The 135,268-nt window shown below is 46.7% G+C and overlaps 1 protein-coding gene across 1 annotated transcript; it reads left to right on the top strand.

Moving 5' to 3' along the window:
- The first annotated feature begins 17,342 nt into the window (after positions 1 to 17,342).
- Positions 17,343 to 112,534, top strand: LOC142591089 (japanin-like). The gene is made up of 7 exons (XM_075703469.1): positions 17,343 to 17,499; positions 22,861 to 22,895; positions 31,094 to 31,237; positions 57,092 to 57,114; positions 71,061 to 71,131; positions 83,110 to 83,208; positions 112,431 to 112,534. Exons 1-7 carry the CDS (start codon positions 17,442 to 17,444, stop codon positions 112,475 to 112,477), a joined length of 477 nt encoding a protein of 158 aa, XP_075559584.1. The 5' UTR covers positions 17,343 to 17,441; the 3' UTR covers positions 112,478 to 112,534.
- The last annotated feature ends 22,734 nt before the right edge of the window (positions 112,535 to 135,268 follow it).

The raw sequence follows: 135,268 nt of genomic DNA, 5'->3' as shown, positions 1-135,268 counted from the left end.
GCTGGGCATTTGGGCTAAAATTGCACATTCGCGCGGATTCGGCAGAATCACTACTGGCTGAGACTTACTGCGGTCGTTAAACGTTAGGTTCAGACATGTCTGGATTGCCAACATCGCGAACCGCCATCCATCAAGCCAGCCGGCTTGCTGCATCCTGTACAGGTACATGCCACAGCATTTGCAAAAGTAGGAATGAATTTTTGGGGCCCCTTCCCAATGTCTACTACCAGCAATAGCTGGATAATCGTCGCCACGGATTATTTCTCAAGATATGGCGAGACAGGAGCTCTGCAACGGGCAACTGCAGATGAAGGGGCAAGATTTTTTCTCGTATCTGTTGTTGTAAGGTATGGTGCTCCCGCAGTAGGTGTGACGGATCGAGGTACTGCGTTCATGGCCAAGTTTTTGGATATCGTTCTACGTCTAAGTAGTACCGCCCACCGGAAGACAACGGCGTATCAGTCCCAAGCAAGCGGACTTGCGGAATGACTCAATAGGACACAGGCTGATATGATAAGCATGTGCAGTCAACAGCAAATGTTTATGGGATGCGCTTTCCCTTTCAAATGTGAATTCCTGCACTGTTAGGGCATGACATATCGTATTTAATGAATCACTGTGTAGGTGACGAAGGCTACTGCATGCTGGAACATTTTATTCAAGGCAGTGTGACTACGCATCGCGAGAATTCAGCTTCTTGGCAGATCCTGCGTCCCGTAAAGTTTTGCGTTTGACTATACGTACATGTAGAGCACAAGAACTGGGACGAGGTTTTACATTATGTCACCTTCGCCTACAATAACGCCAGTCACGAGACCACCCTTCAGGCTCGTATACGGCCGTGTGGTTACGACATTACACGCGATGCTCCCTCATGAGTTTGATGACAACAAGCGGGTGCTGAAAAAGATCACACAATGAGCAGAGGCAGCTACGCAGCTTACGCGTCGGCGAAACCACGAACAACAGGACTGTCACGCCAAACGCTACAATCATGGGCACAGACCCGTAAAATACAACATCGGCAACAAAATGCGGGTCTGGAAACCTATTCGTCAGCGTAGGCTCTCTGAAAAGCTCCTGCGCAAATACTTCCGGCCCTACATAGTTCCCCGACGAATCAGTGACGTCAACTACGAACCAGTTGCAGACAGCGCTGAGTGGTCAAAGCGCCGACGACATTTACCCGAGATCGTTCACGTGCTTCGTATGAAGCCGTTCTAGGAAGCCCGACAAGACTGCCCCGATGTTTATCCCTGCTTTGCAAGCCTCTATTACTGGCACGATGATCTTTTCTAAAGGGTGAGCAAATGGCACAACTACATTTGACAGAACTGTATTGACGCGGGTATGTGCCAGTGGGGTCGAGGTTGAAGTAGCGCGGCTTTTTGGGTTAAGCGTGGACACGAAGAAGACTTTGTTGGTTTTTCGCTCTGACGGCTGATCAAGTGTATTTCTTGGTGGTGCTCCTCCGCGTCCTCGTCGATCCGACGTCGTTACAATATGTTATAAATAAAAGATTAGACAAATTTTTTGAGTGATTAGAGTAGAATGGTACGTAAAATGGCCATGAATTTACCTTCGGAAACACCGTCTGTTTTTCTAACAGCGTAGGCACCTAAGAGTTCTTAACGCACGCCAAGACAAACCCCAGGATTTGGTATGCTGTTTTGAAATTTCCCCGAGAGCAGAAATTTTAACTTTTTATGCGTCATAATTAAATATGTGCACAGTACCAGTTGCCACTGCGCAGATCATCGGTGAAGAATGAGTTTAAATTTTTTGTTAATTATATTCGTCTCACGCATGTTAAGGCAAACTTAAAGGCTTAACATTACCATATGAGCATGAATCTGAAGTTTTTAAATGTTATCGAAAATGTCGTCCACAGTACCAGCAGCCTACGCGCAGGACATCTATGAAGATGGACTTTTAATATATTGCACTAAAGGTATTCCACATAATGAATTCAAATACAGTCCCTAAAAACGCACTCAATGTCAACGTTCCCGCAAAAGACGGATATGTGACATTTCGACTTCGACAAGATACAATATAAGTCACCCCAGAGCTGCTTAAGCGGCTGAAAAGCAGACTATAGAAAGGGGCCTGATCGCTAAGAAGATTTTCTGAGCTTCGGTGAGCATACATTTCGGTTTTCCTTAAATTTCTTCATCGTGCTCGCGAATGCATACCCTCAATAGGAAAACCAATATAGTCATCATTTGTGCACTATTATTAGGATTTCACAAATATTTGGTGCATATAGACTGCACGCGTAATGATGACGCGAGTGCCAGTAAAAAGCATACGCTGTGTTAATGCTGAATGTCTCTATAAAAACATATAGAATATGACCGTAGAAGTTCAGTAAAGTAATCCCGCAATATAGAAGCAGGGATGGTGACATAGATGTCCCCATTCACGTTTTAGGACAGCACGCTGAATTTTTGAGCTGAGCGAGTGGTCTTAATATACGTTATTGATTGATGTGCTAACGAAGGATGTGTTGTCGGTCTCCAGTGATGGCTCATGCTTTGTTCAATTGCTTGTGATAATCACACAAACATTCGAAGCGTAATTGAATGATCGGCGCTGACCCCACCGTTAGCGAACTGATCCTGCTCACGGCGCCTGCGCGGCAGAGTTTTAGAGGTTCTCTCGAGACGCAGAGTGCGTTTGGCTGCAAAATCGACGAAAAAAAAACACATATCGCTTAGACTGTTAGGCTATACTCAATCACCACGGTGGCGGAGCCAAGACGGTGTTCTGCCTTTCACTCTCTATGAAAATAATATACACAAGATCTCACGCAAAATGGAAGTGCGCTAGTTTAATGCTGAGGTCTTCTGTTCAAGCTCTGGTCTGAGCTGTATACATTAAGGTAAAACTATTATCTGCTCGCGAAACGGGTGGACGCTGACCATATAATTTTCACAGAATGTAGATTGCATCAGCATGTGTAGTGCAAGAGCCCGCAAAGAAGAGATAATAATGATAATTCATTTGCATTTTAGCAGTAAGTGTCGAAGAAATGCCTGAGCATTAGATCGCTCCTCTCTGCGGTCTCGCATGCATGATCTAAAACGCGTTCACTACTTCGCAAAATGGTCTTCAAGAGCTCACTCGGCAAACGTGCTCCCTTACCGAGGAGCGAAGAACAACTGATGGTGGGCCCTGAGCAAACCAGTGTCATTTCCACCAGGACATTATATATATATATATATATATATATATATATATATATATATATATATATATATATATATATATATATATATATATATATATATATATATATATATATATATACCTTAACGTCCACACGATCTTTGCACTTGGACACTAGTGCTACTACCGCATGAAAAAAACTGTTGGAACCGTCGCACGATAACCGTCCATGGAAATGTGCTCGAATTTACTCAATTTAGCGACACAGCGTATTGTCACTGCCAAAAGAAGGTATGTAAGATGCGTTCCCTGCAGCGGGACTCCTCGGTCGCGTTTCCGTAAGTATGAATGAATGAATGAATGAATGAATGAATGAATGAATGAATGAATGAATGAATGAATGAATGAATGAATGAATGAATATATGGCGCAATCAGTCGCCGCTACCGGGAAGACTGCACGCGACATGTGAAATGCAAACTACGCCGGTGCCTGATAGCGCTGAAAAAGGCGTCTTCTTCAACGCCCCAGCGCTCCTCTCTCGCCTTCTTTCTGGACGCGCTGCGTGATTAAGTTGGACGGCCTAGAAGTCAGCGTGGGTACTCCTAGACAAGAACCGTGGAGCGCCGGTAGCTGCGAAAGCTGAGAATTGTGCCATCGTGTGCCACATGCTCAACGGCGCACACTGTGGGAGCCAAGTTGGCGAGAGGTTCATTGAAGAGCAGCACAAACGAAGTGCATTCATGCCTGAAGGAGTGTTGGCGTGAAAGGCGCTCATTGGACGCTACGCATACCAAGTGCTCTTCAAGAACAGCTTGCAAATGAGTCGGGTTGCTGTCCTTGATAAACCACTGGGACGTGCGTTCAATTCCGTTCAGCATCCAACAAATTTGGGGGATAATTTTCATCATTGTAAGACTGCCCATTCCTACTGGGACATACGTAATCGATCTACATCGCGTAACATACTTTCATTGAAGAGTGACAATCCCCACCTGATCCACACCCTCTGAGCTAAGTTGGCACCAAGGAGGTTCTTTGAACACCGGTGCCTACCTAACCTAGTCCAACATCTACAGTAAATGATATATTATATTGATGTTGGCCTCTGAGGCTTTGGGAGGCCTGCTATCCATATTTTGTTTTACTTTAAGCACGATAAATATATTGGTGTACTGTATGTGAGCAGGCACGGGCTGCACGTCACACATTGATTTTTTCAACGGAGAAATGGGCCCGCGTTATGATTTTGGCAGCAGCAGCAGCGCCGCGTACACATCGCAACTGTAATTCTGTGAATTTGCAATTGCCGTTCAGCCGTGCAGTTACGCTCAAATCGGTTCTTCTTCGTGCCTCTGGGTATCGCCTACAATCGCCGAATGCCTCCTGAGCTGCTTCAAAGCGCTTGCCTTCATCATCGTTCTTCCCCTGCCCTGCGGTAGCCTTGACTGCGCAAGCGCCAGGATTCTGCAAGCTCCAGATAAACGCCGTCCCTTGGCTGGGAAGCCATTTGGCAGCAGCATCAGCACCGTGTACACATCGTAACTGTACTTCAGTGAATTTGCAGGCAAATGCACTGGTTTATTTGCCTTGGTTACACTTTGTTCTTGTCGCTGTTCCTGCTGCTGCTGCCATTGTCATTGTCTGCATGTGTGCTCCGCGAACCTGACGTCTGATACTATACTACTGCTACACTCTTAGGCACAGTTACACCCTTTGGAGTGCCCCTTCTGCCCCACAACGATAATCTTCATCTGCCTTGATGCGTTTCCTTTCTTTAACACTGCGAGCCAGGTACTTTCCAGTGACGAACGGCATGCGCGTTATCACCATGATAGCATTCCCGACAGGAAAGCAGCGAGCGCGGCGTTTCCAAGAAAGGAAAACCATCAAGGCAGAAAACGATTATTGTTGATTGGCAGAAGCGGCGCTTCAAAGCGTGTAACTTTGCCTAATAGTGTAGTGCGATGTCGGACACATGTGCATTGTGCGAAAAGACCATTTCCGCTAAAGGAGCAAATGTGAAGTACGCTGAATGTGGCCATAAATACCACTTCCGTAAATGAGACGGATTGACCGAAAAATTCTACATATAGATCAGCATGATTGCACCTGACCTCACCTCTGCACATGCCATTGACATACTCCTGCTTTTGTAGTCGAGTTAGATCTTTGATTTTGGCGACAGGCCTTTAGACCAAACATCTGTTCTTCACCACCGTATAAACACTGGAATGCATCATGTAACCGCACAAAAACAAGGGACAAAGAAGGAACACACAAGACAGGCGCGGAACTTCAACTAAGATTTACTCCGGGAAATCTCACATTTATACAAGTCACATTATCACACTTGCTAATCATCAGACAGCCATCACTCGACGTGGTCATGCGGGCGTGAGCGCCACAAATTTGCTTGTAAATATTTGAACTCTTTATCGCTCGATGACACTGAAGAGCTGCTTACGCAACTGCCAGATTGCATTTTTATACAATAAGCTTCATAGATTTCTCGGCTCAGTTGTGAGGCAAACATCTTCGAGACTTTAGTGTCGCGGAACCTAGGCGTGCAATTACGACAGTGGCGACAATGGTCAGCCAGTTTGCCACCCCCCGCCAATCCTTTACTCCTGTGCGGTGCTCCTGCAGTCTGACGTTTAGGCCCCGTCCCGTCTGCCCTATGTAGCTATTGCCACAAGAGAGAGGTATCTGGTACACTACCCCTATTCTGCATGGGACGAACCTCTCGACGTGCTTGATACCACATTCATTTCTTTTGTTCTTACCCTGCACCATGTTGCACATGGCCGCCAGTTTTTTGGGCGCCGTGAAAACCACCGGTACTTCACATTTTTCAGCCACCTTTTTGAGGCGGTGGGAGATTTGGTGGTATTACTGGATGGCAACCAGTCTAGGACGCTCCGGCTCTACGCTTGGGCGGAGCTCTGATGGGCCCCGCGCTTCCTTGGCAAGGGTTTCTAGCACCGAGGTGACCATATCATATTGAAATCCTGCGGTCTGCTGTCTTTGCAACTGTACGAACACGCTATGTTGCATTTCATGCGGGCAGAACTTTTCAACAGCAGCACGCGGGCAGCAATAATAATGAAAATGGTCCAGCAATAATAATGAAAATGTCCAGGAACTGCAGGCATCCATGTGAAGGCAATTCAAACGTGAAACTCAACCGAAACGCGCTTGCCTGCGTGCTGCTCGGTACAAAACTGCCCACGTGCTGCTCTTGATAAGTCCTGCCAGCATGAAATGCAACATAGCGTGTTCTTACAGTTGCAAAGACTGCACAGCGCAGGATTTCAGTATGACATGGTCACCTCGGTGCTAGAAACCCTTGCCAAGGAAGCGCGGGGCCCATCAGAGCTCCGCCCAAGCGTAGAGCCGCAACGTCGTAGACCGGTTGCCATCCCGTATTACCACCAAATCTCCCACCGCCTCAAAAAGATGGCTGAAAAATGTGAAGTACCGGTGGTTTTCACGGCGCCCGAAAAACTGGCGGCCGTGTGCAGCATGGTGTAGGGTAAGAACAAAAGAAATGAATGTGGAATCAGGCACGTCGACAGGTTCGTCCCAGGCAGATTAGGGGTAGTGTACCAGATACCTCTCTCTTGTGGCAATAGCTACATAGGGCAGACGGGACGGTGCCTAAACGTCAGACTGCAGGAGCACCGCACAGGAGTAGAAGGATCGGCGGGGGGTGGCAGACTGGCTGACCATTGTCGCCACTGTCGTAATTGCACGCCTAGGTTCCGCGACACTAAAGTCTAGAAGATGCTTGCGTCACAACTGAGCTGAGAAATCTATGAAGCTTATTGTATAAAAATGCAATCTGGCAGTTGCTTAAGCAGCTCTTCAGCGTCATTGAGCGATAAAGAGTTCAAATATTTACAAGCAAATTTGCGGCACTCACGCCCGCATGCGAACGTCGAGTGATGGCTGTCTGATGATTAGCAAGTGCGATCATGTTACTTGTATAAATGTGGGATTTCCCGGAGTAAATCTTAGTTGAAGTTCCGCGCCTGTCTTGTGTGCTTCTTCTGTCCCTTGTTTTTGTGCGGTTACATGATGCATTCCAATACCGGCCACCAACTAGCCCGCTTATCCCTGTTAAACACTGGAGACAAGAATCCTATTCGTCGGCGTCCCTTTAGTGTATCGCATGCTGAACTTCGAGTCATCCAATTAGAAGTGGACAAAATGCTCCGCTGATCGAGCCATCAGCGAGTGGCCTTCACCTGCAGTCCTTGTGAAAAAGAAAGATAATACTTGGCGTATTTGCGTAAATTATCGCCACTTAAACAAGATTATGCGAAAAGACGTCTACCCACTAACACGCATAGATCACGCCTTTGACGGCTTGTACAGAGCTAAATACTTCTCGCCCATGGGTCTTCGATCCCGCTACTGGCAGATTTCACTCGATGAAATAGATCGCGAGAACACGCCCTACATCATGCCAAATAGTTTATATCAGTTCAACGTCATGCTGTTTGGCTTGTACAATGCGTGTGCGCCATTTGAACGTATGATGGACTCTCTTATGCGAGGCTACAAATGGGCCATCTATATCTGTTACCTTGACGACGTTATTGTTTTTCGCCCAAGTTCGGCAGCCACTTTACCCGACTCGATGCCAATATTGTGGTCTTTCGAAAAGCCGGCCTCTTACTGAACTCCACGAAGTGTCAATTCGGGCGCCGTCAGACTGCCGTGTTGGGACCGAGAAACTTCTTATGCGAGAAACTTCTCAGCCGGTAATTCGGATGTCAATTACGAATTTCTTCCTTACAGAAGCCCACCAACTCGATGTCGAGAGATACTATGCAGGATTGTTCACGTTGTACTGCTGAAACCATACAGCGCTCCATCGCCACCATAGTTTTTGAACCGTGTCGTTGTTTTTGTTTGATTTGTTCTGGTCCTAGGCAATCATTTAGTCCTTCAGTGACCCTACCATGTATTCTATGACTACGCGTCAGCCAGAATTTCTGTGGGCATGCGACTTTGTGCGTACACCTCTAACTCCGCCGTATAGTGCGTGTGCTGCTTTTAGCATCGATAGATAGATCGATAAACTATAATAAAAGTATAATCAGAAAACGCGCTAGTGATCGGGGTCCCTAGTCATGGGCTCCGCGGGCTCTTTCCATGTTCTCAGCCTTCTGTATCAGCTTGAGCTGGTCGTCGAGGGCCGAGCTGGACAGCATTGCCTCCCATTGCTCCCTCGTGGTGTTCGTGTCGGGGTGTTCTATGTTGCGTAGTGTGCACTCCCACGTATTGTGGTATAGGATTGGCGTGGCCCACGCCTCGGGCATTCGCCCCTGTAGGCTGTGGGGTGTATGCGATGCAATATGTGTAAATTCCTGTAAGTGCCTGTCTGGAGCCTACGCCATGCAGCAGCATCCTCTGTATTTAAATTTCGATGGGGTGGCGGATGTTGCAAGCGACACCCTCTGCGGTAATTCACGATGGCTGAGTACTGGAGGTCGACAAGGTCCGAGTCTTCTGCAGCAGGCGTGATGAGTGCTCGGTTATGAACGAATGCTCGAGGTGCGCTGTCGGCCTGCAGGTTGCTCGTGATGCCAGTGTGGCCCTGTATCGATTATTATTTGGGTGGTGAAGTCCTCAGGGTCCTCCTTGAGTGCTTGGGCTAGTAGTTATGCACCAGGTCTTTCGATTCTTCCCAGTAGAAGTTGCGGCAGACCTGCTGAGCATCCGTGAGGATCGTCAGTGGGTGGTTTGCGTGTTGACTTTCGGGGACTGCTAACGCGATGGCCAACTCTTCCGCTTTCGTAATCGTGCAAGGGCGGGTCGATGCACAGGAGTCAAGGTTGCCTCGGTGGCCACCTAACACTGCCGCCGCGCCCTGGTTGTTCGTCCCATACATGGCGACGTCTGGAAAGCGGGCCGTGGTATGGAACCTGAATGCATTGTCTATGTAATGGGCCCTTGCTCTCCTCATTGCAGGAGTGTAGGTTAGGGTCCATGCTGCGTGGTCTCGGGGCAACGTGAAACCTGTTCTGGACGTGACGAGGTATCAAGCAGGTTTCTTGGGTTCCTGTTGTTATAGCTTGGAAGCTGAAGGTTTGTGGCACCTGCCGACCCCTGCGAGTCCGTGCAAGTCTCTGTTGTTGCGAGACGTGAAGGGCTTCTGTCAGTTCGCTGAGGTTGTTGTGCAACTCTAGCGCCAATGATTTTTCAGTCGATGTACTCATCAGCAGGGGGAGAGAGGTTTGGAAAGCTATCCTCAAAAGTGTGTCGGCATGCTTCGTCTCAGACTGTGTGAGATGGTAGTAGGGCAGGCTCTATGTCATTCGACTCACCACAAGGCTTCTGAAAAGTCAAAGCGTGTCCCTTTTCTTCATGCCTCTGTTCTTGGATGTTACGCGGGAGATCATGCGTGATAACGCCTTGACACTTCTTTTACACTTCTCTTCTCAATGGCTTCTCTGGTATGAGGCCTCAGTTGAGGCGCATCCGAGTTTCTTCTTGGGTCTTTGGGGACTGTGTGGTTACCCCGGCCACGCCAGACTCGCAGGAGCTCAGATTTCTCGGTGGAGCTTGTAGTCCCCGTTGGCTGACGTATTCTTGGATGAGATTTGCTGCAGTTTGCAGCCATTCTTCTTTTTCAACGAAGGACCCTGCTGTGGTCCAGAGTGTTATGTCGTCTGCGTAGATTACGTGCCGAAGACATGCTACGTCCCGAAGTTTGCTTGCGAAGCCGATCATGGCGACGTTGAACAGCGTGTGTGAGATGACAGCACCCTGTGGTGTGCCTTTGTTGGCAGGGTGGTACACTGGAGTCTCGATCTGTCCCATCTTCAGCTCCTCGGTGTGATGGCCCAGGAACTCTGAACATACTTGTTGGTTCGCCCACCGCAGTTCGTGTTGTCCAGCCCTTCTAGGACTCCTTGGTGGCTGACATTGTCGAAAGCCCCTTTGATGTCGACGGCTAGGAGGACGTGTTCGCCGCTGCGGGAAACGTTGCTGAGGACTTCTTCCTTGATTTGGAGTAGCACATCTTGTGTGGACAGGCCTGTGCAGGAACCGAACATGGTGTTCGGCAGGTGTGTGTTACCTTGTGTCTTTGTAGTCTAGTGTTGATAATTTTCTCGTACACTTTGCCGAGGCAGGACGTGAGCGAGATGGGTCTGATGCTTTCAATTACAAATGGCCTGTTTAGGGATCATGATTACTTGTGCGTGTTTACACATCGCCGGCACCGTTCCTTGTTCCCAGTGTTGGTTGAGAAAGGCCGCAAGCGCGGAGATAGACTTGCCGCTCAGGTTTCTGATCATGGAGTTCGTGATCTAGTCCGTGCCCGCCGCTGTGCTACGGGTGGCAGCAGCGATGAGCGCTGTCATTTCTTTTTATGTGATAGGTTCATCCATAGGTGGGTTGGGTTGCCCTGTGTAGGGTGTTCTACATGGTAGTGTGGGAGCGGGATCTTCATAGCACTTGGTCTTGATGGCATCGGTGAGGTCTTGTCGGCTACCTGAGTAGGTGTGTAGTAACCGCTCCAGAGCCTGTATCCTTCTCCTTTGGTGTTGGTGGGGTCCAGGATGGTTTTGAGGATGTACCACGTCTTGGCCGTATCCAGGGTGCCACCGAAAGAGTCGCAGAATCTATACAAGTTGGCGGAGACGAGTTGCATGGCTCAATATTCTTCCGCTGTTATTTGTGCTATGCACTTCTTGAGTTAATTGTTGTTTTTTCCAGCGGCGGGTGAGGCCCCGTTTGGCATACCACAGGTGTTGTAAGGGGGATCCGCCTATTTGGTTTCTTCCGTTTTGGCGATTTCGTATGTGTACTGTTGTTCATGTCGAAGCAAGTAGTCGCGCCAGCCTTACAGGTTCGTGATTGTGTCGGCGTCCTGTTCTTGTGCTTCCTTGATTTTTGCCAATGCCAAGCAGTGCCAATCTGCCTGCGTAGGCCTCCAGTCTGTAGTTTTGTGGTTAATATGTGATTTCTGCCTAAGATTTCAAGTGTGTTGATCCATTGGGCTCGCGTGGTTTGAGCTTTCAAGACGAGGTCGGGAGTGGTGTCACGTGTTACGCTATTCCCTTTCCTCGTTTTCTATGTTCGGGTCTGTGATGAGTGCGAAGTGACACTGCCCAATAAGTGTTTCTAGCTGGAGACCCTTCCAATCCTGCCTCTGGTACCCCCACAGCATGCTCTGAGCATTGAAATCGCCTATGATTACCAGGAGACTGTCCTTAGCGAGGCGGAGGATGCCCCCAAATAGTTTTTCTGTGTTTGCCCGCCTGTGGCTGGGGGGGGCATAAATATTGAGGAAGAAAGCGCTCTGTTTCTGGTTGCTTTTGCATATTATTTCGAGAAGTATATGTAGTACGTCCACGCCGTCTATGAGTTTGTGTTATATGGTTGTGATGTTTCTATCTACTAGCATGGCTACCTTCCCCTTGTCGTATTGACTTGTGTGGTATTATTCGTAGCCATGTAGTGTTGGTTGGGAACCGGGCTCTTGTAGGGCTATGGCCCCCGGTGTCTTTGAGGAACCAGCGATCATGTCAGCAGCCCTTTCTTCCTTCGGTACCCACGCCAGTTTCATTGCCAAATTTCTAAATTTCGTTTGACTTGCCTGTATGGTCTAGGCATTGTTGGATGTTGTGGTCGATGATGTTACGATTTGGTTCGGTCCTGCTACAGATGTGGCCTTGTAAAGGTCTTTCGTAGTTTTCTAGAATGAAGCTCGTTCTCAAGCTTGCTGTGTACACAGGCTTCCACGTGTTTTATTGCTGTCTCTGTGCGTTGTTTTGCAGTCTGTATTATTTCTCCCAACTGGGCGCGTGTAGCGTTCATGAAGGCTTGCATCTAGGTGCGGATGGCACCGACATGTGTTGGTAGGTCAATGATGGCTTTGTGTGGAGCCACCTCTTGTGGTATATATGTGAGCTGTATCACTTGTTGTTTGAGTTGTCTGCTTACTTGTTTGAGTGCTTGTATCTGTGCGCGCATGGTCGCGTCTTCCTGCTCAACTTTCATAGATGGCGGCGTCTGTGGTTTTTCATACGAGGGGGAGGCTACCCCTCCAGTGTACTTCCTGTTCTTTGGTGGTAGTCCTCTTGAGTGAGGCTTCCTTGGTCTGTCGTCGGTGCTGAGGGGGCTCCTTGTCATTGAGTGCCGCTGTGGTTGGTGCTCTCTGCTGTTCTTGCTTGGGCGTCGACCGAGATCGCCGTCCTGGCGACCGAAAGCGAGGCCAGGGGCGAGAGCAGGAGCGATACCTGGACCTCGGGTTGGAACCGGATTGGGATCTGTAAGTGCTCGAATATTCCGAGTAGTCGAAGTCGGAGTTTTCCCGCTCGGAGTTGAACGATCGTGGGTGAAGGTTAGCCTCCTTGGTCGACTGAGGTGACCGGGTGGGGCTGTCGTTGGGTTTTGGGTGTCTTGGTGGAGGTATGCTTCCAACTGGGGGGAATGCACTTGACCTTGATGTTGCACTCGGTTGCAGCTGTGAGATGGGCCCCTCCGCAGAGGGCGCACTTCGGCACACAAGTGTGCCCGGCGTCTAGGTTAATGTGGTGCAAACGTGGCGCGAACGAACCATGGGGTTCGGACAGACGTCTGGTTGGTGTCCGGTGGTTCTACAGATGGAGCAGAACTGCCTTGTCGGCTGGTAGTCTCGGCAAGGTATCTCCGCTCCGTAGAAGTACACAAATATAGGTACCTGGGTCCCCTCGAAGTGAAGTAGGGCTGTCTGGAATTGCCAGTGCAAACGGACCCGCACGATGCAGACTCCATCTGTGCGGACCCGAAGATTCTCCATAAGCTCTTCGCCGGTACATGTGGCGATGCTGTATACGACACTTTTAAGCAGGCCCTCGGGTGCTGATAGATACAACTTCACAGGGGGCGATCGTCGGTGAAAGGTGACGCTCATAATTTTCATGAGGGCGGTCGCGCTGGCCTCGTGAGTGCTGCTTACGATGATGACGTTCGAGCGGTTTCACAGGCGGAAGATGAAATCGTCCCCCTTGCAGGTCGGCGCTCCTCCGGTGGCTTGGACGATCGCCTCGGCCATTTGGTGGGTCTGTAGTTTTCAAACGATGAGGCCAGCGGTCGGGCGGATAATGATTTTCATGTCAGTGCGCGGGAGCGGAGGCGCGCGTCGGCGAGGCCTGCTCCTTGCAGCCGCGTCTTCAGAAATAGGCGTTCGGTCTCCGCGCTCTTCGCAGGTAGCTTACGATGTGGCTTTCGCGGCGGCGGCTAGCGCCTGGGTTAGAGCTAGCCTAAAGGCGTGTTTTTCGATGCCGTGGTTTGCCAGACTGGGTCTTGCTCACCAGTGGATTGCTGTTTTTGCAGGCAGCGTTTCCGATGAAGGGAAACGACCGTTTGCCACTGGGACTCTTTATTGTGGAGTTCCTCCCAGAGGACGGGGGACGGCCCGGGCACGGCCTCGTCATACAGGGGTCTCGGGTGACTCTCGGATAGAACTTCCATGGTTTTGGTGTTGGCGGGTTCATGTGCAATGGCGCATGGATTTCCCGTGATGGTAGTGTTGCGGGCTGGGTCGCCCCTACAGCTCACCATCGACACACTGATTGCTTGCGGATCTCCGAGCTCTCTCGCACCAGCGCTCGGCGTGGCCGATCGGATAGGACTCTCATTGGTCTCAAAAACTGCGGGTCAGCGAAGTTCGGTTTCACTGAGTCCCCTTGATTCTTAAAAAGATATTCCGCTGAAGCCAGTGGTACCAGGAGGTTTTGGGCGCTTGGAAAATTCGAAATCACGGAGCCGATGCGAAGCACGTCTTCACACCTCGAGCTTATTCTTCTATGCTTCAGCATCGAGTCGATGCTTTTGCAATGTGAGAGAATAATGCCATATCTCGCAACAGGCAGAGCACAATTAGAAAGCAGAAGAAAAGGTTTGGAGGATGCTTAAGCTTCGACTTTAAGAGTGGAACAAAATTGCATTCAAAGATTCCTGACTTCCTTCTCACGCTTCCCGGCAACTGCAGCTTATGTAGCCCATATGTTTACGTGGAAATCGGTATTTTATGCAGGGAAATTTAGTTAGTTCAGTAACGTCTGGGTGCTACATGGAAAACCTGCGTAGTTGGGTAGGCGTCGTTCAGAACGAGTTATCGCTCACTAGACGTTCGATGGCGGACGCGGGGCGTTGGACGCCGATGCCGGATTTTCTGCGACAAGGGGCCCTTAATGTTATTGCCTTAAAACGTGTGCCAGTCCACTCGCAATGCGCCTGCACCTGAATTCACTGACGCCAGTGAAGAAGCAGACAAAGACGATCGGATCCATCCGCAGACGCTTGAGGTTTTCGGGTGCTCAGTCGATAGTTGGAGACGCAGACTTAACGCTTCAACTAAAGATCGCCTGTTTTCTTAGAACGTGGCAATATTTAACAAACGTTAAACATTACAGGCAGGACCAGAAGCAAAAGTTGCACGTGTTATTGTTATTGTGACATTGTTATTTTCTTAAAAGAATCTCTCAGTTATCATCTTCTTTGAGAGTATGTAAGAAGGGTAATTCAGAGAATAAAGGCAAGTCTACTCTTCTGTCAGGTACCCTTTGTGGGTACCCAAAACCAGTATGATTTTCATCCTATCTGAATGCAAATATTTAGCAATGAATATTTGGCACTAGAATTGCTTTGCAAATAATTTATTCTCATGAAATGTAGTACAAAGCTGTAGTTGGAAAGACTCGTATATTTAGTACAAGCTATTTCAACTACCTTGACATCTGTAGTTCTAGACTGCTTCAGTACAAAAAAATTTGTGCTTCGCACCAATTACTTTCACATCCGTAACCGCAATATATATCGATTTTTATCGGTAAATTGTACATCACTGTAAATTGCAGGGTTAACATATATCGCCATTTGTATTGTCGCAAACACAAAAATTGTACTGCTAAGAAAAAAGTGAAATTTTATCCCTGTTGCATCACACTCCAAAAATAATGAAGTTGTTCTTGACCATACGCCCCTTTGTCGCCAGCAGAACAACTGTGTTACTGAGAAAAAGCTGAACTGCACTGAAACTTCTACGTAACAAGTGGCCACAAAATTTATTTTTATAACGTAGCAGTTCTAATGCTTCAGAGCAACTCCAGAAAAAAACTTATGGAAATCACCGTAAAACACTGACGAAAAACGTAACAAGCCAGCTATGCGCATATGTTGTCACCTTAAACAAGAAGCGCCAGAAGAAGTCATATTTCTGCGTTTTTAATATTGCTCAATAATGAGCGGCGCGAGGGAGTATTGTGCTGAGCAAGTCTCCAAAATGCATGTACTAAGGGAAAATGAAGTTATCTCCGCACAAACGCGGTGAAGACGTATGCACAATGCCTTCTATTTGTTTATGATATGAAGTGCTGTGCCACACATGTCAAACATGATTCGTTCTTTTTATGTTACGTCATAGGCAAGCAGCCTATATATATAGTTCGCTGTCACTGAAATAAAACAGTGCGGTACGTGCTCTTGGATCGTCTCCGTCACTCTGCCACCCGCTACAACAGTTTATAGATTGCAGCGCGCGCAGACATCATCGATACAAAGAAAGGCGCACATAAATAAGAGCGCAGACTCGCAACTCTGTGTTTATATAAAAAAAAGGAGCCGCAAATATATACAATATTTCACGCAGTGAGAAACATGAAAAGGTACCCAGAAAATAAGTGCATATTGGGGAATTGCATAGCAGGCTGCAGATAACAAAAGCTAATAAAAGGAAGCCAAGATTTGAAAACTTCTAATTTTCAAGGAGTGTCCGAAATGAATGTTTTACAACGCTCTGACCACATTTCTTTATGTCTTATGCATCGCATTTGCTCATGTAAACCGATTGTAAGCTGAAGCGCAAGTGGGCATGTCAAGTGGTATTTTATTGTATTTCGTTGACATCTGCAGTAAGCGGAAAAACACTAACATGTAATAAAAAATTTGAAACTGTTTTATTGAACGTTTTGCAAAGCGCTCTACAACTTTCCAATCGGAATCCATGCCTAAATATGTTGCTTCAGAAGGTCGTTAGTTGTACTTGGCCAATTATGCTATTAAGCAGAATACAAAACATAGTGCGACTTATTCCATACAATAAATAGTCAGCAACATAGCTTTGGCCAGGTCGCCTTAGAGTGCATCAGTATATTTTTAAACTCTGGCTAAATTTAGCTGTAGGACACGCTTTATATACAGCCTATTTGTTATTAGTTAAGTGGCAAATGTGTTCCAAACACCTGAAAAGATTCAGGTAAGCTCTGCAGTAGGTTACGAAATTTCTCCGGTGTATATAGTTTACCACACGAAGTTCACAGACCTACAACATGTACTTATCATAAAGATTGACGGATTTGTAACTTCTTGCTGCTATTTATATCGACATTGAATATCCGGAAAATTTTCTTAACATTTCCAAGGGCTAAATCAACTTCTAATCCTAAAATCACTACAACGTAATGTTTTGTCTTAAATGCAACCGAATTTTGTTTAAAACAATTCAGTTGGTCTTTTTTCCCGTAGCATTCCTGCGTTTTATGCGCCGGAAAAGCTCGCATCAGAGAGTTAGTTCATGGAAATGTGTGGAGAATATTCAACCTTCTTAATCCCAAGACCGAAATAGAACAAACATAAGATCTAACAGAAGCAACAATGTCAAGAAGAGTATTCGGAAGATTTAAGATGTGCACGTGTATTGATCCGAACTTTTGATTGGAGTTAGTTCATCTCCTCGAACATGGCTTATTAGCATGTTCTTGAGAATAGACTTTCAAGAAGTGGAATGGAACTAAAGCAGTAATTCAAGGTTACGTTACTAATAGCATCACTAACCACAGGTCTTATGCGTTAGAGCTCTCTTTCTCGTTCTACTTTGCGTTCCGTTTCGAGAATGTAACAATCGTTTCTTTTTGAACACGTAGTGTGGGTCTGGGGCGTTTTCTGTGCTATCGTAGTACAATGACTAGAAACATAGCAAAGAACACTTTCATTGCGTACAGATTCGTCCAATTGTTTTAAGTTTGTGAGCTAGAGGTTGTGAATAACAAGTAACGACAGGAGGCTTAATTTTCAATATTAAATAACAAATCGTATGGGAATGCTCAGGAAACAGCGTTATCTATTGTATTCATAAGCCAATATTCCATTTATTCATCGCAGAGTACGCACCTACAACTGAAACCAATTTTGCCGATTTGTGGCATAGAACACGCACCCTGTTAAGGCTGAATTTATTAGGAGCCAAGCACCAGTCATTGGCAAAGATGTACATCGGGCTCTTGGCTCTCTTGGCGCTATATGTATGTGTATTCACCAATTGCTGTAAGTATACCACACTTTGCAATATTTACTATTAACATCTCTGATTCATTGCGATGGTTGACATGGTGTAGAATTGCCAAATGAACTGAGCTTTCATGTTTGTTTTGATGCATTGCTCGATACCTATATAAACAGGAAGGCCAGGCTGATGCCCATTCTTAGAGACTTTCAGTACAATATTTCCACGCATCAATTTCCATATGCATAAAAACGAATGAATTAGTATGCATTCAAAGAACCTTATTGATTTTTTGGAGTTATTTTACATGCCGTGTTTTATGAAAAACGCTTCAACTTGCGTTCATGAAACATAGCAAGGTGATATCGCAAGGGTACTACACTAAACATTGGAAGATTAATTGTATAGAATATTGCACTTTTACACACAGTGCAATGATGAGGAGATATGTAGACGTACCAAGAGGAACAGCACATTAACAACCACAACTAATCAGTATAAGATAATGATTCAAGGTGCTATTCATCGAAATGAGTGTCTATATTTTTTCCCACTTATAATCTTGGGAATAGAAATCTTAGGATACTTCACGTTCCTATTGGCTTGCTTCTGGGTTTTAATTGTTTCTCCTCGAACTTGGGTGAACGTCTTCTTCATGGTCTACCGGGCACATCATCGAGCTGCCATGTTGAGGCAACCGTATCGAAACGAGCCAATCAATCAACTTCAGCCAAATATTATTGGGCAGTAGTTATATGCTGCTCTTCAATAAAAGTGTATGCTCATTAGATATGCGCCATTTCGTATGTGTCGCCCTTAGCGGACGAAAAAAATCAATAGAATCCATCTCACAATTAGCTCGCATGGCATGTAATGAGCAATAAATCAATACACTATTCTACCATATTACCAATGTCGACACGCGTATGCCACTAAGATCCTCTCTCGCACTTCCCGCTGCACACGCTGCATGCTTTAGATGCACCTACGCCAAGTTCCCGAATTGCATGGATTCGATAGCGCCGATCAGCGGATAAGTTTTCAAGGACATGTTTGCCATTGAACTGCGCTGAAAATTGCAGTGTCACATTTTTAGTTACCTAAGTTTACATCACAGCGATACACTGCAATCACCACAAAATTAGTAGCACCTATTTAGTAACTCACGACCAAGTGTCCCATCAAGTTAGTTAAAGAGCGGTACAAACCTACAGGCATGTACCCAGGGCGCCAAGTTGGCACTGAATGAAGAGCTTCATTGAACAACTTGATAAACCCAGTGACGAAAATTGGCCCCAAGGTTGCTTTTTTAAGCTGTTCTATCTTCTATCGTCATCGTCACCCATCATGCACCTCTTTTCTCTTTCTTTCCCTCTTCCCCTTCCCCCAATGCCGAGTAGCTGGCTAGAGGAATATACCTCAGGCCGACCTCTCAGCATTTCATATCATTAAAATTCTATCTCTCTCTCTCTGTTCCATAAACACAGCAACTCGATGTGCTACCCAATAAGACATGTACTGCCCATCCCAATGCTCAGCTTTGCGGGGAAACGGTTAGAAGCACCAAAAGATAGTCCCAGAAAGTGCCTGAAATTCTCTAAGGATGATAATCACTCCCAATTAAAATATCCTTTAAAAATTGTCAGGTACTATGCGGAACCAAAACTTGGTTCTGTTTATTGAGACAATGATGTCATAATATATATTGAAAAGCTCGCCTCGTACGGATTTCACTGTCGCGCCACTAGTTCACGCAGAATGTCTGGAGGAATGAATTTGAATGTAGTAAACGCGGTATATACGGCTCAACAATGACACATCTCGGCGGTGACCGTCTGGCATGTGTCTACATTGCTTCAGTGCTTGTCACAGTGATATGCACAGTATTCATTAGATAGGTTATGCTAGAATCTTTTTAAACAATATCACCAAAATAATAATTCCAGATATTGACAGGCCATTTTGTAGAATCAGATTTCCATGGCCTAAAAAAGCAGTCGGAAAACGTCTCGTAGTACATAGATCATGTACCAATTTATTAAAGGACACTAAAGAACTGAACTCACCTATTTAGTTCATTTTTCATCGGGGTATGCGACCCGACAACGACATCAGCTAACTTTAACTCCTTTTCGCATCCCTAATAACTGTTTTAAATACTCATTTCTTGCACGAACTATTTTCGAATAACCTCACTAACAATGAAGGGTTGCAATCGTCACTGAAGTTATTCGCTCAACATATTACCTAGCCTGTGTTACTGTATTTCATCACTTTATTGTTCTATTGTGTATCTTATTTTTTACTGTTTGATATCTTGTTCAAATGTATTCCTGATGCTGGCTGCAGAGCTTCAACCTGCACCCTTATTTCTTTTGTTTACATTTTGCCATTTTTGTGAAACTGCTTAATTCTTTTTTTCCACCCTGCTATAATCCGGATTCCGGGATGGCAGTATCAATAAATAAATAAATAAATCATTTAGAGATGGTTGGTTACATTACTCAATTAGCAATATAGCTCATCGATTGTTCATGAACTACTCCACAATCTTGTTTTTTTTACATAGAACAGGAAAGTAAAGCCAGGACAATTACGCCACCACGAAACACAACATATGCAAATCAAACATCTGGAACACTATTCACGTAGTAAAAGCATTAAGATTATTCCTAGGAATTGCTAAATCCGATGCATAGCATTGATTTGTTACTACAGGATTATTTTTATTGTTGCCAGTAATTACCATTACGACCAATCATTCTTACATTCCACAGATTACGTGGGCACAAAATAAAAATGAAGCAACACGGCAAGTGTTGGTCGTTTATTAGACGAAAGTACCTCGTACTTACTGTTGTAAAAGTCTCTTTCAATGTGCCGTGCTGAATGTGCCAAGAAATACCGTGTAGGATCCATCCAGAGAACAAAAACCAAGGTTCAGGTTTCTTTTTCTCTGCTGCCATGAGTGACACGTAGAACGAAGTATGATTTAATTTTTTGATCTCTGTAGATTAAGCGTTGAATTCTTAAGCCCCAAGAAAATGTTGCTGATCTAAGGCGTAACATTTTCTCGACGGGGCTGAGAAGGCCGAAAAATAGACAGCTTTGTCTAATGTAGTAACGTCTACTGCTACTCAAAAACATACATCGATAATTTTTATGAAACGCCTGGAAAATTTATCCTGAGATACAATGAAAAACTGCAATGTGCAAATAAAATAGGAATACTTAAACGTAATGAAGAAGCAAAAACGAGTGAAATACAGTATTGTTCTGAAGTGCTTCGCATTGAAACTCGCCTGTGACGTTGCGATAACATGGGAAGTGGGGAAGCTAATTACCAAATTACCAAACAACAATTGTGCCCAGTGCAATAAGCAAGCTATGCTGCCGCAGAGACCAATTTGAGAACACACGAAGCATGCAATGACAACGTCGAGAAGTTGAATATATTTCCTTACCCACTGGAGGAATTGGCCGACATAACGAAGCTTTAGAGCAAAAATAGATATCGCATACTGTAGCTCTAGCCAATGCAGAAAATTCGCTCACCTCTGTACTTTGACTGCTTGTTTCAATTTAGTACCGAGCTGAGACCAATGTGAACTACTGTTTCCAAATAGATGAAGTGGAACAAATGCATTGGGAGCACTCAAATTCAACGTGTACTACTACTGACCACTGATTGAATAAGTCTCCTAAATAATGAAATGGAACAGCGAATGAAAAATAACTTCAGCAGGGCGTTACTGGGTATTCTAGAACATATAAAGCCAATACTATTCAAGCAGGCGAGCTCTTATTTGATGAACTACTATAGTTTGTACTTTACAGAAATTCAGGAAGTAAACTATACTCTGGAGCAATCTAATAGATAAGTGCAAACATTACTCACAAAACTACAATGCAGCTCCCTTCTGTGCATCACTGCTCCAAACCGCATTCTTAACGATAACTATTAACAAAGTTTCATTCTGCTGTGACATCACAACATTGAGCATTTCTAGTAGGATGCCATATCTATGCAGTTAGTATATTTGGACAGTCATGTTCCTCTGCTGCTCTCTTAGGGTGTTTGAGGTTTAGATTTTAGAAAGCCATTGTGATCTTTTTGAGCATAAACTGAAATCTATTTACAAGATAACATAGTCTACATTACACCAAGACGTCAAACGACAGCCGCCTGTAGATCGTTCAGCCACAAATGCTGCTATTTCAAACTGGAGTAATATGGTCATCATAAGAAATGTGGCAGCATCAGAGATCACAGGCGTAAAGCGCTTGAAACATCGTTTCCCTTAAAACAGCTCCTGAAACCGAACTATAGGGTTACAAAGAAGTATTATGGTTTATAACAAATTATCATCTTCAGAGGTATTTTCGCGAAGTTAAACTTGTTTTTTAGCAAAAATTGATGTTCTTAGCAATGAAGAAAGCTTTTGGCATTGGAAGGTTGTGACTGACGCAATTAGCACAATTGCATAGTCATGGCAATATTTGCATACATTCTTGCGGAACAGTTTTAATTTGAAGGCGTTACTTTCCTGAGAGACTAACAAACATTATCTTACCCATGTTCATATTAATATAAATCCTATGCTTAGAGTTTTATGCCTAACGTCCCCATCTTTTGTCCAAGTTATGTTCTTAGCTGGCGAATGCGAAATTTTTATCAGCACACCATATGATTAGAAGCAGTCAATCTGGAAGATGCGAAGAATGATGCCGCGAAATCGATGGAATACTTCTCAGCAAGAATTTCCAGGTACAAACTAACATACCAAACATGTTGGTTTCTGTAAACGTCTATTTTTGTTTCCGTAATTTCGACTCTCATTATTCCTAGTTAGTATACGCTCATGTGAAACGCCGTTCTGCTTTCTGGACTTTAAATAACCGGAAGTGGTATAAAAAGCCTTAAAGCTTAGATGTACGTCCTAGATTTTACAGTTGATTTCATGCTATCGAATATTACTAAAGCAAAAATATCTCACGCACTTACTCGGCTATACATGTGCCATAACATACAAAAATTCGTAGGCACTCGTGCTTTTACCTCAAAACGAAATAGGTTATCTAAAATTCTAAAGAGAGCATTGTATTGAGGTTTTAAGTCCTCCGACCACTTTCCCTCTCACTAGGAGCATGTGTATTACCAGCTTTGTAACAGCAAACCTAGACCATTGAAAATAATATTTCAGATTTCTTGATCAAATGCTTTCTTATTTCTTGTTTCGCTCATGGTATGAGCACTGGTAGTGTGTAATGTTGTTTATTGATGTGATATATTTTGATGTACGGTGATCAAGTACATGCTTCATGGTTCAATGATGTAAATAACCTTCATCTTAAAAAACTAAATTTATTTTTATAACCATCCACATGCATGGGTGCGAAAGACATTGAAGCCAACGGGCGCTACTTGTACGAAATCGTAAGTATCTTTTTAAACCTAAAGGATTTGAAATCGCCTTGATTTTTTATATCTGTGTTCTTTATCAATTGTATTTTTCGGCAAGAGAGGAGTAACTGGCGCCAGCAGTCGCGTCAAGGTCTCATAAATATCAGGTGTGAAAAATTATTCGTTAGGAGAACTATTATTGTTCAATGAAAAGCATAACTAAAAGACTTAGCAGGTCAAGACAGCCGTCAATAAAAGGTGCTCCATATGTCGTAAATCTTTACAACGGTTAAAGGCAGGCTGTAGAGGCTAAATGTTACCGCCTTTGTGCGAATACAGAAATCTAACAATCGCTAGTTCATTGCTAATTTGTATCTACTTCATAACCGATTTTGTTGCCTGTAAATTAAAGAAAGTCAGAACGGCTTTTTAGAAGGATTCGCGTTAGTAGTGCTCGAGTAGATAGTTCAGTTTTTCATCATTTTTGTTTATACGGCATCTATAGTTCACTACGCAGTAGTTGCAGTTGCATAGAGTTTATTCAATGTGATTGCTTTGTGTGGTATGATATTACATGTTGCCTAGTAACCTGATGCTGGTAGCTCATAACAAGTTTGTTTATGACAGATGCGACATCCTCCATTCGTGCTATTCCTGCTGACATTCAATTACACTAGTCAATGACAACAATAAAGTTTCTGCATTGCGCGCCCTTTCACTCCCATTTCTCAATCTAACAAAATCAAGGAATATAATTTTAAAGGGTGTCAGTAGATAATTCGTAATCGTAACTTCTATTAACGTGGTAGGTAGTTAGTATGTACTTGGTAACGCTACAGCTAGAACGGAACCGGCGGAATTTCCCAAGTTAATCAACAAGCGTAAAACAGCTGACGTAAGGAAGCATAATATGGATAGAATTGAACATGCTCTCAGGAATGGAGAAGGCCTAAAAGCAGTGAAGAAGAAACTAGGAATTGGCAAGAATCATATGTGTGGTTTAAGAGACAAAGCTGGCAATATCATTACTAATATGGATGAGATCGTTCAAGTGGCTGAGGAGTTCTGTAGAGATTTATACAGTACCAGTGGCACCCACAACGATAATGGAAAAGAGAATAGTCTAGAGGAATTCGAAATCCCACAAGTAACGCCGGAACAAGTAAAGAAAGCCTTGGAAGATATGCAAAGGGGGAAGGCAGCTGGAGAGGATCAGGTAACAGCAGATCTGTTTAAGAACGGTGGACAGATTGTTCTAGAAAAGCTGGTAACCCTGTATACGCAATGTTTCATGACCTCGAGCATACCGCAATCCTGATGGAACGCCAACATAATCCTAATCCATAAGAAAAGGAATGCGAAAAACTTGAAAAATGATAGACTGATCAGCTTACTGTCTGTTGTCTACAAAGTATTTACTAAGGTAATCGCAAATAGAATCAGCAACACCTTATCTGCAATGTCGTCTCTCTCACGCCCTGCTGTATCGGTCGCAGAGTCTACCAGATCTTCAGCTTCCTTGCCGGATAACTCTACAACATCCGTTTTGCGGTTCATGGTCAGCCAGTTATCCAACCTGACATCTGTGATTTTGCAACGCCTGGACTCGTAATCAAAATGGCGGGCACATGTGTTTGCGGCGTGCTTCAGTGGAGCTGTAAGGACTCTCCACGAAAGTGGGGGAGCTTAAATCCCGTCTACGTATGAACAAGCTGCAGGTGTGGGCCCTGTTACTACAGGACACGAACGCCTTGCCTGCCATTCCGGGCTTCAGTGGACACGTGTCTCCTTCGATGAGTGACCGTCGCGTCCACACAGCTGCCGCTCCAGGAAAGGCGGCAGTGTATGTTGATACGCGCTGTCCTCAGGTTTGCCTTTCTCTTGAAAACTGGTGTAACTCATATCAGGAGGAAGTGGCAGTAGCTGTGAAGTTACCCAAGGCAACTGTTGTGGTAGTGTCATACTGCATGAGACCAGCCGGTGGCTCTTCTTCAAGAATTAATCTGGGCTGGTTAGTGAATGTCCGTCGCCAATGCCCAGCGTGTCCTATTTTAGTTGGTGGTGATTTCAACGCCCCTCACCCAGATTGGGGGTACCCTACTTCTAGCCCTCGAGGTCGGCGTGTGCAGGACGCCTTCGCGGATGCGTTGTTTGTACTACAGAACCATCCCGATTCAGCAACGCGAGCTGTGCCTCAAGCTCGACGTACAACGCACGCACCAGATCTTACGTTGTGGTCGGGTCCCGGCACTCCCACTTGGAACCTGGAGCCCGGCTGCTGGGGTAGTGACCACCACCCTATCATCATCGGCCTTCATCCGTCGCAGGCCCGCCGATTGCGCCGCAAGTGTTCCGTGGTCAACTGGGACAAATTTCGCGCCGTTCTCTAAGATACCTCTGTGGACTCGTCACCACTACTTGTTGACCGCATACAAAGCGCGCTCAATGAAGCTACAACCATGAGCTGGGTAAAGGTCGATCGACCGGCACCGGATATCGGCCTGCTCAACTTGTGGGCTGCTCGCAGACAAGCTGAGCTGGCAGCATTCCGAGACCCCAATTCTGCACAAGCACGTACAAGACTGAATTTCCTTACTGCTAAGGCCCGCAAATATGAACGCGACCTCTCGTGGAGGCACTGGCATACGTGGTGTGAGCGGTTTTCATCCAAGACATCGAATGCTTCTCTCTGGCGAACCTTCCGTGCCATGGAACATGGTGGCAGCCGTCCAGACGCGGCAGCCACAGCCTGCTTCGCTGCTGGCTTCTCGCTCGATGATTTCGCCAGAGAAGCAGCCTGGAAGTTTTTCCCGTAGTACGACGTGTTGCCTCAAACAGCCAATGGTGCTTCCTTGGCAGGCATTCCGACACACATCGACAGGTTACCATCTACAGCAGACTCCGAGGGGATTGCAAGCACTTTCACCGTGCCTGAGCTGCTTGCAGCGATAGATGGTACCAGTCGCAAGACAGCACCAGGTCCAGACTCTATTACTTATGAGGCCTACAAGAACCTGAGTTCCGCTGTGCTGCCTCAACTCCTCGACACCATTAAGAAGGTATGGCTAGATGGCGTTGTCCCTCCAGGCTGGAAGTCAGCTACTGTGATCCCGATTCCGAAACCAAGCAAGCCGCCGACTTATCTTGGCAACTTCCGACCCATTTCCCTAACGTCAACGTTGTGCAAGCTTGCTGAGAAAATGCTAGCCACACGAATGTCGCGGTGGCTGGAGCACCACGGTTTCTACCACCCTGCTCAAATTGGCTTCCGTCCATCCATAGGTACTGAAGATGGGCTGGCTGTCTTGGCATCCTCGGTTTTATCGTCAACTCGTAGCCACAGTGTCCATACTGTCCTCGCTATGGACGTCGAAAAGGCGTATGATAACATCAGTCATGCTGCCATCTTGGCTTCAATTGACATGCTGCATTTTCCCCCTAGAGTACTGAATCTTGTCAAATCTTTCCTTGAAGACTGACATTTTCCAATTCGCCTCAATGGTGACGCCGTCGGCTCATTTGTCCCTCCTCGTGGTGTACCCCAGGGATCTGTATTATCACCCACATTATTCAATATTGCTTTCATCCCGCTTGCATGGCGCTTACACGATGTACCCGACATAAAGTTCTTGTACGCTGATGACATCACGGTATGGAGCACTCATCACGACCTGCAGACTCAAGCCACTGCCCTTCAATCAGCTTTAGATATCACGGCGACTTACGCTTCTTCGGTCGGCCTTAGGCTTTCCGTCAGCAAATCTGCTTACATGTCAGTCGCCAATCGCTGGGGCCGGCGTAAACTCTCTGACACACCCATTCGTCTTCATCTATCCGGACCCCCTCTTCAACAATGTTCAACTATAAAAATTCTGGGTCTGATAGTACACGAGTCGGGAACCGGAACTGCTTCGCTCTCCAGCGCTAAAAAGCAGGCAATTCAAGCGTTGCGTCTGATTAGGCGCATTGCTCCTAAAATGGGCGGCGCCAGCTCATATGTTGCGCGACAATTGGTGAAGGCTGTAGTACAACCACGCCTTATTTATCAAGCCCAATTCCAGCATTTGACGAGGGCACAATGGGATCGCCTTGAGGCTGTTAATCGCGAGGCAATGAGGGTCATCACTTGCCTTCCCCGCATCACCCCGATCGTGGCTCTCCAAGAAAATGCGCAAAATGCGCAGCTCAACACACTAGATCAGCTGGTAGCCGCGACGTGATGCTCGCAGGCTTAAGGCCAGCCTTTCACACGCAACGTGTGCTCTCAGGGCTTACGCTTTCTCGAACTCGCTTCTACCACCACCATCGCCAGTTCTTCCTCCCTGGAGTTTTGTAGAGCTGAGTGATAACAAGCCAACTTGTATAGATCGCCCGACATCAACTCACGCGGCGGCGTCGCTTCGTGACCGAATTATAGATCAAGATGCCCACCTTGCGCTTGGCTCCATCGTCCTTTACGTTGATGCAAGCATTAAGGGCTGTGAAACAACCACTGCAATTTATTGCCCATGTGCACCAGCCCTTAATAAGACGACCCGGTTTCAAGTCCAAGAATCACCTTCCTCCTTTTGTGCTGAGCTCCTTGCTGTCCGAGAAGCGTTGTGCTCTGTGGCCGCCTTTCCCATGGTCCCCACGGCCCGCATCGTCATCCGCACTGATGCCCTCCAGGCGACGCGGCTTCTGCGACGCGTCAGTCGCAGCCCTGACATATGCCAACAGATCCATCTTCTGGCGGCACGCATCGCGCAGTTAATATCTGTCGAGTGGATCCCACGCGACCTTCTAAGCTTCCAAAGCCGTGCGGATTCTGCGACCCGTCTAGGGACCTCTTCATCGTCACTGCCTCAACTCTCACCTAGATGATGCCACCCTCCTTTTAACAAGAAAGGAGCACCACCGGCGCCGCACACGTGCTCTCATACCTCCGTGTGCGGTAAACCTCCCCCGCGGTCTTACCCGTGCAGAGGAGGTTGCGCTTCGGAGGATCCGGGTCGGCGTTGCCCTCACTCCTGCCGTGACTAGGAAGTCGCCGCACTTTCGCCCGCTATATCCTCGTCCTGAGTGTCCACTCTGCAAGTCGCGAAATCTTGAAGCCGATATCCACCACCTGCTGTGGGTTTGCCCTGCACTGAAATCGACGAGGCTCCGGCACCTTGCAGCAGCGGGACTCTCGCCGCATAATCTGAGCCACTACGCTACTTGGACGCAGGGACCGCATTATCGATCCCTCTTGGACTCCATTATGTCAGCAAATCTATTTTTATTCATGTAGTAGATAGGGACAGTGGGAATCTCGTTAATGTAATCATCCTTATTCACCCCCATGCCATACCCTTGTATGCCCTGAGGCACTTATCCTCGCACTAAAGAAACACCTTAGATTTGTGTCAACCAAATGATGAGGCCGGATTTCGTAAAGCTATTCAATAATAGACCATATTCCCGCTATCAATCAGGTAATAGGGAAATGTGGGGAATATAACCAACCCTTATATATAGCTTTCGTTGATTACGAGAAAGCATTTGATTCAGTCGAAACCTCAGCCGTCACGGAGGCATTACAGAATCCGAGAGTAGGCGAGCCGCATGTAAAATACTGAAAGATATATATAGCGGCTCCACAGCCGCCGTAGTTCTCCATAAAGAAAGCAAAAAATCCCAGTAAAGAAAGGCGTCAGGCAGGGAGATACGATGTATTCAATGCTATTCACAGCGTGCTTACAGGAGGTATTCAACAACCTGGATTGGGAAGAATTCGGGATAATAGTTATTGGAGAATACCTTAGTAACATGCGATTCGCTGATGATATTGCCTTCCTTAGTAACTCGGGGGACCAATTGCAATGTAGGCTCAGTGACCTGGACAGGCAAAGCAGAAGGGTGTGTCTAAAAACTATCTGCAGAAAACTAAATTAATGTTCAACAGTCTCGGGAAGAGAACATCAGTTTACGATAGGTAGCGAGGCACTGGAAGTGGCAAGGGAATACACCTACTTAGGGCATGTAGTGACCGCGGATCCGAATCATGAGACTGAAATAATCGCAAGAATAAAAAGGGGCTGGGGTGCTTTTGGCAGGCGTTCTTAGATCATGCAGAGCAGGTTGCCATTGTCCCTGCTCGCTTGATGTAGCTTTCAATGACAGCGCACGAATATCGATGTGCTGCAATCAATACTACCTTGCTGCACTACCTCAACGTGCTGGTTTGAGGTCAAGGATGAGCACATTTAACTCTCTAACCTGTGCTGCTCGTAGTGGGGTAGGGAATTGTCACTGAATCAGCCCGACCATTTGTGCTCATTTGGTCACACCTGGTCACTTCACCACTTCGCACCGGATGAATTGTTAATTGTCACTGTGACCGGGTCTCAAATCGTGAATCGCCAGCCATGCCTGCTGCTATGTCTGTCTGCTGTCGGGACTGTGGGCGCAAAAGAACGAATTTTAGAACGCAGGTAATCAAGCAAGCTTCAACACAGGCGAAGCAGTCAGCATGGCGCGAAGTTTCGCTTACTCAGCACGACGGACAGCAGCTATGCACCGCGCCCGATGCTCCCCTTCGGGACACCTTGAAGGAAAGCGGTAGAATCTGATGTTGGGATTCAGGCCTTCTTGTTCATGGCAGCCCACGACGCGTAAGTAACGACGGTGACGCTTTTTCGAGGCTGAGCTAGGTCTCTCCGGATCGGCGTCGCCAATTCCTTCTGCTTCCTGCATTACGTCCCACGGCATACGGAGAGCCCATTTTCGTCAAACTATAGGCTGCGGCGAGCTCGCAGCGTGGCATGTGCGAAGTGACGAGCTTTTTCGCACTCACAACAGGGCAGTAAAACGCGCGAATAAAAGCGAAACTCGGGCTAGAAACGGGCTTCGCCACAGCCAAGGCTTAATACTACCCAAGCTGGTACTACCCAGATAACGTTTCGCGCGCCGCCACCAGGCACCGCTACTCTACCTCAAGCTTCAGCGCAAGACGCCCACGGCTTTGTCTTGCGTCTCTGTTATTTCGCTGGATACAACTGCTCCCGTTCAAGAGCGCAACGCGTCACCAAAGCGCTCGAACGACTTCACAGTATGACAGCGTTCGATAATATTGCTTCGGCAAACTCTGGATTAGCATGTTCCCATTCTTTACACCATATTATTCATAGAAGCAACTCGTGTTCAACAAGACAGCGAAACCTGCCTTATGTATTTTTGTTGTCTGTAAAAGTTTAACTAATAAAAACGCCACAGTGCAGGTTTTCAAGGAGATATACGCCAGTATACGCCAGGAGGAACCTGGCGTATACTGTCCAGAAGTGAAACAGATATACGAGTTGATCCCATTTTTACTCGTGAGAATGACTTAGGAGAGAGAGAGAGAGGGAGATACCATTGAGAGAAAGGCAGGGAGGTTCACCAAAGTTAGTGCATCCGTCTCCGCATTGGTCATGTCAGAATTGCGGAACGAATCTCTCGACATTCAGGCACTGTCAGTTCCGTCTGCCAGAATTGCACTGATCGAGTCGATAGACACCTAAAGATCTCATACACTCAAGCACTAATTGCCTCGTACCGACGCCTAAGACTTTCGATCGGCCGTTTTGAGGATTTCCACTTCCTCAATGAATTTTCATGGTTCCTGAAACTAGCCTTTGCCGCTTTGAGTTGTTTGAAACCACTAACTTGTATGCGCGGCGGTAAACCCCGTTCGCACTTGAATTATTGCCGACCTTACGTTCGACTTCCTCCCTTCTTGGCATCCTCTACACTGTCTTTCATTCCCATTCCCCTCTCCCAGTGCAGAAAATTTGAGGTGATCGCTTAGGCGAGAGACCGTTACAGTACTGCACCTAAATTTTTCAGTTTTCACAATTTCAAAATCACTTGCAGCTACTACTACTACTGCTAAACTCATCGCTTTTGTTCGATCAAATAGGGCGAGCCCTTGACTATTTCCAAGCAAATTCACTTTCAGTGATAGTATGTGCAAAGTGTAACATTATTGTGAGGACTATTGGTCAGGTACGGGTGGAATTTTGCAAATTCCTGCCATTTGCACATTATTCCACTTCTTCGTTTGAAAATTCATTTCGTATCATGGCTCCGCGTTTCTAATTGTCGTCCTACATAAATGTGTTTCTTCCAAATTAGAAATAACTAATTACCAATATAATCTCTTAAAGTGTTCTGCTTGTTAGTGTTTTAAACATTATTACTGCAGTACGTTAATTTTATTCGGTTCGCAGCCTGCAAACAGCTCAGAGACTCTCTACCTCTTGGGATACTCCTCCGAGTTAAATAACTCCAATATACGTTGCGTACAATCAGAGTACCACAATAGGACAGGCGAAACTGTCACACGAATACTCTCCACGTCTGTCTACAACAAGGTAAGCAAAACCTATAGCATCTATCGCTAGGTTACCTGCGTTATCGTGATCACACTTCCGCCTGCCCATACAGGCGAAGTTGCTGGATCACCAACTGTGATAACAAAATTTGGTCTCAGTGACATGAAACAGCCGTTTAATAGCAATCGTAAATTCTGATATTGTTGATTTTTATATAACAATAGAGCGCTCGCACTTTACATACATATAAAAAGCTTATTTTGATCTGGTGTTTGTGGCGTTGTTGATATATGCGCCCAGAAAATGTTCAAAGATCCCTAGCGGTAAAATTCATGCATAAAGTATTCTGCACACCTCTTACTGAACTTGCCGTGCTTAACTTGGCTGCCGATGTACTCCTTCAACACCTTCCCCCAGCTGTCGCTATATTTACCGATTCCCACGCGGCCTTACACACACTCGCCAAGAAGGATCGCGCTCCACTTATCGCGCCACGACTCTCCTTGAAGCTCTAATGCGCAGAACAAATGGGCTGCGATATCGTTCTGCAATGCGTTCCTTCCCCCGCTGCAGTCAATGCTAACGAACTAGCCGATCGCCACGACCACAGTTCGGACTCTCCCGAGCTAATCGGGCCCTAATTCTCCGTCTGCGTATTGGCTGTGGCAGAACTGCTGACCGAATCTCTCGACATTCAGACACTCTCAGTTCCGTGTGCCAGAAATGCATTCATGGAGTCGGTGAAACACTCAAACACATCCTACTCGGCTGCGGTGGTCACAGTTCAGCTCGGGAAACACCAATCGCCTCCTAACGACGTATAAGACTTGCTTAAATGATATTGCGCGACATAAAAACGACACGGACGTGAAAGAAGACGACACACCTTGCGCTTGGTGTGTCGTCTTCTTTCACGTCCGTGTCGTTTTTTTGTCGCGCAATATCATTTAAGCAATGAATTACCAACTTGCCCGGAATGCTGCTCTCATTAAGTATAACACTTCCCATCGCCGTCTTCAGGATTTCCATATTCTGAAGTGGATTTTCATCAGTTGTTTGAAACCACTGACTTGCATACGTGGTTGTAAGCCCCGTTCGCAGTTCGCTTCATGACGGTCTTACACTCGACGTCCTCCGTCCTTTACATTCTGCGCACTCTCTTTCATTCCCATGCCCCTTTCCCCGTGCAGTAGCGTTGAGGTGACCTCCTAAGCTAGAGACAATTACAATACTGCACCTAAATTTACATTTTCCCCTATTTTCAAGATCACTTACTACTACTACTTCACTCATTGTTTTACTACTACAACTACTACTACTACTACCACTACTACTACTACACTCAACGCCTCTTACTGCCATTTTGGCAAGCGGTTGCGACATCAAGCACTCGCAATAACCAATCTACTTAGCATCTGTAGGCTAGCAGGTTCGGTCACTCCTGTGGTTTCATGTATTCCCGGTTACTTGCAGTCGTCGTCGTCGTCATCCTCATCATCATCATAATCATCATCATGATCATCACGGTTTTTGTTTGCACCACTGCATATAAAAGGTGAGACACAGCTATTATATACTTTTCTCGTTATCCCTCAAGAGAAAAGTATATAATAGCTGTGTCTTACCAGTACTCACCTACGGGGCAGAAACCTGGAGGCTTACGAAAAGGGTTCTACTGAAATTGAGGACGACACAACGAGCTATGGAAAGAAGAATGATAGGTGTAACGTTAAGGGATAAGAAAAGAGCAGATTGGGTGAGGGAACAAACGCGAGTTAATGACATCTTAGTTGAAATCAAGAAAAAGAAATGGGCATGGGCAGGACATGTAATGAGGAGGGAAGATAACCGATGGTCATTAAGGGTTACGGACTTGATCCCAAGGGAAGGGAAGCGTAGCAGGGGGCGGCAGAAAGTTAGGTGGGCGGATGAGATTAAGAAGTTTGCAGGGACGGCATGGCCACAATTAGTACATGACCGGGGTTGTTGGAGAAGTATGGGAGAGGCCTTTGCCCTGCAGTGGGCGTAACCACGCTGATGATGATGATGATGATATAAAAGGTGAAAAAGACTGAGCTGGAGAGAAAGCCGAAATTTCTTCTTGACAAAGCTCCGGTCTCCCAGAAAGGCACGGTAGCGGATGGTGTATGAATATAATCTCCCATAAAGTGTGGATTTAATAGTGTTAAGCACAAGTACATGGAGATACTTTCATGTTATTACATAGAAAGTAGTTATAATACAGTTGCGTGATATAAATCCCATAATACAATTACAATCTTCTATAGAATGCAAAAGCAACATATATATATATATATATATATATATATATATATATATATATATATATATATATATATATATATATATATATATATATATATGTATATATATATATATATAAAGAAGTGTACGAATATATAGAAGAGAGCGACGTACATTGAATAAGCACAGCATATTGCACTGACGTTTCGGCTGGTGGACCAGACTTTGTCATGTGACTTTGACAAAGGCTGGTCCAGCAGCCGAAACGTCAGTGCAATATACTGTGCTTATTCAACTTACGTCGTACTCGCCTTTCTGCATTTTACTACCGGGGCAAGCGTGATTTCCTCAAGCCATATATATATATATATATATATATATATATATATATATATATATATATATATATATATATATATATATATATATATATATATAACAAATTTCGCAGGAGTGTACAATAAACACAAGTTACCATAAGGAAATGTGTTTTAGAAATTATTTTAGATCCTTCCAAAGATGTATGTGCATCTATGTTACAAAAATGAAAATTTGCGTATAGGCTGCTAGTTTCCCTACAGACACCTCGGCTGCGCAGCCCAGGTCGTCATCACATTCTGGATGTTTAGAGACGCGAAGACACCCTTTGCAGCATCGAGTTCACAACGGAAACCCTGCTGCGCGGCCCGGGCACAATCGCTGCAGTGGAAACCGGGATTCTAGGAATTATAGTTACAAGTGTGAACGTATAAACACAATGAGTACATCATAAGTTCTGCGGAACTGTTAGAGAAGTTAACAGTACATATCTATAAGAATAAATCGAATATTTTATTTTTGTTTAGAGATAACACATCAACATTTTGTTCGTGGAAATAGTTAAGCAGGGAAAGTAGTCTATGTTTAAGGTGTTGACAGCCATGATTAGCACGTGAGAAATGGATCTGCCATGGTGCGGGCGACGATATGAATATGTACTTCTTTTTTCCTCTAAAGTTTCCAAGGTTACGAATGAATGGAGATTTCCCAGCATATCATTTCTATAGCTTAGTAATGTTTTGAATTTATATATGACACGAGCTCTCATTGTTCTGTTTTTGTTGGAAAAGCTCTTGCGTGTGTTCGAAAAAAGAAACGTTCGCTATCGCCCGAATAGCTTTCTTTTGAAGTATTTCCAGCATTTGAATATCTTGCGCTGTAGTGTTACCCCATATACGTGAACAGTAACTGAGTTGTGAATGGAAAAGAGCATAATGAATAGGACGCTTAACTTTAAAAGGTAAGGCACTTCGATTCCGGTTTAACACGCCAACAATTTTTCGTATCTTAGAGCAAACATGACTAATTTGTTCATATTAGGACATCTGATCTGTGAAAATTACGCGTAGGGTTTTTATGGATGGCGTAATGTTAATTTCATACGAACCCAAAACAATATTATCTCGCCATGTAGCATAACTTCCGGGAGCATGCAAAATAACGCATTTTGTCTCGGTTTCATTGAGGATGAGGCCGTTTGCCTCGTACCATGCTATAAAACCAAGTCTATAAAAAGCAGCTTGCTGTAGGCGTTATTTCTTTTACATATTTACCTGTAAAGAAAACAGAGCACGCATATGCATGCGCGACAAATTTACACATATCACTTACTTGTACAGCATGATTATTGTAATACAGGAAAAGTATAGGGCCAAGGATGCTATGTTGGGGCACACCCGCTGTCAAATGTTTTATCTGCGATCTGTTCTCAATAAATTCATAAAAACTGATATCGGCTTTCTAAATAAGATCGGATAAGTTCAAGTGTTATTCGTCGGAAGCTGTATTTTTTCAGCTTCATAAGCAGCAATTTGTGGTTCACTCTAGCAAATGCTTTGCTGAAGTCTGAGTATAACCCTAAGGTCAAAAGTTCTTTTCAATGTTCTCTAGAATGAGGTCGTTCTGTATACTTAAAGCAGTTTCCGTAGATCGCTTTTTCTCAAACCCGTGTTGACAGTTGGTTAGCAAGCTCTGTTATTGCGAAAAATTATCATTAGGAAAGTTTACAACTTTTTGAGTCCGTTTGATAACACAGAAAGTCTAGAAACTGGTAGATAATGGCCAAAATCATTTTGTCGCCTCCTTTGTGGATAACTAGTACTCTCGCTGCCTGCATAATACGCTGGAGAACTCCACTTGAGAGGGAAATATTAAAATCATGCATTACTGCAGGTGCAAGCGGGTCTATGCCGTACTTAAGTGGCCTAATTTCTAAGTCAGCTACATTTCGACTGTGGATATTCTTCGACGATGAAAATGTAATCACCTTAGGGATGCTTGTAGGCTTTAGGAATAAAGATTCTGTTAATGAAGCTGAATTCATTGTACCTTGAATGCCGTGATCTACGCATCCTACTTTGATAAAGAAGTTGTTAAAAGGGTTCGCAAGTTCTGTACCACCTGCAAAAGTGTCATAAATGTTCAGCGTATCTGTTGGTGTATCGATTGGCTTCCGATTTATTGTTTCGTTTTTCCCCATACCTTGTCACTTCGGCTCAAATCATCATTGTTAAATATACGTCTGTAGTAGTCATTTCTCGCCTTTTCTTTTTGTTTGTTGAATTTGTTCTGAAGGCCCCTCGCCTTCGCTCAGGGCGTCCACGAACCGCTACCAGCACGACAGAGGACCAGTGGCGCAAAGAACAAAAACCGCTTTAATTTACGATATAATGAAACACTCAATTACCGCAGCCTCGCGGTCAAAGAAGCAAGCAGCAAGGAAGCAAAAGCAAAGAAGCAAGCAGCAAAACAGCGAGGCAACAAAATGTACAAGCCAAAGAGAGCCACGAAAGAACGGCCGTTACTGTTATAATATGTGCTATGCGGGAGTGCGAAACAAACATACGAAGACAGTGCGCCGTGCGGGGGCGAAGAGGACGAATCTTGGCAAATACCCGCAAGAGAGTCATCATCATCATCGACGCCGACTCGGGAGCGTCGGCAGTGGCGCCTCAAAAAGCGTGGCGCGAGAGTGTGGCCCGTGGCCCGTGGCGTGAGCAGTGCGCGAGGTTCGGCGGTCGACGGAAAACAGCTTCCTCGCTGGGCGTCTGGCCCAGAGGAGCCATCGCCGCCTGCGCCAATACGCCACACCCGAAGCAACACTGTCGCCCGCTGAGAGGTTACCTCGCCCCGCTCTTCCGCTGGGCACTGGTCCAGGAGGGCTGGCGGTCCTGAACCGGGGCGGTCGAGCGTTCGGGTTCGCGGCCACAGGGCTACCCCGCCAGCTGTGGACGCGACCCGGTGACTGCAGCCGGCTACCTGAGCCCCGCGAGGCAGTCCGACCCGGCCGTCCAACCCGGCTGTCCGACCCAGCCGTCCGTCCCGGCCATCCGACCCAGCTGTCCGACTCGGCCGTCCTACACGGCTGTCCGACCCGCCGGCCGACACTGCTGTCCGACCCCGCTGGCCAGCATCAGTTCCACGAGGACTCAGACAAGGCGACACACGCTTCCGCCGGAACTGTACGCCAATCATAATACACCGATCCATAGACATAGTGCATGTCGCCTACGAGGCATTTTGGGAAATTGTCACTTGTGTGTGCCGTTATCTGTGTCGTGTACGTCAATACAAGTCCGATGTGTGTTTGTGCTTTCGCGTGCTGCTTCTCCCTTCTTCTGGAGTGATCCGGCCCCAATAACATCACAGTTACAAACCATCAACCAACACAATCTATCGGTCGATAACAGAATGCATAAAGCGCAGAAAGCAAGCAAGCACCGAACCAGGCGCGCAGACACAGTTCCAAAAGCGAACAACAAGAGCACTCTTTCCGCAGACACAATGCAGAAACGCTTTTTCCCCTGCTCTGCAACACGCTCGGAAATAAACCTAGACGGGCCACGCCCCACCAGCGCCTCCCCAGGCCCGCGCCTCGGAAAAAAGCCACGAGTGCCGTCTTTGCTGCCTTCTTATGGGGCAGCTCCCTTCCCGGCAGTCCCCGCGCGAGTTCTTACCATAACGCGATCGGTGCGCATGCTCCATGCGACGAGTGCCGTTGTGGCGCGCGTTTCAAAGGCTTCCCCCGTGCCCTCTGCAGAGAGGGCCCAAGGGCCCTACACTCCCTCTCGTACAAGATCGGACACCCGCCTGGGTGTCCAACGGCACTACGTAACAGCACTATGTAACAACACTATCTAACAACACTATGTAACAACACTATGTAACAACAATATGTCCAACAGCACCATGCATCGTCCTAGTCGAGTACATCGCGGCTGTTGCGAAGCAAAATGTTCGGCGCAGTTTGGCACGTGATGGGCTGGAATGGTGTCTGGCGTCGTTCGGAGCTCCACGTGATGGCTCCAATTGGCATGCGCTCAAGGCGTGCGCTCTTTCAGAGACAATGCACTTTTCGCCCAACCGACGCTGGCGCACATCGGTCGCCTCAGTGAGAGGCCGACGACGTAGGTGATGTTTCGATCGGCCGCCGTGGCAGCTGGGCTGGTCACGTCCGTTGGAGTGGTAGCGTGGCATTCTGCGTAAGGCGAGGATATTCAAGGACAGAATATTAAGAGATAACGGATGCAGGGCATAGCCGCGTTAACTGCTGAAGTCGTATAATGATTGAAGCACGGTTAGATGTGTGATGGGCGCTCGTCGAACACTTTGAGGTCGTGCAAGCTTACGGGCCCTATTACTCTGCTGCCATGTTTTTCCCGCAGTAGGTACACCAAGCTAGAAATACGTTTCGCGATCACGTAAGGACCATCACATCTGGGCGCGAGGAAAGCAGCAAACCCTTTTGCAGCATCGCTGAGTGGGTGCGTGCGGCGGAGCACTTCGTCGGCGACCGCGAACTCCAGGAGCAGCCTGCCTTTGTTGTACTGGTCCCCATGTTCCAGGCGGGCAAGGTCCAAGTTTTCCCTGGACTCCTTTAGAGTGTGGGCCTGGCGGCTGGAAAGATTTTGTGTGAACGTGGAGTAATTACGAGTTCGTAATTCAGAGTCGTTGGTGAATATATGCTCAATAGGAAAACGGAGCTCGCGACCGAGAAGAATCGCCGCTGGCGTAAACCCTGTCGACCGGTTTACTGTGGTCCTTGCGGCGAAAGCCATCTCCTGGATACGAACGTCCCAGTCCTTGTGCCGCTCAGTGAAAGCCGCCAGCATTGTCTTAAGGTTTCGGTTCACACGCTCCGTGATGTTGGCTCGAGGGTGGTAGCGTGTCGTCCTTTTGTGCTGCACGCCAAGAGCTTTGCGAGTGTCAACGAATATCCTGCCTTCGAAATATGTGGCATTTTCTGTGATAAGCTGCGCTGGGAAACCGAAACGGGTGAATGCTTCCAACAGCCTAACCCAGATTATCTTAGAATGCAGCTTGCGTAGCGAGTACAGCTCTAACCATTTGGAGAAATGGTCAGTGACCAGTAGCAAGTATCGATTCCCCTTAGCTGACCTGGGGTATGGGCCCATAACATCACATGCCACAATTTCCCATGGGTATCGGCTCACAACTGGTTGCATGAAGCCCGGTGGCTTTCCTCCCCTCGGTTTCACCGTCTGGCAGGTAAGACATGTGCGAAGATATCTGAAGAAATGCTTTCTCATGTGCGGCCATGTCGCGACGCAACTTCTGAAATGTTTGCTTGCCGTCGCTATGACCGGCGAGCCGGGTGTCATGAAAGTACTCTAGAAAAGGCTTGCGCAGCTTCCTAGGTACAACGACACGGAATGGGGACTCACCGCAATCCGTATCGGCAGCAGGTATATACCGCAAGAGTAGGCCATCATCTGCTTGCATGTAGCAGTCGTAGTTGCCGCTACCGGCAGGGTTGGCGCTGTCCAGTGCCTTGCGTATCAAGTTGCACTGGTCATCGCTTAGCTGGGCGTCGAGTAGCTGCTGGCGGGAGATCGGTGTTCCCCAGGCGTCCGCAGGCACTGCCACAGCCAGTACTTCGGGTACCGGCTCGCCTTCCCCGGAGAGTGGTGCTCGAAACAGGGCGTCAGCTACCTTGCTGAAGGAGCCTTTCCTGTATTCTACTCTGCAATTGTACTTCAGAAGAGGGAGGGCCCAACGGGCTGAACGGCCGGCTGGGTTTTGTAGTTTTTACAGCCACGTCAACGCCTGGTGGTCAGTCTGAATAGTAAAGTCAGCCCCATCCAGATACATGTCAAATTTCTTTAGTGGAAATACAATTGCTAGTCACTCTTTCTCTGTTACGGTATAGTTCCGCTCTGCTCCTGTGAGATTGCGACTTGCAAAACCCAGAGGGTGAAGCTTCCCTTGGTGCTTCTGAAGCAAGACTGCGCCAATGCCATACTCACTTGCATCGGTCTGCACGGTGAATGGCAGGTTGAGGTCGGGAAGCAGCAGACGTGCGGTATCGACGATAGCCGATGACAGAGCCCGAAATGATCGCTGCTCAACGTCAGTCCAGTACCAACTGGCACCTTTCCGTAGGAGCTGGTGGAGAGGTCTTGCCAGGACAGCGCAGTTCGGGATAAAGTGGCGGTAGAAGCTCACCATGCCCAAATACCGCTGCATGTTCTTGACGTCTGTTGGTGGTGGAAGCTGCAGTATGGCCCGGAGTTTCTCCTCGTCCGACCGGAATGTGCCTTGCTCGACAATGAAACCTAGGAGTTTGATTCTGGCCGAAAACAGTTGAACCTTCCGGGGATTAATGGTGTTGCCTGCGGCCTGGATTCGTTGTAAAATGGTGGCTAGGTGAAGGAGATACCCCTCTAGGGTATTCGAGAATACTACCACGTCATCCATGTAAGCCGTCGCATAATTGAATTTGGCGTCTTGAAGTGCAATATCTATTACACGCTGAAAGGTTGCCGGTGAATTGCACAAACCGAAAGGCAATCGGACAAATTCGAACAGTCCCCGATGGCAAGTAAATGACGTCTTTGCAATATCACAGGGGGCGATCGGAAGCCCCTACTACAGTCTAAAGTAGTAAAGAACTTTGCGGACCCAAGTGAATACATCACTGAATCGATTGATGGGAAGGGATACGAGTCTCCAACTGTGACAGCGTTCAACCGACGGTGGTCGACACACAACCGCACCGTGCCATCTTTCTTAGGTGCTAGTACAACTGGGAACGCCCAAGGGCTCTTAGACGGTCTTACTGCACCGGTAGCGATCATTTCGTCTCGCGCACTATCAAGAAGTGCTCGCTTGTGGGTGCTCAGGGGCCGCGGGTTGAAACGAATTGGGCAGGCGCATCCAGTGTCGATCTTATGAGTCAGCACATTAACGCTTCCAGGAGCTTCCGTGAACATTTCGGCAAATGGTTTAAGCACTGTCTCGATTTTGGTCTTCTCCGCCGGAGATCCTGTGAAAGACTTCAGAACAGTGAGAATACCACTACCAGTCTCGGAGACCGCAGAGATATTGGCGGTAAACAGATTTGACTGTGGTTCTCCTGGCTTAGTCATGAACTTGAGTGGATGTGCATGCATGCCGTACTGGTAGGTGCCTTTAGAGAGATCGAGAACGATTCCTGCTTTAGCTATGAAGTTACGGCCCAAAATCACAGGACAAGAAAGTCCTGGAAGGTGTAGGAAGCGTTGCCGGAATTTTTTTATCAATAATGGCAACCGTTAACCGGGCCGCTGACGTAGCTGACGCAACGTGAGCGGATGCCATACGAAGGGTCGTGTTTACACTTCATAAGTGTTGACGTTTCGTCTCGCAGGCGTTTTTGACACAATCTCCGAAAACGGAAACAGTAGAGCCGGTGTTTAACCCTTTGAGGGTAGATTTTTTTCGCCATATGCGACCACCCAGGGTGGTTTTTTTTTATTGCACATTAAAATTCTTCTGAGGGACCTATTTCAAAAAGATTTCCCGTAATTTTTCTAGGGTGACCGTAAATAAAAAAAATGTTTTGTGTTGGCTTATATGTACTATTTATTCATGAAAACAGCGTCCACACGAGAAAAATACACAAGAAGAATGCGCAAACGAAAATTTTTCGCAAGTCTCAAATGTTCCTCTTGGACTAATATTTCTTCAGCATGTGGTAGTCCTTGAAGCATGGCTCCACACAGAGCGGTTTGTTGCACTCAGCGCACATATACCTTGTGTCCTTGCGACGTTTTTGCTGCCGAGTGGTGTTGGCGCAGACGTGGCACGTCCTCTGGGTATTGCTTCCCTGAGCAGCTGTGGGAGGCAACTTCTGAATAAAGTGTCGCGCTGTCAACCTCAGAATATTTTCTCCAGTTGGCCTTCCCCGTTTGCTTTTCTCAGTGTGATGTTCTTCAATGAGTTGGCTCACTATTAGCCGTTTGAACTCTGCATATTTTGTTGTCGACCCGGTGTCCTCACGAAAGAGAACGAACGCGTTGAGCAGCGACATGTCCATAAAGCGAAAAAAGCACTTCTTATTCCACTTCATTGTCTTCCTAATACTTTCGGAAAAGCTCAGCTGCATGTCAACTTTGTCTACCAGTCCCATTTTTTGTTGTATTCTAACACGCATTTCGGCTTCTTCTTCCTTTCACCTGTCCTCCAGTCCAGCTTCTTCGTTTCAGCATCTCCGCTCCATGCATTGTTGACAGCATGTGCACATCTCTTCTATCATGCCACTTCAGGGCCAGCATGGTGTTCGTGTGAAAGCTATCAATTTGTCCTTGCTGAAGCTTCTTTGCGAACTTTGGAAGCCCCCTCCTATTTGCTCGCACCGTGACATAAGCACTCGTCTGCCTGCTGTGGAGAAACTTGAACAGGGTTGGGCTGGTATACCAATTATCAATGAACAGGGAAAGTCCCCTGCCGAGAAAGTCTCCAAGCAGCTCCACCACAACAGACCCTGTGAATCCCAGCTCTTTCAATATGGTCACAGCTGTAGTAGCTCCTGTGTACACGATAAACCGCAAGATGTAGCCTGTGTTGACGTCACAGAGCACAAACAGCTTTACACCAAACCGATGCCTCTTAGAAGGAATATACTGTCAAAAAGCAAGGCGTCCTCTCCAAGGCATCAGAGACTCGTCAATGCACAAGCCTTAAAAAAGGAACAAAAGTGCGGCAAATCTTTCTTGTGTTGCTTCCATCACCGGTCTGATTGCTCTTAGGCGGTCTTCTTTATCTGTGATTGAACTGAAATGCAGCACTCGCTTCAATAGGCAAAATCGGTTGGCGGAAAAGACTGACCGGAAAAACGGAGTTTCCAACATCGTATCTTTAGACCAGTATTCCCTGACAGTATTTTTCCTCACCAGGCCCATCAACAGCACAACCGCTAGAAAGCAGTAAAGTTCTGAGACGTCGGTCTCCTGCCACTCCCTGAGTCGCGACTTTCGGGGCAGACTACGCTCGTGAGCCTTCTGTTTTGCGTACTTGTTTGTTTCGGTTACAATCTGCAAAACCAGACCTTCGTCAAAAAAAAAAGCTTGAAGTAGTCGACTTCTTTTGCGTCTGGGGGTAGCATAGAGCTGGACACTTGTCCAGAATGTGTGGCGTCAAATGCAAACAAGGAGGGAGAAAAGTTACCTCTGACCCAGTAATCATCGTCATGCCGCGAACGCTTTTGAGATGTTGCTCCTTCGTCAGATTCTGAGTCTGAACTGTTGAGTAACTCCTCATCTGACGGGCTCAGGTCCAATGAATGTGACTCCGACCCGGTACTTGGGCAGTAGTCCTCATCGGAGGAATCGCCGCTCGACTCACTTGCTGCAGAGCAGCCAGCGCGCACGTCCATAGCGTAATCGAACTGTGAGGTGAGCAAGCTCAAGAAAAATGGGCGGATATGCGCTCGTCAAAAAAGTGAAGCGCCGTGTCAAACTTCCGCTCATCCTTCAATCTTATCGTCAACCACAGGCACTTAGTTTTCTGAGTCTCCAAAAAAGGAAACGCATGCACGGCGGCATCCTTCGTATGCGGACCCCTGTGAGCAACAAACGAGCGAGTAACAGGCAGTCACCCTTTGAGTGATAAGAACAAGATAGCCATTAGTTTTGCCAGCGAAATAAACCGAACCCGCGTGCAGAACGAAACCAAAACTAACCGCCGATGCGCGCGCGGTAGCAGACGCGCCGGAGAAAAAAAACTATACAACGAAAACCGAAAGAGAGAGACGCGAGAAAAAAATTACATGTATTCCTACATAGTGGCAGCACATGCCAGGCAAGAAAAAGTTAGAAAATTGGTGCTCGTTTTAAACATACAAACGGTGCCGTAAATATACGGCATCGACCATTTTGGGACCTGTTCACGGCGCCGTATATTTACGGCATCAACCCTCAAAGGGTTAAAATAGCAGGTACTTCTATTCCGGCCGTTCTGACCGCTACCAATGGTGTTTTCTCAAGGTGGTCGTCAAGAAGACTGAACGTAGACGGCAAAGACCTCACCATTTGTCCGAGATCCTGGGCCTTCGATCTGGGGGGGGGGGGGTGACACCTTTTCGGTACAGCTACTACCGTTGATGTCGTTGGTGATTCGAGTGTGAGGAGCCGTTTCTTTGCCCCTCTCCGCTGCCGAGGTTGTCCGTGGCTCAGCGCCGTGACAGCAGAATGGAGAGACGAGCAAAACTCCCGGCTTTTTGTAGTCTTGGAAACGCCTGCCCCCGCTCGGTGCTTGACGGCCGCTGCAAGATGTTTCGATGTTGAGAGTGACACTGCGTGAGGGTCGGCTACTACCGGAGAGGTCGTTCCGGAGCCTGCATGTTGCGAGGGGACGTCGAGGCGCGGTAGGTCGTTGGCCGGCGACTGGTTGTTGCTCACCACCGCCGGCCCTCGTCGTTTCCCTGCTGGCGGGAGCCAGGGGGGCTCGGACACTGGCTCTTGAAGTGGCCTCGTCCCCCACACTGCAAGCAGACTGGAATGTTCCTGCGTGTATCTTCTGCGCCTGATTGGGCGGCAGCCGCTACAGGCCTGCTGCCATCCCGAGTGCCTCGCAACGTTGTTGCAGGTTCCCGGACTGGAGGCGGGAAAGGTACCTCGGTGGGAAAGGTGCGGTGAATGAACAGATCCAGCGCCCTTGGAGGTGGTACCATGATCCACGGGCTTGCAGTTAGAGAACCGCGCCAGGCGCAAAACGGCTCGAGGGAGGCTTGAGGCGGGGGTGGGGGCTGGTAGGTGAGCTCTGCCAACATCGCTGCCTGAATATCGGACGCCGCTTTAGCGAGATTGTCAAGTGAAGAGAAGGTACGGCCCCATAGATAAGCCTGAAAGCGTGGGTGAGATTGCCGGATTGCCCGGGTGACTCTTTTCGTTTCGGGTGCTGAAGGGTCTGCGCGCTCGTAAAGCTCCTGAAAGGACCATATGTATTCTTGGAGGCTTTCCTCCTCCGCCAGACAACGGGCGCGAAGCACGTCTTTCATGCTGACAACGTAGTCGGGAGGGGGGAGGAATTCTGCTCGGAGTAACTTTGGAATGGCTGGCGACGACGCCAGCGGGCGGCGGACCCAGTCAGGGCAACGGGCAAAACACGCTGAAGAAGAGCGTCATCCGTAATGGCTTCCACATTGCGGTAATCTTCCATTTCCTGAAGGAAGTCCGCCACCGATTTCTTATCTGTGTGGCCTTCATATGTAGGCACAGCGAGCTGCATACGGAAACTGGCTGCTGGGGTTATGTTTGTTTGATGCTCGAGCAGCGCGGTCAGCTGGGCAATAATGCTGGGCATACCTTGTGCGGGCGCGCCCTGGTCCTTTTTATCAGGCATCGTACTAGTGTTTTCGCGAGTATGATTTACAACTGCGCCCTTCTTGACTTTACCCGAACGTAGGTGCATTAAAATGCCGGCGGTGAATATTTGGTGTTGAAACTGGACGAGCGAAGCGGTCCGACGGAATTGTCAAGCAATGTCAAGCGGTTTTGAGGAGGCAGGATGGCGCGGAATAGCGGGGTGCAAGGAGAGCGAGAGGTAGAACAAAAACGTTCAGTGAGCTCACGTGGGTCAGAGCCGTTAGGTACAGATGCGTGAGGTGTGGGACCCGATGTCAGAGCGAAACAGGTAGGCCTAGGGGGATTGCGAGCTGCCTCGAGATGGCGGCGGTTCCCTTGTTCCCGTGTTCGTGGTCCCTGCGGTGCGGAAGCGTACTCCAGAAGAAACAGAAAAAAAAACGAGAAAAAAAAGCCCGTTGGGCGCCAGATGAAGGCCCCTTGCCTTCGCTCAGGGGGTCCGCGAGCCGCTACCAGCACGACAGAGGACCAGTGGCGCAAAGAACAAAAACCACTTTTATTTACGATATAATGAAACACTCAATTACCGCAGCCTCGCAGTCAAAGAAGCAAGAAGCAAAAAAGCAAAAGTAAAGAAGCAAGCAGCAAAACAGCGAGGCAAGAAAATGTACAAGCCAAAGAGAGCGAAGAAAGAACTGCCGTTACAAACCATCAACCAACACAATATTTCGGTCGATAACAGAATGCATAAAGCGCAGAAAGCAAGCCAGCACCGAACCAGGCACGCAGAGACAGTTCCAAAAGCGAACAACAAGAGCACTTTTTCCGCGGACACAATGCAGAAACCCTTTTCCCCCTGCTCTGCAGCACGCTCGGAAAGAAACCTAGACGGCCACGCCCCACCAGCGCCTCCCCAGGCCCGTGCCCCGGAAAAAAGCCACGAGTGCCGTCTTCGCTGCCTTCTTATCGGGCAGCTCCCTTCCCGGCAGTCTCCGCGCGAGTTCTTACCATACCGCGATCGGTGCGCATGCTCCATGCAACGAGTGCCGTTGTGGCGCACGTTTCAAAGGCTTCCCCCGCGCGAGCTGCAGAGAGGGCCCAAGGGCCCGACAATTCCTAAACTTTATATTCTTTTCATTTTGACAAATCCCGGCCACGGCGGCCGCATTTCGATGGGGGCGAAATGCGAAAACACACGTGTGCTTATATTTAGGCGCACGTTAAAGAACCCCAGGAGGTCAAAATTTCCGGAGTCCTCCACTACGGCGTGCCTCATAATCAGAAAGTGGTTTTGGCACGTAAAACCCCAAATATTATATATTATATTATTTATCATTTTGACAACTCCTTCGACTTGATATAAGACATAAAGGTTATTTCTTTTTTGATTTGCCTAACGAGTCCTTTCAAAATCCACAGCTTGCGCGACTTTCTTCGATTCCGATAGTTTTCAAGTGGAGTCGATCTGAAGTACAGCGTTTTAAGTTTGCTCATAAATTTATCATATGAGTCATTGGCCTCTTCAATGGCAAAAATATCGTTCCAGTTTATTTAGCGCACGGCTTCTCTGCATTTATCAAGCGTTTGAGCCGATATCTTACGCTACGTTGTCTTTTCGGTGAACGCACTTTAGCGGTGACTTTACGTTCTAGAAAAAGATATATAGGCGTATGATCGCTGACGTCACAGCTTATGACTCCCGATTTCGTGCTATCGATAGTCGAGTTTTTTATGAAAGCATCTAGTATTGATGATGTAGTGACTGGTACACGCGTCGGTGATCTGATGATGCTGCAGAAGTCATTGCACTCTAGGATAGATACAAACTACGGAGTAGGTGCTGAATTAGTCATCATGCCAATGTTGAAATACCCGTCCAATGTAAGTAGATAACCGTTATCATTCACGTATGACAGAAGGTTATCTAAAACCTCAAAAAAGGAGAGCGACTGGCATTAAGGGGTCGATAGAAAACCGCAAATACCGTCTTTTCTTTCTTTATGCATAAGACTTCATAATTTTCTGTAACTGTGCTATATTTTCTCTAAGAATATCATACCCTGTTAGAGAAGTTAGAATTGCAACGCCGCCACCTGTGCTTGCCTTGCGGTTCACGAAGAAATGCTCATATCCTTGAAGTGCATAATGTTCCCAGTCATTATTGTACCAGGTTTTAGTAAACATCAATACGTCAAAGTTTAGCTTACATGATTCGATTAGCAAAGTGACTTCATCCTTTTTTTCAACTGTGGCATTGCCTTTAGATGCATGAATGTTAGCAGCTATGCTGCGCTGCTAATTTTGTGTCTCTTAATAATTTTCTCATGAATAACACAGCCTGAAGGCGCCATCTCTACTTTAGGTACGAATGTGTTAAAGTTTCTGTTAAACGCTTGTGATTTTGCTCAGGTTTCTTTCACGCCTGATGCGACCGAAAGGTGAAGTCTGCGTGCAACGTGCATGAATAATGCCATTCTTAATTCGTCCACACAAATTTCCAGCTGCGTTCCACGTCGGGTGCTACTGCCATCGCTAATATTTTCTTCACTTCGGGACAAAGGTGTTCATTTACAAACACTGGATATTTACTGGGCAAGCCGAAGGATGCAATTGTTAGCTTTTTCTTGCGTGCCTTCTGAAGCACTTCGTCTCGCTTGTCACGGCGTTGGAACTGAACAATTATATTTGTCTACTTTTTCCTTTTCTGTACGCACTCTGTGACAAACATCAATGTCCTCGCGTGCTATAGGCTCGCCAACCACCTAACCAATTTTCTTTAGCACTTCAACCACATTTTCGTTTGGTTTCTCGACTATTCCTTTAATTTCAAGATTTCTATTACGCGAGTACTGCTCGGACTGCAAGAGGCCCGAGTGGCAATCTGCCAAGTTCTTCTCCAGCGTAGAAACTTTATGTTGTATTAGTTCATTTTCTTGCTTCAGTTCATTATTTTCACGTAACGTTGCAACAAATTTTTAATTTGTATCATCAATGCTCTTGCTAAAGAAATGCGTGCTTTTCTTCATTTCATCAATTTCAGTGCGCAAGCTTCTATCTTCGGATCGGATGCTTCGCTCTAGCGCTTTTTTCATTTGTTTCCACTCATTTATCACTTATTCTTTGGAATCATGCAGCATTCTTGAAACTTCCTTGTTCATATTACACACTAGTCGAACACAAAGACCACGTACACTCAAGATCGGGTAGCAGTGCCAGCTATCTAAAACTCCAACTAATATTCTGAGATGCGATGGGTGCACCACTAACCTGCAAAAGACAGAAGAAATGGTTCAGCTTGTGCCTGGGAAGCCGCTACTGCTGTCGTATGTGATCCCCGGTAAGGTGGCAGTCTTTATATGTCCAGATGGCTAGGTGATCTCCGAATCACGTGGTCCCGGAGCCAGTCCCATCGAGGTGTTCTCGTACCTTTCGCTTGCCTCCTTTCGGGCGGTCGATGACAATGCCACACGTAATAGGATTTGCAGTATTATTACCTGATCCGTGAAACTGCAAAACACAGAAGAAATGGTTCAGCTTGTGCCTAAGAAGCCACCACTGGTTCCGTGTGCGATCCCCCGTAAGGCGGCTGGCTTTATATGTCCAGATGGCCAGATGGTCTCAGAATCATGTGGACTCGGACCAGTCGCCTCGAGTTGTTTTCGTAGATTGTGCTTGCCTCCTTTTGGACGCTCGATGACAAGCGCACGTGTAAGAGAATCTGCAGTATATCCAGCTGCTCGGTGAAACTTCAAAACACAGAAGAAATGGTTCAGCTTGTGCCTAGGAAGCAGCCACTGCTGCCGTACCACGTGCCTGGTCCATTTGCTCAGAACGCGCCAAGATACGATCAGCATACCTGGGCCTGTACTTGGGCCAAGTCATCTTACCTGGCCAACCGGAGGCACTGCTGCACCAGCGCCTAGCTTACATGAGGTGTACATAAACAACCACGACGACAGCGGGTGCCCCTTCTGGCAGCGGTTGCGACATCAAGAACACGCAATAACCAAGCTACTTTGCATCTACAGGGGAGCAGCATTGGTCACACCTATGGTTTTCTGTAGTCTCGGTTTCTCTCAATCAGGTACAGTCGGCCGGGACCCTTTCCTGAGAACGGACCAAGATTAAAGCCAGCATATCTGTGCCACTACTTCGGCCAAGTCATCTTACCTGGCCAACCGGAGGCACTGCTGCGCCTGCGCATAGTTTACACGATGTGTACATAAACAACCACGACGACAGCGGGTTCCCATTCCGGCAATGGTTCCGACATCAAGCACACGCAATAACCAAGCTACTTAACATCTGCGTGTTTGTCATAAGCTCAATACCTTTAGTAATATTGCCTGTATTACCGCATCTGCGGCGGAGCAAATTTATCTGCGCAAGAACCCACTAAATTTATTCTACTATTTTACTTCAACTTCTTTTTCTTGTACAGCTTAAACCTTGATCTGTTGTCCAGAGCGCAATGCGCTCACGTGCATGACCCGCGAAACGAATGGAGAAACTTGAATCCAAGCATAAAGATTTGACTTTCTAGTTTTTTGATGATGCCTATGAAAAATTCTTACTAAATATTAGCAGTACAGGATTACACGTTGTTGAAATGAAAAAAAAATCAAATGAATAATTTGGTGACCAGTGAAGATTTACTCAACAATCTGGTCGAAAAAATGAAGCATGAAAAGGCTACGCTAGTAGCTGAAAATAGCGCTCTCAATGCTAGCAAGAATACGCTTCGCAAGAAACGAATTCACTTTTTACGTCTGTTTAAATAGGAGTACCCTAGCTAAAGGTTCCTCGTAAATGCCTGAAATAAAGGACTAAATAACGCATACTAAAGGTCACGTGAACTCAAGGTCACTATATATGTCCATGCTACAGTGATGTAGGTATTTGGCTATTGACAAGTGCATTGGTCGAAAGCAATGTCCCCCCCCCCCAATATCATAAATACTCTGTTAATAAATGAAATATTTCGAATATACATGTGCTAGGTTGATATCATTTAGTTATCAAACTGTTTTGGTGAAAACAATATGTTGAGTAAGCTGCAGTTTATTGCAATATCAATTCCATAGACACTCCAGGCACATCGCATCGGCGTGATGTTCCCCATAAACTCCAAGGAAGATAGCACTGTCACCGCCCACCATATGGTGCGTGTGCGAATGAAAGCGTGTGAGGGTAACTGAGCATCGCGGTTTAATCTCGCGAACGCAAGGGAGGAAAGCGGCGAGGAAGCGCGCCATCATCCATCGCGCGCAGGCCACCGAGCATAGCGGAGGGAGGGAATGGGCGGTGTTGTGCTTCGGCAGCCACTGCCAAGTGAACAGCCGCGGGCGGTAGCTCGGAGCTTGTCCCAAAAGCGATCTGCGTTAGAGGCGAAGGCCTGGTGCACCGACGACTCACACTTTTGTGCGTGCTCGTTTGTCGCCGTTGAGTATGCGTTGAAGCGACAATCAGCAAGAAGGTAACTGCTTCGCTCGCTGCTGCTGTCGCAGTTCCTCATGCCAACCTCTCCACAGCGAGCTATCGCGGTCGTGGAGTGGGATGTATTCACGTTAGGCTTTGGACGCTGCAATAACGCGTGTTAGTTTATTTAGTATGCCAATGTTTGCAAGTTTTTACGATCAATACATCTGCTATCCTTACTTTGCATTGCTTCCCAGTAATTTTATGTCGTAATTGTTGCTTCGACTTTTTGGCGAAACTCAGACTTTTTTCTTCCCTGAAGGAAATGAATGATTTTGCCGGTTTACAATCGATCATTTATTCATGCCTGCGGCGCCTAATATCCCAGCGAGCCACTTTCGCATCGCAGTTAACCTATTATGGCATGTAAGGAGCGAGCCTATTGAGGAATTTGCCAGGTATCACGCGTCGTATGACGTGCCTCAACCCTAGCAACGCATGATGGCTTACATTTTTCACTATAAACATTTGTACATGTGTATCAGTTTTCCACTGAACTATTGAAATACTATTCAAAACATGCAAACATTTGCTGCTGCGCAAGTGGTTCATTACAACACTCAACTTGGCGGCGCTTTCATGCCACCAAGGTTATTGGTCAGGCACTACGTCAGAAGTGCCTGCGACACATTCAAACAACGCAAAGCCCTGCTTCCTCGCCTGTTTGAACAAGGCTCCCCATGCGGTAGCTATTCCAGTATTGCTGCCCAGTGGTTTAGCTCACTGCAGTTTTAAGTGCCAGAAAGTATACAGAGAGAAAATTGCATTAGAGTCTTGTGACGAACAAGAATATAATGCCTTCTGAGGCCGAAACTATTGAAAAACATCTTGTATTATATTCATGCAAATTGGTAAGCAGCATGACATGTTTCACTAGATAAATTTTCATGATGCACTGGTGTGCAGAGTTTCATAGACAAAGTCATATCCATTTAGTGCAAATACCGCACTATGATGGTACACAATAACGTGATCTATCACATTATAAAAGCCGTTGTCTTAATGTTACAACAAAAGTTGACATTATTCAATGAGATCCCTGTGAATTTTAGTACGCGGGGCACCACATGGTTAAACAATGGTAAAGTAATTTCTTTGTATAGAAGTATTACCCATGCACTTCTGCCATTGTCCAAAAGAAATAAATTTTCCCACCTATGGCCGCCTCATACAACAGTACAACCTAACACAAATTTCACAGTCACCCTAAGAAGAACACCTCATTTGAACTTCACTTCAAATAGACCCCTGTTTATGGTAGCCTCCTACAATGCAGAATCTTGCTGAATGATTTACAAAGAAATTATAGTCGTATCACTTAACTCTAAAGCTATTCAGGACTGCAACAGTGTAGAACAGATCTACAAATGTTCTTTTTCATGCGCAACAGCTAACCTAATTTGCCTCACAATTTACCAGCGCAAATAAAATGACTTCTCCTTGTTTAGCAATTTGTATGCTAGACCACAATCCAATGACATCAATATATTAACATAATAACTCAGAAAACCCAATTTGGCTTATATATTTACACCTTTACAATACTGTAACAGCTGCACTCTGTCATGTGTGTTGCAATAACGAAGGGGTGCTTGCCCACCAGTACTCCAATGATACTAACAGGGATCCCCTACACAGCTAAGTAGATGGCCATGATTCAGGTAGCAAAATGCTGAGAGAGAAAAATCCTCTCACTTTGAAAGGGAGTGCAGGCGTGCTTCGTGTCGGCTCCTCTATTTTCCTGTGTTTTTGGCGGATTATCGAGCTTCACGTGGTAATTCTTCTTACCAGCAATCGGCGGACTCGTCTGAACTCCCCCGACACCAAGTTTCGCCAGGTGGCCCGTTTTCTGGCCGATAAGCAGCGCCTTTTGTACCGCCAGGCAATGTGTGGGGGGGGGGGGGGGGGCAAGCTAAGCTTATCTCCACGTAGGCCGCTATTGCCCGGCCGCCGCGAAGGCGGGGCATAACAAGCCTACCGTGTCGCCAGACCTCATTCGAGCTCCCACTCTCCCACGGCAAAGTGCCAGGTCTTTCCTGACGTTAAATGGAAGTTGTCCAGGTAGAAGGAACAGAGATTAGGCCAGAAGATTTCGGCGAGGAAGCGGGGTGGTGCGATGTCAAGAGGAAGAAACAGGCCGACGGTGCGACCGAGTCAACACATAACCAGCAGGTGCACATGCAGAGACGGACGGTAGCCACGTCGACTACGGGAATCACCACAGCACAGTACCAAAAGAAGTATGCCCGTCAAGTGCAGCAGATTGCCATGACAAGCCGAATGCCAGATTTACCGCCGCACGATTACAAGATCGTCATACGCCCCCGAGGCGGCTTCAACGTGCGCGATTACGAAACGGATCGCATTTACTGCTGCATACGTAACGCAGCGGGTGTAGTCAGAGAAGCGGCCGGGAAAGATAGCATCTGCCTCAACGTTAAACAGAACGTCGTGGTCCTCAGCATGCCATCTTCAGACATAGGCAAACCTTACGGAGCCATTAGCAAGCTTTGCATCCGTGACCGAGAGTTCCAGGCGAACACCTACAGGCCGCCCCGGAGAACACTTCCAAGGGCCTGATTAGGAACATTTCCAAGAGCGAGAGCCCGGCAGACATCATCGCTAATATAGTGACGCAGCGCAACCCCGGAATGCTGCATGCGAAACGCATGACCAACACGCACAACATAAACGTTTTGTTCGACGGATTCCACGTACCGAGATACGTATATTACGGCCTTATGCTCGTCAGATGCTCCCTTTACAGGAAGCAGATTGACGTGTCCCACGAGTGCGGAAGGCTGGGACACCGCGCCGACGTGTGCCCCAGTCCCATCGACAAGATTTGCCGTGGATTCGGACGCAACAATCCGTCGCCTGCCTATCGATGCGAGCCACGGTGTCGACTGTGTGGCAAGGGACACTTCAAGGGAGACCGCAGGTGCAAGGCGAGGTACAAGACCGCATACATAGTCAAGCGTCGCCAACTAGAGCGAAAAAGACAAGAAGAGGAAGAAGCAGCCACAACATACGGCAGTAGTTGCAACGGCAGCAGCGACTGTAATGGAGGCTACTACCTCAATTTTCCAGAGGTAGACCGTCAATCAGTCACCGACAACCGAAGAGGACGCTCGACTAGCCGCGGCGGGAAGGGCGGCGCGGGAAAAGCCTGACCCCGATCGCGCTCTCGCAACCGGGCACAGAGGCCACGAAGCACGTCGATGACGCTCGGTGGCGGCGGTCCGGTCACCGCAGCTGTGGGCCACATCAACCAAAAAAGTAAGTAGCAGCAGCGGTGGCAGCAACAACAAGGTCACAGGAGTACTGGGCAACAGGTGAGCTGAGCGGCTGTCGCCGTTTCTCCAGGAGGCGGAGGCGCTCGGGCGGGCCGCCCTGGAGGACCAGCCGTCAGCGGCGGCGGTGGGAACGAGCTCGAGCGAGCGATAGAGCGAGTCCTACAACAACGCCTAGAACCATTATAATCGGTGGCGTCCGTAGGCGTCTCCGCCGCTGGGAGGCGGCTTTTGAAACTTCAGACCTGGCAGACCAGCCCTCGGCCGTCCGGCAAGCCGAAGATGACGCCGGAGACCAAGGACTTCGAGCCACCACCTGAGGCCACCACAGCAAAAACTGCCGGACTATTCTAATAAAGTTTCTTCTTCTTCACTTTGAAAGCAACAATCATGTGATAGCTTGCGACAGATCGACCCACATTGCAGGCAGCGGACCTATTCGCAGCTCCAGAACGCAGGACAACAGCAAATAGTCTTTCTGTAAAAGAAGATTAATAATTGGTAATGATAAGTTACTTAGTTCCTGCTAATTATCAATACAATCTCATTTCCATCCATATCTATTCTCTGCTTTAGTAATACAACTGAATTATTTTTAACATACAGTATATGATGGTTGCATTCGCTTCTCTTGTTTGTTCAAATTTTTGTTTGGCAAATGATGCAACATTTACAGCTTGCTTACTGACACGAATGCGTTGAATGTCCAAACATCATTCGAAGCAAAACGTCTTGTGGCACCGCATGCAATTACACCAAGGAAACGCACAGCAGAGCAGCCAGGAGGAGGAGGAGGAGGAGGAGGAGGAGGAGGAAAAACTTTATTGCGTGCCCTGCGAGTTGGTGGGGAGGGCCAAAAGCCCCGGCTAGGTGACAGCCAGGAGGTCGTGGGTCCTGGCGGCATCCTCGGCCCGCTGGATGTCCCATAGTTGATCTTCTAGGGCAGGGCTGAGCAGCGCGGCTTACCAGCGCGTGCGAATGCTGCCACTAGAGGCCGCGTTCTGTTTATTGTTATATATGCCTTCGAATTCCCATATCCTCCAGAGTGGCTCTGGATTCACATGTGTTACATTTGTGCGTTTGATATATATCCGGATATATGATGTGCGAGAGCGCAGGATTCGGACAGGTCCTTGTTTGTAACTGCCGCCATGCGACAGACTGATTTTTTGTCCATTTTGCATGAGGTCGCGGAAATATGCCCCTCTGTAACCTATAGTCTTTCGTGATGTCATTATATGTGGTCATTCTGTCCTCCCATTCCCACTCATATACCGCACCATCACGTCCGGAGGGTGTCGGGGCACCACTTACGACTGGGGCTCAGTCCGTAAGCCCTCGAGCCGCGTCGTGTGCCGCCTCGTTGTTGCCGTCCTTCGTGAGGGTGTGAGCGGCTTTCCATGTGATGTATACCTTTTTTTGCAATTTTGGCCTCCTACAAGAAGATTGCGTAGTGCCTCCGGGGAGATTCGGCCGTTGGCAAAGTTTCTTATTGCCTTCTGAGAGTCGCTGACTATAACGGTTGCGTTATTCTGAGCTACTGCGAGCGCTATGGCTACTTCTTCCGCTGTCTCGTTCATTGAAGCCAAAGGCAACAACGTAGAAACCCTCAGAAGACTGGAGGGATCTGTAGCGTAAATCATGAGGCTAATGAGAAGGATAGTAAACAAACATAGCGGGATGAGAGAGGAAAACACTATCAGATTAGATCAGATTAGATTAGATCAGATCAGATTAGATCTTACCGCAAGAATTAACAACGCATGAACAGTGAAGATTATGCGTAATCATTCTCTGTCAATGAAAATCCAGCTATTGAAAGGTAGGAGATACTTTGGAAATATTGTGGGAATGAGTTAATCCAACTACATTATAGTTGAGTAATGCGCTTACCCTGTTGGGTTAATTGCATCCCGCATTCGAAAATTTGGATACATACTTGGATACATAGGACGCCAGTTCCTTCCCTTCAACACCAATTGTTTCGAAATCTAGACGCAGTTACGGTCTTTTTATCACTCCCTCCGTTTCAGTACTGATTTATAGTGCACACAATTTTTGGCGTAGAGCACCAATATCATTCCCAGTGCACCAGCACCTGAATGCCGCAAGTTTGTTTGCATTGGCACGTATGCCACGGCTATTCGTTCTCTTAAACATATATGTTATACTATTAACTGCGAAGCGCTTCGTATGAGAACACTGCAAATACACGCATATATTTGCGCACAGAACACCGTTATACAAGGCCCGTATGCACGGCAAAGTTCGACCGGCATAGAGGATGCGTATATATATTTATACGATCTGTTATTGCATCGTTTGGTAAAAGGCTAGCTCTAATATTTTCTGCGTATCTTCATAATGCGTACAGTTCGCGTGTTCAATAAACTATTGTTAGATTAAACTTTATGAGTACAAGGGTTCATTGAGATGTGCAGCCTGTATAGTTTTCCTCGCATAAATACGGATGTTCGCCTAACAAAAATAGGGAATTCTGTCTGTTTCGTGCAGAACAATGTAGGCAGTGTATTATTACAGTGAAATGCCCGTAAATCTTAAAACAAGGAGCACTGTCCATATTTTACCGGAAATTTTACCGTATTTTTGAAATGCGGCACACTTTCCGCATTTTTTGCGTCCAATTTCTCCATATAATGACGGAGATCCTCCGTATAATGACGGAAATTTTTATAGTGTCACTGAATAAAATTAACAATAACATCTATTATTGCAGCTTTTCGTAGAAGGCTAGCTCACGCGTTTTGCACGTATTTTTATACTGCGTACAGTTCGCGTGTTCAATGAAATATTGTTAGATGAAACTTCGTGAGTGGAACTGCTCATGCAGACAGCGTGTATAGTTTTCCTCGCAAAAATACAGATGTTCGCATTAGAAATATACAAAATTCGGTCCGTTTCATGCAGAACAGTGTAGCCACTGTATTATTACAGTGATATATCCGTCAAAACTAAAACGGGGAGAAATTTCGTACATTATGGAAGCTTTTGCCATATTTAAAATATACGGGATACTTTCCATATTTTTACCGGCAATTCCAATCTGTAATGACAGAAATCCTCTGTATAATGACAGAAATTTTTTACAGTTTAAGAGTAAACGCATTTTTATTGTTCATTCTTCGGGCGAAATTCCTTCCTATGTTGCATGAAAGCAAAGATGGAATCACAGAAAAATGGGGGCCTTCCTAATTATGATTTTATTGTTTTTACAGACAACAGAACAATGGGATAAGAAGTGAGTGCATTTTATTTTTATTTACGTATTTTAACGGCCATGCTGTATAAAGAACTTCGGCGATTGTGCTACGATGGCATAAGTAACTGGTAGAACATCGTGTAAGTTTATACCGAGTACAGAATGGTCGACGAGCATGTATAATATGATGTAGCTTTTTTGTGGTATTTGATGAATGAGAGCTGCCAAAGAAACCATAGGGGTCAGTTTTCTTTAGAGATATATAGGGGGAACTGGCATGTAAGCTGAAAAACGTGTAGTGTATATTTTCGAAGGAGTTTTAGACTTTATAGACTTCGCAGGAATGCGTCAATTCTGACTTGCGGGCATAGTTGTCGATCCACATGAAGAATAACGTACAATCTTGGGTAGGTCTTGATTCTAGTCTTATTTCAGACGTCGATGTAATCTTACATCAGGAAGTGAGAGACCAGACTGGCTAAGAAAGTCTGCAATTTGTCGAGAGCTTGTTGCATCATTCTTCATTTCTGTACAACATAGCTTTCCCATATATTGCAGTACACCATGTGTTGTAGTACTTGCAGAATTCCAGTCTATTTGTTGTGCGTGTGCCTCCAACTCTCACGTGAAATGTTCTCTTTTTCAAAAAGTTACGGTTGAACTTAAATGCTCTATTACCAATTGCCTTGCTCGTCATTCCCCCTATTAAAGTAGGACAAGGTAAACTATTAAAAGCCTCTTCGCTCTCTTCCTTCTTTCATAAGCGGTATTACGCAGTGCCCTCTAATAATGTCTCTGCTGCTTATGGCCCACTTATGTCTGCCAGAAGGTACAACTCCTGAAAAACGTTTTCCTTCTTCTGCGTTCATGATTTTGTACGAACCCCTAGGTCTTTTAAAATTGAAACATCTGTTAGATCAACTACCTGATAGAGTACTTATGACTGATCATGCTTATTTGTGCAGTGCTGTTGAAGAGTACATTAGGACGCAGTGAATGTTTTCAACAGTAAAAGTATCAGAAAAGATACTAGTTCTTTAGTTGTGCCCTGTGCTTTCGGTTGGTGTTTGTATTACTTGTCAGATTTTCCATTTGCATGCCCCATTATGCAATAAATATAGGAATTTTAAGCGTTAAATATATGGTGATGAACTAAATCTAAGTGCAAGAGCTTTTACCTGCTAATCCCATTGAATATACTGTCACGGGTGCCAATCCAACCCCTCACCTTTGTTAGCAGCAGAATGCCATAGCAAAGTGACTGGTAAATAAATTGAAGAACAGTTTCGTTGACAAGAGAGTTGTGGTGTTTCTTTCCTCTATGTAGGTAAAAATTGTAATAAATGAATGTGTCATTGAAAAATAGATGTTTGCACCCCTCTATTGAAGCAACTGCATATTGTTTATAGTTTAAATGCAGATTACGTTAAACATTTCAGGGTTAAATGTTCTTGCAGGTATCATGATACTTCATTATTTATGAGGGTAGTAATTGCATACTACATTGTTATGTGGGTTTACACATAGTAAATGTGATCTCAAGCTTATTAAAAACTGTTATTAGCAATATGTAAGGCATGCATGTTTCTGCACACTTCATTAGCTGTAGACTCGCAAGAATCGTTTATACTTAAAAGATGCAAACATTCACTGGAAGGAATGCAACTGGCTGACTTTGCCACAGAGCTTTGATTTACTTCTCCCTAATGTGTCTTCTAATGTTGCAGCTACATGAGAACAGGCTGTTTTCCGGCTTTTCGAATTGTTACACGAGTTTTACAAGGTCGTGCAGGAGCGTGCGGTGTCACTGTGCCACTATAGCAAGCTAAAAATGCTACCTAATTGCATAGTTATATACTGTTCAAAGCAAGGGTTAATATAGGGGCAGTAAGGATACAGGTTCCGCAGCATAGTGAGCATTTATTGATTGCTGTGCCCCAAAAAGATTTTCCACAAGAGAAGGGATACAATTTGACTTCCATGAAACATTCGAAAACAAATTGACGACGTTGTTTGTTCCAGCCAAGGAGTTTTCGCTATCGTAGTAAATTCATTACGATAGCCTGCACGTTTAGCGTGTAAAATTTAATAAGTAAGGTAGGATAAGCTTTCAACATGCGTCGCGTGAAAACTGAAAAGAAAAGAATGCAACGTAGCGGTGCCGCCTATAGTGCAGCGTTGAAACTTCGGGTACTTTGCTTTCTTGTTATTTACCCTTGCCGAGGTTACAATTATTTAAGCTGCTCTATAGGTGCCATTTTTATATGCCTCTCAAGAAAAGAAAATTGTGACTACCCCAAAAGGCCATGTCGTTTCGTAGGGATCTATTCCCTTATAGTATTGAGAAACGATAACGCTTCAGACCCATTTATAGCAGCTCGAAATGAATGAATTTGTATACTTTGTGCCTTCACGTATGCCGGGTATATTTTGGATAAAGGTTTTTATTTTTAACATTACGGCAAGAAAACAACGCAAATACCTCTTATTAGAAGAAAAGATTCCATAATGTTTTGTTGGATGACAACGACAATGGTTTGAAGCTTCACAATTACTATTTTGACAACGTCGGTGTAGGAATAGACGCAGAACACCCAGAGAACACAGAAGGTTCAAAGCCACCTAAATACAAAAGACGTGTGTCAGTCAAAAATCTCGCAACCACTGCTCACAAAACTATGTGCGTAGTCAAATGATGATCCAATTAAATAGCATGTACAAAACTTTGAATAACCGCTCATTGCCGCGTGTGACGCAGGGAAATAAAATCTATGCCCCAGTGAAAATAACTGGCGGAGCTTCATAACAGAAAGTATTTTCGGCTTTGAAGTTGGAGACCTTTGTAAAATGCTAGTAAAGGAAAGAATGCTGCATGCAGAGCAAAACGGCAACATTTTGATAATTATGAAAAATAGAAGTGGACAACACGAACGCCGACTATCAACTGAAGGGAGCACTGAGGCGAAAAAAGAAAGAAGTGACAAAACTCATCTGCGCATGCTCAGGAATGGTAACACCACGTGTATCGCAGTTAGGGAAGCTAACGAAGCAGGATTGTGCAGATAAATAGGGGAACATAGAAAAGGGCTCAGAATACTAGAAATGAAGCTTAGAACGACAGAAAGCTGAGCTAGTTGGTAAGGATTCATTATGCAAAATAGAATTCTATTCTTTTTCAAATTGAAATAGAATTCTATTTTGCATGATAAATCCTCACCAACTAGCTCAGCTTTCTGTCGTTCGAAACATTTTGATAACATCGGCAAGAAAATCAAGTCTTTTCTAGTAGTCAACCTTCCTGTGAACTATCACGTCCTGTCTGCTCAAAGGTAGCTTAAGTGGACAGAAAGTCAGAAATAAAATACGGACACTGAGTATTGTTTGAATTCCTGCATATTGGAGCGAACATTGTCTACATCATGCACGTCGAACTGCAAGATGAAGAGCCCACTATGCCCGATCTTCCATCGCTGTCGTCCTGCCATGTAGTCGCGCAGGTACTTATCGAAACTATTTGACCTGAACCAGGAGCACAAGTCTTGGGAAGATATACAGGCGCATAAGAATGTGCGCCAGACAAATATTCCCCAATTCTCGGAAACCGCGTATTTACCTGCTGCAACATTTGGAATGTACACTTGTGCTTCCCTAATGCAAGTTATTGCTTCGTGGAGTTTTGCTATGGAATAACCTAAGAAACTCAAGTAAATGTTCACCTCAGTTAAGTTACATAGGGACACATACGTTCCAAAAAATAGCATATAAGCTATCACAAATATCTTTTCGACAGGTGTTTAATTATTGTTTGGTAGGCACGAATAAAGAAACAAATACCATACATCGGGAAATTATTGGCTCATTGGCTTATTCATCTGAGAGGGTTAATTATGTTTTGTACACGCGCCAAGGACAAGGGAAGATATGGGGTTGACCTGACTGGAACCCACGGAAGTGGTGTCATCTAGTTCAGCACTCTTCAGTGCAGGATGCACCTCGGCTCTTTCATGGATTTTCTTTGGTGTGGACTTGACGACGCCAGGCGTCATCAAGCAGGATACATCGTGCCTATCTACCAAGCAATTTTGCTCAGTGTGTGCCACTATCTGACGTGATAACATTACGTGGATCGCCTGCTTATTTTTTCCAATCATAGACCAGCCATGCTTTAAGTTTGCTTCTCTCCTTCCTCATTAGCAAAACCTTGGCGCCTCGCTATAGGCATTCTAGATGACGTGCGCTCGCGCTCTGGTTTGCCAAGAGTCTTGCGCGCCTGTCTTTCTGGATCTGACCCATAGTTGTGGGAGGCGCTGAAGTTGCAGTGGCGCTGACATTGTTCGGTTTTAGGACGTGCCCTCTGACGGCGTATGCCAAAAGAACTCACGGATTCAAACACGAAACTCCACAATGCCCTTCGCGTCAGTCCACAGACTCGGCTGATGCGGTTGTGGCAGCTTTTGACAGGTTTGCAGTGCCTAATCGCAGTGTCGTTTTTACCAGCTGGTTTTGTGCTTGGCGTTGCAGTCGTAATCCACCTGTACAATGTGAAATTTTGTGTTTCGCAAGAAACCTGCCCTTCAAACTGCCGAATACATTCGGTTCTGCGGCCAGACGTGTACTTCCTGTTATTTCACTTCCCACGCGCAAATACTCGCTCTATATAACGCATTTTGAAACATGGCTTATAAGACTATGCGACAAAATGTTGGTACTCTAAGATATTGAAACGGGCAGAGGTATAAGGTTAAATGGGACCGTGTTTACTCTGCAAAAGATATGGCCGGCACAACCAGTATGGCCGAACGTAAGGGTTAGCCGCACTACGTCGTCGCTTCCGTCTTGTTAGTGGTCGTCGTCTTTGTCCCTCTCGTGGCACCGTGACATAACCACCGGCGGCGAAAGCGCCGACATGGCGCATTCTAGATGGCGGCTGCATGATATGGCTTGAGACGACTCACGTGGACAATGTCAGTTGACGTGGTTGACGGGGAACCATCGGCTGGAGCTACTTCATAAATAATATCACTGAGCTGTCGAAAAAGGCGGTGAGGGGCGGATTGCCGGGAGAACACTTTTTCCGATCGGCCCACACACCGTGAAGGAGCCCGAAGGAGGATGAGGTCGCCAGTAGAGAACTGGACACAGATGGCGGTTGTCATAAAGAGACTTCTGTCTTGACTGCGACTCAGAAAGGCGACATAGGGCAATCCAACCTGCCGGGGCAGCTGTAGCTATAGCGGCGCGAGCGTACTCCAACTGATACTCAAGAGCAGTTGGCAGCAGCGTGTCGAGAGGCAATGTCGGGTCACGAACAAAGAGGAGATAGAAGCGGGATTAGAGAGCGGTGTCACGACGTGACGAGTTGTACACGAACGTCACAAATGGAAGGGCGAGATCCCAGTCACGATGATCTCAGGAGACATACATCGAGATCACATCTCTAAGTCTTCGGTTATGGCCTTCATTGAGGCTGTTCGTATGAGGGTGGTATGCTGTCGTGAACTTGTGTTTCGTGGCAGATGAGCGAAGTTGATCTTCAATAATTCGGGGTAAAAAGTAGCAGCCCCTGTATGTGAGAAGCTGGCGAGAAGCTCCGTGGTGTAAGATGACGTCTTGGAGCAGGAAGTATGCGCCGTCGGTAGCAGAACTGGTCTGGATGGCTCGTGTGACGGCATAGCGGGTTGCATAATCCGTTGCAACGGCAATGTACCTATTTCCAGCTCTGGATGTAGGGAATGGGCCCAACAGGTCGAGGCCGGCACGATAAACGCGGTTCAGTGGGTATATTAATTGGTTGGACGGTTCCAGCCGGAAGCAAAGTAGGCTTCTTCCGGCGTTGGCATGGTTCGCAAGCAGCGAAATAATGTCGCAGAGTACGGTAGAGCCCAGGTAAAAAAGTTTCGCAAGACATGGTCGTAGGTCCTGGAAACACCCAGGTCGCCAGCGGTGCGGACATCATGGTGTTGCGCGAGTACAGTTGCTCGGAGATGAGAAGGAACGACTATCAGCAGTTTATGCCCTTCGGTGCGCATATTTGGGCGGCATGAGATGCCGTCCAAAACGAGGAACAAGTTAAGGAAATGGTTTGACGGGTCATAACGGAGGCAGTGATGAGGTAACGCAAGGAGGCACCACGTGCTTGCTCCTAGCCCATGGGGTGGAAAGCGGAGAGCATGAATATTTCAGCAGTTGCATCACTGGAGTCATGAGTGTTGACGGGGTGCCGAGACAGCGGCATCCTGGTGTAGCCTACTTTATCTGTACACCAGTGTGTGGGTGAATTCTTGAAGACGTAGCGCCCAGCGACCTGGACGACCCGTTGGATCTTAAGTGTCGAGAGCCAACAGAGAGCGTGATGGTCCATGGTAACAGTGAAAGGTCGACCGTGCAAGTACGACCGGAAGTTGCTCAAGTAAAGCTCTTGCTTGGGCTAGTTGGTTCATGCTTGAATTAGTAAAGGCAAGGCACAGAAAACCAGGTCTCAAGAAGAACACAAACGACAGGACCGGTGCCTTTCCAGACTGCTGCCCTACCAGTGCGCACTGCCCATACCAGTGCGAGGCACTCGCGCTCCGTAAGGGAGTAATTGCGTTCACCGTGTGGTAAACAGGCGACTTGGGAACGCAATAACTTTGTCACGCTCGCGTTGACACTGAGCTAAAGCCGCTCCAATTCCATAGCCACTAGCATATCTACGGACCTCAGTTGGGGCAGATGGGTCGAAGTGCGGAAGAATGGGCGGAGCAGTGGTAAAGCGTTTGAAGGCAGCAGTTTGGCCAGCACTCCATGAAAAGGGGGCGCCTTTCTTCAGAAGTTCAGTCAGAGGCCGAGAAATGTACGCAAAATTTCTGACAATTCAACGGAAGTAGGATCATAAGCCTACAAAGCTGCGGACGTCTTTGGCGGATGTCAGCGCAGGAAAATCGAGAACAGCACAAACTTTTGCGGGATCGGAGCGGACGCCACACGAATCCGAGAGATGGGCGAGGATAGTAATTTTGCGGCAACCAAAGTGGCACTTGGAAGAATTTAATTGTAGCCCAGCAGAACGGAAGACGCAAAGAATAGACGAAAGACGTTCAAGGTGTCTCGCCAAGGTCGGAGAAAACACGATGACGTCGTCGAGGTAACAAAGGCATATAGACCACTTAAAGTTTTGCAATAGCTTGTCCATCACGCGCTCGAAAGTGGCTGGAGCGTTGTACAAGGCAAATGACATGACTCCAAACTGATAATCCCCATCTGGCACAACAAATGCGGTCTTCTCACGGTGCATGTCATCGATGGCAATATGCCAGTACCCGGAGCGCAGGTCTATCGACGAAAAATACGTCACAAAGTGTAGGCAATCGAATGCGTCGTCTACGCGTGGCACTAAATAGACATCCTTCTTTGCTATCTTGTTTAGATGGCGGTAATCTGAGCATAATCACCAGGTGTTGTCCTTTTTCACCAAGACAACAGGAGAAGCCCATGGGCACGACGATCCTTCAATAATGCCCTTGGTAAGCATCTTATCAACCTTATGATGTATTACTCGGCACTCGGTGTCTGACACACGATAGGGCCGTCTTTGAATAGGCGGTGTATTGCTATTGTATTGCCTGACTCTATGAGATGTACCTATGAGATGCTGGACAAGGAAGGTATGTCCCAAAGGCCGACCGTCACGGTAAATTATGTCAGAATAAGATGTGAGCAGATGACTAAGAGCGTCGATTTGGGTCGGGGTAAGGTCCATGGTTATCATCTTGATAATGTTGGCGTGCGCTGGAGGTGACGTGGCGGAATGAGAATTGCAGGCGGCAGAAGAGTTGGAGGGGACGTGCTCGTTGGAGGAAGAAAGAAAGGTCGTACTCCTGCGACAGCGACAGTGCGGCAAGAGTGATTCATTTTGGTAGTACCTGAGGGCAGAATCTGAAATTCAGGGGCTGAAGGTAAGTTTTATTAGCCGATACGGTAACTAAGACGTGAGGAAACGACGCGCCCTGCAAAAGTAAGGCACTGACACAGGGAGTGACGACGCAGCCACCATCCGGTACACAGGTGTTGGGTACAGCAGTGATTCAGGTCAGTGCTTGAGATAGACGAAGTCTTCGCAACAGAGCTGGATCGCTACAGTGCCGGTAAGGTGGGCAATATCAGGGAAATCGAGTTTGGCTACACCAGCCGAGCAGTCAAATATAAGTGAGTGGGCAGGTAAAAATTCAAGGCCAAGGATAAGATCGTGAGGCCAATGCTCAAGTACAGGGAATAATGCAGATGTGTAGCGACCGGCGACACTGACACGAGCGGCACACATTCCCAGCACAGCAGAAGCTCCCACATCAGCGGCTTATACGATGCGGGACTCGCCAGGAGTGAGCACTTTCATGGGCCGCTTCCCGGGATCAGCGGTCATGACCGAGATGTGTGCGCTGGTGTTGATCAGGGCAGTGACATCCACGGCAATTAGGTTCTGATCTGTCGGCAAGGTGAGGAGAGGATTTGCAGGTCGAGAATCCAGCACAGCGTCACCTCTGGGAGCTGCATCCGTCAGTTTTGCGGGGATGAGCGTATAAAAGAGAGAGGGCGAGATGGTCGATTGCGTATCCTCGGAAGGACGCGCGAAACAAGCTGGCGACCCAGCCTCGATGTCACGCTGCACAGTTCGGACAGCGCTATCTGTAGTGCACGATTGAAGAGCCGAAAGAGCGTCTTCGCACGACGAAGTAGCGATGATGTTGGAAAGCCGGTTCTTTGTGTCTTCGAAACGTCTGCACTCACAGATAATTTCGTCTACAGTCGCGGAGTTTTTAAAAACCTGCAAGTTAAACGCATCATCGGCAATGCCTTTCAGAATGTGCCTCAGTTTGTCAGCTTCGGGCATACTGGCATCAACGCGGCGAATAAAGTGCTAGGACATCAGAGATTCACGCAACGTACGACTTGGTAGCTGTATGAGACCGACAGGATAGGTGTTTCGCAGCGGCGCACTTACGACCAGCGAGATTGCCGAAGAGGTCGCCAAGTTTTTGCTCGCATGTGTCCCAGCTGGTCAATTCTTCTTCGCGTGTGTCATATCAGGTGCGTGCTGGTCCCTGGAGGTAGAGGAGAAGAGTTGCGAGTATCACTGTGGGGTCCCATCAGTTGTGCGCCAAGACGCGTTCATATACGGCAAGCCATTCTTCGATGTCGACTTCGTTGGTGCCGTTACCAGAGAAGGTGCCGGGGTCACGCGGATGGGTCAAGACGACTGACGGTGGTACTGTCGCGGATGCTGACAGTCTGGGTGCACCTGGTGCTGACGACGTGCTGAACCCAGCTGCCTGGCCGTCTGTCAGCATGGTAGGACTGTCGAGGACAAGCCCGCTGCCTAGTTTCGGCTTGTGCAATACTCCGCACCTCCACGAAAAATTATACGGGCAGATATATAGGGTAAATAGGACCGTGTTTACTCTGTAGAAGATATCGCCGGCAAAACCACTATGGCTGAACGTAAGGGTTAGCCCCACTACGTCGTGTCTTTCGTCTTGTTGGTGATCGTCGTCTTTATCCCTTTCGTGGCAACGTGACAATACCAAACAACGTTTATTGGGCTGTCTCAGGCTCCACCTGAAGTGGCTCCCCATCTTGGGCACGCCCGTCAGCTGATTAGGTGAAAGCGGCATGATCTTCCCGGAAGTATGGCTCAGCCCCATCGGCCGGGCACGTTGCCCATTAAGTTTCATCTAGCCTTCTGGGAAGATATTGTTGCAATCTTCATGTCTGTAATAGGCTGCTACTTTGAGAGCTTAGAATGTTCGGTTAGCTTTCGCGATGGTCTCATTCAGCACGATCCTACACCAGTTTCTCCAGAGGAATGGAGGCCAATCATGCTTCTCATTGTTCACAACACAACCTTCACAGCTGTTGCCACTCGATGCTTAGGAAGTCTGATGCCCTCCTAATAGCACATCATAAGGCATGCTCTGTCCCTTGCAGAGAGATACATAGCCTTTAAAGCGCGGTTTAATGACGTACACGCTGTCGTGGTCTTTCAGTTTCTCCACATCACGAAACGTATTGAATCCCCTTGAACATATATAGCTACATATTTAGTATAGTGACCTCGTTTGGATTTTCTTCTCATTTTCTTGAGGCTATTAGTAATGCCTATTTAAGTATTCCAAGTAAATGGTTTCTTGATGGACACGAAATTGCACAATTTTCCGTTACTCGTGTTGTTACTGAAGTATGTCCTCTATCTCCAGTGCTCCTTGTGCTCAGCCTTTAGCTATTTCTGCGCTCAATGCTGAGAGACCCTCACGCGCGCGATCTCCTACTGCCTGGTAGTGCAAATGAGAAGGTGACAGCCTTCGCCGAAGACATCACATTGTATCATGGGAGCCAATTCAGCTTATCCCGTAGCCTTAGAATTTTCACTGAGTACGCAAATATTTCACGTGCGGCGCAAGCATTTTCAAAATGGCATTACTTACACATTGTTTCCCCAAGAGTACGACTAAGTGACTCTTTTCGTCTTCAAAGGAGTGATTCTATTCTATTTTAGACCTTGAGTACACCTGCGATGGCATTTCAGACTGCGTGGTGTTCGATTCCTTAAGATGTAAGATGAAATATTCAGGGTGTTCAAGGGTATGATTCACTCCTCTTAGAAAGAAGGTACTTAGCACAGGCTGTATTTTGCGTCCGTGTGGAACGTTTATCACGTTGTACAGGCACCAATACGGGTTACTAGGTCATTGCAGGTTCTTTTTGGTTCTTGGTAGTCGAGCAGTACACAACTGGTCTGCCGCGCGGTGCTTGGGCAGCCACGCTCGCGCGGCGGGTTTACGTTCCTTCCGTGTCTGTCCGTTGCCGGCTGCTTGCTAAACCGATAAATTTCTGTTGCTTCTGTAGAGTAGTGGGCATCGGGTAGTGTACAACGGCGTGGAGTTTGGCAGGATGTAGAATAATTTCCTCTTTCGAGACGACGGGGCCTAGGATCGTAAGTTTACGAGCATGAAGATGACATTTTTTTAAAGAATTTGATTGCAACCCAGCTTTCGCGAGACACAAAAACTTGCTCAAGGCGGCCGAGAGCCGATTCGAAACCTGTAGAAAAGACCACAATATCATCCCAAGTGTCAAAGTCATGTGTGACTTAATTGCATGGTCCGCTTCAGCCATCAGCACTTGCCAGTACCCGGAGCGCGCATCCAGGGAAGAGAACTCAGCTCCTGGCAGGCAATCTAGGGCGTCGTGGATCCCCGGTAAATGATAAACTTTCTTATGGGTCACGTTGTTTAGTCGGAGGTAATCGATGCAAAATCTGATTGAGTCATACTTTTTCCATACAAGTACGACCGGAGACTACCAATGACTCTGGGCGGGCTGGATCACACATCGTTTGAGCATGTCTTCCACGCATTCGTCAATGACACGGCGTTCGGTTGCGGAAACACAGTATCGACGCTTGCACAGTGGATCACTGTGACCGGTGTCACCAGTGTCCGCTGTCTCGCTTCACAGGAAAGGCTAGACGATGTCGAAAGAAGCAAGGAAACGTTGAAGTTCAATGACTTCACCGTGTTGAGCTGGCGTAAGCGCGTCATCGACGTTATGCAAGAAAACATCTGAGGAACATGAGGCTGGTACGCCAGCAGAGTTGACGGCACCGATAGGCAGTGGTGTTTCATCGGATGGAAGGTCACGTGGAAGAATGGCGTAAAAATAGGCTAGTTGCCCCATGCAATCCATGAGTATTAGAGGTGAAGGACAGGGAAATGAATTGCACGCATAAATTGTAGCGGAACTACCGGCCAGAGCGACGAGGGCCAACGGGAGTAGAAAGTTCTGTCGACGCGCAAAACCTTCAGAGGGTTGGAATAGAGCAGTTTCAATTTTGGCAGCGATATATTATTTAGATGGTTTAAAAATGGCAGTGACAGTCATGGCGGAGACATAGTCACATAAGACAGGCACAAAGGCGGCATAGAAACAAGGCAATGACATCAGCGGTGACGACCAGTTTAGGGAATGGTTCAGGAGATAGACGTCAATGTCACTGAATGGAGAGAAAGTGAATAGCGCACCAGCACAGCCGACAGCAGCATGGTGTTTCGGAAAGAAAGTCACGTGTCCAGAATAACGTGATGTGAATCACGGAATAGAGCGTTCAATCTAAAAAATATAGTATATCTCTAATTATAACATGAGTGGTACTTGCCGCCGAAGGTGTGACTTATTACAAGCATGCCGTGCATAGTGAAGAATGGAGAACAGGAAGCTTCACTTTTCTTAGTTTGCGGCACGTCTTATGACAGAAACGGCCGCTCCTGTTTCGACAAGAGCGGTTGTCGCCGCGTCTTCGACGAAAAATTGCAATTTCGTTAGGAGAAGAAAGATGAGGCCTTCAATATATCGGTGACAACGCAGTCTTGCCTCGGCAACTTCGGCTATCAGTTTTCTTCCTGACGACAGATGGAACGGCATTGTATGTGTGAACGGCGGCGGTGGCGATGAGAAGGAGACTGACATGAGCAGAAGGGGAGGGGGCGACATGAATTCGAGTAAGAGGTATCAGGAATAGAACTGTGTGCAGGTTGCTGGGAAGGAAGCTAAGTTTCGGCGCATCATGACAAAAATAAAATACACTGCGGCGACTGAATGGGGTGGTTATCCGGCGTACGCCAGAGGTCTACATAAGGGGTGGAAAGCGGCAACCATACGTGAAAGGGCCTACCGGACATGACAACTGGTAGGAACTGGCGGCTGGTGGGGAGGTAGTAGGCATCGGTCGCGGATGAGGTCAGTTGAGAGCGGCAGCGTAAGTCAGAGGTGGAGTTACAGGAGGCGGTTGAGAGGGAGGTGGGAGCCTCGCCAACTTTCGCCGGGATCACACAACCAAGCGACGGCCCTAGAGTTGAAGCAGGCTCTTTAACACACGCCACAATAGAGTGTCTTATTGTGCTGTAGGTACAACCTGCCCTCAATTGAAAATTCAAGTTAAGCGTGAATTAGGCGTTTTTTTTTTCAAAAGAATTCCGCATTTTTACAATAGACTTGGGAAATGCGTACAGCACCGGGCCTAAATAGGGAAGCATCTTCAAACTATCCATTTCCTGTTTGACATAGAGTGCGATGTTTTACTGATGTTGTGTATGTAATAATTGGCTGAACTGAAATGACTTTTTTCCAAAACATGACGCTTTTCTTAGGGTGAGGTTCTATGAGATAAAATACGATAAGAGAAATGGACATGTCGCAAAATTCTTGCCTGACATGAAGGTATGGCATACATCCGCATTCACTGCCTATGAGCACTCTACAAGAGCTGTTTGTGCTTTCTCGGCAATATTTGCTTTTGATCAGGATATTAACTAAAATTTCGCTCGAGTACGCGATTGGTGTCGTGTCTCAAATTGTCCATTGATAAATTTAGTAGATACGCTTCCCTTGTGCAGTGCGAAAAAATTTGTGAACCAAATCTACTCAGGAGGAGCGCTTGTGTGGCAGCTACTTAGTTTACAAGCGTCGCAAGTTCCGTCTTTTTGGGCCGCTGTAGCATATACCTATTGCAATTCAGGAATAATATGCTCATATGTTAGGTTTCTTTCATGACCTTTGTGACATTTGTTCAATGTATAAATGAACATATCTCACACAGTAGCAATGTATGACTACAGCTGAATACGGTGCATGAGCTCTTTAAAAAAATTCTCACAAAAGAAATATAATAGTTATGCGCCAGCTCCGTCTGACCACTGCTACTATTGTAGGCTTACATCAATTGTGGATTATGCTATATAAATGAAAGTACGTTTGCATACTAAAACCAAGACTGTATCATTATGAGCAGAGTGATGTAGCCTCATGTTCATGAGTGCAATATTGCTGGAAACAGGACGGTTGGCGCATGATTCCTTTCTTGAGATGTAATGTTGTAGTATCTTTAATATTGTCAAGTATTTGAAATTTAGGTTTCACTTTGACGTAGAAAATATTTCTTTTATCTTTAATTTCAGGACCTTCGTCACATTCATAGGCATTCCAGAAAGTCCGATAATATTGAGCATTAATATCACTGAGCAAAGTGGTAAGATTTTAAGGCATATTTTCAATGGTGAACTCTGTTCGTACAATGCGACGACTTCGCATCGCATATGAGTGTATTGTTCTACCAAAATGCTTAATTACACTAAAGCAAATGGCTTTTGCCAGCAAGTATTTATAAGGTAGGCAACGTTCAGGCTTGATGTGACACAACTAGAAGAGGAAAATGTCATGTATCCTTTATTGTTATTCTTTAATATTGTGTTGAATGTTATATTGTTATTTTCGACATCTAAACCTGAAGTTTCATGCGCATTATGTCCCAACAATAAGACAACTTCCTTTTACTATTTTAATTTACGTCGTGATGAATAATGTACTTTCATTTTAGTAGATAATATAATACTTCACAGAATATCTTTTGTCTACAATTTGAGTTTTCTATCCGTTACGCGTCATTTTCTATGAAACTGTGCAGTAAATGTTGCTGCAATTTGGCAGGCGTTGGAAAGTAAGCCTATGTAGAATATGAAACAGGTAGAGAGTACATTTTGACCAGGCGTGGTTTCTTAGTGGCTATGGAGTTAAGTGCTGAGCACGGGGTCGCGGGAATGAATCTCGGCCGCGGCAGCCGCTTTTAGTTTGTAGCGAAATGCGAAAACACCCTTGAACTTAGAGTTAGGTGCACCTTAAAGAACCCCAGGTGGTCCAAACTTCCGCAGACGCTCACAACAGCTTGTCTCATAACCAGATCGTGGTTTTGGCACGAAAAACTTCATAGTTTAGTTTTAAGTGGTATTGTATACGGTTATAATCTTAGTGGAGTATTTTGGCTATTGTAATGAAGTCTCAAAATGTTTATTCTCTTCATCACAACATCTACCGGCGAAGACGCTCACTCCTAGTGAAGGATATAGGAGAAGCACGAGGCGGAGCCACAAAGCTTTACAATGGAGGCTGTGCCTCAGGTTAGAGTGGGCAACATTGTGAGTAACTTCTCCCGTCATGACGAGACCGAATTTATGCCCCCGTGACGCAATACAAGGTTACCCCCAAATCGATGTGTAGCCTAGTCTACTACTTATTATACTACTTTGAATTGTTGTCAAGTCCACACCCCAAAGTGGGAAAACATCCCCACTTGATCACAACCGCAGCGCATGTTGTGATTAACACAGCGTCGCTGTGTCCACATGATCCCTTATGGAAAAGTCATGCCGATGGCAGCGCCAGCTTTTGCCTTGGTTGAGCTCGCCCCGATATGGAAACTTGCTTCAGTTTGCACCCATAGATTGAAACACACCAAGCTGCACCGTTTTACCCGAAAAGTAGGTCGCGAAGGACAAAGTCCAGACTTGACCCGGTGCACGAATGCCGCATTGGACACAAATAACATGCCGAGTTCTTGAACCAGACATTGTGGAATCTTTCGTATTTCGGTTAAAATCGCCCGCAACAATTTGAGGCCCATCGTGTTCAGGAACGAAGGTCTGTATCAAGAAGTCTGCAATCTTCCTATGCTATGCACCTAGCGACACATAAACTTAGGCCACCCCAATACCCTCGGACTTACGCTCTACAGACACGCTGGCAAAGTCTACGTCGGTGCTCCACTGAGTTAGAATGTTTCACACTCATTTTTTCATTAGTTTATGGCAAAATTTGAGGCCCAGTGCGCACCTCTAATTGTTGATACGATACCGGTACCTGTAGCCGTTTATTTGCAGTGAACGATCCAAGGTCTCAGAGAAGCCGACTAGGGGCCCTCGCATTACGACACTAAGCCTGTTCGTAGCCAACGAATGTATGTCAGCTGAGGAGATGACAGATCGGTGGGGCTGATCAAGTAGCAGAAAGCCACAATTCATGATTCCCTCAAGAGGATGTTGTTCGAGTACATGGAATTTCTCACTGAGTGTTAGTTGTGAGTTTACGGCGCCGTGGTTAAATGCGAAGCCTTCTTTAGCGTTCGTGATGTAAAGGAGATAGTATGGCGAGTGCCCCTGCTTTACTTCTCTGAGGTGTGGGTTAGTTTACAGGAAATCATCGGCCACGGGTTTGTCGCATCAGCAATTATAAGTGCGCACCCGGCCTCAGGTGTTACAATATTGCCGAGTTGCGGTTTTGGCGTTCCTTGCCATGTACGAGCATGATTGGAGGTTGTGGATGTGTATTTTGCATGACACCTGAACACTCATGTCTCAATCTATCCATGATAATAATGCCATCATACTCTTTCTTCTGTTGTTATTGGTATCCTTGTTTGAATACATTGCCGTCAAAAAGTGCGTTTTTACAGCGAACTAGTAGGAAAAGCATTACGTGTCCGCGCTCATAATTCAGGGAATAGTCTGTAGCATGCGAGCGGCACCGTATGACAGCTGATTACTGCCATACGATGTGCGCACACGTTTTAAGGCGAAGCGAAATTAGCAAGGCATGAGTGTTTAATTCCGCTGGTCTCCATATTGTTTGATGATGTCCCTTTTCCAGACGACATGGGAATTTCGGCCAGCTGTTCATGTTCTATTTATGAATGTGTCTTTCGCACGCAGGACGTCCCCTTGGCAGACACGTGGGTACCTACACCAAAGCCCTACTGCACTGACACATGTCCTACCTCAGATAAAATCATACCACTTCTTGCGACGACATCTCGACCACCATAAACATTGTCACTCCTAGCCTACGAACACCTGCAGCGTACCTGACTGAAGTGTGGCATTTCTTTCAGCATGTCAGCAACTTGCGTACACATGTTCGAGTCGCCTTTATTGGCTTAATTTACGCAATCGACTACATATTTTCAAGGCTATAAAACTATTTACATGGCGTATTTACAGGGCGTATATAAACAACAGCCGAGAATCCAGAGAGGCTGTTGCCACCATGTCGTCTTCACCGTGGACGACCTTGTTCTTTTTTCCCACAGTAACACGACCCCCGGTAGAAGAAGCACCGTCCCGGCGCTTCAGACGGCACCGTCGGTAAGGGCATAGTAAGGCTTACGCCAAGACACGTTTACGACGTCAGGTGATGTGGAACCGCGTGGCACGACCGACGTCTCGCCGATTATCTCGCAAGTGACATTATTCACTTGGCGTAGAACACGGTAAGGCCTTCGTAGCACGGAAGGGGTTTCTCGGAGAGCCCCACTTGGCGGCAAGGGGACCATAGTAGCACCACAGAGCCTTGTGACATAGATGTGTCATGATGGCGGTGATTGTGGGGGGTGGGGGAGGGCTAAGCGTGCCGTTGAGATGCCCGCGATGCCAACAGACGAGTACAGGCAAGGTGACGCGCACGGTCTCCATGGGCGACGCCATCGCGGGTGTACTCGGTCCTCGAATCCTGTATCAGGGGGAGTGCGGTGTCCAATGGTAATACGGGGTCACGACCGAAGAGTAAGTAAAAGGGGGAATACGTAGCCGTATCTTGGCGTGATGAATTGTAGGCGAACATGACATAAGGGAGCGCCGCATCCCAGTCCTTGTAGCCGGGTGAATCATATTTCCTTAGCATGTCAGTAATGGTCCGATTAAATCGCTCAGTAAGGCCGTTCGTCTGGGGATGATAAGAGGTAGCCAGTTTGTGCTCATTAGAGCATGAGCGTACGATCTCGGCGGTGACCTGGAAGAGGAAAGTGCGGTCGCGGTTGCTAAAGAGCTGTCGCGGGGCGCCATGTACAAAAAGGATATCCCGGAGTAGGAAATCTGTGACGCCGGTTGCGCAGATCGTGGGAAGTGCCCCAGTGATGGCATAGCGCGTCGCGTAATCAGTAACGACAGCGATCCACTTGTTGCCGGAGCTGGACTCGGGGACAGGGTCAAGGAGATCCAAACCAACGCGAAAGAATGTCTCAGGTGGAATGTCGATCGGCTATAAGTACCCGGTAGGAAGCGTTGCTGGGTTTTTGCGATGACAGGGCTTGCGTGCAGCTACATAGCGCCGTACAGAGCGTGCGAGGCCGGGAGAGCAGAAGCGGTGGCGCACGCGGCGCGGTCGTAAGTGCGAGCAAATACAAGGTGTCCGGCAGTTGGGGCATCATGAAGCGGAGGCGTTGAGGTACTACAAGGTGAAGCGGACAACCGTCAGCATTAAACCGGCGTGGGTGCAGTATTCCGTCGTTGAGAACGAACCACTGTAACGATGGATCAGTAGAAGCAGATTCCATTCGGTCAATGAGGGTCCTTACAGTAGCGTCATGGCGTTGCTTGTTGGGCATGTGCAAAAGCTGAGAATTTGAAAGAACACCTCTCGCAGCGTCCACGTAGGCGTTGACGGGCGTGCATACAGGGCAACGGGACGAGCAGTCGGCGTTCTTGTGGCGGCGACCAGACCTATACACCACGGAATAGGAATACTCTTGTAGTCGCAAAGCAAATCCTCCCAGCCTCCCTGTGCTATCGTTTCAGGACGAAAGCCAACAGAGAGCGTGGCGGTCCGTTACATTGGAAAAGGGCTTGCCTTATAAATAGGTGCGGAGTTTCGCCACTGCCCACAGCACGGCCAAACATTCGCTCTAGGTGATAGAGTAGTTCCACTTAACAAAGTGGTGGAAGTAAGAGCAAAGGTCCATAAAACATCGGACATCTTTTTCAGACCGTGAAACTGGGAACACTTTCAAGGCGCGAATTTTCTCTGGCTGCGGTCGCATGTCACTCGCATTGATGACATGTCCAAGAACACTAATCTCATGATCGCTGAAGTTACATTTCTTGGAGTCGAGCTGTAAAACTGCCTTGCGAAAAACAGCAAGTGCAGCTGAAAGCCGCTCAATGGGTATGCGGAATGAGGGCGAGCACGCAATAACATCCTGTAGGTAACAGAAACAAGTCGACCACTTGAATCCATAGAGCAATGAGTCGATCATACGCTCAAAAGTAGCCGGAGCGTTGCATAGCCCAAAAGGCATAACTTTGAAGTAGTAAAGACCATCAGGCGTTATAAAGGTGGTCTTTTGACGATCTAGATCATCGACTGCGATTTGAGCAATGTACGGACCGTAGGTCGATGTACGAAAAATACGGTGCCTCGTATAGGCAGTCGAGGGCGTCATCGATACGAAGTATTGGGTAGATGTCCTGCGTTATGCGGTTGAGGTGGCAGAAGACAGGGAATTGAGGGTGGCTCATTGATGTCTTTGGGTCGCATCTTGTCTACTTCCTTTTGATGACATGACGCTACGAAGCTGAAACTCAATAGGGTCACCGATGGATGGGTGGGTTATCACCTGTATGTATACGATGCTTGATAAGTGACGTCTGGCCCAAGGATCAGTTGTTCAGGTCGAATATATCCTTGTAGGAAAGCGATTGACTACAGAGCTGTTCAGTCTCCGCAGGAGTGAGATTCTGGGCGATCATTTTCCTAACATCCTTGTCAGTATATTTGGCAGACCGGAAAGGCTCATAGGAAGCATCGACGACAAAAGTCTCAATGCAAGAAACTTCTAAAGCAGTGAATGTAGCCAAGGTGACATCTTTAGGCAGAATGTCCCTAGAGAGCCCGAAATTCAACACAGGGATGTACGTGCCATTGTCTGTGACCCTGAGTATTGTATACGGGACAGTAACGCAGTATAGCAGAACGATGGCAGTTATGGGAGCGGAGATGTAATCATCATTGGAAACTGGCGTAGAAGGCGACATTTCAATGTATCTGTGGTGGAGCGCGAATAAAATCATCTGGCCTGAGGCAGATTATCGTTTGATGTTGGAGGAGCGTCCAGTAGAGGCAGTTCAAGAAACACAGTACTTGCGAAAAAAACGATGAGTGCTGATTGGGCGGAGATGAAGTCTAGGCCTTGGATGGGGTCATGGGGCACTGGAGAAGGACAGTGAAAAGGACCAGAGTATGGCGGCCAGAAATGCTCACAGATGCAGTACACATTCCGACCATGGTCACCGTGCTACCATCGGCGATTAGTGTGAACCGAGAAACGGCAGGCGTAAAAATTTTATTTAAATGGCGGCGTAGGCGGCTGGTCATAATCGATATGTGTGCTCCGGTATCTATGAGTGCTGTGATGGGTGTGTCATCAACTTGGACGTCAAGAAGGTTATGTCTCGTAAACAACGTGAAAGAAGATTTTGCGGAGAATCCGACATTGCAGCACCACCTCGAGGTGCCGCAACACCTAGTTTACCCGCTGTGATGGTCCTAGGTAGGTCGGCGACGCCGAGCGGTTAAGCTGGGGCGAACGTGGCTAGCGACGTTGAGGCGAGGGCGAGCGAGCATAGCGTCGAGTCGAGGTTGTGACGTCGGAAGCGTCGTAGAAGCGACGGGGTGAGAAAGTTCGGGGCGAAATTGAATTAATGAAGGTGTTTCGAGGAGGAGACGGCTAATTTCTGTGGCAGTTATGGGAAACGGGACCGATTCGGCCGCAGCAGAAACAGATCAGCCTGTCGTTAGGTGTATGCGACTCCGAGGGATTCCTTGCAGTGTAGGGATAACGGACACCGTGAGGTGGACTGCGATAGGACCAAGGCATAGAAGCAGGCCGGTTGTCACGGTTACTCAAAGAGCCGGGGCTGGGAAGACCAATTTAGCGATTTCCTGGCGAACCAAGGACTGGATCAGCGATATCGTCTCAGCAGTGTTGTTCCAAGACATCTGCTGAGGCGAGGTACGAAACGCTGCTTCGAGTTCGCCGAGTACAACTTGGGACACGTTTTCGCTTGGTGTTGTCGAGCTAGATTGGTCAGTGGGGTCGGTACAGGAAGAGGTCACTCCAGTATTTGGAAGCCATCTAAACTGAATGTATATACGGCGATTCTTAGGCCAGCTGAAAATGGCGCCATTCCTTCATGATGGCGTGAACCGTCGATAAGTTTCTGAAGACCACAAAATAGGATGCGTCGTCCACTATGTCTTTGATAATGTGTCCTTGTCAGCCACTGGCATTGATGTTTCGATTTTTTGACAGAGGGCTAGAACGTCCTGAATGTAGGAGACATACGACTTGGTAGCAGTTTGGGCAAACGTGGCGAGTTGTTGCTTGGCGGCTAGATGTTGACCGGTCGGATCGTCAAAAACGTCGGACAGCCTTTATTTGCACAAGAGCAGCTGCTTAGATCTTCCTCGTGTGTGTAAAACCACGTTCGCGCTGTTCCGTCGGTGTAGAGCACACTATTCGCCAGTATTACGGTTGAATACCACCAGCTCACCTTGCTGACGCGCTCATGAATCTTCAACTTTTCTTCTACGTCAACACCATCGAGGCCGGTGAATTTGCCGTGGTCTTGCGGCTCAGGTAGAGCAGTGTACTGGATATGCGTAGTCGGCATAGCGGCTGCAGATGCGGTGCCTTCCACTGCAAACATGGTCCCAGGCTCGGTGAGACGTCCGCTGCGGAGCTCCGTGGCGAAGACGCGTACCTCGCCCATCCACCCGAATGCCACAGGTATAAAATTATTTACACGATGCATTTACAAGGCATATACAAACAGCAGCCGAGAATCCCGTGAGGCTGCTGCCACCTCGTCATGTTCACCATCGACGACCTTGTTTTCTTTCCCCACCATGAGAATATTACGCCCTCGAGTAGGATTCCAAAGTTATTTTCAGATAACTATTCGAATCAACGCTCTCTCCCACCCACGCATTGAAGGCATTCACCCATTTTTACGGCTGGGTCCACTTCAGCAGAAGAGTCGGTGAACTCATACCCGCCTGCACTACAGCATGGTAGTCTTCTTCTCATTGTATATCCTGTTGGTGCCAGAACTGCTGTATGTCATCATAGTTGGTAAAATCTGGGGCATTATTACCACGTGCATGCTTTTCTCTTGTCTCACTGTGGCAGTGGGTGAAGTGATGTTCCTCTTGTAGCATGTGCGGATGCGTTGATGTTGCGTGCGTTTTCCCTTGAGCACAGGCCTACCTATAGTCATGAGTTTTGAGGCCATGGATACTGTCTCAGACATGTCGACATGGAGATTTTCATTCAAAGCATCCTGCAGCAACAGCAGAACGTACGCATTTGTACTACCCCAGTGCTGTATTTGCATCCGCTTGAAGAAATCAACTACCGTGCACACAACATTTCATGAACGTCGACATCTCGCAATATTGTAGTTTAGACAACACCGCGTTACCCAACTTATTCAAGTAAGTTGCGCTTATGACCTGATAACTATTAACCATATCTGCACGACACAACGCGTGCATGTCCATAGGATCAAGCTCATGAAACGCAATTGGTATATCGAAGAGATTCCGCCAGTGCGAGAAGGTGAGGTTCGAGAATATCAGATGCTCGAAGAGTGAGAAAGACGGCCGGTTGATCGAGCTGTCGCATCATTGCAAAATCCTCACGTTTCCGCTGCTGCCAGTAGTTTATTGCCTCACGAACGCCCTTCAAAGCCCTCGTCATTTTATACGGTGTTCTCAAAGATGGACGGTTGTTGATGCACTTCTAGGGTGATATCGTCGGCTTCAGACATTGTACGAAATGTAACAGGTAGGATACAACTCACCGAAAAAAAACGCAGAACTTGCTTCGCAGTGTACTAAACATGTTCGGCCTTGATACCTCGACGATCAGTGCGGTGTATTCCATTTCTAAGGAACGTGAAGAGGGCCAATTGCTCTGCGGGATAAGCGCGTAGAAGCTCTACGTAAAGACCCGTAGAATTCGAGGAAAGCAAACCTCTTTCACCATTAACAATGGAAAAGCTCTAATCAATATAGCAGACAAGTGTGCGCCAGTGTAATTGAAGAACCAGTCGTATTTTTAGTATACTGTGGCGCCGTTGCGTGTTTCAAGGTTAAACACGTTACGCCTGATGATCCAGGAAGTTATAATCGAAAATGAAACTTCCACTTTCACTGCAAGACCCACTACGGTGGCCTCGTGACGTTTTCGTAATTAAAATATACAGCGCGTTCTTACACTAATGCGAAACTGCCTCGCTGACTCTATTATCTACTTCTCTTTTAACTTACGAACACTGCGGAAGCGCGCGAAAGCATTACGTGTGTGCTGGGTTCTCGCAGCTGAGTTAAGCGTTGAAGCGAGTGGCAGCGCGAAGGTAAATTCGCTCGCCGCTGTGGCGCTTCCTGACTCCAGTGTTGACAGAGAGTGTGCGCGGTCATCGAGCGAGATGTGTTCGTGTTTGCTTGTGCGCGCGTGACAAGATGCTCTCTATTTATTTTGTTGGCGAATATATACAAGTCTGTAGAGCCGAGAAAGCTACTCTGGTGTACTCGTCTGTCTTTATGCTTCTTCGATACCTGTGTTGTATCGCAGTGTTCGTTTCTTTCTTATCGCTTTTCCTGTGGAAATATCTTTTGTACCACGAGTAGGGAGGCCAGTTAGGGGAATTTAAGGCGGCGCACCACCAGCTGTGCCTAAGGGTCAGGCCGGGCGACCGCGTTGTCGCCCGCCGTTTGTACTGGTGACAAAAGCGCCGTCTTCCGATATCCCCAAATGTTACATGAATGGTTCCCGACTGTTTTGCGCACTTTAACCTTTAAGACACCCATTATTCACTGGTATAGTTCTTCTAAAGCAAAACAGCTGTCTCCGTAGCTTTCAGCATGCTTTTTCAATTCGGTTTAGCGTTACTGCTTTAAGCAGACGGCTATTAAACAGCTGAAACTTGGCGGAACCCGCCGGCGATAGGGTGTGCATGTTTAAATCTGTGTGAGCTGATACGTTCTCGCTAAAGAAGAGTTGTGATTGGCCTTTTTGTTTGCTCTCTGGTGGGGTGTTGGGACGTTTCCCGAGGGGGCAGGACAGAGTTCGTACCAGAGACAGGGAAAGATAGGTCGCAGCGAATGCTCTTCATGTTTCATATTTAGGTACTGTAGATTGCTTAAATGTACGATTCGGGCGGAAAAATAATAAATAAACCAAATCAGAATATTGCCTACGAATCTTCTGTGTTCTAATCTCATCTGTTCTGTGCGGAAAAAGCAGCGACAACATTCTACGCTGCACTACCATCCTTGCAATGTATACCTGTTTACTAATTTGCTATCGGAATCGAGGTTTCGCCCATGGGCCAAAACTCCAACTTTTCCTGTATCGTTGACACAGGAAAATGCAGTTATTGTGTACAAAGACCACAATGCCCAGTGAAAACCATTTGATGTGCACTCAATACAAAGATTACTTTTACGTACGCCGTAAGCGTCCTTGCCCACCAAGAACTGCTTTTGTCTGGTACTTCTTTTGTGTAGTGTGCTTCGTACACTCTCAAAACGGTGAAATATTTTACACATTAACACATTATTTTGAAGCAGAATTATACGTAATAATGTGCCATTATACCAATCAGTCGATATGGGATGCCTGTCTGGCCCATATAAACAGGGAACTGTATAAATGAGAACCAATGCACGTTATTCTGCTTGGCCACTCACAAACGTGGTTTCGCTGTTGGCTCCACAGTTTAAAATTTTTAAAGGCCAAAGAGTTTCAAATAAACACTATACAATCTGATCTTGAGTCAATTGTCCATGCCAGATTGTTTCGCAGCCTTTGATGCACCCACGTGTGATCATCATATCTTGATGGCGCAGTGTGCTTACGATGGTATAAATGTTTACTTTGGATTTCAGCAAAAGGCTTTTGAAAAAGGCCATGCATTTATATGATTTTTTTTCACTAATACTTTGCATGTTGCGTATGAGCGCAGTGTAACTGGGATGAATATTATTTCAACGTATGAGTATATTTCCTCACATAAGCAACCTCATGGAAGGGTCCCGATGGCTATCAGCTAATATGCATTGGGCAATGACGCTCATTCAAATAGGTAACTATGGAAGAAGTAACTGACACACATCATTAAACATAACAACCATCGAACAAAGCGAATATGAGAACCACGTGGGATACCGTTCAACCGTCTTGGACCTGTTTTGTTTCATTGAGTAGGTGGAATACTAGCGCCGACCATGTACTCGAGTAATGAAAAAAATGTATTGCGAAAGCGTCCACAACATAGCTTAATACCAAATTAATAATCATTAACAAAATAAAGGAACATGACATTTCGAGCCTGCAAGTACAACTACCTATATTCAATGGTTTAAATGTTTATTCTACTTCCTAATAAGACCTAACCTATTATTTACTTTTATTTGGGCACACTCGTGCCATTTTATACGACAGCATCCGCAACTCAATACATGCGCTGTAGCTCGAGTTGGGGCACTGGAAGTTGCAATATGCATAACGTGGTTCAGAAGATATTGCGAAGCGAAATGAATGCTTTATCCCAGGGGAACAAAGAAGGGTCGTTATACTTGATGGAACATATTACAAGCATTGTTGTTAAGAATAGAAGCAGTATATGTGCAGTCGAACTTTATTTAAAATATAAATGAAACCTTAAGCTTGTGGCAAGGCGACGTTGCTATTTATTGGATGATGAATGGCAATTAACAGAACTACAAAACCAACTATGGAAAGAAGAATGATAGGTGTAGCGTTGAGGGATAAGAAAAGAGTAGATTAGGTGAGGAAACAAACGCGAGGTAATGATATCTTAGTTGAAATCAAGAAAAAGAAATGGGGGGGGGGCATGGGCAGGACGTGTAATGAGGAAGGAAGATAACCGATGGCCATTAAGGGTTACGGACGGAATTCCAAGGGAAGGGAAGCGTAGCACGGTGCGGCAAAAAGTTAAGTAGGCGGATGTGATTAAGATGGTTGCAAGGATAACATGGCCATAATTAGTACATGATCGGGGTAGTTGGAGAAACATGGAGAGGCCTATGCCCTGCAGTGGGCGTATCCAGGCTGCTGCTGCTGTTGCTGATGATGATGATGAAGCAGGAAAGTATGTAGAATGACGTAAATTAGTAGGTTGTCCTCTTCAGAGCACCAGGAGAGAACAAAAATGGAAATCATGACTACAACATATCCGTGCGGCGAGATGCGTCCTATGCATTCTTTTCTTTTATTGAAGAACCACATACATCATTAAATATTTCTCCTTGAAAGAAAACAAAAATGTACTGTATTTTTATCCGATATGAAAGAAATATCGCAATATGTATGTGCAGGCACTTTGGTGAATCTGACCGGCGCATTGCCAAGCTACAAAGTAATTCATTACGACAACGACACCATGATACTGGGTAATATATTCGCAACGATGGGGGGTAAGTGAATTTTATCTTCTACCATCAATTTCTTGTAATGAATGTGCCGTTGGCTGGATCACGTAATATATGCTCTATCTTGCATAGATAAGCGAAAAAAATAGAAGAAGCTCTGACGTTAGGTTTTTGAAGCCAGAAATGTAGCCATGTTGGTGTGCCGTCTTCCTTTCCGCCTCCAATCAACTCGCCAGAGCAGATAGGCGCGAGCTTTGAAGTTGCATTGCTACGAGCAACCGGAAGTATGTGCTACCGAAGCGCGTTAGAACAAAGCCTACAATAGTTCTGTAACAGTTTAGTGAGAGCGATTCGCTCCAGCACTTTTTTTGTTGCACGTTGACGAAGGCGATGACCACTCACGCCATAATCACTTTAGTGTCTCGGTTGCTAGCTGACATTCACACTCGCAGAACTTAATGACAGCTTTCAGGTCTACACACCCCGCTACACAGTCAGTTTGTCTCGCGAACAGAACAGAAAGGCACGGGTACAAAATCTTATCTCACTTTTCATAGGACGACAGCAGCAGTGAGGGTGTCCGAAGCGCCATTGCTATGGCAACGTTGACGTTTGGGGTACCAGATCCAGTGCTCCTTTGCCAAACACAGCACGTGACTTTCGCCACACTTTCTCCAACACATCCGTGCTGGCCGGAGCCTCTCCTACGCTTTCCTACCTCCCTATCTCTCTTGACAGGGATTGCGCCGACAGCATTCATCGGTGCAGCGAAGTACTGCATCTCGACACTAACTAGGACCCACGTTGAGCACTTCAGTAGTCTCAGCGTAGAGGAGGCTCCAACGCGGTGTAGGCCTGGTGCAGCTGGTGTAGGTCTTATGCTGAGGGGACTACGCAATTTCCGCATATGGTTTGCATTTCGCGTTCCATTAACCTGTGACCCCTCGTCTGCAATAGAGTGCAGCTTCAACATGCGTCAGAAGTGCTTACACGCCGCTCGTTCCTTCGCTTGCGATGGCACCGACTGAGAAAGCTGCTGCAGTGAGCGGCCCTAAATGACGACTACGTCAATTGGCAGATCTCGCATTCGTCAGGCGACGGACACGCCAGCGCGAATTAGAATGCCTTCAGGCATTTGCAGTGCATGCTCTAGACTCTCACTCGCATTGCTGTAGCTGATGGCATTGCTGCTCAACTGGCTGGCCAGGACACTACGGAGCCGGACCAAAGTGCTCCTAGCTTCGTCCATGCGACCAGACACCAGAACCTGACACTTGCAACACGGTCGCCGACCTGGAGATCGAGCGCCTTTCGCTGTAGTGGGCCGTGAGTTCACGAAGAAAACATGCAACAGTTTCTGTGAAGAGGAGAAGCTAGGTGGCGTCGACCAGTCAAGTTGTTTCGCATCAAGCTCCGACATGTCATGCGTTTGGTTGGTTTTCCCGCTACCAGCCTATCGACGACATTATCCTTGGGTAGAGCTTGGCTCAAGAAACAGCTTGATGCCCTACACTTCACAAGCGAGAAGATTTTCTGGATTCACGAATTTTTTTGCGCGCCCACGCCGCTACGCCTAATGCTGGAGCTGAGACGCAATCCTCGAACCTTAATTTCCCCCCCCCTACCGTCGACAGCAGTCTCGCGCCAACGTGTGCGGTTGCGTGGCACGAGCTGTCACGTGCCGTAGGCGCCTACGTCATAACTGCGGTCCACACAGTCATAATTGGGCCTCAGAGGGATGTGCACCTCCCTCAACAGAAATTGCACATCTTACAGCGTGCGAGGTAACAAGCCTTCCTCATCCTATATGAGGCCCTGGATCTCTCACTGCATATCAATTCACGAAGCAATGTAATCGTGATCAAGACCCCAAGTTCAATAGCAGCGGAGAAAATGGCTGCCATGTCTCAACTCGCTCTTAGGCCAACTACGCACATTGTCCCAGCATACATAATCGCACCGACCAACTGCTGCAGCGAGGTTATCCACGGAGTGGACGCCGGCACTTCTTCGGAGCACCTGCTGCAGAACTTGGACACTTTTGGACCCACCATACTAGCCGCCTGGATGATGGGCCGTTCAGAGACTGTTATTATTACATTTGAAAGAAGCATTGTCCCAAGCAAAGTCTTCTATCATCGAGCGATGTTCCGATGTTTGCCCCACCACCCCGAAGCGTTGTTCTATTCCTTATGCCTGATATTGAATCATCGTGCTGACAATCTCCCCAACAAATCAACGGTTACCTGATGTCCTGACTGCACGAGACAACTGAAGCAAGGCGAAGAAGACCAATGCTTTCTCCTCTGCCTGCACTGCGATGGAGACCATAGAACCAACGATCCCAGCTGCCAAATGAAAAGGCAAAAAGACCATAACAAAACAGAACAAGCCTACCTACAACGCATCAAACTGCGCAACCAGCAGCCGCCGGCACTCGGTTCCAGCTCACCCAACACCGCAAGCTCGACCGATAACCATCGCGAATGCCCTGCATTATTATCGCAGGGACAGCAAATGCAAACAACGCAGATGCAACAGCCCCAGAAGAAGCAAGAAGACATGCGACCTTACGTATCGCTCTTGCAGCCGACCACATCGGCGAGGGCTACACAGAGAGCGCAACGACAGGCATCGTGCGAAAGCTCTGCGCTAGCCCCACGGTCTGGCATAACAGAAGCACAGAAGGCGCCTGGTAAGCGAAGCAGTCCTATCATCGCACAAGCTCATCCTTCGATACACTAACCTCAGAAGCACATTCTACTATTGCCATTTCACATCAACATGTGCATCAGCAACACATCACATGCGCATTCCAACAATACATCTTCAACGCTCGATTCCCGTCTAATCAAATCAGAGACCCCGTTAGCACGCTTTGAATGTGTGGAAAAGAAACTCAACCGCCTCACCCACATTGCCGAAAAACTTGCCTCACCCTACGAACGTCACGAAACACGCCTAACCGTGCTAGAACAACGTAGACCGCATGCTGAAGCGCCTTCTCCCGGATGAAGATCTTAGCTGCGAAGACATGGGCCACATTTCTCATTCGCAAAAGAGACAACTTCGTCTTGATCCAATCGACACTTCGAGCACCCATCCTAAGACCGCAAAGGTTGGTAATCCATGACACATGTAAGGAAGGGAAACTTGCGTTTGGCAGTGGAAATATCGCGGTTTCAGTAACAAAAAAACACTAATGATTCGATACTTCCTAAAATCGAAACATCCACCACATGTGTTCCTTCTGCAAGAAACATAGCAATAACAGAACACACCCGGATACAAAGCTGCACACTCAGCACCCAACCAACACCACCAGCCATTAATTTCGACGTACGTAAAACATAACATTAAAAACAACATGCAGGTAGCACCAGACTGCTTAGCAATGTATGCCTTAATAACTACAATATTGCTACACGTCTGTGATATTTGCTTGTTTCAACGAGGCACGTGGGAGCAATCACTCGAGAAAAGAGCAGGAAGAACAAACTGGGCTCCCGCTGCGAATCGAACTGGTGAGCGCTGCAGTCGTTGTTGTAAATACAACCTGTAAATAGTTGCTCGTCTTCGCGCAACATAGTGGTGGAGGTGCGGCGTATATCCTGAAAGGCATCGCGGATGACGCCTTGAATTTGCTCGTCCATAACGACGTTTCTACCGTCGACGCCATCGTAAAAGATTGCCGCCGCTGCGAGGAAGCCAAAAGCCGCCACGTCATCCCACATTTTTCCGGCTCCCAAACACCCCTGCCACGTCCTCTTGCGCGCTCTTACCGCCACGCGACCATTTCAAGAGAACGTCACCCGTATCTTTTGTCGTGAGATTGAAGCGGCGAGTCTCGCCCCCTTCATCCACGCCCCATGAAGGTACCTTTGACCAAGCGGCCCCCACTATTTCCGTTATCCACGCAGTTGTGCGGCAAAAAATTGCAAACCTTTGAATCCCTACCGCCTGCGGTCTGCCGACCTGATTCGGCAACCATTCCCATGTCCACAACATATAATGACAAGTATTTCGCTCCCAGACGACGCAAACCTGCTGAATGGCGAACCTCAGACGACAAACCGATATGCTTCCGCTGCCACCGTGTTGGTCATGTATCCCGCCACTGCCGCACCACGTGGATGCCGCCGTATTGGAGCTCATTCCCTGCTCCTCACCCACACGCCCACGCTCGCCGGTTTTCACCTCGCCGTCTTTACCCTACTTCTGATGCCCCTGACAGCCGCTGCTCCGTGCGATCGCCGTCGCCGCAACGCCGTCGCTCCCCGTCACCCCAACCTCGCCGCTTTTCCTCGCTAGCCGACGGACGGAAAACTAGGTCATGCAGCTCTTGGTGGTAGTGTTGCATAATGTTCGTCCTGTCCATATCCCCCATTGACGCTCCTCACCAACACGAACCTCATTGAAGCAGACGTAGATGGTTTTCCGTTGACGGCATTAATTGATACTGGAGCCCAAATGTCCACAATGAGCACTACCCTATGTCGTCGCCTTAAAAAAGTTGTTACGCCTGCCATCACTCAAGCCGTACGCGTCGCCACCAGCGCCACTGTTGCCGTCCGGCGCATGTGCACTGCTCGTAGAGGAATTGCTGGCCTCCAAGTTCCAGTCCTGTTCACCGTGCTGACCAGCTGCCCTCATAACCTAATCTTCAGGCTCGACTTTCTGACGACGCATTCTGCCTTCATCAACCGTACGCTGTGCCTATAGCTCCCTCTTCTTTCATTCGCCCCGAACAACCGAACACCCTCTGCACTACAGCGCTTGTTCGCTTATCTCCGAAATCTCTAACCTTCGTCGAATTGGCCTCAACAGCTACCGTACCTGATGGCGACTATGTCGTCTCACCTATTCGTGATGTCCTACTGGCGCTCGACAACTCTGTGCCACACTCCGTCGTAACCCTTGCCCCTAATAGGATATCTCTCCCCGTTATCAATTTTGGCTTGACGAAGCAAGTGTTATCTGAAGGCGTAGTGGTGTCGACGCTCCGGTCAGTGACAGACGACCACGTCATTGCTTTGCAGCCGAAGCGTCTCCAGGTCCTCTTGATTACCCGCAGGGTGCCTTGAAGCTCGACGGCCCATTACACCCCATGCTCGCTCCGGACCTCGCACCTCACCAAGCTGCCTCCCTAAATCGCCTTTTGCTTTCCTACCGTGACATATTTGACACTGACAATATACCACTTGGTCAGACATCCGTTGTTAAGCATCGGATAAAGACTGGTGATGCTGTTCCCATTCACCGCTGACCATAACGCATGTCCACGGCAGAGCGGCAAGTTTTCAGCAGGAAGTCAATAAGATGCCCGCCAGAGGCATAGATAAGCCTTCGTCGAGTCCTTGGGCGTCGCCAGTCGTGCGCGTAAAAAAGAAAGATGGCACGTGGCGTTTCTGCGTTGATTACCGCAACCTAAACCGAATTACTTAAAAGGATGTTTACTCATTACCACGGGTCAATGACGCTCTTGATTGTCTTCAAGGTGCCAAATACTTTTCGTCCTGGTTATCTTTCGATCTGGTTATTGGCAGATTTTCGTCCTTGAGCAATACCAAGAAAAGAACGCTTTCGTCACTCCAGATGGCCACTACCACTTCAAGGTTATGGCGTTCGTTTTATGCAATGCCCCCGCCACGTTTGAACGTATGATCGACTCTCTGCTTCAAGGTTCCAAATGGCCAACTTGCCTTTGTTACCTCGACAATGTCGTCGTGTTTTCTCCTGCATTCGACGTGCATCTAGTGCTCGTCGCAGCAATTCTTAACGTCTTCCGAAAGGCTGGGCTCCAATTGAACTGATTGAAGTGGCATTTCGGGCTCCGACAGAGGGCAGTGCTAGGACATCTCGTCTAAAGCCCCTTGATACTGAAAGTAGCGCCATTCTGTGAACTTTGCCGCCGCGCCGCCAACCCTCGCACATCCTCCTCGCCCGCCTCTCCACTCGGCGCTTTTCTGACCGATGATTGGCCGCTCCGGCCGGCCCCAGCCGTCGCCTTGGAAACGCGCGCGAAAGCGTCGCTTTGCTTGTGTTGTTGTTTTTCTTCTTCGCCATGGGCAGGCCGTGTTCCTTTATTCAGCTAATTCGAACTCTGCATTTCGCACCGCGTTATGCCGGGTTGCTGCGCATTTCAGTGCACAAGCCGGCGTGAAAAAATAGCTTCATGCTTTTCACGATTCCTCGAGGGAAGAACGACATCAGCCGCAGAATAAAGTGGATTCACAACATCGGACGCATATCGTCTGGAGAATAACACCATGCAATGTTTCATGTTACTGGGTTCGAGCTTATGCTACTTCTAACCGGCGGTTTATATAAATATTTTTATTTTCCGAAGTGTGTGCCATCCTGTATGTTTTGGGTGTTTTCCGTGTAACGTTTCAGGAGTCACCTGCAATAAAAATTGCATCTGGCCAGATATGTGCTGGCGTGTCACAGTGGCTGTGTATTCTATGCTCCAGACCTGTACTCTGCGTCTGAAATTTGTGTTGGGGTGGCGCGATGTTTTCAGTAAGTAGCTGAAAAAACTGGCAAAACCCTGCATGCCGCCCTCTCAGATCTATGGTAATGGCTGCGGCTGGCAGCTTTTCCAGCTCTTACGAAACAGCTTTATTGGCAAATTGCAAAAGGAATGACATCTGGGAGAGTCATTAATGCCACAGATTGGAAGAATAATGTGCAAAGGAGGACCAAAACTTCGCGCAAATAAGCTTTGAGCATCTTCTTGCCTGCTATGGATCTTTAGAGCGATGAAGGCCTTTGTGTGACCGCCGCGACTGTGAAAGTCTACCGCGTTTCCGAGGTCTAGCGGCACGTGAGGAGCCAGTCAGCAGAGATGCCTTTTAAGGCTGACTTTCATTCGCCATAGGTGAAATCGTTACAATTTATATTTAGTTATGCTATCAAAATAACGTCAGGTTCTTAAGCTCTGTGTTTCTAAAATAGTACGAATTGTTTCCTTGAAACCGATCCAGTCACAGAAGGGCTAAATCCTATCTTATCGTCCTTTACAGCGCTGAATATTGCATCACCACGGGCGTCTGAAGCACTAATTGAATGCATTCGATGGGCTACACTGAATAAGTCACAGAGACAGCATCCCCTTCCCATCTCTTAATCTAGTCGTCCGTTGCCGTCAGCAATCATTCATAAATTTCAAGCCAACCCTTGGCTACGCTCACTTCTACAGTAGTCAATAAAAATATATCTCTCTTGAGAGCACGAAAAACTAGAAAAAAATTGTTCTCTTTCAAGCAGGAATGAAATTTCTATAGCGCAGGTATTAAATGCGCGGCATATGCATTACACCGAGGCCCCGAGCCTTTTAGGACTGAACCCCTCCCACCCTGCCCCCCCCCCAAAAAAAAATCCATAATCACGTTATAGCAAATTTCGCATCATTTTTGCGGCCACTGTCCTGCTTCTGAAGCTTCACGCACGCAATGACGTCCAACTAAATTACCGCAATCTCTGCCTGGCTCGACTGCAAAAATATAGTGTCATAAAAAGTACATCCGAGAAAATGCAGCACTAGTTGAAATTGCATTTAATTGCATTCACTGTGTCGAAAAATATTAAAGAATGTACAAATTTAAATTAAATACTGCGCTAATTAAAGCTCTGCTCTGTTGAAGTGACCGCTGAGCACGAGGTCGCGGGATCGAATCCCGGCCACGGCGGCCGCATTTCGATGGGGGCGAAATGCGAAAACACCCGTGTGCTTAGATTTAGGTGCACGTTAAAGAACCCCAGGTGGTCAAAATTTCCGGAGTCCTCCACTACGGCGTGCCTCATAATCAGAAAGTGGTTTTGGCACGTAAAACCCCAAATATTATTATGTTGAAGTGACCAGTATAAAGATATCAAAGCCAATGTGGGCTATATACAATACGCTGCGATTGTTAATTCATGCCGCAAACGCGCACGTTTAGCGCTTTCATTGCTCAAACGAGAAGGTGATAAATGTGGGTCATGGTAGAGTCAAGCACGTTGCATCCCTATCTAGTGCTTTCGCTTAATAATAGAGCGAGAAAAAAATCCCGAAGTTAGGTGCGATCACGGGTGCCAGCTGATGCATCAAGCCGGCGAGCGCGCGATGGCCTGCGAAGCGTGCCGTGCGCAGCGCGCACAGCCGGCGGGCGAGGAGAATCGAGGAGGAAAGCGCGGGAGTGGAGGAGAGTGTCGCTACTTTCAAATTATTAAGGGGCTTTAATCTCGTCAATACTTCCGGAGTACAACCCGACCTGGAGAGAGAGAGAGAGAGAAAGCAAGGGTAGGAAAGGCAGGGAGGTCAACCAGAACAGCATCCGGTTTGCTACCCTACACTGGGGGTGGGGTAAAGGGGAATAGAAAGAGGAAGAAGGGGAGGCCCTGCCTGGAGAAGTTTCAAACGGTAACGGCTTTTCCTGTACCTCAGTATGTCAAAGACGTCCGCAGTTTCGTGGGGTGCTCTTCTTATTTGTAACGGTTCGTGAAAGATTTCGCAGCAATCGCTCGACCACTGACAACTTCTGAAGAAAGACGCACCTTTTATGTGAGGTTCCACTCAGGCTGCCGCGTTCTCACGCCTTATCACGATTCTCACGAATCCGCCGGTCTTGGCCCCCTTTGTGCCGCCCGCACCTACAGAGGTCCGAACCGATGCCAGTGGTTGTGGCATTCGCGCCGGCTTATGGCAACGCCAAAACGGACTGGCCTACTGGCCGGCTAGGTCATTGTGCCCTCCGACTGCAAGAATATCCCTACACAGTGACTTACAAGTTTGGACGCCAACATTAGGATGCAGATTGCCTCTCTTGCTACCCATTCGACGACACGACCTCTACGTCTGATACTGACACCGACGCCTCTCTTCTCTCTGTTTTTCCACTGCTCTATGTCGCCGACGAGCAGCACGTTTCAATCGACGAGGAGCATCTCAATCGCACTCTCACAGACATGCTCGCGAAATATGGCTCTTCAGACCACACCGACTACCACTGACCACACTCGCTCTACAATTTGTCACATTTGTCTATGATTCCTGGCGCCACAACACAGCCGGTTATTTCCTATTTTCCCTTTTGTTCGGCCGAAAACCAGCGCTGCCCCTCGACACAAACCATCCTGGTCACGCGGCACGGACCAGTGAATATGCATTCGACGCGATCGCCCGCTCTTCCTAGGGAAGGGAAATCCCGCGACCACTTTCTGAAATCCCAAGACAGTCAAAGGCGTTTGTACGGCTACGACACCGAGACGTGCAGTTCCCGCCTGGTTCTTTGTTGCTTCTATGGTTTCCTTCGCGTCAGGTAGGCCTGTGAGAAAAACTGCTGTCTCGTTACACAGGCCGATACCCAATGCTTTGTGCCGTGACTCCCGTCACCTACGAGATCGCTTCTGACGCCCCATCTGCTTCCCATTCCAGTGATAACGTGAACGTTAAACGGCTGTAGCAGTATCACCCTCCCAGTGATGACATTTAGGGGCTCCGGGACGTCGCTTCTGCGCCGGGGGATTATGCTACACGCGTGTGATAGTTGCTTGTTTGAACGTGGCGCGTGGGAGCCATCACTCGAGAAAAGAGGAGGCAGAAAAAACTGGGCTCGCGCTGCGAATCTAACCGGCCAGCGCTGTTACCGCTGTTATAAATATAACCTGTAAATATTTGCTCGTCTACTGACTCGTCCTTCGCGTAACAATATAACCGGACACCACCAAAAATCCACCTACAACCTTAGTCACATCTTCCAGCACGCCAAAAAGGTTATGCACATGGCATTTACATCATGGGAGACTTCAATGCGCCCAACACATCATGGAGCTACAAGGCGAAAACGAAAATTCGTGGGTTGCTGGAAGACATAATAAACAAATTTCAGTACACAGTTCTCAACACTCAGGGAGTAACAACTCGCACATGGACGCCAAATCATACTCCTACTACGCCGGACATCGTGTTGGACAAAGGTGAATATGCTACGAGCTGAAAGAAAAGCCACGAGAACCTTAGTAAGGATCACGACATAATAAGCTTGACTACACACAAGACGCATCGAAAGCGCCGCGCTAAAGTCACCTCCACAAATTGGGACACATTCCGGAAACTGAGACAGAATATCAGTCACACAGGGACCGACTTGGGCACATGGGCTAAAGACCTTATATACGTATAAAATATAATGTATTAAGGACTTACGTAAGGACTAATATATATTACTATATATTAAGGACCCCAGTCTTTACTGGGGTCCTTATATCGCAGTATAAGGCCATATATGAACCCATATATAACATTATATGGCCTTATTTGTGCACTCATATGTCCAAACATGGCCACATATAACACATACAAGGGCCATATTTGACATTATCGTAAGGGTATAGTGCAATGCCCGGCCGGTTCGTGGTGAAGGTGCAGTTCCCCATTAAACGGCCCCCATACACAGCTTCGCTGGTCATCCTTGTTTGCAGAGTGGAAGGGCACCGGGTTTTCTCATTTGAGCTGCTTCTGCGCCGCGCGTTCTTCAGCAGTGAGGCTCCTCCGAATGCTTTTGACGTTCCCCAAGATACTTTGAATTTGGCAACGAGCCAAGTTTACCCGAGCTGTATTCTGGATATACCGCAACTTCTTTTCAACATCCTCGATGATATCACGTTTCAGCACTTTATGTGGGGAAATTGCGATGTCCAGACCCTTTGACAAAAGACTCATGTGGTTGTCCGATAGACGTACCGAGGAAATGTTATGCACCGCTTTTGAACTGACACGTTCTGCCTGACGGCGAGGTAGCCAGCGGGTAAGCTTCTGGCGAGAGAGACACAACTGCAATTTAAAAAGAGGCACGTGCTTGTCAGCGGAAGATAGAGTGATATTGCTGTGGTTCTGCTTAAACCAAACCTACATTAGTTTCGCCAACACTATTCATCATGAAAATGAAAGGTGCAATATCGGAAGCCCTGTTTCCATTATCGGGGCTAATCTAGTGATGGAGCTCGTCGACTAACACGTAATGAACTCACTATCATTTTGGATGAAACTGTATATTAGGTACGTGGCGGACCCTCTTGTAATTTTGAAAAGGGCGAACCTGGTCGCTTTCCCCACAGTACTGTGCAGTGTACACCACGTCTCTCAGTTCACGTACGAAGCAGGGAGATAATATCTCGCCTTTTCTGGATCTGCTTGTACGCCGGGTCAGTAATGGCAGTGTGGAAACGACATTGTACCGTAAGCAGCCTGACAACCATATCGTTTTATTCATTGAGTCGTATCAATTGACCAAACACCAACGCTCCATGGTAGGAATTTTTTGTCATGCTGTGACCCAGTGTGCTCGTGCAAACAGCTGCGGCTACAAGAAATGGAAAATGTATTTGATGCATTAAAACAGCGCCGTTGTCCCAAGAAATTTATTAACGGAACCCCCAAGCAAGCGTAGGAGAAGAGACAGAAAGTGAGAGAAACATAAACAAGAGATGCGTCGAACTGCACCACTAAAGTATCGCAGGTAGAAAAGGATGGCCCAATTAAACTAACTGAAAAAGGCCTAGTGCCAATAGATACCTTTGAAAGAGAAGAATAGAACAAAAATAACGGAGAAAAAATTTAGATCGAAGAAGGAAAGGTTAGAAAAGGAAAAAGAAGAAATAAAATGAAGGAAGGTTATTGGGCTGTGGGAATGGGTTACATAGAGGTCTAGCTAAAGAATAAAGCAGGGAAAGAGTTTGTATCAGCATCAGCGGCCACAGCGAAGCACAGCCAAGGCTAGAGGCTGGTTGCGGACTTTTATTATTAACACAAGGTATACCTTTTCACAAAATCCAAAGAATAAATTTAGAAACTCCTCTTGACTGACAGTGTACTCTTCTGTTATGCTTACCATGTTGTGTTGTGTTTCTTCAATTCTATGATCATGGCCATGTCTTCTTATTTCTTGACTCTTCAATTTTCCAGCTTGATATACAACAAAATTGAATTTTATTTGAAAAAGTGATAGATTTAAAATAAGTATATGAGTAACAGTATTATGCACGTAATTCTGACCTGAAATACGTATATCGGTAATGTGTTGTGTTCGGTATGAAACTCTGCCTTGAGGTACAATAAGATATAATAAAATAATGCCGTGGAGTAACTTTTAAATTTATTGTCGGTTGTTGCTACTTTTGCGGGTTTGCTTTTAACAATGACATATAAATGCTTTTAGGCTTCATGAAGGAGTGTGCGCGTAGTCGAGTGCCGGGGGATAACCCTCCACCATGGACATTCTGCCTTCAACTTAAGCAAACTTGAAAAACTTTACGGCGTACATCAGCTCCCCACTTACCCCGTGCGCGATTCGGTTCTCCTCGAAGCGTCTTCCTCCTTCAGGCGCTCGCTTCCCCTGCTGTGACACACATAATATGACCTATTTAGGAGACAGTAAGGGTACACTGACGCGTAAAATTCGCACAGGACCAGAAAATCTACAACCAAGAAGCTGCAGGAATTCTTAGAATTGTCTACTAAAGCGTAAGAATTGTTTCCCTCGGCTGTTACTAGGTCTTTCCATAGTATGGGTCACGTGTTTTTTCTAGCTGACACGTATATATGCATGGCCTTTCCGGTGGCAATGTATGCTTAGGCTTTAGTAGACAACTGTAACAATTCGTGTTCGCATCTGACCCCTTCAATGCAATCATACCGATTGAGCCAGAACGCCGCCGGGAACGAGCGTGCTTCGACGGAGCAGAGCGGTCGAAACGAAAGACCAGCTGCCAATGTAGCGCGCGAGCCATTGTAACGACGCCATGTCGCCATTGCTGTCGGTCTCATAAGCTAGTTTTATGCGCACGTCCTTGTCCCAGCAAGCTCTCGCCTGCGGGGACAAGGACGTGCACTTCGGTAAGGCTGAACGAAAACGCGCGAAGCACCTCAGCACGCCTGCTTGCCCATGCGGTGTTCACTCTAAGGACGCTCAACAGCGTACAATTGGACGTTGGACGAACTCAAAATTTCTAGTTTTCCCACCTCCAAATTTAAGTAGGTCCAACCCGAAATTTCTAGTTCGCCAAACCCCGCATTTTATTTGTGCCAACCGAAATTTCAAGTAGGCCGTCGGCGTAATTGAAGCCGACCCTCTCCTAAGTTTTGGTTCCCCCACATGCAAATTTCAAGTTAGCCCAAACCCAAATATCAAGTTGGGCCAGTCCGAAATTTACCTTGGCCCACCCAAACATTTCATGCAAGCCCACCCTCAAATTTAAATTGACCCACCCGATATTTCAAGTCAGCCCACCCCAAAACTTAAGTTGTCCCACTCCAAAATGAATGTACGACCATCATCACTTCAAGTTGGCTCAATCGCTCATATTCTGTAAACCGTAGAAACCGTAGAACCGTCGCCGTAGAATTCTCCCCCGAAAGAAGTTCCTTCAATAATAAATTCCACTTAAATAATGTTTTCGTGAATTGTCACATCAAATTTCTGCATGCCCATGTAAAATATCAAATTGGCCTGCCCCCAAATTTTAGGTTAGCCAGCCCAATAATTTTAGCTGGCCCACCCACAGTTAAGGTTGGTCCCATCGCTAATGTAAGTTGGCCCAACCCCAAATTCCAGTTGGGCCTACTATAAGTTTCCCGATGCATTTCCTAAGGAGCTCCATGTTTCCCTATGAGTATTATCTTCTTTTATTTTTTGCTGTAAATTTTGCAGAGTGCTTAAAACTACGAATTAGCTACATTTGCACTACCATAACGATCAAATACCTAAACGTTGCAATTTACGCACTTTTGTGCACCTATAAGGCATTGCACTTTTCCCGTGACAGGGCCGGGGAGCTAGCCAGGGAATGTTTACGTATTGAAAAACTCACGCAGTTCACACGAGGGGCATGGCGCACATGAGCTCCAAATGAATGAAATCTGCTTGTGAATAACTTTGTCTAAACTATTATACTGCTCCAGCACAGAATCCACACCTCACATGTAAACATAATTCATATCCCCATGGCTATGGCTTCCTACTCCAGAATCACTTTGTTAATACAATTTCTTGCAGCATTCTAGTGTTGATTTTTCTACCCGTATACATTTCTGTTATACACTGTTCACCAATGTTCACTTTTTTTTCTCGTTTATCCATTATTGTATGTTTGTGTTCTCTTTATTGTGCACTTTGCAATTTTTGTAGGGGGTACAGACCCCGTCAAGCCGAATTCATTTGGCTTTTTGTCTGTACTCCTGTCATCTGTACATGTGTAGATGCAAATAAACTTGAATTGAATTGAACCCTGTTAAAGCCTGATGAATACCCCAGCTTAGGAATATTGCTTACGCTTCTGCAAAAACAAAACTAATTTTATACGCGTTACCCCTAGTCCTAGTAAACATTCGTAAATGAGTTTCCAGACTATGAGCTGCGCAATGTGAATTAGAGTATTAGTCATGCGCTATGTGACTGTCCTTCGAGCCGCAGAAGTTGAGCAAGGATGTCACGCACCTCCACAGGACACCGTGTTTGGAGGAACGTATTTTAGGCCCTCGGAAGGATGTTAAATGTAGTTCTCAGGCCATCCAGACTTTCGAATTCCAAAAGTACATGTCTGGACTGCAGGCTTTGAGTAGACCTGATTGCTTGTATGTTTATAATCCCCCTCCTATTGTCGTCGTCACTCATCACCTTATTCTTTTTTCTCGCCATCTTTCCCTCTTACTCCTCCCCCAGCACAGAGTAGCTGCAATGAACCTCAGCCCAATTTCTCAGCATTTCTTATCAAGAAACTATTGCCTCTCTCTGATCAATGCCTCAAGGATCCCTTATCTTCTACTGAGTATCACAACTATTCAAAATAACCACGGTAAATTTAGTCATACATGGTTTTTGCTTGAGCACATTGTCACAAAAATATTATTGCTGTATGTATAACCGTGGTATCCATAAATATTTGTTCCCACTTAGACGAAAAAGCCTTACCCATATAGCGAGTAGAGCAGCCTTGAATGAACAATATGATACTATACTTAGATATGAAATGCTCTCACGCCCTTGTGCGACTGTGTGCTTACCACGATTTTCATTGATTGTACTTGCAGAAAAAGCCATATGTTCACTCTGGACGAACTACGAGTATCGCAAAGCAGAAGCTAGTCAGCTGCCTCCATCTACACTTCTATATTGGCATTCAAACTGCAAAAATGTGAATTTAGTTCCATATCCTGATGATTGCACCGATTTATATGATGAACAAGAATAAAGTGGTTTGTTTTAAATATTCGGTGCTGTTCTTGTGCAATCTTTCATCGGATAATGTAATGTGCAAAATAATACCGCTTTTTATGCAGCTGTGTTATACATGAACAAACACTATGTGCTTTACTAGTTACCAGGCATGAGCAAAGAACTTTGTTTTCTGCTCTTTTATCTTTTGCACCAATTAGGCAGGCGTTGCCGATGCCGGTGAATACTGTTAAACCATTTTGATGTGCAATTTTAATTATTAAAACCTGCTGCATTCCATGAAATCGTCTAACCCTCGAAAGCCAGATGCTGACAAAGTATAGGCAAATAAAAGGTAGTCTTACTGCATATATTCTGTATGAAGCAAATATAACAATGTGCCGAAAACCTAACTTTTATGAACACACCAGAAGCACTGGCGGCGAGCACAACATCTACATTAGACCTGCTACACACTTTTCTGCTACAGCTGCATTAGCTGTTGTACACTTTTCTCTTGAGGGATAATGGCACGCTGCTGTTCATGATCTGAAAATGCCTGCCAAACGCACCGCAGCCCATTCTTATTCTTCTGATTATTTCATTATAATGATCCGGATTCGCAGTCACTACCTGTCCTAAGTAGATGTCTTCCCTTACCACTTCCAGTGCCACGCTACCTATCGTGAACTGCTGTTCTCTTCCGGGACTGTTTAACATTACTTTACTTTTCTGCAGATTAATTTTCAGACCCACCCTTCTGCTTTACCTCTCCAGGTCAGTGTGCATGCATTGCAGTTGGTCCCTTGAGTTACTAAGCAAGGCAATATCATCAGCGAATCGCAAGTTACTAAAGTATTCTCCATTAACTCTTATCCCCAATTCTTCCCAATCCAGGTCTCTGGATACCTCCTGTAAACGCGCTGTGAATATCACTGGAGAGATCGTATCTCCTTGCCTGACGCCATTATTTATTGGGATTTTGTAGCTTCCTTTATGGAGGACTACGGCGGCTGTGGAGCCGCTATAGATATCTTTCAGTATTTTTACATACGGCTCGCCTACACCCCGATCCCATAATGCCTCCAAGACTGCTGAGCTTTCAATTGAATCAAACGATTTCTCCTAATCAACGATAGCTATATATAAGGGTTGGCTATATTCCGCACATTTTTTCTGTCAAATGAGTGATAGCGTACAGGTGGTCTACTGTAGAATATCCTTTACGGAATCCTGCCTGGTCCTTTCGTAGACAAAAGTCTAACGCGTTCCTGATTCTATTTCTGATTACCTTAGCAAATATTTTGTAGGCAACGGACAGTAAGCTGATCGGTCTATAATTTTTCAAGTCTTTGGCGTCCTCTTTGTTATGGAATAAGGTGATGTTGCGTTACTTTGATGCGGTTATTAAGGTTACTTCGTTGCGTCTGTGTAGAACTCCGTGCAGGAGTGTTTGTGCTGGAGTTCCCGGAGATGCATTTGGATTTCAATGTCTGAAGCGTGTTTTGTAACTTGCATGAAAGATATATCGCATTGTATCAGCTGCCACTCCCAAGGAGGTAGCAGCTTGGCTGGATGCATTAGGCGAAGCTCGAGGAGTGGGACATGCATTTCATGACTGAGCTCCCTCACACGCAGCGAAAAAGGCTGTCTTACGGAGGGACGATTACGAAAGAATGTGTCAGATGCATTCTCGTTAACGGTATTAAAACACGGATGTTGAGGATTAGAGTGGACTTTCAGAAAATATGTTTGGTTGATGTGTGTTCTCTTCAGTTGAAGTGACCACTCATTTGATTCTACATATAAACTTTGTATGGGACTCGTTCTTAAAGCGCCAGTGACCAGTCGGATTCCTAGATTGTGGACCGGATCTAGCATCTTTAGCGCGCTCGGGGCTGCAGAATGATAGATCACGGCACCATAGTCTAGTCGTGATCGAATAAGGCTCTTATAGATATTCATTCGACACTTCCTGTCACTACCCTACCTAGTCTGGGATAGAAGTTTCATTATGTTCATTGTTTTCAGACATTTTTCTTTAAGGTGTTTAATGTGGGGGACAAAAGTGAGTCTATATTCAAGTATGACACCTAGAAATTTGTGTTCTTTGTTTACAGTTATCTGTTGTCCACATAGTTCTAAGCAAGGATCTGGGATCAGGCCTCCCTTTCATGTAAAAAGAACACAAGAGCTTTTATTAGGATTGATCTTAAATCCATTTTCGTCTGCCCACATTGACACTTTGTTCAGGCCATGCTGTACGTGTCTCTCGCATACTGCGAGGTTACAAGATTTGAAAGCTATTTGAATGTTGTCCACGTTGACAGAGTAAAAGGTAGTTGGTGGTAATGAAGCACGAAGCGTGTTCATCTTCACGATTAAGAGCGTGCAGCTGAGCACGCTTCCTTGGGGTACACCCGCTTCTTGCGTAAAAGGACCCGAAAGTACATTGCCGACTTTTACCCGGAAGGTACGAGTGGACAGATAGCTTTCTATTAGGTAAAGCATATTAGCATGGATGCCCATTTCTAACAAGTCTCTTAAAATACCTTAACGCCGCGTTGTATCGTACGCCTTTTCCATATCGAGAAATATTGATAGGAAGAACTGTTTATGTATAAATGCATCCCGGATATTTCCTTCAACACGTACGAGATGATCGGTTGTGGAGCGCCCTTCCCGGAAGCCGCACTGATAAGGATCAAGCATTTTGCTCTGTTCAAGGAAGTGAATGAGTCGCCGATTTATCATTTTTTCGAACACCTTACAAATGCAACTTGTGAGGGCTATCGGGCGGTAACTTGCCACTGAGGAAGGGTCTTTGCCTTGTTTCAAAACAGGGACCACAATGGCTTCCTTCCATGGGCTGGAAGGTACCCTGCATCCCAGATGGTGTTGAAAAGTGTGAGTCAAGTAACTTGCGTATCATTGTGTAAGTTTTTAAGCATTTCATAGATGATTCGATCAGATCCTGGTGCGGAGCTCTTGCATGCGTTCAAGGCAGCTCTCAATTCGGCAATACTAAAAGGACGGTTGTAAGGCTTATTCTGTAGACATTTTCTGATGAGTGGCTTGCATTCTTCTATTTGTTTATATTTTAGGAAGGATTGCGAATATTTTGTTGAACTTGACACGTTCTCAATACTCCCCAAGTGAGTCTGCCTGGTCTTGCAGTCTATCGCCCTGTGCGTTTACGAGAGGGAGTGAATATGTTTGCCGCCCTCTAATCCTATTAACCCTGTTCCAGGCTTTGGCCTCATCTGTATAGGAGTTGATACCGGATAAAAACTTCTGCCAACTCTCTCCTCTGGCTTCTCGGTGGGTTCGCCTGCCTTGGGATTTTATTTTTTTTTAATTCATAAATTTCTCCGCAGTGGGGGAGGCGCGTAGCAATCCCCACGCTTTGTTTTGTTTCTTACAAGCGATTCTAAAGTCATCGTTCCGCGAAGGGACGCGCCGTTTGCATAACAATCCATTTACTTGTGATATACATTTAGTTGCGGCATCGATTATGAAGGCGGTAAAATATTCCGCAGCGGCATCAATTCCTAACGAGGACATGTCATCCCATGAAATACTACTGAGAGTTCGGAATTTCTCCCAGTCAGCTGTATCAATCTTCCAGTTAGGAGCCTGTGGTAAATATTCGTTTTCTTTAGGTATTCTTATCCGTATGGGGAAGTGGTGGCTCCCGTAAGGATTGCTGGTAACTTCCCATTCAAGTTCAGGCAGTGTAGACGGCGAAACAATGCTGAGGTCAATTGATGAAAATGTTCTGTTTGCAAGAGAATAATATGTGGGTTCTTTCTTATTGAGAAGGCACGCTCCAGAAGAAAAAAAGGAACTGTTCAACGAGACGACCTCGCGCATCGATACGAGAGTCTCCCCACAAGCTACTGTGTGCATTGAAATCGCAAGGTCAACATAAGGTTCTGGCAATTCATCTATGAACGACTGAGATTCTGGTTTGCTTAATTTGTAATGTGGGGGTATGTAAAGCCAACAAGTAATGATGAGTTTGTTTAGCAAGACAACTCGAACCGCCACTGCTTCGAGGGCCGTTCGTAGCTGTAAGCGTTGACACGCTATGCTTTTTTGAATTACAATGGCGACACCGCCCGATGATGCGATAGCATCATCGCGATCTTTGCGAAAAGTAACGTGCTGTCGAAGAAAATTTGTGTGTTTGGGTTTTCAGTGTGTTTCCTGTAAACACAGCACTTTTGGATTGTGTTGGTGGATCAGTTCTTGTACATCATCTAGGTTTCTACGGAGACCTCTGACGTTCCATTGAATAATTTGTGTATCCATATTGGAAGTAAATAGGTGCTGTGTGTGCGGAAACGGAAGTGATGCATAGATTACAGGGCTCTTTCGAGGCCCTGTAACAGGTGTTCTGCAAAAAAGACGCTCGACACTCGCAAGCAGCAACTCGGGGAATCTTATACGTCATACATCGAGGATGGGCTTGCTCTTTGTCGACGCGTGAACACGGCCATGACCGTATCAGACAGGGTTAACAAAATATCCTCAAAGGCATCGGAGCGGCCGCTTTCAGTGCGTTAGCCATCAAGAACCCCGCTACCGTCACTGATATCGTCGCTACCTGCCAGTGCATCGACGAACTCGAATCAGTACGGTTGCAGCGAGACACCACTGTAACCACTACCACCGACGACCCCACGTTACGAGCAATGATCCGCGCAACAATCTGTGAAGAGCTACAGAATCTTGGCTTCGCCGCAGGGTCTATGCCTTCTCAAGTATCGGATACCAATCTGCGAGACGCTGTCAAGGAGGAATTGGCGTCCATGGCTGGTGCAGCGTACACGGACCCTCTAACTCCTCGGGCCCCACCAACGTACGTACAAGTAGCCGCCGTTACCCTAGTCATCGTTAACCGATGCCTCAAAAACAACACCGGCCCACGTGGCTTCCATGACAACCAGCGCACCTACTAAAACCAGCTATCCGCAGTGGCGTCCTCCTCGTCCCATCTGCTACTACTGCGGCTATCGTGGCCATATAGCACGTTTTTGCCGCAAGCGCCAGCAAGACGATCGTCGTGGATATGACGCAAACGAATGGGATGACTTTTCGCCCGGAGCTAGATTCCAACGTCTAGGGAGCCTGCATGACCAACGCCGTCCTTATGCTCCACTGTGCGGCCGCTCTCCATCCCTACTGTAGCCTCCGAGACGGTTCCGATGTATCGTACTACGAGACGCCGCTCGCCGTCACCCCTTCGCCGCTCTACGTCCCCACTTCGACCTGCTTCTCAATTCGCCGAGCGTCGTCCGGAAAATTGAATTATGCAGCTTTTGGAGGAAAAGCTGCATCGAACGACAGGACAAATTCCTCCATCGCGTCCGTACAACATGATATTGGTTGTAGTAGAAGGTGTACAAGTCGAAGCTTTGATAGACACTGGTGCTAGTGTTTCAATTATTCACCGTGCATTGTGTTCGCGACTCCGGAAATTTACGACCTCCTAAGATGAACCTACGCTATTCGTTGCTCAAGGGGCCGCCATTCGACCTATCGCCATGTGCACTGCTCGTATTTCCATTGACGGACTTCTGAATTACGTGAAATTTGCAGTGCTAAGTTCGTGTGCCAAGCAGCTCATATTGGGATGGGATTTTCTTTCTACGGCCTCCGCCTCCATCTGCTGCGGGCAGTGCGTTCTCCACATGGCTGACACGACCTATTCACTTCATGTAGAAGACGCACCACTTCATTTGCTTACTTCAGGAGATACCGCGCTACCTCCTCGCCATTAAAGAATTGTTACCATCACGTCTGATGTCATTCACTGTGGCGACGTGCTCGTATTACCACCTGCACGCTGTCTAGCACGAGGGATAGCCTTTGCATCTGGGCTGGTTCGGTTTGATCATGGCTCTGCACTTCTCTGCGTTACAAACCCGACATCCGAAAAGATTCTCATCCCTGAATCGCAGTCTATCTCTGTTGATTCCTTTAAAGCAGCTTCCTCTGAAATTCGTTGTACTGGACAGGCCGCATTTCCTTCAGCTCTTGCAGCTGCCATAAGTTCCGACGTGACACCTTCGCAGTCACAACAGTTGATTGCTTTGCTCCGAAACACGAAGCTTCGTTAGACGCGCATTCATCTTCGTTGGGAAAAACTTCGATTACGACGCATCGGATAGAGACAGATGGCACATCCATCGTGCGCCGTAGACCGTATCGCGTATCGCCAGCCGAGAGGGAAGTCATTGACAAGAACGTCACCGACATGCTCCAACGGAACATAATACGCCCCTCTGCTAGCCATTGATCATCCCTCGTTGTTTTGGTTCGTAAAAAAGATGGCTCTGTTCGATTTTGTATCGACTGCCGAGCACTTAACAAGATCACACGCAAGGACGTATAGCCTACGCCGCGAATAGACGATGCTTTGGATTCCCTGCAGGGTGCCGAGTATTTCTCCAGTCTCGATCTATGTTCGGGCTACTGGCAGATACCTATGCATGAGGACGATAAAGAGAAAACAGCGTTTTCGACACCAGATGGGCTCTACGAGTGTAATGTCATGCCTTTCGGCCTCCGCAACGCGCGCGCAACGTTCGAGCGCATGATTGACACCGTTCTTCGCGGCATGAAGTGGAAGACTCGCTTGTGCTATCTTGCCGATATTGTTGTTTTCTTGTCAATCTTTTCTCAGCACCTGAAACGTCTGGATGAAGTTCTCACGTGCCTTGCCAACGCTGGACTTAGCTAAACACCAAGAAATGCCATTTTGCGAGCAAGACGATCAAGGTACTAGGTCACATTGTCAGCAAAGATGGCGTTCGTCCAGATCCTGACAAGGTTTCGGCAGTTGGGCACTTCCCTCGTCCCGAAAAGACCAAAGATTTTCGCAGTTTCCTAGGCCTCGCTTCATATTTTCGCCGAGTGATACGAGACTTCACCGCAATACGTCACCTCTGCACAAATTACTGGGTTCTAATGTTCCCTTTGTGTGGTCTCCCGAATGTGAATCAGCGTTCGCCTATCTAAAGCGCGCTCTCACATCTGAACCAGTGCTTCGCCATTTTGATGAAGCTGCTCCTACCCTCCTGCATACGGATGCTAGTAGTCACGGCATTGGTGGCATTCTCCTACAGCGAGACGACACTTTAGGTGAGAGGGTCGTCGCGTACACAAGCCGCGTTTTCACAGACGCCGAAAAGAATTACACCATCACGGATCAGGAATGCCTAGCTATCCTTTGGTCTGTGTAGAAGTTTCGACCTTATCTTCACGGCCGCCATTTCACTATAGTTACAGACCGTCATGCATTATGCTGGCTTTCGACGCTGAAGAACTTGTCTGGACGACATGGTCGGTGGATCCTTCGTCAGCAAGAATACGTATTTACTATTACCTACAAGTGCGGAAAAAAACACTAGCATGCAGACGCGCTTTCTCGCTGTCCGCTTCCTATGACATCATGCAATGGACCTCCAACTACCATCCGTGAAAAGCTTTCGCACGACCCCTCTTCACAAGCTTTCTCGTTGGCCACTGTAGAAGAGATGCCTACACACGACAACAGATTCTTCCAGTCTCAACAACTTGCAGACTCTTACTGTCGGCGCATCATAGACCCCCTTCAAGGAGCTTCGCGCCCACCTAACGCCCGCCTTCGTCGACAGCTGACGCAATTTAGGATTGACAACAGCGTCCTGTACCGTCATGTCTAACACCCTGACAGTCAACGCTGGGTTTCTGCCTTGCCACGCTCTCTTCGTGCTCATGTCCTGCAGGCTTCTCACGACCACATGACTGCTGGTCACCTTGGTTCCCAGAAAACCTATGACCGCATCAAAGGTCGCTTCTACTGGCCTGGCATGTCCACCAGTGTAGGGAGGTATGTCGCTTCCTGCGCCCTATGTCAGCGTCGAAACCTCCCTACAACAGCTCCAAGCGGACAACTGCAACGGGTTCCGTGTCCGTCGCAACCATTTGAAGTCGTTGGCAATGACCTGTATGGTCCTCTTCCTGTGACTCTCACCGGTAAACGATGGATTGTGACAGCCGTTGACCCTTTGACACGCTACGCCGAAATAGCTTGTGTGAGTTCTGCCTCAGCGTCTGAAGATGCTGCATTTGTACTTCAAGCCCTAATACTGCGTCACGGTGCTCCTCGCGTCCTCCTTAGAGACCGTGGAAAAGCATTCTTCTCGCAACTAGTAGACGAAGTACTCAGAACTTCCGGAACCACCCACAAGACTACCTCCAGTTACCATCCGCAAACCAATGGCCTAACCGAGGGATTTCATCACACGCTGTCCAACATGCTAGCTATGTACATCGAACCAGATCACAGAAACTGGGATGCAATTTTGCCATTCGCGACTTTTGCGTACAATACCGCCATTCAACGCACCGCCGGTTACTCGCCATTTTACCTTGTCTATCGTCATTCGCCCACTTCCTGCCTTGACGCCTCTTTCTTCGCGCCAACTGTCGATCGATGCCCATCCTCCTGTGAAGAATATGTGTCCCGCATTCTGCGTTGTCGCCCGCTTGCCCGCATCAACACTGATGCACAGCAACAGGACCGCAAGCAGCATTACACAACGCCTCTCACCGCGTCGTGTGCTTCCGCCCTGGTGAGGAAGTGCTGCTCTGGACACCAGTTCGTACTCCTGGCTTGCGTGACAAGTTTCAGCTTTGGTTCATCGGCCCCTACAATGTCTTTGAGCAGACCTCTCCGGTTAACTCTCGCGTGGCCCCAGTTATTGTTCCAAATGACCACCGCTGCTGCACTGCTGAGGTTGTCCACGTTTCCCGTTTGAAGCCTTTTACGAGGCGTTCGCCACCCCTCTGAATTGCGGCCAGGATGGCCGCTCTCGCGCGAGGGGACATTAGTGTGGGCACTTATAAGCTATACTTTCTCATCTGTACATGATCATCATCACGTGGGGTTCATAGGGGGTTCTTCTTCATCGCTTGTGGGGCTCGCTCTTGTGTGATCCGTGCTTTGGGCGTGGTCTCCGACGCGTAAAAAACGTCGTGATAACTGCTGCATAACAATATGGAAAAACAGCTTTTACACAACCCCTGTACACAACGTAACAAATTCACGTAATATGTAAAATGACATATTGAATTTGTCCACTTTCAATGATCTAATAGATTCCGCTTACATAACGACTATATCTGTTCTTGATGCAGAGGTATGAATTTGCAAACTTCGTGCGTCTATATTTTAATACTTTTGCACTTTCGAAATTTTTCCAACAAAATTCATGCCATAAATCGAAATTCCGCTTGAAACAGTCACTAGAATTTAACTTTCGCTCTCAAATGCGACAGATTTCTTTAAAATCGGTCCAGAGGTTATCTCAGAAAAACGTTTTTCTGTTTTACATGTATTTGAATAGGCTCCATCGGAGTTGGGCCCGAGCTAAAGCTTCCTCTTAACGTAGGCCTTTGACTATCATTGTGATTTGACACCTGTAGTTATTACTTAGGGTGATTTAGTTTCGAGCTTTCCTCACAGATCCGTTTCTCTTTCTCGTTAGAACATAACCGTTGGTGATTTGCAACAAAAAAATGCGCCATGGGCAAGAAATTATTTCTCGTTGCTCTAGCTGCTGGCCTTGTGAACAAATTCGCTGCAGGATGTTTTCTAACCCAACGTTCAAGACAAATCCTTCCTGACTATGATGACAGTAAATTCTGCGGCAGTTCAATCAAGAAATACCTCCCGCAAAGGACTGCACTCAACTACATAGTCTGCCTCTGTACGCAGCCCCATCTGTACTAATTCCTGCACATTTGCCGGAGGCTAGAATTCATTCCCTGTGAAATCGTGCAGTCAGATAACAAGCAATACCCAATATCTTCAGTGAAACAAGTAGACGCCTCCAGGCACCTAATTTGAATATTAGGGGGATGAATTTCGTGATTTGTCTCAAAAGCTTTGGTGCGTGTGCAAGCTGTACAGGAGTGACCCCGCACATGACATCATGAGTCGCGGGCCCGTCGTTCAGACAGTGTATTTCACGGTCGCCTCAATCCCACGGTTCGCGTAGTGGCGATTTCAGCGTCTTGCTTATTTTCCGGGTGGGCATGTAATCGCTGTACTTCGAAATGGATTGTAGATGAACAGTAGAATAAAATGAAATGAGCACTTTATTAAACTTCGCTTCACATGGAATACGCAATGTGCTTTGAATTAAAAAAAACGATTTAGATGACTCTACCAATTGAATAACGGACAATAGTGCGTAATTCATTCCTTCGGCCGGCATCACGAACTGCTGCACGGGTTTATTAGATTCCATTTTCGTTCATTTCTTACTGAGCATGCGTTGCAACAATGCTACGAATAGCAAAGTAAGATTTAATTCAGAGATGCTGCGAGCATTCCGAGGGATTAAAAAAAGACCAGTGATTATGAGTTGAACTTGGTTCCGGCGTTAGGTGTCCCTTCCTTTCAACCACATCAGTATTCGCGTTTGTGGAGAATATGAGCCTTAAAACATATCACAAGCGTGTTTTGATGCCATCTGTCAAATTTGAACACCTCGGCATGGCCATGTTTAAAAATCGGCATTTGAATAATAAAGTCGGATTACTTAATGCGTGCAAATTGGAATATCTACGTTTACTTTACTTACTTCAGGTGGATTAGGGTTTCAGAGAATCTGGGTATCCCTTAACCATTTCTAGAAGAAGAAATGCATTCGGTTAGGTGACTTGTACTTGTAAGCACATCACTATGGTAAGAAATGATATATCGTCATGCCGAGAACACGTACGAATAGTAATCAATTAAGGATACAAATAAAGCGAGTGCATCTGGCCGTAAATGGAGTGGTATACGTGAGCCATTGTATCATAGCCAGGCACTGCCGGTCCACCACCAAGTACCGCCTAACTTACCTGCCGCACCCTCGGCCAGATGGTGCGGAGTGCCCAGTGGTTGTAAGTTAAAGAAAGATCGTAGGCCGGCTAGCTTTGGTTTCCTGTAGTAAAACCACAAATCAGGTGGTGCAGGCAGACGTGGGTTTGGCCTCTTTTGGAGTGAGAAAAGTGCAGAGCAGAATTATTTTTGACACAAGAACTTGGGTAAAACAAAAGACTGGGTCAAAATGAACAAATATCTGCAGCTCAAAAGATTGTAGCTCGAGAAGGAATGGAGGAAGAGGTCAATATACGTTGGCTACCCAGTACAGGGTAATTGAAAGCGTAAGTAGACAACCAGGAGGCATCAAAAGAAAGAGACAGAAACAGAGACAGTGACTTAGATGCAAAGATTAGAAAGAAAAATGACAATGGATGTTTAGAAAAAAATGGACAAGAGAGACCTTGGAATGTATAATCCGTACAGTAACAAAAAGGGTAATATTTGAGGCTCGAACTGCTTCCCTAGGGACACAATCATACCGGAGCAAATATTCGCCACAGAATAACGCATGCATGTACTGCAGCGGATATCCAGAGGCAACTCTTCGCATTCAGATGCAATGGAAAGGTGTTAACCTAGGCAGGCCGACACGTAAATCTACCTTCTATAAGCGCAAGACCTGAACGCGGATGGTAGCATTATTCGGCGAACAGTTGAAAGAAGCAAGTAGAAAAAAGCAGGGGACAGTATGAGAGGACCGTGTTGGTTACTGGCATAAATAACGATTCAAGGCAGATGCAAAACTTTTGAAGAAGGAAAAGTGTATTGACAGTTAGAAAAAATGCTAGGCTCATAAATATCCATAGACTACTTGATTTTCTCAAGCATGCTAGGTGACTATTTCTGGCCGCTCAATTTCGCAGGCGATGCAAATATGTCAGCAGCATCATGCCCAGTAATGTGCACTAATGTACGCCCACTGCGCGCCCACCAGGGTTTACGCCGTAGAACAGTTGGGCGGGAGAAGCAACATTGAGCGTCCACTCGCGCTTTCGCAATTGAGCGCGCGCGGACGTGGAAGCGGCTCAGTGACCGGCAGTGTGTGATGAGTTTTAAAAGGTCCCTCACCAGGTCTAGCCATATTGAGCTGGCAAGCGCAGAGCGTACATTGCACGATAACGATCGTGTCTGCAAAGTATTACATCTCAACGCACCGCGTAAAAACCTGAAATTTCAAACCAAATGCAGTTTTCCTTCTCCTTGCGGCCGCCGTGCTCCAAGCCGGAAGATCATGTAGACGTGCAAATGCGCCTGGGACACGTGTTTGCACTTTGACGTCGATCGTGGTGACACGTGATTTCGAGAAATATTGAAGATAACGTCTTTTATTTCTGTAAAAGATGTCTCGGATAGATGAATTAAAAGCTTAGATAAATGATAAAACCACAATAAGAATTGCTGCATGTTCTTGTTTTACTTTGGACCGCAGCAAGAAATATGTAATTTCGTTTCGTTCCCTTGTTCCCACGTCATGCAACCGCGCGCGCAGACACCGAAACTATGTTATTTTCTACAGTGATCTAACGCGAGATCATCTTTTGTGAGCTGCTCGTGATCCGTTGTGATCCGCTCTGTGACCCGCGCGAAATCGTGCGCCGCCCGAAACGAGACAATCTCAACAGCTCGCTCGCGACGCCGTCAGCGGAAGTTCGCCGTGCCGCAAAAAGCGAGCAGGAAGAAAATAGAGGCGGGTTCCGTGACGTATGCATCGCGCGATCCTCGATGTCCGGTATGGAAGAACGCAGGGAAGGAACTTCGCTTGCGGAGACTAGACAGGGCGAGTGGAGAGCTTGTCTAGCTTGGCAGTGGAGCTCGCCTCCTGAAATCATGGGTTTGCAGCACTGAAATATTTCTACCTCGGCTGTTAATGAACCGATAAAAAACATTTTTTGCAGCAGAACGTACCCTAGGGAACACGTAACAACTCCTAGCGGATGAGAAAAATTTGCTATGGGGCCTGGTGAGGGGCCCTTTAAAGGGCTCTTAACTGACACATGTCACCGGGCTGCAACACACCTACCGATGCTGAAGACAGGAAACGTCCAGGTCGCGTGCTTTCCACGGGTCAGTTAGACTGGCGACGCACGTGAGGCTCGTCTCGCCAAAGTACGCGACAGTTACGACAAGACGGCCGAAGCTCGCGAGCGCCCTTTTGCCAAAACACATCGTTACCCACCAGGAGTGACAGGACATCGAGCGGCGTTCGTAGCCCTCAAGCCGGACGGAGTCCTTCAACACACATGCGTGGGTGCCGAGACTTAAGAATACAGCGAAAGTCTTCTGCATTGAAAGTAGGCCAAGCAGACGCAACTAAGGTCGGCGTAATTGCACGCAATATGCGATACGATCAGGATAGAAAACAAGTAAAAAATAAGCAGGAAAAAGAGAAACAATAGAGGCCGGTAGCCAACTTATCAACTTATTGGATTATTTTCATCGGATCATTCGGACAACCATGTACGTGCACCTTGTCTTCTTTAGCACCGACACTGTTTTTTTTACACTGTATATATGATCTGCATTGTAGTGCATTAACACTTGTATACAAATAAGGATAGCATGGAGCACGGCCAAAAATTTCTCTAGAGGATTACATGCTCGAGCTGCCACCTACAGTTATCCTGACCGATGCTGTCATAGCAAATATTATTCCTGACATTCACGTAGAATTCTATGCATGTAGTTAGATGCCGAGGTCTCGTAATTGTTCTCTACAGTAATTTTTGAGGTAAATTCCAGAATCACTTCTTTGTGCATAATTTATTTTAGTTTTAATCGATTACGCCAAATATTTTATTCATTGTCTAAATTGCTTCCCATAAAATAAAATTTCAATAAAGGCTGTAAACTTGCAATCAATATATTTGATTTCTTGGTTCCATACAGAAACTTACGTCTACGTATTACAACTTGCTTGTGATACCCTTGGAATATTTAAATTGAAAGGAGATAACAAAAGAATGTATTCTAATAATGCCGACGAAAAAAAACATATACCTTTTTTTTCATTGTAGCTTTTCATTTATTGAAAACTGTTCAGTCAGAAGTAGACTTACGAAAAATTTTCTGCAAGCCGCTAATTACCATACATGTATTAGGCCTATTTTTGCCTGCAAATGCTCACATGTATTTTTCACATGCAGGTGCCCGAATAAGCGAGAAGTTTGTGAAAAGCCCTCGATTCCCCTGATAGCGGACACACCATGGCCGCACTGCTGTAAACTGTGTAAATCAATTTCGACTAAGGCTGCAAGTAAATCACCTTAATCAGGAGCAGAATACAAACCAGAAAGGTTGCGTCTCGTTAGCCCTCCGCTTTTCCTCTCTCTTTCTCTATCTCTGTCTAAAATTGTCTTTAATATAGGGCATTTTTACAGCCTGGAAGAAAGGCGAAAAGATCATTTTTTAGAATTCTACGACAAATAATTTTTTCGACATTACATTGAATGCTGATTCCTTTTTATTGTGTCTTTTCATCTAGAAACCAAAAGTAGGCTTTTAAAAATATTACGAGCCTTGTTTCTAATAATAAAATACTTGCGAAATATTAAAAAGCGACTGTTCTTGCAGTACATGTTTTGATAGCATGGTTATTACACTAACCCGTGTGAGAGAAAATGAAATCTATACAGATTTCTGAGACAGCCATTCATCGATTTTTGAGTGGAGGATGAGCACAACACGGCGAAATAAAAGATCTCCTTTATGTAAGACCGAAATTTATTTTCCGGCCATCTAGGTGTTGGATGCAAGTGACGATTATCTTTAATATGTTTGCACTATCTCACCATCCGGCACCAACGCTCATCTTTCAGGATATATTCTATTTGAGTGCTACTGTCTGCACAAACGGTGCCCACTGCACAGCAATTCACACCGCATGGCTGCTTTCATCTCTCTACTTCCCGCATTAGCACAGATACCGTTCGAAGCAATTACAGTAACGAGGCTGATGATTTAGGCTACAACTAGCCAAGTGCGACAGACATGGTCATTGTGCTATTTAAAACATTCATCCGCAGTGCCTGTGTTCTTGGAAATAACCCTAAGCTAGACCATACATGTGCTTGCTCAACGTGTTCCACATGGATAATATGTGGCAGGAATTGTGCAGAATGTGCGACGCAAAATTGCGATGAGCACTGATGGCAACCAGCAGTAACAGAAGGAGAAGGAAAAGTGCTACCTGCAATTAGCAAGTTGGTTACTGCGACAATACAAATGAATAGACAACATCGAAGTAACAAAAGGTTGCGGCTCGCTGTGGTAAATGCAATAAGAAAATTGTTAGACAAACCATCCAAGTCGATTGTCAATGCGAACGAATAGCTTACGTGGACCGAAGAAATGAAGCCTCAGTGACAGTGTTTAATGATGGCGGTGCAATTATAGCGTAAGTGTTTGACGATGCAATGATGACGGCGGCGTGGCCCAATGCTGACTCTATGACGCTGATGATGATTACGAAAGCACGGCGACTTTGACAGCATGACGCGACATAGTGGTAGTGAAATAAAGGAAGATGATGACGGCAAAATGAAGACAACCCAATGAAACTCCGTTGATTATGGCACCATAGCATTCTTAGCGCTCGTTTAATCCATGTAGGCCAGATACGCCTCCAGCCATATACTCTAAAGTTAGGCAGATCCCGTGTACTCTTGGAGTTGGCGTAAAGGAAACTTTTGTAAGCTGGCACAAATAAACAGGGTATTTCGACAATGAACGCACCTTAAAACCTTCATCCCAGGCGGCGCAGAAACGCAGCACAGCACCACCGACAACCGCAGGATCTAAACCTTAATACCCAATGAAGCTCTCACGCGCCATAACACGTGTCTCAAACAGCTCGTTTATACTCCACGATGCAAGTTGAAGCCACTCCACTAGACCGTTCCCACGCGAAAGTAAGTATTCCGTTTCTGCGACCAGGCACGAAGCTTGCGGTACCATCTAAATAGCCAAAGAGAGGTATTCGCGTTAAAAACACCCGTTGTAAAGCGTACAAGACCATTATGTGAGTGAATCGAAAAGTTACGATGGCTTGTGTGTGCTCAATAAAAAGTTGTGCTTGCAAATTAAAGCGAATGTATCCGACAATCAGAATTTGCACATGCCTATTGCTTTCCCTCAAGCGAAGTCTTCTGAGCAGGTGCTTCCATAAAGACTTACCTTTCTATAGTTTTAGTGCCAAACAGATAGCATTTACGCAAAAGAGTGGTTTATGAATATAAAGCGATAGCGAGGTTTAGCGTTGCACTGTGTATTCTCAGACGCTGTTCGAAGAATAGGAGGAAGCGACATGTCGGCGCCGCGCTGCACGCGAGGCAAATGCTGCTGGGTAGCAGAACCAGCGTCCTGGCCGCTGTAAGGCATCTCACCATGCTAACGCGAGGAGGAGCGCCGTCACTGGCATTGCAGGCGTCGCACCGCTATCGTGCACAAAATCAGACCGAAAGAAAATCAGCACTGTTCGCAGCTTGAAGTGTGTCGCACGTTCCGCTCGGACAACTGCATGCAAGACGGCGCAGTATGCATATGGCTGTTCACTAGGATCGTAGGTGATTGAGCGTACAACGCTGATGCGACCAGTGGCTCGCATAACGTTGCTCTGGCTCAGCTGCAGAGTCGATTGAGCGAAGCATGAGGCTGCGTCCAATTTGCTTCCTGGATTTCGTGGTTAAATGCATTGCTCAAGTCTCACGCATAAGCGTCGATACCGTGTCAACACGACGGTGCCAGTGGCAGCTGCAACGGTGCTGACACAAGTCCGTCTCGAAGGTCCTTGTAGTTGCTATCGAAATGAAAAGAGGACACAAGTCCGTCTCGAAGGTCTTTGTAGTTGCTATCGAAATGAAAAGAGACATTCCTTGATGCAGACACCATAACTGTATCGCTCGAGATCGAATTTTTATTTATTTTGCAGCAGAAGAGTGGTGAGCCGCGATGTATTCCGGATGTTTCCCTCCTAAGTACCTCAACGACATGGTTAAAATTTCAATAAATATTGAAGGGATAATTAGGTATGTTTGAATAAAGATCATTCTTTTTTACACTGTGATGAGCGAAAGAAAACAAAATGGTAAAAATAGAATTAGTGTAACAATGTGTTGAGAACCACGATTTAGACAATTTATCCCATTTTCATACAATGGAGGGCTCGCGTTCTCTTTAGACGCTAAATAGCGCTCCAGTGGGGAACGAATTGTTTTTGAACAGCTGTACTACGAGAAAACAATATGTATCAGGTACACACCCCACTGTTTACCATTGTACTGAAGAAGAAGAACGGGAAGCAAGCAGTACAGGGGCGCTATCACTGATGTAGGACGCGAGCGCAGATCACGAGTGGTTGGCTTCGATACCGTTGTTCTCTTGGGACTACGTTGGTTTTTCGCTGTCGCTTACCGTCAATAAATCCCTTTATCAAAGTGGCGGAGGTGCGGGGTAGAAGCGAGGACTTAGACGGGTGAACGACGGCCCAGCTCATGCCTCAGAAGCTGCGGCAGTCAGTTTTCCGCGTCAAGACTGCTTGGCTGGTGACGCATAGGCGGAAGAGAAAGGCGGCACGGTGAAGGTGACCGACGAGAATCGAAAGGCTGGGCATCGGAAGTCGGCTGACGATCGCGGGAGTATGCTTCAGGTTGTTGTTCTGGCTGCGTGCTATAAGGAGGTCGGAAGGGGTAACAGCCCCGCTATCTCGGTGCACTGGTGGTCGCCGCGAAACGCCAGCGGCAGAAGCGGGCCACACGACCCGGAATTCTGCAAGCGTAGCAGATCGGCCGGTTGTCAGCAGTGCGCCAAGGATTTGCGTGCTGCCGCGGTGTCCCGACAAGCGTCACTATAGCTTCCGTCCTGTTCTTCATTGTAACCATAAACCTTCCGTCAGAATAGTTAGAAATATCGATTTATACACGTAACCCCTAAACATATGTGAGAAATATTCTCATTAAGTAGGGTAATAATAATAATAATATTTGGGGTTTTACGTGCCAAAACCACTTTCTGATTATGAGGCACGCCGTAGTGGAGGACTCCGGAAATTTTGACCACCTGGGGTTCTTTAACGTGCACCTAAATCTAAGCACACGGGTGTTTTCGCATTTCGCCCCCATCGAAATGCGGCCGCCATGGCCGGGATTCGATCCCGCGACCTCGTGCTCAGCAGCCCAACACCATAGCCACTGAGCAACCACGGCGGGTCATTAAGTAGGGTGGCTCCATGTATAAGTGCTAAATGCAATAAATGTATTCACGCTAGGAAATGTCATTGCGAGTTTAGGATAATTGTAAATATCTGTTTATCACGTATAGTGGGGCCTCGTATTTACTGAAACGTACATTGAAACTCTCTCCAAAGGATGCTCAAACCGCGTGTCGTTTGTACACTATTTATAAATTCATTTGTACTGGTGTAGCTAGGTGCACAAGCTACGCACAAGCTTTTTCGTTAATGTTTTTACTTGGAGAAGACAGACCGAGACGTGAACCCTGTACTGATGTGATGTGTTGTCGCTGCTCTCGCCTCGCACCTTGCGTTCGTGGCCACCACTGCGGCAGCTGTTCTGCAGCCGACGGCGTTGGTGGCCCCCCCCCCCTCCCCACCCGTCAAACACACCTTTGCGCTCTCTTCGTAGCCGGAAGCGCTGGGACGATCTGGAGAGAGTCCCTACTTTGATCTCTCCGGCTGAGGCTATAAAACAGGTCTGACCTCAGTTCCACCATAGGCACCGACTACGGGGCGGCTTCGGCGCCCCACCTGCTCTAGAAAACTCCGGAAGGGGGGGGTCTCAGGTAATGCCGAAGCGCGCCCCCCCCCCACACCTAGAGTGTCATTACCAGATATTTCTCACCCACATCATTTGAGGTTTCTCTTCACTTTCCTCGAACTTTTCACTTAAAATTTTGCTGGGGCTGATAGCTTACTGCATCATTGTTGCCGCGGACGGACATGGCTATTAATTCATACTTTTGCTTGATTTCTGCACATGCTGACGACAGAAGGACACGCGCATTAGAAAGGATATTAGAAAGCAAATATATTTATATTGACACAGGATAAAGTGTGTAACTGTAAAGGAGATGGCGGTAGCAGCCAATTAAAAATTATTTCTAAAGGTATGGATAGGCTATACTATAAGAATGAATATGTTGCTGTATGTTCGCCATGCTTGCAATTGCTTTGCATGCGTTTATGACCAAGAATTCAAAAGACTTCAGTGACCCCTTCAGCAGTCTTTTGTCAATGGTGTCTGAAATGCACGTGAATGTTGTCTGTCTCAGTATTGCTTCTCTTTCCAGTAAGCAATGCTGACGACTCACGAAAAAAATAATTTTCAATAATTTCCAACATTTCTTAGGGATAGAAGCATCGTCGCTTGGATGCAAAGGTCATAGATATGTAAAGGTTGTGCTAATGAACTATCATGCACGAAGATCTTAAGAAAGTGCAATGCGTTACTCGAAGAAAACCTAGTGCATATTGTTTACAGTATATTGGACTAGCTGTCAGTAAAGTTTTCGTGACTGAGATTTAATTAGGGTAATTCTAATTATTTATCTAACTCAAGACGAACTATTCTAATTGTCAAAGTGTCAATGAGGCACTTCAAGGCACACCCAAGAGACATCTAACAGGTATTTTCATCTATGTACAAATTGCATACAAATTTCTTTCGACTGATCAATAAACCACGTGAAATATGCTGATTACCACGTTACTGCGCTCCCACGTGCATCATAAAGCGGCGCCCATGAAGAGGCTCCCTTTGAGTTATCCAGAACGAACTAAAGCAAATAGAGAAAAAACATCCGGATTGAGCTACTGTCTTAGCTGCCGTGAGGGGCCATAGTAACACGTCGCGTTTGGTGTTAGTCGGAAACAAGCTGTGATAGTTGTTCTCTTAGCTTAAATAAAGTGAATCCATGCTTGTTTTTTTTTGCCACAATATCTATCAGCCCAAAATTCAAATTGACAATGTCGGTGGAAAGTTTTAAAGGTGCGCTTTGTTTCGTTCTACTCTCCATGTGTTTCTCTAATGAGCAGAAGGTAAACATGATCCTTGCCATGGGAAGAGTGGTGGTCCGCCAAGCGCATCCACTATCATTAGGAATTATGAAAACCTAAGACAAACCGGTAGCTTTAAGAAACCGTGGTGGAAGACTCCATCTTTGGGTTCGAGCCTTCGCACCGATGTTCTAGCATTTATGGCCTCAAACCATCATGCTAGCGCGCGGGACGTGGCCACGCCCAGGTACCAATTTCCAAGTAAACAGTTTGGAGGATTCTAAACGACCGCCTTTAACCAGTACCACCTTAACCAGCACCAATGCTTCGAAGATCGGGACCTGCAGAATCGTCTAGATTTTTTGAATTGCGTCCTCATAGAAGACGCTTAGTTACCGGACTTTTTGAGGAGTATCATGTGCGCAGATGAAGCCAATTTTCATAGAAACTCCAAGGTAGACTGCATCTACCCTGGCTAAAGTGTAATCGCCACCAGTACCTGTGGTTGCTCAATGTGTGGTTCGGAGTTTACGCCGGTGCTATAATAAGTCCCATCTTCTTCGATCACACAGTGACTGGACATCGTTACCTGGACAAATTCTTTGAAGTAGTGGTGGATGAGTTTCTCAGAGAAGTTCCGCTTTCACGTTTTCCGTATCTGTGGCATCAGCAAGATGGGTCACCTGCACAGCGGCTGCCGAGCACGAAACTAGGTGGATGCGACTTTTAATGCGCAATATATTGGAAAGCACGGAACAGATTGCAAGGCGTGGCAATAGATTCGACGGCATGTAAATTGGCCGGCAAGGTCACCTGACCTCTCTCCACTTGATTTCTTTCTTTGGGGTTATGTGAAAGACCGTGCTTACATGATTAAACGGACTTCAGATTAGTTCGTGGCAAGGATATCAGATGTCTGCCATGGAATTCTGTCGTCGGTCCAGAAGAAAGCCACTGAAGTTGCGATAAACCGGACACAGTATTGCGTAAAAGGAGACCTATTCTAACAGGTCCTTTGGGCAGGACCTGGTATTCAACGGAGCTTACAAATTCACAGATAAAAAGGGCACAGGGAAATCCGATGCTCTTTTTTTTTGCGCAGACATCCTCATTGCCAATTTGGCTTATTTAGCTGTGGGATATTTAATTTCTAGAACGCATTGGTTTCGCTTCTTTCTACACGTTTGTTGCTTCGAGGTCTTGATTTCGCTTTTATTTTTTGACGTGAACCTGTTTTTGCGGAAGGTATACACTTTCATGAAAAATAAACTGTTCAGTTTAATTTTGCTTTTGTCTGAAGCAAGTTTGTGGAGAAAAATACAGCTTCGCACGCAATCTTCCGATGCGGTGCGAGCAAAGCCGGGAGGAAGCATTCTATGCCTATAACATTGCTTTTCGCATTTCGAGCGTGGTCAGAATGGCGCTTCGGCCACGGTATCAAGCGGCTTTTGTTATCAATGTGAAGATTCGGCCTTGAGAGGCAGATGATAAATGGGACGTAGAAGTTAGAGGAAGGGAAGCCGCGAAACCTGGTATTGGCGTTCCTTCCGTACTAGTATTAAGGTGATGCGCTGTCTCTTCGGGTTGGCGACAGGCGACGCAGTTGCTTTTCAGCTTATTTGAGCGCGCAGCTTAATGATGCGGATGGGTGCGCACTTACGTGGTATTTCTCATACTTCGTGAGGTTTCTTTGCCATTCGGAAAAAAAGTGTGCGGAATTAATACAAAAATTTACAGTAAAGTTACACAAATAAATTTCAATAACGAAAGAACTACTGGCGGCTACTCCAATGTACTGGACACAATGTGGACTAGGTTTCCTTCGAGTAACGCAAATGCTCTTTTGTAAAGTTTTGATGCATGATAGTTGGGGAACACAGTATAATTTGCTCAGTAACCGAAATGAGGCCAAGCCGGATTCACTCGAAATAGGAACCAACGGAAGTGACGCGCAGTAGCGCTTACACTTGTACTCACAGAAAAAAAAAGAGAGAGAGAGAGAGAGGCGGTAGTTTGGCCTGAAAGGCGTAGCCGTATTAGTGATAGCGAAGTATACGACAATTTCACGAAGGAAGATTACACTACCAAGAGGACTCAGGCTGTGAACTTGAACTTTCTCCTAATATCAGATCTTCTATAGGCTCACATAACGCGGTCTTTTCAGCGCTCAATACCTCGCGGTCACACCAAGTTTCTTCAAATGCAAGAAAAAATATATATGTGGTTCGGGAAGCTGGTTGTACGTCCCATGTTACAGGCGGAGCAGCTCTTTGCCGTCTACTTTGGAGGTTGTACATGGCTAGATCGGGCTCTGCGCGTGCTCCGCCTAACGAGCTATCGCCTATAGCAACGCAGGGCGTCTCTTTCTTTCGCGCTTATTTCTTCCCGCACCTCTTGTTTGTTTCTGTTCACGCGTGCGGAGTTAGCAAAATCTCGCAGCAGTCGCCGCAAAGTGACAAGGCCTTCATTATGGGGATGGTACTGAAAATTGCATGTTCGGAGTGGTGGTTGCGTTCACATTTGAAGTGCCGTGGTTTTTTGCTCGGTCCGTGGTATCCCTTACAATAGAAAAGCTGCAGTGAAAAAAGTGTACGAAAACTATTTACTAAATGAACCTTTATAACTCTAAAGAACAGCGTGCACAAACAACAGGCTAATTACCTATAAACCAACTTGTCCATTCTTACTACAATCGTCAATGTCCAGTGGCCAACTAACCTTGGCCCTCGTGGGGCACTCGCTTGCCGCGTAAGCACTTGCCACGATAGACCCCAGCAATCTTCTCATATATTCCTCTCGGTGTTAGCGTGTAACAACGTTTGTAATGCTTGCTCAGATATGTACAAACCATCATGTGACCAGTTTGCCATCGCCATCAATGCAGGTACTTCAAGTGGCGGCTGCTGCTTATTCAAGTTTGATGTCAAATATGAATGGGACGTCGACGATACCGACACAGTGCAAAACGCGTTCATGAGTTGTACGACGTAGATCTGGAGAACGTTGCTTTGCTTGCATTGCCTAAATATCATAGGCAATGAAAGACAGGAGACATTGCGTGACAATACCCAACCATATTTCTCTCCGAAACTGTGGTCTACACTCTATGAAAAAATAAACGGGTCAAAAGAGGGTCACAGCAGCGTGACTCTCTTTTTCTTTCGTACGACCCCTTTTTGCATGAGCTGAGTCACAAAATAATGACCTATCCTTCTGCATGAGTGAATTGCACCACGACGTCCGTCTGTGTAAAGCTTTGGAAAGGCTTGTTTTTGTCTGACACCCTCGCAGCATTTTCATTGCCTATGATGTATTTTTATGAAAAGAGTTATCCGGCTGGCCAACGATGTTTAATCGCGTTCGTGGCAACGAAACGGTGGGTGCGACTGCCATTGTGGCCTCTGGTGTGATGCGGTAGACGCCTAAGTGATCTATGACGGCGACGCGAATATCACGCCGCTCATATACTGCCATCTACATAAAGACATCAGAATACTCTTGAACCTTTCCAAAAAACCGCTTGCTTGGGGGTGGTGGACCGACGTGAAATAATGGCGTATACCACGTTCCTGAAGGGACCCTTTGCCTTCAACCAAGCCGAACTGCGCTCCTTGGACGGAAACTATCTCGTTCGGGTAGCCTTCACAAGCAAGCATTTGTACCGGAAATACATAGGACCGAGCACGACGCCGTTTCCTCTACTCGGGTCTCTAACGCTCTGTGCGTTGTTGTGTCGCAATTTGGGAACTGTGTCAGCGCCAGAAGAAACCTCTCCTAGCACCTGTGGGATGACTACATCCCATTTATGGAATGTAGTCGTTCCATGTAGTCATGCCGTTTGACACTGTCGTTTGACACCATCCTCCGTTCTGTGCCAGGTGTTGCAATTGAGTACGCTCGTGAAGTTATCGATTGCGCTCGCATGGCACGTAAAGTCGCCCGATCTTGTTTATTCGCCTCACAGCATATACAGAAAGGGCGTTACGACCGCTGCCATCGCGATGTGAAGTTCGCATGAGGTGCTTCGGTGCTCCTCTGGTCGCCATATCGTCGGGTTGGCCTGTCGCTCGCTACACAGAACCGTAAGAAGTCCAACGCCAAATTGACGACGCCAATTACGAGATTTCGCAGCTACCCTTTGAAGCATCCTCAAGTTGGACACCTGTCCACGTCGTGCACGTTTCGCGGCTGAAGCCATACTTCGCACACAATTATTCGCCTGCCATCTGCCACCCGGGGTTCCTGCTAGAAAGGATAAGAGAAGAGAGAGAAAGAAGGTCGGAGACGCTGGCTGCTGGGTGCTGTTGGTGGTCAGCCATAACTATATTCTATAGACCCACCGTGGTTGCTCAGTGGCTATGGTGTTAGGCTGCTGAACACGATGTCGCGGGATCAAATCCCGGCCACGGCGGCAGCATTTCGATGGGGGCGAAATGCGAAAACACCCGTGTACTTAGATTTACGTGCACGTTAAAAAACCCAAGGTGGTAGAAATTTCCGGAGTCCTCCACTACGGCCTTCCCCATAATAAGAAAGTAGTTTTGGCACGTAAAACCCCATAAATAAAGAAAACAATATTCTATGGGTAAACTGTATGGTCATTGTATGTTGCAGGTGCTTCATGGTGGCCAGCACAAGAGAATGCTGAAACCTCGTCTTCTCAAGTAACAGTACTTTCATAGTTATTGTGCATGTCCAAAACGGGGCAGCCATGAGGTCAAATATATCCAGGAGGCCAAAGCATGGCAAAAACATGGTCTTTGATGTCCTGAATCTCGAACACCATTATGCCTTTATTACGGTGGCCGTAAGACCACCGCAAAACATTATCGGAGCTCAGAACTTTGTCGTCTCGTTATGAAGTGAAGGCACAGATAACATGTGTGCATAATGGTCACTTACCGACCTCCTTTCTCGCAGCAAGCATTAGTCGCCGTAAAGCTGATCGGTTTGCATATACAGGGTGCTGCAGCTAAATTTCCCTGAATATAAAGATATGCCGATGCACGCTAAGACGACGCGACCAAAGGCATGTTGCTGAATATTGTATGGAGTAAGTCAAGCCATTCGTTATATTCTGCCCAATTGCATAATTAGACAAGATTAATAACGAACTTCGGAAGCAACAAAGTTAGCCAAAAAATTCAAATTAGAAAGTTGTAGGGCGCGTTGCAATGCATCCTATTAAGCAGTTTATAACTTTTTATCTATTAGGCATTTGTGTTTTCCCGCTTACTGCACCTGACCACGAAATACAAGGTACCACGTGACATCGCTTTGTTTCCGGCGTCCCAGTCTCCTCTGCGTTAAGGAGACCGCAGAAGAGTCTGAAGCTACCAGAAGTCGTTTTTCTGTTCTGCCCCAAAACATAGGAATTGTCGTCCTTTGTTATCTGCGTTAGTAGTTCAGCAACGTGGGGAAAATTATCAGCGATATTTGCCGTAGCTAGAAAAAACCCACTGAAATAATCGAATTCCCAGCTTGTCTTTAGGCGTAGAGCAATTGACAATAGCCGTAGTTTTCTATAGATTCCGTCTAATTACAGTGTTACTGACGAAGTGGCCAAGTATTTCTACTTTGTCCTTGTTGAAGTACAATATTTCACCTTCGAGAAAGAGACCAGCCGTATGAAAGTTTACGACGAAGGTTTAGTCCCTCGGTCTGTTCGCGCAACGCAGTAGAGAATAATACGACACCGTCTGAAAGCACGAAACAATATTAGCGTGTAACGCCAAATGCGACTTTGTTCATTATTCGCTGAGAGGTGTGACCCTAGAACAAAAGCTGAAAGGGAAGCCCTATACAGGCCCCCAGGTGTAATAAAATCGGTATTTTCCTGGTAGAGTGCCTCAACTGTAATCTACCAGTAGGCAGTGCGTTAGCTAATGGACGACAAAAAAATTGACAGAGGGTTGCGATGGTCCCTAAAGCAAAATATGAATGCAGCTCTATACGTGCTTTGATGCGACGATATACATGCTGGCGCAGGCAATTTCATTCCAGCGGCTGCGACAGTGCCGAGAAATGTGCCCGATTCGATGGCAGCGAAAACAAATGGGCTGCAGATGCTTTGGTGGGGCTGGAGTCGAAGGCAGCTGGATAGGCGGCCTCGATCTCATGCCGGACGATCCTGGTAACACGGCAGTGTTGTTGGGACGAGGAGCGTCGGCACAGGAAGGTGTTGCTGGGGTGATGGGCAGACGGGCAAACTGCTGGTCAATACCTCGGCTTTTAGCGAGTCCCAGGAGGCGGAACTCTTTTATAACTGCATCCACCGTCACCACGTTGTTGCAAACGAGCAAGTTGAAGGCGTCATCGGCAATGCCTTTGGGGATGTGGGAAACCTTGTCTGACTCAGCCATGTGTGCGTCAACTTTGCGGCAGAGAGCCAAGACGTCCTGAATGTACGTGACATAGGGCTCTGTTGACGTCTGCACACGGCGGGAAAGCGCCTTCTGCGCGGCAAGTTGGTGACCGTAGGGGTTGCCGAACAAGTCTCGAAGATTTTGCTTAAGTGAATCCCAACTGCCAAGCTCATCTTCGTGCATCCGAAACCAAACTCGACGTGTGCCACCGAGGTAAAAGACTACGTTGTCGAGCATGATAGCAGGGTCCCACCAGTTATTGCGGCTGGCGTGTTCATACAGGCTGATCCGGTCATCAACGTCTTCCCCATCTTTGTCCGAGAATACGCCAGGATCACGGGGAGCGGGGAGAATGATGTAGGTCGTCGAAGTGGCAGCCGGTGTCGGAGCCGGCGGAGTCGAGTTGTCGTCGCCGGAAGCCATGAAGGAAGGTTCGACTTACCGTCCACTGCGAAGCTCCGTGACGAGGTGCAAGGAAAGTCCACCTCCACCAGATATGTTACGTAGGAAGACGCTGACGAAAAGCTACATACAAGTATAGTTACAAGAAAATACACAGCACTTGGCCAAGAGGCAACAGCCTGCGCTAGCCTCTAATCGTGGTCGTCTTCTTCACACTGCTCGCCTCTTCGTGATCGCATATAGTGCTCTCTAGCAATATCATGACGTGGTTCAAGTACCACAAAGTAATGGACAACCTGAAGCCACGCAACAGCATCTGCATAATCGGTTGAAAGGTAACCGCCACCTTAACAAGCCAATAGGCATTACCATAAATAGATATAGGCCGTCGGGTGTGACAAATGCACTCCGGAACGTAAATCTGTTGAATAGATATAGGTCGCACCATGAAGGCAAAGGGGGGCGTCCTGAATGCGTGGAAGCTGATAGCCATCTTTCTTGGTGATGTTATATATATAGTGATAGCCCACGCAGAATCGTCAGCAGTTATCCTTCTTATTGACGAGAAATACAGCAGAAGCGTATGGGCTGGAAGAGTGCTCAATAGCTTCCTTGGGAAGCACTTTGTCAATTTCTGTCTGCCTAACTTGTCGCTCAGAAGGCGAGATTCTGTATGGGCGTGATTTAACAGAATCGCCGGTATTTTTACGATGCTTTGCAACCGTAGTCTGATCCAAATGGCGATCGTTCAGGTTGAACATATCGGAGTGGGAATCAAGGTGGTCACGGAGCTCTGCGACTTGTTAGGGTTGGAGGTCCGGCACAATCATCTTTGCAAAGCGTCAGGCAAAGCAGATACAGAAGGCACCGAACGAGCACAGGTCGAAGATGGCTACACAGACAGATGAAATATGGCACCCGCAGTAATGTAACAAAGTGACACTAGACATGCCCCGAAGAAGTACTTAAGGACACAGTGCAAAATTGATGTTGTGAAGATATGTGTCATCGACCCCTAAAGAAAAGACGGTGCGTGGAAAGGACACATTGCGGGAAAGCAGGACTGAAGTTGCGGGAGCAAACATATAGTGTGCATTACTAACAGGTAGACAGGCTAAACAGCGATGCAGGTTGCCATTTGAGGTCCGCAGAGCTAAATCCGCAGAGCTAAATCCGCAGAGCTAAACTGACTTGGGCCTTGAATTGGACGATCAAAGCGGAAGGTCAAGCTGTAAAACAGCAGCTAAACAGTCAATTATATCGAAATAGGCGTCCAAAATGTCAAGTCCTAGGATAACACCGTGAGGACAGCGCTCGAGTGAATTGGGCAAAACGGAAAAACGGAGGTGTGGTGGCCGGCCACACTGATATGTGCAGCACACATTACAAGCGTAGCCAGATTTCCGCGGTCGACGACCTGTAGCACACTAATAGGAGCTGGAGTAAGTACTTCCTTCGAGCGCATCGGAAGCGCCGCACTCATGATAGAAATTTTCGCGCCACTGTAGGTTAGTGCTTTAACTGGCACCCGTCTACGTCGAGAAGGTTCCAATCAGAACGCAGGTCAAAGAGTAATTTCAGGTCGGGCTGTTAGAGAAGTGTTTCCTCCAGCAGCTGCCCAAGTTATTTTCGCGTCCGAGAGCGGCGCCGTTAAGACGGGGACAGGGAGCGACACAGCTGGAGTGAACGGGAGCGGTGACTGTGTGGTGACGGTGAACGGCTAAACCCAGTATCTCGAGCCTTGGGAGGTGCATCTTCGAAATCACTATTGGATGCATGCAGGTGAGGATTGAGTGGGCAGCCGCGGTAGGTGGAAAAGGTAAGTTGGGAGGGGGCAGGTCAGGAACTTTGGCAGTAGCGAGACATGTGGCCCACATGTCTGCACTAAAGTTAGATGAGTCTATAATGAGTGTGCGTCATTCGACTGGGTTGCGATACCTCATGTAGGTACAGTACTGCCTTCGGTGAACCGGGACAATGGCAGCAGACGTAGCGATGTCAGGGCAGCTGGAGGAGCCGATGGACGGCTGGCCTACACTGGCTACCTCTTGCCCAATGACCGACGGCTGTATTACGGCGCTGGGATGTATTACTCGGCAGCTCCTCGTGTCTTCAAAGTGGCGATATTCGATTATGATCTCATTAACCGTCGTTGAGTTCTTGTAAACCAAGGGCATTATAACGTAGAACTATTCCAATATGTTTTCATTCCAATCTCCTGACGTCAAATTTGCGTGACCGCCGACGCAAGCATTGGGCGGTGACCCGCAGGGTTGTCTAAACAGGCCAATCAAACGCTCTCCTCATTTATAGGAAGTCACTTTTGTTTGCTTTAAAAACGAATAACGTTGCCTCCACTGAGCGGCTTGTGTTATCTAATTGGCTGGCAACAAGCGATGAGAACTCTCAACTGGAGAGGGATTCCATGGGGCCAAGCCAGTGCACTGAAAATTGATAACCGTATGAAGAGGGTGGTACCGGCGTCTGCGATTGGTCCGCTTTCCCTTACTTAGTTTGCCATGGTTGGTCGAAAATTAAATTGCGGCGGCATGCAATGGGAGGTTAAGAATGACTAAAACGCGCCCTCAGCAACGAAGAGTTGGCAGAGCGAGGTCGTACACGTGCCGAAAATGTTCGAAGTTGCTGAATGGTAACGCAAAAGGTTTTATTGTACGCAAATAAACGCATGCTCTTTGGCAGGTGCGAGTAGCCAGTGCTTGAGCGATCGGCAGCAGCCATCTTATATTCCTTTTGGAACGGGGCAACCTGCAGCTATTCAGAAAGACAATTCAGTTTTGTTCGGCATAATAATGCATCTTTAACGCGTACACGTCACTTTGACGCAGTGAGTTTTCGGAGTTTTGTGACGTCGCCTGACAGGCAGGTCAGGCGACGTCAGCTTTTGACCAATAGCCGAGGGCTGATGGTGAAAAGTCGTCGAAACAGAAATACCTATTTTTCTTTTGTTCGGTAGAATTATGCATAATCAGTGTTTACACGTCATATCAGATTGGGAGCTATCGCGGTTTTCGTGACGTCACGTACCCAACAGGTGAAGTGGGGTTGGCCCAACAAAGTTTTCGACCAGTAGACGAGGGCTGATTGCAGAACTGGAATAGAAAAGTGTGGAATAGCTTTACGTTATAAAGCCCCAGAAGGTTACACGCGCTTTCCGCGATGCCTTTTAGGACGTGGACAAGTTTGTCTGCTTCTGCCGTGCGATCATCGACCTTGCGGAAAAGAGCGACGGCGTCCTGGATATACGCCACGTACGATTTAGTGGACGTCTGTGCGCGGGTCGAAAAATCCTCTTTAGCAGCACTATGTCAGCCGATGTGCTTGGCGTATAAACCTCGAAGCTTGTGCTTGCGCTTATCCCAGCTCCTTCTTTCTTCTTCATAAGTCTTGAACCAGACCTGTGCTCTTTTTAAATGCGTAAACATTTCTATGCTTACCTAAAGAAAAAAAAACTATCCGTGCGTCCCGTCAGACAATCGCTTTGAAAATAGCGCCCGCGGCAGCGAGCGAATTCACCTTCGTGCTGCCTCTCGTTTCAACACCAGCTGCGCGGCGAGAACACAGAGCACACGAAGGTTTCGGCACGCGCCGTGCTGAACCCCCATCGCAGTTCGCTTTCATAATTGGGGCCCAAGTGTCTCTCTTCAATTCAAACTCAGCGTCGGGAACACAGAGCACACGAGGCTGTCAACAGTTGGCGCTCTGTGTCACCATCACATATTTATTTCAAGATATAGCCCTCGCGGCGGCGCCAAACGGCGCCCCCGCCGGATGAGTGCTATGCATCGGTTTTGTAATCATTCGTACGGTCGTAGGTATGAAATTAAAGTTCGTGCGACGAGCTGCATGACATTACAACCTCTTCTCGCAATCTGTACTGGAGAGGATACAAAATGGTACAAATGGGTTCTGCTGTTTATTTTTTTATTTAACATACTGTTAGTCCCACTGGCACTGTTATAGGAATGGATTTATCAGCAGGACACAGGAATACTGTATACAGTACAGTACAGTAATACGCCAGTTACACATCATGCGGGCAACAATACAAACAGTATACAGTACAGTACAGTAATACGCCGGTTACACACCGAGTGGCCAACAACACAAAATCAATACAGTCTGAACATGATCATCAAGTCTGGATTGTTGACAAGACTGACGAGGCTGCGAGCTCAGCGAACTTTTTCGAGGAATCCTGCGCAGTTCTAGATTTATATAGGCCGTTCCATTCTCTTATGGCTCGAGGGAAGAAGAAGGAAATGTAATATGTGTTGTTAGCACAAGAGTATTGAATAATCGTAAAGTCATGCTTGTGACGTGTTTCTCTAGAACGATTATAGCTAGTGTAAGTAGCAGGATCCATTTTAAATGCGTTATGAATTAATTGATAAAGAAACTTGAGTCTATGGAGCGTGAGGGGGAGGAGGAGGAGGAGAAACTTTATTATTGCAGAAACCGTTGCGCGGTTTATTCCTGGGTGGTTCCCTCTGACAGGGCTCCACTGGCGATCGCGGCTCGCCGGGCCTGGTCGAGGGTCGCCAGTTGGCTCCCAGGTCCAGTTCGGAGAGTCTCGCCTCCCAAGACCACGTAGTGAGTGTGTGTGTTGTGACTCGTGGCGAAATTGCGTCGCCCGGACGGTCGGTGCATTCGTGTGTTATGTGCGCGAGTGTCGCTGTGTGGTTGCTACACCAGGGACATGTTCGGGACGTATGACTGTCTGGGTAGATTACGTGTAGACGAGACAAGTGTGGGTATGTGTTAGTTTGCAGGCGGCGCCAGTCCCTTGCCTGGAGTTTATTGAGAGCTTTGTGTGGGGGAGCGTAATGCGTTCTTCCGAGCCGTTGGTCCTGTAGTATTTGTTGACCTGTCGTTAATAACTCGTGGGTCGCTCGTCGGTCTGTCGGGGGCTGAAGAACGGTGTGGTCTGCCGCTCGGCTAGTGAGACCTCGAGCTGCGCAGTCCGCCTCTTCGTTGCCCCGCAGGCCTTCGTGCCTGGGGCACCAGACGATACCATGGGTCCATTGTAGTGTGCGACCCAGGATTCGAATGGCTTGTATAGGGAGTGTTCCATTCAGGTATAAACGACAAGCCGCTTGTGAGTCAGTAAGGACACGGGCGGACCTTCCCTTGCTCTCGGCGTGGCGAAGTGCGAGAGCGATTGCTGCTGCTTCTGCTGCTGCGCTGCATGTGGCGCGGATGGAGGCTGAGGCTACCAGGTTCCCCTGATTGACAACGGCGATTGTGTATTTGAGCCCGCAACGTGGCGACGAGGGATACGGGCTAGCGTCCGTATAGTACGTATGGAGCGTGACGCGGCTTGATAAGGTGTCTAGGCTTGCGTAGGAAAGCAGCTGTGTGGGAGAACCGGAGGACGGAGGACCGAGAAGCACTTCCACCACTCACGAGGTCAGAGTAATGCTGACCGTTACTGAGCATGACAGACACGGCGAAGGACCCCAGGCAGAGTCCATGCTAATGATGCGTCCACACTCGCTATGAAAATGAAGGGCACAGACATGATGTAATGTAGAGGTGAGGCAGAAGTGCCTAAAAACAGCCCGCAATATATACTTTTACATGTATATCAGTGAAAATGACTTTCGACATTCTCCGGTAACCTCTACCTTATTGCCCAATGTTTCGGTTGCTGGACCAACCTTCGTCAATGGTTATACGCAAGTGAGTTCATCCTCTTAGTCGCGGAAGCAGCGAAGTGGGTGGGGGCTTTATTCCTTCCAAACCCTCTCAAGCACTATGCAAAGGTATATTTCAAGAAAAAAGTAATGAATAATAAGTCCAGCCGAAACACTGCTGAAGTGGGCAAAAACATCTAAACATGGTGGGCATTCCTCGAATTAGAAAAGAGAAGCGAGTATCTGTTGACGCCGACTTAGTCTACCTACAAACACCAAAACGGGTGTACACACACACACACACACACACACACACACACACACACACACACACACACACACACACACACACACACACACACACGCACTCACACGCACTCACACGCACACAAACACATGCCTTTCCTTCATGACTACCTTCCCATACTTCGTAAACACACACATTTTTCCACTTTGAAGCTTCCTAGTACTAACGCATTAAAAACGCTACAACAGATAGCCCCTACGGAAGAGTTGATCACTTGCCCGGGGAAGTTTGGGAATGTTACGCAATGTATGACAACTCCTCAGTACAGAGTTTGAAACCGAATATTTTTATTTTTGTAACAAAAATATGGACACTCCAGCCGAAGTTTCACCTTCGGTGTCGCCTCGATTCTCAGTTTGAAGTCCAAGTGCGATAAGATCGCTGTCGCGTGCCGTATGCTGTAGATGCTAAGGAAAACTTGCGAAAGTGAGCTGAGAAGGATAGTGGGTTCCTGTGGCGGCGTCCCGTAGTGCCCGCCAGGAAGGAAACCAAAGAGGGTGCGCGCTGAGTTTTCCTGTGCGCAAGTCGGAAAGGGGGGTGGGGGGGGGGGGCAGATGTGGTTCCGTTGGATCTACGCGCACTAAGAGGGGTATGGTGCAAGTTCGGCCGCTTCTCCGCTTCTACTCGGGCACCAGCGGCGCGTAGCGCGGCTGAGCGTGGCGTCACGCCGTAATCTGCAGCGGGTTCGAAGTCTAGCCGAGTCTAGATAGCTTATGGCTTCCTGGGCTTTGTATTCTCGAGCGCCTAGTTCTCATCGAAAAGAGAGACAGCAGGAAGGGGAATGCAATCGCCATTTCTGCCGGTCTTCACCTCGCCAGCGTTCTGACAGCCAGTGCACGCGGTGGACCAGCGAGAAGAGTTAATGTTTGTGTACCGTGCTTCGTAGTTTAATCTGTAAGCGAATGTTTACAGTAATTTATGTAAGGGATAAAACTACTAACCCTGCTTAGTATAGTTGCCCATTTATTTGATATAGCAATCAATGATTCGTCTTTCGGCCGGAACTAGGACTTTATTTTAAAATGAGCATACGTTGCCGAGAATGTTAAAGCAGGGTGCTTAAAAATGAATTTATACAAGGAATAGCTAAATTCGATTTGCCTCAAAAGCTTTCCTACCAATTCAGATGTCCATACTTCTATTTTTGCAGTTGTTTTGTTCATTGCTACAACTTCTGCAAGGGAAATTTTCTTATTTTTGAAGGTTCCAACTTTCTGCATGTTGAATAATTTACATGCTCAGCACATTGGGCGTGGTCTGCATTGTGGGAACATTTTAGGCATCGTGTTTTCGTGCCAGACAATTCACTCCTAAAATGAGCTTGCTTATTTGGAGTACCAGAAACGAAGGACGGTTTTTCAGCTGCAGCCTCTGCGAGTGGATTAATTTTGGGTAATGTTCTTGTTTTAATGCTATTTTGATCATCTTTTCCATAGATAGCATGCATTTGCTATACACTAGCATACATTTGTGTGCGTTTCTTGCAGCGTGGTCATATGGGACTTTGTTTTTGCGATTACATTCGACAAAATTGCACTCTTCTCACCTTCCTGAAGATGGGTTGGAATTCACTCGTGATTTCTAGAACGAAGTTTTACATTGTACCCGAGAACTTCTACTAACCTGTACTCTGTATACATACTTCGTGGTATTCAACGCGCATTAGATAAGCCTAACGCTTAGATGGGCTTGCCTGTCAGGCTACGTTTTGTTCGTGATATTATTTCTTATCGCATACAATAAAATGTCGTAATTTACTTTTGTTTCTAGAAAAAAAACTTTGAACAGTGCTTACCATTATGATAACTCCGGTCATCCTGGCTATGATTCCATGACGAAGTCGAAAAAAAGAAAGATAAAAATATCCTCTGTTATTTAACGCAGTGTCCAATAATATGAAACTGAGAACGTACCTAAATTGACATAGTGCATTATGAAGTGTCTCGTTTAACAAAACTCAATCAGTATTTAGTTCCCGAAGCATAAAAAAGAAGAGATACGTTGTATTACATGTGACATTTTTTCATGAATGTTGCAATGTAGTTTACTGCGGGGCTGTTAGCAGGGGGACTTGTTAATAACTGTAAGGCTTGTTATTTCATGTTTCACCACAAGGTTACATTTGCCTCCCGAAAACAAGCAGCAGTAATAGAATCATCCTCAGCAATATATGTAATAAGGATGACTATTGCTTAATACCTCTTCCCGTATACTGTTGCCACACCATAGCACAATTTAGCTCAGTATTTACGAGAACATGCACGTAAGTATTAGGTTTGAGGTGCACTTGCGAGCTCCGCCATCACCTTCGCTACTTTGACATTTTATTTTACTCTGACATGCACTATTTGTTTTTCTATCCATGATATTTACCTAAGGAGCAGCATTTAGTTTAGACACAACTCCAATACGCATGGGCAGATGCATGCATATAAATGCAAAAATGCTGTTTTAAACAAGCACCTATCGAATGCCAATATCGTTTTGTGGATTTAGTCAAGCCATAAAAATTGCATTGAAGTCGATGCAGGCTTTGCTGTTATAAAAATGCCGCAAAGTGGTAATTTTTCTATGAAATCAAGCATGAAGCTGACTATCCATATTTGTAAAATAAAAGCACATATCGCACTTTTGTAACCTGCATCTCGTGGAACACCTAACTTGACTTGTGGAACACCTAATTTAAAGATTTGGCAAATGAGATTACAGCCTACATCAAATTCTTACAAAAGTTTCGGAGGTGTCGCAAATTTTCTACTCAAAGTTGGTGATATATTTCGAAGCAATGCTACATCAAATGCGTTAGCCTAACATAGTTCAGCAGGCGCAGCTTAAAAATCGACACACGAACATTTTTGCTTTATTATTTCAGCATAATCAGTAATGTTACTGTTGTAGTACTGCTCAGGTCGGCACGCGTTACACTGCAAATTATATAACATTCTACATATCGTACATTGGTGCACAGATCACCCAGCCATGTTATTGTGTAGAACACTTCGTTTCCGGGCTCAACGATGTTTTCATTACATCTGTGGCATCGGCTCGATTAAGTATTGCAATGTCTGATTGATCAGCTTAGTTTTCTGTACAGCATTTCTGCCACAATTTTAACTTTGCCTATGCAATGGCACGGTAGTAAACCAACCTACTAGAACTCGTGAAAAATGGGAGGACGATACAGGAAGCATTGTTTCGATAAGTCTTCTTCTTGGGCGCAAATGTGGGACTTGAAGAAAGACCTCTAATATTGACAACGGATTAAATGTCGACTGACAATTATGCTAATGTAAGATAACATAAGGCATAATTCATAGATAAATAAAAATCTATATTAATTCAGCATACAATAACCTAACGGGCATTAGGTGTCGCCAAGTCATCGTTTTAACCGTGTTCACAGGCTTCTAACATCGCCGATGTGCCTTCTGTGTGTAACGACATTGTATAACAGGCGCTTCAGGTAAAGATAGACCGCGCAATATGGTTTTATTTCCTTGCGTTCTCTGAACAGCATCTTATCAAAAATGAAATGTATGTACAGTCCTCATTTCATGTTCTATACCCGAACTCATAAACGTAAAAGACCATGGTATGTTTGCCGAAGTGCAGCGGACCATACGATTTGAGTGGTGGTAGTAGCAGTGGGAAACTTTCGGCAGCATGTTCCACTCCGGTAACACGTGAAGGCGAATGCCTGCCGCACACTTAATTCTGCGCCGTCTCGCATCGTCGCGTTGCTGTTTTCACAGTTCAGCTACTTCGGCTCGTTTTTGACGCCTAGCTGAGCTTCACGCGCTCGTTTACCGGGGTCAGACTCGCGCCAACCAAATCTCTCTACGACCTTACGCTGCATCCTCTTTTCAGGGCATTGAAAGGTACGCTGTTCTGTGTGGTGTATGGGTGATAATCAGGCAATCAGCCACACACGAGGTCGCGTTTATGAACAATGCCCGATGTGAAGACAGACTTAGGTACCTTCCTCTTCCTAAAGTAATGTAAATTCACTTGTGTTCAGTCAAGTGTTGTTGTAGAGATTTTATGATTTGGTCCACGGTCGCCTTTAGAATTCGACGTAGTAAACACAATTGTCCATCCTGCATCACGCATTGTACGCACATGAAGAGCGTACGGGGCGAGACGCTCACTAATCTTGTTCAGAGGTGATCAAGGAGAAGGGTTAGGAAGGTTCCTGAAACAATTGGCTTTAAAGAGCCCCAAATCTAATTTGCGGGGCTCGTCTTGC

The sequence above is a fragment of the Dermacentor variabilis genome, chromosome 8 (assembly GCF_050947875.1).
Source record: "Dermacentor variabilis isolate Ectoservices chromosome 8, ASM5094787v1, whole genome shotgun sequence".
Classification (NCBI taxonomy): domain Eukaryota; kingdom Metazoa; phylum Arthropoda; class Arachnida; order Ixodida; family Ixodidae; genus Dermacentor; species Dermacentor variabilis.
Note: the sequence above shows the minus strand (reverse complement) of the source record. Positions and strands in the feature narration are given on the sequence as shown.

Excerpts from the sequence above, each read along its gene's own strand:
- LOC142591089 (XM_075703469.1), top strand. The coding sequence starts at position 17,442 with ATGTACATCGGGCTCTTGGCTCTCTTGGCGCTATATGTATGTGTATTC. Across the intron at positions 71,132-83,109 it reads TAATATCACTGAGCAAAGTG|GCACTTTGGTGAATCTGACC; the intron begins GTAAGATTTTAA and ends ATGTATGTGCAG. Across the intron at positions 83,209-112,430 it reads TATATTCGCAACGATGGGGG|GTGCCCGAATAAGCGAGAAG; the intron begins GTAAGTGAATTT and ends TTTCACATGCAG.